Source organism: Aptenodytes patagonicus, chromosome 3 (genome assembly GCF_965638725.1).
Source record: "Aptenodytes patagonicus chromosome 3, bAptPat1.pri.cur, whole genome shotgun sequence".
Taxonomy (NCBI): Eukaryota; Metazoa; Chordata; class Aves; order Sphenisciformes; family Spheniscidae; genus Aptenodytes; species Aptenodytes patagonicus.
In genome coordinates, this window is record NC_134951.1 from 64,848,114 (window position 1) to 64,990,621 (window position 142,508).

Consider the following 142,508-nt stretch of genomic DNA (forward strand, 5'->3'; position numbering starts at 1 on the left):
GCTGGCTTCAGCGAAGCCGGCAGGGCCGCACCACCAGCAGTGCTGGCAGCTGGGGCCCATTCGCGTCTCACATTCTGCAGAGCTTGCAAATAAGATGAAGACATGACTTAATGAGACAGCAGGGAGTTGAATCTAAAGTGATAAGTTAACACAAGTGATCTCAGAAAGACTATGTTTTCCTTCTAGGGAAGAAAAAATATTCTTTGTGAGAAAAGGATACCCTATTGTGTTTTGAGGACTCTGAAAGATGTAGATCTTAAGGAGGGTATTAGGTGCAAAAGGGATAGCAGTCAGCTGGTAAAGAAATGTGGCTTCTCCATGAATGCATCCCAGCAGTATTGCGAAGAAGGAAGAGTAGGTTGAGTTCAGCCAGCAAGTCCATCCTTAGAGCAAGCTTTTGTTCTCTTCATATATTATGTGTAAGCCCTGTGCACAGCTTGCACAAGACTATGCATTATGAATAATAAAGGAAGCTTGAACCTTAACTATTTTTATGACATACAATTTGGAGATATACCACTGTGTTTTACTGGACATCAGAAAAGCGAAATCAGCATGAAATTCCAGGTTTGAAACATGTTAGCTGAGATATACAATATATCAAATTAGATTTAAATGTTAATTTCTAACTTTACGAAGGAGTAAAGTATGAAATGACACTGCTCTGCAGTACTGTATCGTATCTAGTGTCCATCTATACTGCAAGAGAGAGGAGAAATCTTTCAGCCTTGGAGGACAGAAGGACGCTTTTCATAGGACAAGTGCTATGGTTGTTCCTTTTAACAACAGAAGCAGGAGAGCTGAAGCTCTAAAAACACTCCAGGCAGGCTAGCACTGAGGAAAGCTGCAGAGGCTAGTTACCTTGCTCACAAGCTGAGGCACTTGAGCATCAGATGAAAATCACTTTTGCGACATATAATGACACACTTCAACGTTCTACCTTTTTGTAAAATTCTGTCTTTAAGTAAGTAGATTCTTTGACCTTTAATTCCTCCCTATTGATGCAGCTGGAATGTGTCTAATTCCAGAGTGTGCCCTTCTGTTGGGATGGAAAGTCTAAAAACCTGTGTACTTGGCTCTTTCACAATAACCAGTACTCCTGCACCTATTTTCCTAGATATTCAGAGGGCTTGGGAGGTGCCTCTGAATTGCTGTACAGACTAATTTGAGAGTTGTTAACTCAGCAACTGAGAGGAAGCAACCCCTTTTGGTAGAAGGGGAAGCAGGTGGAAGTTGGAAGCAGGTACAGGTGACCTGGGAGGAATACAGAGACACTGTCCGAGCATGCAGAGACCTGGTTAGGAAAGCCAAAGCCCAGCTGGAACTGAATCTGGTGAAGGATGTCAAAGATAATAAGAAAAGCTTCTTTAAATATATCAGTGGTAAAAGGAAGCAGAGGAAAAACGTGGGCCTATTGCTGAATGAGACAGGGGCCCTGGTGACAAAGGACATGGAAAAGGCTGACGTACTAAATGCCTCCTTCACCTCAGTTGTTGCTATTAAGACCAGCCTTTGGATATCTAAGGAGCCAAAGACCAGGGAGAAAGTCTGGAGCAAGGAAGATGTGCCCTTGGTAGTAGAGACTCAGGTCAGTGAATACTTAAGCAAACTGGACAAACATAAGTTCATATGACCTGATGGGATGCACCCATGATTGCTGAGGGAGCTGGCTGATGTCATCGCAAGGCCACTCTTGATAATCTTTGATCGATCATGGTGACTGGGAGAAGTGCCCGAACACTGGAGGAAAGTAAAGGACAATCTTATCTTCAAGAAGGGCAAGAAGGAGGACCCAGGGAACTACAGGCTGGTCAACCTCACCTTGATCCCTGGGAAGGTGGTGGAGCAGCTAACCCTGGAAATCCTTTCCAGGCACATTAAGGACAAGAAAATAATCAGGAGTAGTCAGTATGGATTCACCAAGGGGAAGTGATGCTTGATCAACTTGATAAACTTCTATGATGAACTGACTGGCCTGGTAGATGAGGGGAGAGCCGTGGTTATTGTCTACCTGGACTTCAGTAAGGCTTTTGACACTGTCTCCCATAAGATCCTCGTAGAGAAGCTGTTGATGTATGAGTTGGATGAACAGTGAGGTGGATTGAAAACTGGCTAAACAGCCAGGCCCAGAGAGTGGTGATCAGAGACACGAAGTCTGGTTGGCAGTCAGTAACTAGCAGTGTACCCCAGGGGTCAATACTGGGTCCAATCCTGTTCAACACCTTCATTAATGATCTGGATGATGTGGCAGTGTGTACCCTCAGCAAGTTTCCTGATGACACCAAACTGGGAGGAGTGGCTGATATGCTGGAGGGTTGTGCTGCCATCCAGAGGAACCTCAACAGGCTGGAGAAATGGGCTGACAGGAACCTCAGGAAGTTCAACAAGGGGAAGTGCAAAGTTCTGCACCTGGGGACCAGGACATGCTAGGGGCTGACCAGCTGGAAACCAACTTGGCAGAAAAGGACCTGGGGGTGCTGGTGGATGACAAGTTGAACATGAGCCAGCAATGTGCCCTTGGGGCAAAGAAGGCTAATGGTATCCTGGGCTGCATTAGGAGGATTGTTGCCAGCAGGTAGAGGGAAATGATCCTTCCCCCCTTCACGGCACTTGTGAAGCCACACCTGGACTGCTGGGTCCAGTTCTGGGCTCCCCAGTACAAGAGAGACATGGACATACTGGAGCCAGTCCAGTGAAGGGCCATAAAGATGATTAAGGGACTGGAGCATCTCTTCTACAAGGAAAGGCTGAGAGAGCTGGGACTGGTCAGCCTGGAGAAGTCTCAGGGAGATCTTATCAATGTGTACAAATATCTGAAGGGACGGTGCAAAGAGGACGGAGCCAGGCTCTTTTCAGTGGTGCCCAGTGACAGAACAGGAGGCAATGGGCACAAACAGAAACACAGGAGATTTCGTCTGAACATCAGGAAGTGTTTTTTTACTGTGAGGGTGACCGAGCACTGGCACAAGTTACCCAGAGAGGTTGTGGAATCTCCATCATTGGAAATATTCAAAAGCTGTCTGGATATAGCCCTGGGCAACCGGCTCTAGGTGACCCTGCTTGAGCAGGGAGGTTGGACCAGATAACCTTCAGAGGTCACTTCCAACCTCAACCCTTCTGTGATTCTGTGATTCTGTAGCTCATGCTAGGTAGGAATGATCTCTGCTGCGATAATGTAGTGGGGAGCACACCTGAACCCTGACGATAACAAGGAAAAAAATCATGTGATTCTACTCCTGCTCTCTGCATAAGTCCCTATGAATGCTTTTGAGGTGTTTCTTACAGACCAAAAGCCTTTTGTATTACACAGGGGTGTGACAGAGTTGTAACTTGAGTTAGTTCTCACTAATATGCTGTTTTTAAAGTATTTTCTTGTAAAATTGGAATAACTTATTGAATTATGTATTTCAAAATGAGATTGTATACAGCTGAAGTTCGTAATACAGTTACCCAGAAACCTGACCTTAATCTGTTTTCTAATGCAATGAATACAGTGTATTGCAGATATATCTTTGATTATTGATGAACGACATTATTATGGGTGAGCTGGGTGTTATTATTCAATGTAGAATACTTGCTTTAAGTATTGATTTCTTCTTCTTGTGTTTGCATTGAGTGCAAAACTCAAGCTGTTTCTTAAGAACAGAAGTCTTCAAGAAGTTGAAGCATTTGCTGCTTTAAATTTCCACTGACGTCAGCAAAAGTCTCTTGTACCTTCCAGAGTATGGCCCTTAGCAGGTCTTCATTTTCCTTTCTGTTAATCCCTCTAATAAAGGTGTTGAATCCTAAAATATGTATGCAAAAATCCCTTGCAGAACAGGCTTTGAACACCAACTCTTTCACACAAACCGCTAACAGACATGAGCGATTGAATAACAATTTTCACCCAGCAGCAGAAGTATCAGAGCTGCAACTGAACTTGTGACTTCTGAACAAGTATCCACAGTTAAGCCATCACCAAATGATTAGCCAAACATTCCCCCTTTCCTTCCATATCAGGAGCATTAGCTCATGACGGAATAATGATTGTAAGTGTGGGAGCAGCTGTGACAATTACAGAAAACGGAGGCCACATCGCGTCACTGCTAATTCCACTGCAGTGCCTGTACTCTTAGCCAAACGTTCCCCTTCATTTCGGAAACTGAGTATCACCCAATAGCTGACAAATAATTACAGCCTTACTATTATCCCTGACATGGTGAAATTATTTAAACTGAAATCCCTGTGATCATTGTTTCACTTAAGGCTTTTGACCAAATGTCATCTGAAAGGGTTAGGCAAAAAGCCAGGTTACTAAAGGTAGCATTTGGATGAAGCAATATGTTGTTGTGTATACAGAGAAGTTCATTCAGTTTGTCAGCTAACTATGTTTTTAATAATGTCCTCAGAGCACTTAGAGTCAAGTTGCTTTTTGAACACTCCCTTTGCCATTCTGCCAAATGAATTTTATATCTTGGGAATGAGTCAGATTTCTACTTATCTGGAAATAATGTGGCGGAGGCCAACATACTTGAATTAACGTGTGAGATTTCCACTTACTGATTCTGACCTCTAGAGCCCTTTTCAGTTCCTTTTGGTGCACCTGCCCAATCAGATTATTTTCAGTCACTCGGTTTTTGTCCAAACATCAGCCTGGCTGGATCTGGGCTGCCCCTGCAGGTATCTCCACAGGCTTCTGGGAAAGCTCAGGCCACTTGTTTTTTCACAGCAGCACAGGTTAATGCAAAACATGTGCCTGTGGTTCATATAGTCTGTTGTAAGAGCTCTTATCTCTGAGATTTATGCTGAGAAATGCACGCCCCCTCTCTTTCTTCCTTTCTCAGTTATCATCACATTTTTTGGAAACACAACTCTGGAAAAGAAACTCGGATCTCCATGCTATGTGCTGCAGCAGGACAACGCGGCCCACATAAAATAGTATCATTGTTGGGGGAAAGAAATGTCTGCAGCCAGAATGCACTATTTTGAACCACTATCTAATCAGATGTATTCTCAGCCAAAGAGGACTAGACCTGGAAACTCTGGAAAACCTTGAGGACTGTAGCTCTTTTAAAATTATTTAGACATTTAGACATTTACTACTAGTAGTTCAACTAAATCCCTCTGGTCTTGACTCAGCTCTTTCTCTTACCACTACACAGATGCCCATCAACACATAAGATCTGATAATGGCAAAACCCCCACTGTTCACAAACCAACCATGCAGAATTGCTTATGTCACAGTCAGGGACTCATGTCTTGGGCAGGGCAAAAAAACCCCAATGAAATCTCAGCAGGTTGGAGCTCAAAAAGCCCAGCTCATGCTAACATGACTCCACATGTCCCTCTCATTGCCTGTAAGATGCCTGTGAGTGGTATCCACGCTGCACTGAGAGCAGCCCAAAATCCCAACTGTACTTGAGGCAGATGCTGCCAGGATTTTTCTTTTTTTTTTTTTTTTACCTAGAAAATAACATCCAGGAGTCAGAAAAAGTGCTGCAGAATCTGAGGAGGCTCATGGTGGCTGCAGTCAACATTAGGGGTAGGAGATGTTTCAGCTGATGCCAAGGGATGAGAACGTGGTGTGCCTGGGCAGGGAATATAGGCTGCAGGGTGGGGAAGACTGGCACCCTCACTTGAAGTATCATTGCACTCGTGTACCATGTAGATACCTGCTGCTGGTCTTGGAGCTGTCCCCAGGTTTTGGCCTTTTGGCAGGGTGGATCCCACTGGGAAAACAAAGTGACCATCAGTGGGGGTGGGGGTGGTCTTTATTGCAACTGGTTCCAAACTTTCCCACCATTGACCCACTGCTGGTTTTGAGCCGTGCAAATGAATTTAGCTTTAGGCTAGTGGTCCCACACAGAAGTGTTTGACTTCATCTATAGCAGAAATGTCTATGTTGCTGATTGAAGTGGTCTCTGGTCAAGCAACAACCATTTCACAGACTTAAAGAGGGGAACAGGCTGAAATACTTAAAGCTAAATGCACTGACATATCTGTGAAGTGTGGTCTTACAGTTACTAACCAGTCAACATAAAGAGGCTTAAAAATGTCACTAAATCTAAAGAGAAAAGCAAAGCAGGAAATTCATTGGGCAATTACATTGCATAGGAGAAGCCTGGGTTCTCTTATCACAACATTGCTTTACATCTCCAATTTAAATCAGAAAAACACAGAATCATAAAATAATTTAGGCTGGAAGGGACTCCTGGAGGTCATCTGGTCCTAATTCCCACTTAGAGCAAGGCTATCTTCAAAGTTAGAGCAGACTTCTCAGGGCTGCATCCATCTGAGTTTCAATACCTCCAAGGATGCACAGCCTCTCTGGCACCTGTCCCAAGGCCTGACCAATCAATCTTGCTGTGAAACTTTTTTCTCCCTATGTCCAATCATAATTTTTCTTGTTGCATCTTTTGTTTGTTGTCTCCTGTCCTTTCAGTTTGCACCTCTAAGAAGAGTACATCTGTGTCTTTTCTAACACTACCCATAAGATGGTTGAAGGTCGTAGTTAGTTCCCCCCAAAGCCATCTCTTCTCCTGGCTGAACAAACCCATCTCCCTCAACCTCTCCTCCTGTGTCACATGCTCATGTTTTCCTGTCCCAAACCTTTCCTGGTGGTCCTTCTCTGGAGGACAGTGTGTCTACATCTCTCCTGTAATGGGGGGGTCCAAAGCTGAACACAGTGCTCTGGATGCAGACTCACAAATGCCAGTTAGACGTAAATTAATAATTTCCATCCGCTTGCTCCTTAGGCTCTAGTTAATAATATCTTCATCTAAGTTTCAGGAGGAAATCTCACATGGGGGCAGAGCAGGCTCTTGTTTGGCTTCAGCTTCCTGCTTTCTGTTTCCCATGTTGTGTGTGTCCGGATATAGGCACCTAGCTGGGCTCCTGGCACCCTGCTGTCTCAAGGGGAGTGACCTGTCCCAAGCACATTGCTCCCATACTCAATTTCCCCCTGTATCTTCTGGCTTTGGTCTCCATACCCCAGTGAACCTTGTTTAAAGCTCTCCTTGCTACATTAGCAAGGCTGTTGGCAAAGATGCTTTGTCAGGTGGATCCTGTCTCTACTCAGGAGCTCTCGTCCATCAGAGAGTGGGCACAGACACCAAAGCCCTCCTGCGATACCAAGCGCTCAGCTAGGTACTGAGCCACAGTATGTGTCTGCTCTCATCCAAGCTTTTCCCTTTGACTGTCAGGACCAAGGTGAGCAGTAGCCAGGCACCTCTCCTCTTCTCCTTAGGCCTCAGAGCCAGTAGTCACCATGTCTGCTTTTCTTCACAAGAACTGGGAGCAGACCCAGGACCCAGTGTCTGGACAAAAAAAGATGGAAGATGGTGGGAGGATGAAGTCCTGCATAAAATTACCATAGGATTGTTGGGTGCAATAATAATAATTTTTGTGTGTTTGCACAAAGGAGAAGGGTGAGGCAGCTGTAGAAGTTCAGCTAGTCAAATGCTTGATGGAAAAACATGAAGGATATCTTCTCAATAATCTGCTTGTTACATTTTCATAAGAAAAACAGAGTAGGTAAAGAAATAATTCAACTTTGCATTTATTCCTCCATTATTCCAGGCATAAGAGGCATGTGACCTCCTGATGGAAACTTGGATAAATCAGGTGGTCATCTACTGTTTGCATATTGCAGCTTCTGCTCTGAAGCTGAGCATGTCCTAAAAGGTAAAAAGTCAGTCCTTAAATGTAAATGAAGGCTGTCATGCCCTATCTGGATTTTAGTGGTAAGCATGATTGGCTCTCCTCCACATCTAGTCATCAGCTGATGTGGTTCTTGAGAAGGTGAGTCAAGACAACCTGGCAGTAAGATGCTGTGTCAATGCACATGACACTGATACAGACCAAGCTCCTCCTCAGGTCCAGCAGAGCTGGGAGGACTTGCACAAGGGGCAAGTGCTTTGGATGTTCAGCTCAGAGGGCCCTGGAGGGACAACTCACTCTGTGAACTCATAATGCCACCAAGAGACCTGTAGGCCTTGGCCCCCAAGGGTACAAGCAAAGGGTGATGGTGGAGGCCTTGAGAGGCCTGAGAGGCATCACAGCAGAGGGCCCCAGGATGTAAATATAAATCAACCAGACAAGTACAGGTCATGGAAGGGATACAACCTTGAGAGCTGAATAGAACAAATTTTAGGTCACAACAAAGGAAACAAAGAATATATATCAAACACATGCATGAAAGCATCCCTCTGTGGTGTGAGCACAAAGGAAAAAACAAGAAGGTACTAAAAAATGTGAACAAAAGCAGAACAGAAAGAAAGGAATGGCTTCAGTATTGTCATCCTTGTTAAGGACTCCATCGCTGATCAATGCCACTACTTACCTGCAGCCGGTCTCCCTCGTCTTCAGTAGAGGCAATGCTGCTTTTTAAATCTCACTATATTTTGTACTATATGTTGGCAATTTGTAGGTGAAGTTATATTTTCACTCTACACTTGGGTTAAGTAAATTAGAAATTTAATTCTAATTTAATTCTAAAATACCCTTCAGATAACAGCAAGCTTTACCAAGAGTAACACCCCATTTACCACATATCAAACACAACCATCTAAAAATAATCCTTATTAAGTTTACATGTACTTCAAGCAGCTCTAGGGCCTCAGTCTGTAGGAGGATTTGTCTCTGTGCAAAGAGGAAGCTAATGCATTTGTCTCACATGAATACCTTCCTAATGGCCATGTCCACAGTCCAATGAAACCAACAGCCTGAGGGTTCTGGGTGTGGTGGTCTCTGGATTGGGCCTCTAGCTACTGAAGTCTGAGTAATCTGTTGGAAGAAAGAACATCTGAGCCCCCTGAAAGCTGCTTTAATAAAATCTTCTTCAAAATCAAACCATCATATATACTACTTTTTAGTTTGCATTTGACATCTGCACTTCTCATCACCATGACAACGTAGCGATGTGACCCATTATAGATTCTTCTAAAAATTTATAGCAAGGTGTTTTATCAGCTTGTTAATTCTGAACTAAACCTTTCTGAACAAAAAGAACAGCAAGGCTTCTGTTTGCTAAATTCAAATGCAAATGCACAGGGTTTCCAGGGTTCATGGTAACCAGAAGTCTGCAACACTTTCAGAAAAAATTATAATCAGTTTGAACTACTTTCCTGTTCAGGGAGAGAAGTGATGAGATGTTTTTACTTTTTCTTTCTCTTTCACTCTCTAAAATCATTGCTTTTAGTACTTACAGGTTTCTTAATTGTATCAAAAATATTAAAAAGTACTATATGGCAACATGTTGGAAAATATCATAGAATCATAGAATCATAGAATAGTTTGGGTTGGAAGGGACCTTTAAAGGCCATCTAGTCCAACCCCCCTGCCATGGGCAGGGACATCTTCAACTAAATCAGGTTGCTCAGAGCCCTGAGCCAAATCTACCCTCTTTTAGTTTAAAATCACTACCCCTTGTCCTGTCACAACAGGCCCTGCTAAAAAGTTTGTCCCCATCTTTCTTATAAGCCCCCTTTAAGTATTGAAGGGCTGCAACAAGGTCTCTCCAGAGCCACCTCTTCAGGCTGAACAACCCCAACTCTCTCAGTCTGTCCTCATAGGAGAGGTGTTCCATCCCCTTGATCATTTTTGTGACCCTCCTCTGGACCCGCTCCAACAGGTCCGTGTCTTTCTTATGCTGAGGGCTCCAGAGCTGGACGCAGTACTCCAGGTGGGGTCTCACCAGAGCAGAGTAGAGGGGCAGAATCCCCTCCCTCGACCTGCTGGCCACGCTTCTTTTGATGCAGCCCAGGATACGCTTGGCCTTCTGGGCTGCGAGCGCACATTGCTGGCTCCTGTCCAGCTTTTCATCCACCAGTACCCCCAAGTCCTTCTCGGCAGGGCTGCTCTCAACCCCTTCAGCCCCCAGCCTGTCTTGATACTGGGGGTTGCCCCGACCCAGGTGCAGGACCTTGCCCTTGGCCTTGTTAAATCTCATGAAGTTCACACGGGCCCACTTCTCCAGCTTGTCCAGGTCCTACTGGATGGCATCCTGTCCCTCAGGCGTGCCGACTGCACCACTCAGCTTGGCGTCATCTGCAAACTTGCTGAGGGTGCACTCGATCCCACTGTCTGTATCGTATCCATCAGTTTATAAGACAAACATGCAATTAAATGACTAATGGATTTTAAATATGATTCAACTAAAATTACGCAAGTTTTAAAGACTATGAGATAGACTATTCTTTTCTCCCCTGAAGCCCTATGTGTAATTTAAGAATAATGTTCTGTTTACTTATCTGTTGATTTATATAATAAAGAGGGCCCATTCCAAACAAGGAGACTGACTTCACAGATGGATTTAGTTACCTACTTGTCCCCACAATGTATATGCTCTTAAAAACCTTCATCAACCTTCAAAGTACCTCACATTCCTGGGTTTTGGTGCTCCCTCTAATAAGCTCCTTGGGTTTCTGCTTGCGGCATTGAAGCCCCACAAAGCACCCTTCTCAGGGAGGTCACTTCCCTCCTCGCTCCTGCTATGGGCCCTGCTGGGGTTGGTACAGCGTGCCCATCACCCTATCACATCTGGCGAACAAAAGCGATGGCACAGCTGATATCCTGTCCTATTTACTGCCTTAACCACTTATTAGAAGTCTCATCTGAGACAGGAAGACCAGGGTTATTGTCTTTGCTCTTTGCATGGTGTCAGACCCACGTCTCCAACATACTTGTGGATAACGCAGATGTGAGATACTCTGGCGTAAGGTTCCTCAAACCTTCTGGTTTGAACTGTACCATTGTGCACGGGATAAGGAATGATAAGTACGACTCATTAGCTATTCTAGATAGTGCTCTTCTTACTTGCTTTATTTTATTGAACTATGTCTTAGATATTTATTTATCCCTGTGAATTTAATAAGGAATTTAATGGCCTAGAGAGAAACATGACTAAAAATTAGATATTGCAATGTCCTGTTGTCCAGGAATACTTGTAGGTGCCCACCTCCACTGACCTGGGTTCTTACACAGAGCTGTTCTTAAAAGTATGATACTGCTGCTTTCCAAAAGGCTCATGAGAGCTACATGGATCTGGATGTTGGATCAGATATGAAAGACTTGAGAACTCCAGGAGGGGTTCAACCTAAAACATTTCTTCAACATCCTTGAATCATCAGCCCTTGCGATGCCGAGTTATGGAAAACCTCAGCTAGAGGGCAGGGAAAAGTCCCAAAATTTTCTCTGGCAATTCACAGAATCACAGAAAAATTTAAGTTGGAGGTCATCTAATCCAATCTCCTGCACAAAGCTTAGCTACTTGTTATGTAATTGCAACACTAGTGCCAGGAAGAAGATCCTAAGGCATACCAACCCTACACAGTGAAGCCTGTGGTCTCCCAGTTGCTGCTGTACTCACATGGAGCAGCCATCCAATTCAGCTGTGCTGTCCCAGACCTGAAGCATTGAAGCAATGCTTGGATTCTGTGTCATTCTGGCACCAGCAATGCTGCTTTAAGGCCCCACCTGGGTAGTCTGTATAAATCCTATTTGCCATGTTACTCTACTACCTTCAAAAACCAAGCCCACACAGGCCCTATAAAGAGCTCTGCCTGGACTCACCTGCAAATCATCTTGAAATTGGTATTAAAGTATTGAACTGGAATATAATAATGAGTAAAAATGGATTTATATTAAAGATCAGTGAGGAAATAGTTGGGCTATTCAACTGTTTGGCTCCAGCTGTTGTTTAGTAAAGAGAATGCAAAATAACCAGTGGGTTCCACAGATGCAAGCTTCCAGCTATTCTGTTGTTCCTCCTATTTTTCTCTCATTTTTGTTTCGTATTGCATCCTCAAAAAATATTGTGATACATCCTCAGTGCTGAGACTTCAACACGTGGGCTCACGTAGCATGGTATTTAATATGCAAGCATTTTGAGATTTTACCCAAATCATTCCCATTTCTGGCTGCTAAAATGCATGGCCCGACACTGAGCAAAACAGGACAGCCCATAACAAGCGCTAGCCACAGGAACACCAAAATCCTAAATCACACCTTATTTTCAGCCAAATCCCCATGCCTAATATTTGCCCTGACAGTACAGAGTGAGCCAATAGGAAACTCTTGACCCGGGGATTTACATGGAATTTAGGCTTCTTAAATCTGGACCTAAAGTGCTGGACTCAAATCCCACTTTGGTTCACAGGAGTCTTTCTGCAGACGTTAACCCCGTGTGCACAGGAGCGGACCACCATCACACAGGGGAATACAGGATGAGAATAGTGGGCACAGCTTTTCTGTGCTTGTCTCAGTTGCTGCTATGCTTTCCTGTGGGTAGAGGGAGGTATGCCAGCAACTAGATTAAAAGTCGTGATTCCCTTAAAATAGTATTTCTGAAAGAGACAAGGTACCTGGTACAAACAGAGGAGAAAAGTGGGTAGAAATGAGTAATGTTGCAGTCTGGCTACCCACAACAGGGATCGCTGCCTGATATTAGGCAGCAGTGCGGAGCCTGAATCTGTAGGAGTTGAATGCACTGTACTTTTCTTTAAAAGCCTATGAAGAAGAGAAGGCTCAAGGGAGATGTTATGGCTGTCTGCAGCTGCCTTATCAGAGGATTGAGAAGACAGAAGACATGAGAAATTCCTGTTAGATATTAGGAAAACCTTTTTTTGCCATGAGGGTGGTCCAATACTAGAATGGGGCCCAGGGAGGTTGGGGAACCTCCTTCCCTGGAGACCTGATTGGACACAGCCCTGAGAAAGGTGATCTGATTAGACTTGCTCCGAGCAGGAGGTCAAAGTAGATGGGACCTTGAGACATCCCTTCCCACCTAAATTATTCTGTGATTTTCTGAATCTGTCATGCAAGACACACAGAACCTGATAGGGATGGGCCTTCAATCTTTGCTCACTCATTGTTATGATCCCTCTCTGGATACGTTGAACATGCAAGTCATTTTCAGTGTCCACACATACAAGTGGACAATCTAGACAAGGTCATGCTTTATTTCCTTTAAATATGTTCAGTGGAACTAACCAGGATAATTTGTATTTCTGAACTTCTGTTCAGTGCTCCTGCAGAGAACCTCAGGTTGTCAATCCAGACTTTTTGGGAAAAAAAAAAAAAAAAGATTAAAAAAAAAAATTCCCTTTGCCAGACCCAGACCCCAGACTTGGAGCCTGATACAGACCTCATTAATTGCAATACATTGTGTTCATCCTTAATTTCAGTGGCTTTTTGCCTGAGGACTTTCTGGAGGTAATTTCAACACAGATATACTCAAAACGGTGTTGGGACATCATTACATTATTGGTCAATTCCTGGTTATACTCCAATGCCCATTCCCATTTACATGCAGAGGCATAGGATTTTGCTTCTTTTGCCTGTTACATGTAGGTTGTTGTTAGGAGCCTACAGAAAATAAATTATACTGAACATGATTAAACTGTCAGACTTTTGAGGTCTGCTTATGGTCATGCTGTAAAAAGCTGATATAAAAGTAGGCATCAATACAGAGAAGGCTTATTTCTCCCACAGCCTGTACCATGAAGGAACCTCTCCACTGAAAGTGGCTGTGGTGCTTCTGATTCACTGGGGTCTCTCTTCAGGCTTATGAGCCGCACCCGAGCTGATGCAGACACACAAAGCTTCATGCTCTCATCTGTTCCCATCCTAAATTAATAAAACCTTAATTATAGGAGCAGGGGAGCAGTAACTATTTTTGAACAAATTAAAATACTCCATCATGTGCTTTGTGCTTTTTTCCAAGCAATTGTTTTTTTTCCTTCCTCATTAATGCTCCTCTCTGAGGATGCTAATGACACACTCAGTAATGATGCCATTGCTTTTAGTTAATCAGTGCGTTAGCAGTCACTGCCGGTGTCAAAATGAAACCAACCTCCTTGTCTCCCATCGAGTATAATTCACACAGTGCATGTTAAGCAGTGAAAGCATTTGCAACAAAAGGTGTGTCATAAGGTAGCTCTTTTACCCAGATACCTTTCTGTTGCAGCCACCATATCAAATTCATCATGAACTATTAATATTTGTTCTCCATAAATAATAAATTCCTCTGCATTTTCTTCTCATCTGCAGAGGGTAACAGTTACACAGTTGGAAAGGAGTCTAACCCTCTATAAAATGGAAAGAAAAAGTTCTCAGTTGAATAATTTATCTAAAGAATATATAGGGCATGCAAGGAAATAGGCTACAGTAGAAACTTTTGAGGAATTATCCATTTACGTATCGGTACTGTCAAACTTTGACAGCTGGAACTAGGGTTCCTGATCTTGATACTCTCAGTTTTTTACTACAGTTTAGGTATCTATTTTTACAATAATTTACATTTTGTAAAGATGAGAAGAATATTGGTTTCAGATTGCAAGAGGCCTGGAGCACCCTCCTGTCAATTTTGAAGTTTTCTTCCTCTAGCAGAAAGTGGTGGGGACAACCGGCGGGTACTGACACCTTGTCCTACTGCCAAGGTAGACAGAGAATGTGAAACAAAAACACGACTCAGTGAAGAGCTGGCTGAAGTCCTACCATTTGGTTTGCTTGTTATTATTTCTATAGGTAGATTGGCAAGAAACCATTGATAGCAGAGGGCAAAAGGGGACTCACATTCAACACTGAAAGTACAGAGACACCCAGCATCAAGGAGAAAATGCAAATAAGTGGTAGCCATAACACTGCTCTGGTGTTCCCCAAGCTCTGTGCTACGCCCTTCAGGGGAAAGGAGTATCTGGAGGAGAAGGAAGAGGTATGTTTGGGAGGTTCAGGGAAGGAATCATTGCATTTGCAACCCCAGATCTGAGATGTGCCTAGGAGAAAGGACTGCAAGTTGTTGTTCCTTTGTAAGGAAGGCATAAACAAACAATTTGAGAATACCCTCGTCATCTTTTTCTCTTTGTAAGGCATGCACAAGAATTTCAGAGAAGCGCATTTCTGGTGTGGTCACAAAGCAGACCAGATATAAACACCGACTGTTGTGGTGCTTTCCTTTTCTTGCGTTTTCTGAGCCATTTAAAATCGAACCCTAAAGTAAGAAAAGTAAGTCTAGCATGAAAAGTAAATCCTGCATCATACAACAGGCTGGATTAATTTCAGACTGTTTACTTTGCCCCCATAAATTTGCCATTCTGAATACTGCTCATTATTGGTTGCTTATTTCAGATTTTATTTTTGGTTTTACCTTCTGCTGCTGTATTTTGGACACTTTGTGCTGGACTTCTCATACATGTCTTCTCCCATTGAAATCTCATTCTTTTGACTCCAAGCTGAGGCAGCAACACCAATTGCCTATGAGTAAGGGCACTGGGCTGGAGGATACAGAAACTTCTGAGGATGTTTTTCATTTCAATCACTATCTCCTATCAGAGTCAGTGGAAAGACTCTCATGAACTTCATTAGTTATCAGACTGGGTCTTTACTGAACACCTACCTTGACAATGATGAAGACAGAAGCTGTCGATTTAGCTAACATAAGGGTAAAAGAAATGTGTTGAAAATAAGTCAAGTTCAACACTGTTGAATGTTTCTCCTACAAGGAATGAAAAAGGTAGTTTAGCCTCTCAGCTTAGGAAGAATATCAGCACATCAACTAGAAATCCTCTGTTTTCATTATTTTTGGTTGGCCTGGAGTAGAAAGTGAAAGGAAAGATTATAGGAAGACCTTGAATTTGCTAAGACAATTAGCTGAATTTACAATTTTTATTCAGTTTAATTTATAGTCCTTATGCAGTATCTGATCAAACATGCAAGGCATCCCTTCTAACAACACCCTTGTAGAACAGAGGTGTGAGACAAGATCACAGCTTCAGAGAAAGAGTAAACAATGTAAGCTATCTCTTCTAAGTTTTGATCTAGTGCGTTAATGCAAGATGATCCACCTCCTCCAATCTGTAGCACAAGAGCTTTCACAGCGAAGCTATCATCTTCCTATGCGACTTGATGCCATTTAGATGCACGCCACTGACAAAGCATGAAATAGTCTTACCACCCAGATATTGAAGGAGATCCTTAGCATTTTATGCAAGCAAGGTTAATGCAATGAAATTTCCCAACTTCTATGATATTTTCAACAGAAGGCACTAGAGAATTAAAGTTCTTCAGGAAAGAAGGCAATTTACACCTGATCTCACCAATCTCAAAGGTACTGAGTAAACAAATATATATACAGTTATTGTTTGTAAGAAAGTGAAAATCACTTTTTATCACTCAGTTCTGCCTGAACATCCATAGAAAATCTTTTTCATAACTAGCCTTTGGTTTTATTGAATATTGCAACCCCCCCACCCACCCAACACAGAGGGGCTTGTTCACGGAGCAGCCTCTTGAACAAGCAGAGCCTTTTGATTGGTATTTAAAAATACATATATATGTTCCTTGCAACAAAGCAAGTATTATGCATTATTGGGTCACTTTAGAATAGTTTAAAAAAACCCATCTATTTAGAAAGAAGAGCCGTTATGGTGATTGTGTGGGACACATTCCTCATCAATCCCTTTTTCTTTATTCAGATGCAGTACTTATACAAGCATTTGGGTCACTAAAGCTTTATTTCCCTAGCATGTTATATGTTTCCACAGTCACAGCTCCAGTGTCATCCCTGATCTGCCTTTGCTGGTCCTGACGAAGCAATATGTGAAATTCTGCCCCTCCGTACCTGTGTGCATGAAGTGATTGGGTTTTCCAGCTCAAACGGGAATAACACCATCGGCATTTGATGTCAACTTCCAAGCAGCAATAAAAGCCTCATAGCTTTTCTTCACGACCAGACTGTGGTGCAGTCAGTCAGTCAGTCAATCAACCTCTCATTTAAGGCAAAAGCTGTGAATATTAGGACAATAACATAAAAGGTTCATTCCTGTTTTTGGCTTATGGTGGTATGATTGCTGATGAATTCAAACTAGAAAATTCACAGCTAATTAACTCACTAGGTAGCTGCTTGTTGACATAATTTGCTCTGTTTGTGATCTAAATTATTCAAGGATGAAAATAAGGCAGTTTCCCACTTACGTTTTTTAAAGCTGAATTGGTACCAGTGCTTTTGTTGTCCTACTCCTCCTTGCCAAAAGCCAAACAAAGGCCCCTACTGAAAAAAATGTTGCATCATAGAGAACATTGCATGGTAAAATGACCTCCCCAGGCAGGTTTCAGAGGGGTTGACCTTGCTTGGATGAGGAAAATGCACAGAAACCACTGTTAAGGAATGAATTTTGTGCAAACAAACTTCCTAAAATAAACTCTTCGGTGTGCTCTCAAGCTGCATAGATAGTAACCATTGATTAGTCCAAGGACACTCCCACGTTTGCAATTACTCATTAGCCAAAGGTGAGGGCTGTGGGAACATGCTGGTGAGACGTGAGACTCCTGGGAAGCGTGGCAGAGTCAAAGCGAAGGGAGGGACCACAGGGAAGTATTGGGATCCAGAGGGCCAGGACGTCAAAACCAGGTTTTTAAAAATGTTTTCAGAAAGGCCACAGAGTGAGAGTGGACCAGGTGTATAAACACAAGGGTTTAGGTCCACAGGTGAACAGTAGGAACTACCCTGTCCTCCCCCACTCTTGGGGAGTTTGGCTTTAATTAAGCCAAGACAAATATTACCCTCTCAGATGAAAACAACCTAAACAATTCAATGATTCATTCAACTAAAACAAAATATGTTGTGTGTAATTAAACTCCTTTCAATTTTGTTTTCTAATTTTGCTTCCTTTCTATACCAAAACCTGTTGTTTTGAATGAAACATCAAACCATTCTAGTCCAACAGCATTAACATAAAGCATTTTGACATTTTCAAACCAAGACTTTGTTTCCATGTCTCTTTTTTTTTTTTTTACTGTTGAGGCATTTTACAGATCTATGTTGCGGGTGGAGAGAGTATGAGCAGAACTGAGCCATTTATATATGTTTTCTGAGGTGCATCTGGGGCCGTTTCTGAGGTGCTAGTATGTTATAGCACTGAGGGCTATATAAATGTGTATGTATGACATACAAATAGATTTAGAGAGGAACTGGACAAGACTCATTAATCATTACTATACACGGCCCTGTGAACACAACTTTCAACAGCAAATCCTTAAACTGCAGATTACGAATGCTGGGAGGATATGCTAAGGAAAGGAGCATGTTTTGTTTTACTGTTTCTTAGAGTCTGGCTCTAAGTTTCTGTTTCTATGATGAGCCAGCAGCAGTCCTGGATAAGAGGACACAGAGAAATATTTTACCTTCATGTCCTGGTTTCGGCTGGGATAGAGTTAATTTCCTTCCTAGTAGCTGGTACAGTGCTGGGTTTTGGATTTAGGATGGGAATAATGTTGGTAACACACCGATGTTTTAGTTGTTGCTAACCAGTGCTTGCACTAGTCAAGGGCTTTTCAGCTTCCCATGCTCTACCCACTGAGAAGGCTGGAGGTGCACAAGAAGCTGGGAGGGGGCACAGCCAGGACAGCTGACCCAAACTGGCCAAAGGGACATTCCATACCATGGGACGTCATGCTCAGTACATAAACTGGGGAGGAGTTGGCCAGGGGAGGGGTGACCGCTGCTCAGGAACTGGCTGGGCATCGGTTGGTGGGTGGTGAGAAATCGTATTGTGCATCACTTATTTTGTATATTCTTTTATCATTATTATTATTATTATTTTCCCTTCCTTTTCTGTCCTACTAAACTGTCTTTATCTCAACCCACAAATTTTACTTTTTCCCCCCAATTCTCTCCCCCATCCCACTGGGGTGGGGGGGGAATGAGCAAATGGCTGTGTGGTGTTTAGCTGCCTGCCGGGTTAAACCACAACACCTCACAAGTCCAGTGTTAATATATTCAAAAATATAAATAAAACCTAAACATGTGTTTATCTATTCATACTGCCATTCTGCACAGCGACACTGTAGAATATATATTTTAAAAGGGGTTTATATTTATATATTAAATTATTGACATACATAGGATTATTAAATATTGCCTATTAGATATGTAATTATTAAATTATTTAAATACAAGTATAAAATCTTTAAATAGGATTTCCATTTTACTAAGATTATGATTTTTTTCCCCCCCGTAGAAGCCTACATTAAAACTCTGACTTTGGTCCATCTGTTGGTGGGGAAAAAACAACCCTTTCAGAGATGGCTTTTGCTATTCTGGCACCATCCTGTGGCCCGCTATATTACCACAAGATCTTCAAAATCCAGAAATTTCTCTTGCCCTCCAAAAGCTTTTCCATAATCTGCCTTCCAGAGCTTTTCTGATGACAGGAAATTGAAGCGTTAGCAGAAATGGGTAAGGTAGCAGTGGCACTGTAGCAGAAAAGGCTGCTAGTAAAGCCGTATTGCACTTGTCAGAGCAAAAGGTAAAAGTTCCTAGTTTGTACAGGGGATACTGCAGGGAAGATGTGCTAGGTTAAACTCACACAGTATAGGCTGAGCGCGGCACTATGGCTACGCTGCTCGGCAGGACTAGGCAATGTGCTGTGTGGTCGTTGAGCGACCCTAAGCATAGCGAGTCACAGGGAGATGAATAAGCACTGCCTCTGCATCTGCTGCAGCGCACGTTTGCCTGTCCTGCACTACCATGCGTGACAGGGTGTTTCAGCCTGCCCCTCAGAGGAAGGTTAGATCTGCAGGGAAAAGCAGTAGGGGCAGCTGGCACCAAACTTGTCTCTTTTTAAGCCTCCCTGGGGTGGCCCCTCACCCCAGGTCCCCTGGTGCCATCTCACTGTCCTTGTCTTAGGGTGGGGAGGCTGGTAGGTAGTGCCTATCCCTCTGCCTTTCTCACCTGAAGACATGTTTCTGCCTATTAACAGCCCACTGGGCCTAAGAAATTATTTAGACAACGCAGACCAGACATTGCTCAGGTGGGCTGCAGACTAACCCACGGCATCTCCAGCACACTGCAAGGTCTGCTCTACGCACCTTGCTCTCCTGACCCCCAGCCACTGCAGGGAAGGTCTCTGCACAGTGAGAAAACACTGGAGTGCATCTTACCTTCCTTTCTGTTTCATTTGTTTCACTTACAAAGAGCCTCCTTCTGATTTTATTTTTTTTTTTTTAATTTCCTTGCGATTTTATGTCCTAATGAAGGCGCTTGTGAATCCCCCACTGTGCTATCGCAGCTTTTTAGAAATTGGAAAGATGATAATAGTCTCTCCTTAGCTGACAAATAAGGAAGGAACATCACTGATCTTTATTGCTAAACTAAAACTAAGAAAAACAACTGATGAGTATAATATCTTGCATGTGATACACTTCCTTATCTTTAATGTAGGATTGGCATTTGTGTCACAATTTGACTGCTGTTCCATACATGCGTCTGACTTTCTTCCTTTGTAACTGGGTTGTTTGAGCAAACTCCAGGCTTTCATTTGTTACTTTTGTAGGGGGTTTTTTATTCTCTCATTTACTCTAATGCACAGAATTACAATTCTGCATATTACTGCATACCTTGCAGAACTTCTGCTCTGCTAAAATCAATTCCGTGTGGTTTTGGAGCACTATCGCGTCAAGGTTTATTATGGCTACAACACTACTTGGTGTAAAGGTGAACACCCAGACTGGATGAGTGATTTTTGGAATATATAAAACCAAAACAGTACTAAATTGCCATCTGTAATCTGCTGGGAGTTAATATGACAAGGGTACAACAATTTGAAAGAGCATGCATTCTGAAATGGAGCATATATCCAGTTTCATTTTTTTTAAATATTCTTAGTGAGGCAAAATCCAGCTCCCTTGGAAGTCAGGAATTTTTATTGAAGTAGCAGCATTATAATTATGATGAAGGTTGTAATCCAAGTATAAATCCCTGCATTTAGTCCCCCCTTCTCAGAAAGTTATAAAAGATTCTTCTAAATTGTGATTTATTGATTTGGTTTCAAGGATCTTAGCCAAAAAATGAACAGCAGAGGACTATTTCACAGCAGACCCAGCAGGACAAGCAAAGCTCTTGAGAGGCGCTGTGTAGTCACCTCAAGGAAAAGGAAATGTCAGAATCTGCAGATTTCTACATCTTTGAAGGTCTGGGGCTTCAGAGCACCTAATGCTGCAACATAGCTGTGCCTAAAAGCCCTGCTGAAGGGAATTAAAGCTCTGTTTTATAAGTTACTGAGAACAGATGCAATAAGAGAGTTTCTGTCCCAGGGAACTTTATACCTTGTATGTGGGGAGACACAATAGACAAACACACTAAATATGTAGGGAATTTGGCCAATGTAAAATGATCACATTTAGTGTGAGCATCAGTTGAAGTTGAAAGATAGTTTAATATCTCACTTGGAAACTGAGGGGAATAGCAAAGCTGAGTGTAATTTTTCTGTGTCACTACTGGGACTTCTAAAGCATCAGTATGTTACCTGTCTTCCTTCACACACTCCTGAAACTCCACACAAAGTTTGCATGACACCACCCAAACCTTTTTTCCCTTCGCTGCCTGCTGATACAAAAAGCTGCTGATTTGGAAGCAGTAACTTTGGCAAGACTCTGCTGCACTCAGCGAATGATCTCTTCTGAATGTTCAGAAAAATAACGGAAGCGTCTTTGTTATGAAAGGGAGAGGAGGAAAGGAGGAGGAGAGCTAACACGATGGAAGAGAAAGTTTCTCTGCACCAGAGTTTCTGACACAACAAATTCCCATCGATACCTGTTTCTGAACAACTGGTAACAGTGAGATGAGGAGGCAATTTGCAAACGCTGGGGAAATCAAGAATCAAGTCCCACCTCTTCATGCGATCAGAAGAGAAGTTTTTCAGGTCACTGTGGTCTTGCATATTTGCATGTGGGAAAAACACAAGCTCTAGCTGCCTGAAGGGTTTGAAGTTTGCTGTCACTGATATGACTGTTGCTTCTGTTTCTCGGTTATGGCTGCATAAATTCAGTATCTTAATCTGAAGTGCTGAAGGCAATGAGATTAGCTGCATTGGTGCATTAACTTAGGCACACTATTGCAAGCTTAGGATCCGTATGTATAAACCTATGGTAATTGGATTTACATACGCTTCTCAGTGAAAGCATGGGTTCCCCATGTCTCAGTAGGGTGCTGCTTTCAGCACTCTTGGGACCTAGCAGGGCTGGAGAAACATCTCGGCTTTCATTTTATTCCACGAAAACCTCCTTGTGACCACAAAAGGCAGGGCTGTATTCCTGCTGTCACCTATTCGTCTGGATGGCTTTGTCCTCAGAGCATCAGGCTCCTGAGAGAAGAGCTCAGGACGCTGCCGTTGCAGGAGGCGGTGGGCACGGGCACCCCTGTCCTGCCCTCCTCCTCGCACCCTTGCAGGCCCCTGCATGAGGCCTGACAGACTGGCAAGGGCCATGACAGCAACATGGAAGGGCGTCCCAAAAATTCGGTGCATCGAGCGCAAGCAGCACTGCAGCGTCCGTCCTTGTCTGCCCAGGAACCAGGATGGAGTGATCAGTGTTCAGCCCAGGGCCTGATGCCCTGTATGGGATGGCAGGGAGGGAGAAGGGGAAGGGGAAGGGGAAGGGGAAGGGGAAGGGGAAGGGGAAGGGGAAAGGGAAAGGGAAGGGGAAGGGGAAAAGCCCTCATCCCACCTTTCACTTGAAGGGGTAACTAAGTGCCTAAGTTTGCCTTCTCTTTTTCCAGGGCTCAGGTGGGAAATACTTGCCCAGAAAAAACCCTGGTTTGAGAAACAGGGATAGTGCAACCTAAAGAGTGATCCCTGCTACCCCTTAGGTTCAGGTGGAGAAAACCTTGCCTGTAATAGCTTCTTCCACATCATGTATTTAAGATGAGAAAACAAGGACTATTATTATCCATAAAAGTGCATTTTCCTGTTGAAAGAAAACTAGCTGTCCATGTTGTCCTGTTGTGCCTGGTTCAGCGGCAGCAGGAGCCATCACACCCTCCCTACGCCTGACACCAGGCAGGGATTACAGAGCGGTGTTAAGTCACAGCTTGCCTGTGCTCACAGTTCATATCTGCTCGCTTGTCTATCTTGTTCACTGGACCCTTGGTAGTACCACAGGGGTGCTGTTTACAGGAAAAACAGCTTGATACACAGCCAAGCAAATGATGAGAGTCCAATTTTTCCTCATTTACAGCTGTGATGTTGCTTCACCACTTTGTAAACAAGGAGGTGAAAGAAGCTTAAAAATGCCTTGGCACAACACGTGGAAGGACAAGCACAGAAACCTTGCTGTGAGGTGGAAGAGCTTAATGAGAGGCACCACGTATCGGCCACTACATACGCTACGGAGTTGCACCACTCTAACACACACGCCTGGCTGAACGATACAAGCTCTGCTATAAACAAGCTCTTAGTTCTCTTCTGGACTAATACCTTCTGACAGTTTCAAATCGAGGGGCTTGACTAAGTTACTACAGGGATGAATTTAATTGTTTGGCTGTAGGGGGGTTGTCAACAATTTTCCAATACCTTCGCTACTGTTTTTTCATCCTCCTTCTGTCACCTGGCTGCAGGATGAAGAACACCAGGGTAAGAGAGACATCATGCTGCTCCTCTGGCTGAGGGAAGCTCCTTGTCATGGCCCGAGTCCAGGAAGGGTGGCATGTGTCCTGGGGTGATACTAGGATTGTGGACAGTGATTTCAGCAGGAAACATCACCCACTCAGATAAATGAGGGGTATGTAGAACAGCTCGTAAAAAAAAAAAATCTATAGGATAAATATGATCCTGTCCCTTGAATGCTTATGTCTCTATCTGAAACTTCCTTTTCTACCCTCCTTTCTCTGAGGAAAACAAAATCCACCTCCATCTTAACGATCATTCTGTATTTTGACTTGGGATTCCCGAATTGTGGTAGATTTGGTATGGGGCGCATAAGCTATTATTTCAGATCCTCCAGATGCTGACCAAACAACTGAAAATTTTCTGTAACACACAGAAACCAGGGCAGCAGCAGACGACAGTGACAATGGTGACAGCACAGGAGCACAACATTTTGGCTAGAGTGCTCATTTTGAGGAGAAGAAACTGGTGGCCCAAACTGCCTCTGAGAGAGGTGAAAGCACCATCAACAAGCTCAATAAAACTCTTCACAGGCTGGGAGGTTGGACCGTTGCCACAGCTGATGTGATAGCCCATCTCTCAGAAAGCTATGGAAAATAAAATTACATAGTGACAATCCTTTGCAGGTGGCAAATATCCTAATCATGCTCATGTGTTAGGGTGATTGAGAGAAAAAAAAAACCCTAAATAAATAAATTTCTATCAAAGCTGCATGACAAATATGGTTCATTGCATTTTCCATAACTCTCAGGGGCTTTTTTAGATTTCCTCTAAAAATAATAATGAGAAATTATAGTGAATGTGCTTATTATTTTCTTGATTATTGTAATTTCTCTTAGAATCATAGAATCATAGAATCATTTAGGTTGGAAAAGACCTTTAAGATCATCGAGTCCAACTGTTTACCTAACACTGCCAAGTGCACCACTAAACCATGTCCCTAAGCACCACATCTACATGTCTTTTAAACACCTCCAGGGATGGTGACTCAACCACTTCCCTGGGCAGCCTGGTCCAACGCTTGACAACCCTTTCGGTGAAGAAATTTTTCCTCACGTCCAATCTAAACCTCCCCTGGTGCAACTTGAGGCCATTTCCTCTCGTCCTATCGCTTGTTACTTCGGAGAAAAGACCAACACCCACCTCGCTACAACCTCCTTTCAGGTAGTTGTAGAGAGCGATGAGGTCTCCCCTCAGCCTCCTGTTCTCCAGGCTAAACAACCCCAGTTCCCTCAGCCGCTCCTCATAAGACTTGTTCTCCAGACCCTTCACCAGCCTCGTTGCCCTTCTCTGGACACGCTCCAGCACCTCAACGTCCTTCTTGTAGTGAGGGGCCCAAAACTGAACACAGTATTCGAGGTGTGGCCTCACCAGTGCCGAGTACAGGGGCACCATCACTTCCCTACTCCTGCTGGCCACACTATTTCTGATACAGGCCAGGATGCCATTGGCCTTCTTGGCCGCCTGGGCACACTGCCGGCTCATGTTCAGCCAGCTGTCGACCAGCACCCCCAGGTCCTTTTTCGCCAGGCAGCTTTCCAGCCACTCTTCCCCAAGCCTGTAGTGCTGCATGGGGTTGTTGTGGCCGAAGTGCAGGACCCGGCACTTGGCCTTGTTGAACCTCATACACTCTTGTTCTCTTTTAAAGGCAAAAAGTCCCATGTCTTCAGCAAATGGTTACTTCTATTTGTGATATGCATGCTCAGCTCTTGGCTGCTTCACATGCTCACAGGGGTGAGGAGCTCAGAACTGGGGGAGGCTGAATCCAGTGGAAGTCGTGGTCGGTGGCCTCTGAGGTTCTGCAGAGGAAATCTGTGATGTCAGCAGTGAGAGCGGGAACATGGAAAAGTGTCAGAAATGGGATAATGCCAGCATGGAAACTGCTGAAAACCAAGAAACTGCATTGCAGTGGTTCATGACACGGCTGCCATTCATGGGCTGGTCTGAAATTTCTCCATTTGCTCACTGGGTGAGAGAGGAGAAAGCTCAGGGGTGCAAGAGCTGAATGCGGTGGAACCCATGAAGGCCGGTGTGGAAAGGTGCCTTGTGTCCCTGCTCTGCATGACTCTCCCCTATATATGCTTGCCCAGTTGTGCCCTGCATCTGGGGTAGAGTTTCTCACAAACACTGAAGCACAGGAATTTTGAATTTTTCTCTGAAATGTGGCAATGCACTGTGGGCAATCATGAAAATCTTCTCACCTTAATTTGTCTGTCTTTTCGTTCAGAAAATGCTGAGTAAAAAAAAGATGATAGAAAAAACCCCAAGGAAATCTCAAAGGGAATTTGAAATAGTTGCCAGAGTGGAGAGGCGTTACTATCGGTCAAGGGTTATCAATCCTTTTAAAGCAAATGCCTTTGTCTACAGTAAAATGAAGCTGTTGGGGAAAAAAAAAAAAAGAAAAAAAAAGAATTTGCCTAAATTATAAATAGCAACATGATATAGGATGTATTCCATGAAAGCTTTGTCCTTCAAAGATACCCAAGAGGGGCTGCCCAGCATTGTACATCATGGAAACTCGTATTTCTTAAAAACTGCTAAAGTGGCATTTTAGTCATATGAAAGACTGCAAATTAACAGCCTAAGAAAACATTAAAACAATTACTGCCTTGCAAGAGGCTCAAGGACAAGAAAGCAGTAACTGCTGCTGCTGGGTTTGTGCATTTGCTTTTTCCTGTGGATGGAAAGAAAAACAAATCTCCTCCATACAGTAACATCACCCCTGTTGCAGGTGAAGGAAGGCTGTTTTCTGCCAGGAAGACAAGTGAGAATCCATCATCCAAGGGGAAGGACCAGCCCTGTTTGGTGCAACTCCCCAGTGGCAAAGCAGTGTGACATAATGAGTGTCAAGTTGAAGCCGTGAGCTGAAATAATTGGAGCTCCTCTTTCAAAGGGACAGGTAAACTGCATCTCTGGCTTTTGTCAGACCATTCTAGAAACACTTCTGCTCGGAGCGTGCGAAGCTGCGATTGATGAAGTTGCCACTGACTGTGACCTTTCTTCAAGGCTGTTTATTCCTTTTGTGGGAAAAAAGGGGCATCGTGGCAAATATGGAAAACAGCCACATTTTTTCTACTGGGGAGGAAAAGGAGTTTTCATAAATATTGCTTTCAGGATTGGCATTTGTTGTCTTTGTTTTGAACTTAACACAGAAGTTGTTTCAGGAAAATTAGAAGTTAATTTTGTCCAGCGTTCGGAGCAATTGGGCCCCTCAGCCCATCTCACCCCCTTCTTTTGGCCTATTTCTCCAAACCCTGAACTTCGCAGAGCTCAAAACCAGCTATTAGAATGTGTAAAACTGAGTCTAAATATTAAAAGGTGTCTTTTTATTAAGAAAAAGGGGGGAGTTAAAATGAAATTACTATGGTGGTTGTCCTCTTGCATCTGTAGCATGGGAGCTTTACTCATCCTAATGTTATCTTGAAGAGTGGAGACTGGCACACAGCTGCCTTAACATAATAAAATAAACTTATTTGAGGCTACTTCTTCAACTAGATACAGCACATACAGTGCTTCTGACATGTTAAATTTGAGACCCACAGGGCTCCAGACCATAATGCCAATGTCTGGGTGCTGTTCAGACTTCTCTTCAGTTGTTCCTTTAATTATAGAGGTGAAAGGCTCAGAAAGCTTTTATTGTGTGTGTTGATTTGCACACTGTCAAAATTCAGCTTGACCTGCAACGTGTGAGCCCTCAGCACCCTCCTCCCTGCATCTACAGCAAGGGCCCTCCGAGGGCCAAGCAGGGACAGGCCAACAGCCAGGAGGTAGCAGGAGAGGTGAAATCCTCTCCATCCTGTCCTCAGGAGGGCCAGGATACTCCCAAGGCATCACACGTCTTAATCTGAGATCATAGGTCAGAAAGAGACTGTAAGGGCCCTGTTTTCAGCTGCTTTAAGCGTTTGCACTCAACATCTCCGAAAAAGGCATTTCTCTGGAAAAATCTAATTCTCCAGCCAAGCTCTCATGAGTAAAGTGGGCACAAAGCCACCAAAGAAGAGGAGGTGACATGGCTGCTGTGTGACCTGCACTTCCAAAGTGTGGGCACATCCAGGCTTAGAGACCCATTACCAGTACGGGCTCGGTCGTTTGCAATTCAACCAGCAAGTCTGTTCCATGGCTTAGTTAGATGAGAACCGCACCCCAAATCTTTCTTTCCAACCTCACAGAGCTTCCCCCATCACTGATCTACTTTTCAAGCTACTAGGTAGCCTAAACACACCCGTTCAACACTTATGACTTCATTTCATGCTGATAGCCCTCCACTAGCGCGTTCACCACAGGTTGCATCGGCTACACGCAGCATGGAAGCTGGGAGATGCTCATGATGCCGAACTTCCCCCGGGCCCTGGTGCCCACCCAGCCTCTCCCACACTGGCTCCCAGCCGGGATCTGCTCCTGTAGGTGAAAAGTAATTTTTATTTTCACGGGGCAGTTCTGCAATTAGGGAGGAGGGGAGTCAGTGGGGATAAGAATGACTAGAAAAGGTGGGAAAGGAGAATTGGAAGCCAGTATTGCTGCTGAACTCTTTTTATCATGTAGTTTAACACGGCTTTTGCTCCCAGAGCAATGCTAATTCTGCAGTGGTGGAGGAGATACATTTGCCATCTTTCCCCTTTTTATCCATAGTCAGAGTGCTGCTGTTGATTAAAAGAGGCTACGCGCCAGCTGAAGGCAGACGACAATCTACCTTTACTGCCTTGCGTGGAGTCAATCTGCACTCCTTTAATCATTTCATCTACCCTTTTACAGAAAGCAAGTAAAAAAAGGGATTTACTCCTGCAAGGGCCCTTAAAGGCTGTTTCAGCTGGGGCTTGATAATACAAAAAAACAACAGAAAAGATACTGGTGTGATAAGCTACGGCCAGGTCTCCTTTTTGCTAAATTATGTCTTGACAGAAACGGCATCAAGGAAGGAAGGAGCCTAAGGGGATTTTCTTACAGAATTCAACCTCACAACCCTTCTGAGAACATCAACAGTTTCCGTTCCCATCTGTTTATCTTTTCCTCACCTCTTAAGGCCCTTCTGCATTTGCCAAACACCTCCATAAAGTCATTCAAAGATATCACACACGTGTCCTGCTTTTGCACCACTCACAAGAAAATTGGTAAGAAAACGCATCAAGGTGGTATTATTTTTTTCTCAGCTATACAATTTTTCTTTTTCTACACACCTTCATTTATAGGTTGTAAGTTCTTCAGTGCAGAGACAGGTTCATTCAGGACCTTGTTTTGTGCTCTTCACTTTGACAGTATTTAATAAATAATGGCATGCCTGAGTTATAGCTGCAGTGGGAATCCACACTGAATTTCTCAACTCCAGTGCAATCATACAGATAATGCTATGCTGTCATCTCACACTGAACATGCTAGTTGTATTTTATACAACTTTCAGCAGAACGTTACTAATTTTAAATGTACCTGCCGTTGCTTTCAAGAGCAGCATTGGGAAAATGTGCTTCATCAAAAAAAAAAAAAAAAGAAAAAAGGAAATGTCATGACAGATACATTCTTCACGTTCGTGTGGAACAGGCCTCTGCAAATCTTGTACCTCAGTACAAGTGTTATACAGAAGGACTGTCAGACTGTTCTCTGCTGATTTTTCGCTGTTCGTAGCCATCAGTTACCTATTTGTAATGATGTGAATCATGGGACCCGCCGACACTTGCACGCCCTCTCCTTGCTTGTTTTGCTGTATTTAACATGTCCCAGAAATCACTAGGTATTATATCCTATCAGCGCTAGACTGGATGGTATTCATACAATCCAGCATCTAGCTTGGCCAGCCAGCCTCCCTTGACTCCATGAGCAGTCAATGGAAAGTGGCAGGCTCCTCCCCAGGGGCCAGTTCAGAGCAAGAACCGAACTGCAGAGTCTTGCAACCATCTCTCCTCTGGCTCCAGAGGGACATTACTCGCCTTCCTGATTGCTTCTTTAATATACTACCAACCAACTAACCAATTCACTCTCATTCATCCGCCTTGCGCCTTATGTTCAGTACTGGAGAGGATGAATGGATGCTCTAATGGCTACTCCAAGAGCGAGGTCATCTGCAGCCTTGTTTTATCAGGTATTTTCCAGGGAATGCAATGCAAGCCTTCGCCTATCCCCTCCCAGTGCCACTGACAGAACAATATTCCCTCCCAGCCCCGCCACATTACAGAGACATGCATTGAAGAGCCGGAGGTGTCCAAAATCCATACTCGTGGGGACCATAAAAATATAAAGCATACGAATCTTGGTCCATACACGTGATGAAGAAATTGCATCTGAGAGGCAGTAACTGTGAGAATAACTCTTGTTGATGTGCAGGCTGATTCGACTCGGCTCAGCCTACAGTGAAAAAGGATCCCTTTGCATTTGTGGGCTTACAGCACCACAGCTGTGTTTCAGTCCCCAGGTAGGGCTTACAGATGCAACTCTAATAAAAAGCAGCAGCTTTACTACAGTGAAATGATTTTTTTTCTTTTCAGATGTCTTTCTTGAATCCTAATGTCACCCCACTGCTATTTGCTATCACATCAGTATTTTCTGCTTTCGCTTTCTAAACATAAATCTTAGCCCCTCACATCTTCACCACAATAAACAATTCTGACCCAAACAAAGCTTTACATTAGTCTACGTAGCTCTTCCCACGAGCAAAAATCATTAATGAAGTCCCACCTTAAATCTGGAACACCAAACTTCCCATTTATTTATAGAATTAAGGTATGAAGGGATCAGAGCCCTGCATGATGTGGATGAAATTATATACCTAGGAACTATTTAATAATGTTGGGGTTTTTTTCCTGTGCCTGGACGGTCTCCCTCAGTCTCTCCTTCTTCATGCAGCTCAGCCTTTTGCTTCAAAGGCATCTGGGTTGCTTTAAAAATTTCCCATGCAGCACTGACATGGGGGCAATTAGGTGTGGGGACATTTCAGCTTTTTAATTAAAAGTTAAACTATAAAGCAGCCTGGGCCCGCTCAATGCCGTAACAGGGTTAGGGCAGAACTATAGATCCTCTCTGCCTTTGATGGCTGACAGGAACCCACCATGTTCCTCTCACCAGGACACAGACAGGATTCCCTCACATTTCAGGAGAAAAATATTAGAAAGTGCCCATTTATCTCTAAAACAACTCACTTCTATTAAATCTGACAGCAAATGCACACCACCAAGTCACAGAGTGGTCTCTGTGTGAAACGCTAATGAGGTGAAGGATCAGACCTGAACAGCACTACAATTCACAAGAGCTTATATAGAACAAACATACAGGGGAAGGAAGGAAAAAAGAAAAAAATAAAAAGGGATAACCGCCCCCCCCCCCAAAAAAAAAAAAAACAAACCAACAAACCAAAAAACCAAGACCTTTGTTCCGCTTCAAATGATTAGAAGAAAAGATAGAGAAACACAGTGGTGTCTCTCTGACCACTGCTAATAGCAGATGCATAAGTGAAGAAATAGGGGGGTTGGATGGGAACGTCTCCATGTGGGGTTTCTGGATCCTAAACCAGAAAAAGAAGTTTGTGCCTTCCTGTGCTTTTATTTGCTGAAGGAACAAAGGCACAGTGGAAACCAAAAACATTCTCCACCTTTTGGAGTTGCAGAGGGTACTGCTAGTTAAATACTGTGTGATCGTTTCATTCAAACATTCATTTACTATTGTAAGATTACTTTCAAAAGTAGGTATGGTGGGGGGTAAGCCCATCTTGTAGAGGGTCACAGGAATAAGTGAATTCAACAGTCAAAGCAGCCATTTACAATGGTATTATTCTCATTTGGTGCACCTTCAGAAAAGGCTGCATGATTTCAGGTATGGTCTGCCAAGCCGCAAGTATTCATTTATGTCCTAAGAAGTCTTAGTGCTAAAAATCAAAGTCAAATACACTGTTATTATCTATTACTTATTTTTTTGAGGTGATTAAGTACAAAAATCTCTCATCAACTCTGGTAACTGTTGCATGCATCAAGTGATTAGCTTTTTAAAAAAAACAAAAATCTGTGACAATTTTGAAAGATTAAAAATCTTTGTATTTGTTTGGAAGATTTTGCAAATCCCATAGCTTTAGGGAGTCCACCAGCAAACTTGGTTTGTGAGGAAGAGAAATAACAAAGCGTATTTTAAACATCATCAAGGACAACACTATAATATGGCTTCTAGGTTGTTAAATCTTGGATCAAAATGTTGGTAGATCCAAGGAAGATCTGAGTGTTGTGGATGTTGCATAATACACACGATCAACTGGAGATCAGATTAAATTTTTTTGAAGAAATCTCCCTCTGGTGATTAAAGAGGAAATTCAGGTTTTTTCTAACCATCTGTTGACTCAGCCAGCTGTATTATGATAGACTGTTCAAGTCTTACTAAATAAATATTCTCTGTAAAAGTCAGACAAGGTGGGGGAAGCCTGGTACTACTGTGTTCATTCCATACTGGCTACCTGTAATTTAGAATACAAAAAAACCCCAAAAGCCAAAAACAAAACCTCAGACTTAAGTTTCCCCTTACTACTCACAACTGATGAGAGTTCCAGCAGAGGGCCAAACACACTATTTTGAATTTTAAAAACCAGCCAAATGTCAGCCATTAATTACAAACATACGTCTGAAATTACACTGGAATTTTGTCTTGCTGTGCTAGTACTTTAGAAAGTGAATTTGGCTAGCTGGGTTTTAAAGGGTAAGTTATTTAACTCAAAGAAAGCATCGTTAAAAATTCATTTTTAGACCAGTACTGCTGAAGATGCAAGTGTAGACTTTAGCAGAAGAGATACCTTACTTCAAGTAGTGGGGGTTCAGCATCTTCAGAAACCTGGTGAGTTTTGCAGAGAACGAGTGTGCGTGCTCAGAGGAAGAGACAGTCTTCCCTTTGCATTTTGTAATATGTGAACCATATAAATCACTAATTCTGCTAGGTAAGCAAGGGCTCAGGGTCCTGATTCATAGCACTGTTAGTGGGATATACAGCCTTTAAGCTTTAAGTCAAAAGTTCAAATGTAGTCTAGCATTGATGAAACACAAGTTTTTCAATGATTTGCTAGTGCCAGCCCAGCTGCGGCAAATCCCCTCCACGTAGCGCAAGGCCAGTGTATTGCAGTCAGCCTCTTTATGTAACTGCACACGTGGTAAAGACACAAAGCTGAATGAGGGAGCTGTTTTTGTACACCACTGTTGCCTGCCATAGCACTAAAGAATTTAATTTTCCAGTCCTACAAGAGAAAGGAAAAAAACAAACCAAAACTAAAAACACCCAAAGCTTTAAAGAACTCCAACAGCTCTCATGATTTGCTTCTGAAGACAGTTATCCAACCTCCTCGATACTATCTCTGAAAACCCAGTGACTGAAAACAGGTGCTAGTTTAAATATTAAAAAGGACACTCTGAGTCCCACATCAAGCACCAAAACTGTTTCAGTACGAAGTAAGACAATTCAGAGAGATGCCTGTGGTGTTAGCATTAGCTCTGTTAGAACATGCATGCAGAACAGCCATGAAACATGCTGTTTGTACAGGCTTTTCTACTCACGTGCTCAAAAACTGTTTAGGAAGAGAAGAAGTCTTAACAGAGTTTCACTGCTGACAGAAGTTTGCAAACACACGACCAGAATTTTGCTTCTCACGTCTGCCCCAGAAAGCCGATGGGAAGGCCTGTACAGAATGATCCACTGGATTTTTGGAGACCAACTATGTTCAGCTTGTTATCAAAATTGAGCCCAGTGGTATTAGAGTCACTTGGCTCTGGAATGGTTTAAAAGGTAGGTCTTGTATTCCAAACATACAGCATACGATAGGCAAATGTTTTTCTATCAGACTACAAATTCATTGAAGAGCATTCACAGTTCTCTGTTATTCAAATCACACTTGGCAGAATTTAGGATCCAAGTACAATACAAATGACAACAGTTTCTAGCAATCCAGGTTTGCTGTCCTTCAAAAACAAACAGACAAAAAAAACTTCCACCCATTGAATCAACAACTCCTTTCCATAACTGTTAAATTTTTACAGAGAGAAATAAATCAGATCTGACCTTCCTGACCTGACCTATTAGTAAGAGGTTAAAATTGGCATTATTGTAAAGCTGATAGAGGACTTGGGACATGGAAGTATACTTGCTATGGTCAGTCCTTATTTTTAAGGTAATGGGTATGGAAAATAAATAAGCTTAACAATACTAATACAGTCTTTTAAAGTGTTTTTTATAATTAAAAAAGTTTGTCAAACAAGATGAGTATTTACAAAACATCGAGCCTTTCAATTGTTATCAAAACCTGCTGAACACAGTACACATAAAACTTAAAGTAGAATATTATACAAATCTAAAATATAGTAAGATATCAGTAAAATTCATGTGATTGACTTAATAAAAACTACACCATTTCCCAAATAGGAAAGATAAAATATGAACCAGCACAGCTTGAACTGAATATGCAGACTTCCAATAGATTCGTTAGAGACAGCCTCTGGGTAGTAATCTAACAGTCTAGTAATTGACGCTAGATCAAACATGGCTCATCCGTTAACTGTAAACTGTACATACAAAATTTACAGATATTTTCAAAGGCTCATTCTTAGTCTTTGGAAAGATGTTATAATTAACTCAATACAATTAATGCAATCTCTCTGTCTAGGAGCGTTTCTGTATAAGGGCTTAACTTGTCTGCCCAAAAGACAAAGAGAATTTAAATTCTTCTGTTGGACAAAAAGAATAGAAATTTTTAGTAAGGCAGAACCCAAATTTAAAAAGGCCATTTTCTACCAGGCTACATACATTGAGTGTCCTTTCATATCACAGACAGAAAGAAAGGAAAAATCCAGATGACTCAAACCAGGACAGGGAGCAGGATATTGTAAACTCTTCAGAAATCCATGTATTTGCTTGCAGAGAATCTTTACTCAGTGCTTTCAGAGAAAGGCAACATATACCTTCATCTAGTGTCTGATATAAATAGGTAAGAAGACTGGCGTGCATAGAGTTAGACAGCTTCATTATGCAAAAGAAAACGAAGCAGAAATCCGTACGTGGTTCTCTTTACTTTTACACAGCATACCAGATTGCAGATCAGCTGATGTTTCACCTCGATCAGTAACAGAAGGAAGCCTTCATATCAAGGCCAGCTGAACGCTTCATTTCACTGTGTTACTGGCAAAGCAACATTAACAGGCACTTGGCTAGGCTGTTGTGCTGGTGACCCATTATTGAGAGGTTGTTGTGCAACAGCAGCTGGTTCCATTTTGCTGGTGCGTGTTATGAAGCGTAACCGAAGTTTCAAAGCTGGTCTTAAATTACAGATTATTTTCTCAACCTGTTAAAAAAAAAAGGATAAATGCATTTGGTAAAACAGGAATATTTTGACATATGTCACTACTGTACACAAACATCACGTTAGCACAACTAAAAAAAGAAAGAGATACAGTAAATAGTGGTATTTATGTTAATATTTTATTTACCATGTTAACTTTTGGACCTCTTCTGATAACTAACCTTAAAAAACCCTCCCTGGTGTAACAGTTGTACACCAAAGCTTTGCAAAACAATTCACACAATTGACACTTTTAAAAGTGCATATTGTTACAAACTAAACTGAAATTGGGTGAACGATTTTTCACTGAACATGGATGCGTTCTTGCTTTTGTCACGTGTCAAGTTACATTAATGAATCAGAAATCAAGTAAAAACTTAAAAGATATAGATTGAAATGAGAAGTTATGAAACATCCAATAGCTTTATTTCTAAATAAAATAATTTTAATAAGAGTTTTAATAAGAGTACTTAAAGCACCCTCAAGCTCTCTTAAATTTCAGACTACAGAAATTAATCTTGAAATCTGATACCCAGTCTACTGCATCTGAAGCTTTTAAATGTGTAGAAGTGCACCGACTTCCTAATTTGCATATAGCGACTAGTCAGCTGCTAAGCATTTTGTTGTACTGCTACTTATGAAAATGATTCATAAAAGGATTAAATTGCTATATGGGAAGAAAGGTAATTAAAGCATCAGTATCTACTGTTTACTTACTTGGTCTTTCACACTGTCACCTGTAAACATATACTTCACGTGATACAAGAAGTCACATATAGGGTCCAGGTAGTTCAGGTGCGAGCTGTACCGATCCGCATTCAGGAGCATGTCATAAAATGCCACTCCAATCTGTTTCCACAGACACAAAAAGGACCCCAAACGAAAACAGCTTTTAAAATGCTTTAGAGCAGAAACACGGTTGAACAGTGTAGTAAATATATGTACTGCTGTTTAAGTATCTGTGCTTCCTAACTATTTCCTTTCTTGCAAGGACAAATGGGCAGGTCTAACTCATCCCATTATGCTTAACTAAATGATCCCATTTTCCCAAGTTAACTTCCAGTGAGCGCAATGATGCTGTTTTGCTACATGCTACATAATTAGTGCTTAAACATCATTGACTGCAATATGGTTTGAGTAAGTTGCCTGCAAAATTTGCAAACGTAGACCTTAGTAAATAACTAGGAAAAGTTTAGCACAAGATTTGAGTCTTCTAGAGAGAAGACATTAGAGTTTACTGCATTCAGCTTGACCAATTCAGCCCTGAATTAGTCAGGCAGTTGGACTAGATGATCGTTGTAGGTCCCTTCCAACTGAAATAGTCTATTGTACCTACACTCCAGCAAGGTCTTCAGCAAATACGTACAGTGCGTTTTAATGGTTCAAGCATTCTCTACAAAGAGTTTACAACTACAATGTTTGAATACACTTATTAAGGAAGTGCTGGGTGCAAACATATCTAAGCCTACGACCATTTAAAGGTGGTGATGTGAAACTTGAACTTTGTTGCTTGGTCATTTAAGTCACACGACAGTTGCTGCCTACTCTGAGAGTAGCAACTCCTCGCAATTTCCTCACACTGAAATCAACTCCTTGCAAAGAAAAAGGAGTGGTATGGGAATGTTAAGAAGCATGGAAAGAAGACAGCTTTTTAACTTTTCTTGTATTTTGGTTCAACACAGAGAATACAGGCACAGAAAAAACTTCCTTCCTGACGGAGGAAGGAAGAAACCAGTCAAAGCAATACTTACAAGCTATTTATAGTATTATACAGGAATCTATAAAATTATACTGTTCCATGCTTAAACAGTACTTTCTGTTGCTCTCCAGTACTTTTACTTAAGCACTGCTTTATGAAAACACTTTCTGGAGTGACTTTTATTGTAGCTTTAAGACAAAAAAAAAAAAAACCCCAACCACCAAAAAACAAGAAAAAAAAACCAACAGAAAAATGAAGGGGGAAAAAAGCATTCCTACAGAATTATATATGTATTTTTTGTTTCATACTTCTGAAGTATACTTAAAAAGAACCAGAGAAGGCCGTAACTCAGGGACAAAACTGAAATAAATATGTAAACAAGTATACAGAAACACCGCCATATGACTATTTAACTACCTGATACAGTTTCTTACCGTATCCTGTGTTCATGATATATCCAAAAACATGGGAACAAAAGTTACAAAACTCTTGTCCCACTGTGTATGCATCCTTACACTTTTTGACTTCTTCACAAAACAATGTATGCAAACTACATATTTTAGAAAGAACTGGGGGGGGTGGGGGGAGTTGCAGCACAGGAACTAATGGGGACCTAAGAAGGTTAAGAGTGAAGTCCCCAGCACAGACATTGGTAACTGGGGATGAAAAAGTAATATAGGTCTACCACCACTACTGATGTTATCTTGGTAGAGGGAGACAAGATGCATACTTGACACATAGGCTTTGTGTATATTTACCGACAGCACAGATATTTCAAGACTTGGGAATCCCAAGCTAAGCTCTTCTTTCTAGAAGGGTCTCTGCTACCTGCCATTTTTCAGCTCATCTGCCTACTGGCCAGCTCCATGTCTCTTCTCCTCCCCTACCCTTACCCACATTGATATGAACGTAAGAAACAGCTTGTGCTCCTCCATCCTCACAATTCAGCTCTTGCATACTTCCTCCCCCTGCATAGAAGCTTTTAAAACTGGCAGTAAGTCTGATGCATATTTTGCATGCAGTTTGAGCACGAAAGAAAGCATGTATTGCTTGCTATTTTGGGGGTTGTATTTTTTTTTTTTAAACAAAAAAAAGGAGCGCTAGGCGTTTTATCCTGAACCAAGCTAACAAGATTTCAGTTAACTGGGTAGCTGAATACCAACTCAGCAATTCAGATACTTGAAAATACTGTTCAATTTGTATAGAATTTAGTCCTGAAAGTTTATCAAAGATGTCTATCAGATTCTGCCTTGTAATGTAATTGCAAAGTTAAAGTAATATATACTGTATAAAGTACACCAAGAGCTACACTTTACCTCTATCATGCATCGTGTCCTCTCCTGCTGGAACCGTTGTAGAAAAGGACCAACAAGGTGGTAAACATACAGTAACTGGAACTCTGTTTTCACTATGGGTATCAATACTTCTGTGAGGAACCTGTAGTATTTCAAGACACTTACTACTTCAACTGGAATTTCCCCTCCCCCCCCTTCTTTCCCCAACCCCAAATTCTAGCCAAAACATCACATTCTCTCTCACAGATTTGGGCCTTCATTTTAGAAAATACAGTGCAGTTCTGCAAATATTAGTTATTTCAAATATTAGTTATTTCAGTGAAGCTCTAGAACATTTCCAGGCATTATTACTGGACTAGAACAGGCAACAATTCTAGGCTCAGCAGAAAGCTACACAGAGTCAAAAAGCTGTCCTCTGATAATTTAATACTAGCCTTAAATCAAGGTTCAGGATTAATTGAGAGGAATACATCATACCACCTTCATTTTTGTCCAATATTTTAAGACTCAGTAAGTGAAGTCTGTTAGTTCTCTCATTAACATGGCACTGGGGAAAGTCTAATCAACTTTTTAATGCAGTGTTTTTTACTTGCTCTAATGATTAAGCGGACCACTACCGCATCCTTCAGTCAGCAAAGCATCTCAACTAGCAGCTAGAGGGTACTTGCTAGAATTAAGGATACATTTACTGATTACAGTTGGTGCTTTAAGAATATGCTACAGTCAGTGGTTTAAAAAAACCTTGAAATTAATAAAAGCATAAAAGCTAATCAAGATAAAAAAAAGCTCATTAAAGACAGTCACACTCTAGACGAAAGCCCCAAAGCTTACAGATAACAAGAGTCATGTCAGTGGAAGAGGGAGCTGGAAAAAAACTTGTGATCTATCTGGTAAGTTTTGGAGCTCCCCTGTACGCATTTGCTGATGTAAGTGCTACAGGTACAGCTTTGTTATCTACAATATGCATGGAATTTAAAGACAAATTAAATCATCAAACATCATTACACCTACTTAGGAATGAGCGAAAGCTGTCCAATGCTAGAATGATGCCAGACAGCATGTGCCAAAGCCAAAGTGTAGCTACAACTCATCTCAGAGTAAGACTGGTGACATGCTGTGAAGTCAAACAGCTGGAATGGGTAACCAACCCACTCTGTCTCTGACGTCAAGCTGGGACTGTTGATAACGCTCACAATGCGATCATGGAGAACAATCCAGTACGGCTCCTGGAAAAAACAAAAAGTTGGAATTTCTTCTGAAAAGTACACCATCTAGAACAATGCTTCCTCATGCCTTTCTACTATTATTGCATTTCTAAAATATTTTCAGCTACATGGTAGTTTATAACCCTGCCTGACAAACATGAAAATTAAGAAGCACAATACAGAAAGCATCCATGTTAGCAGATGTGGCACACTCAAGGGTGTGGCATTATCAAGACATATTTCATGAATTTAATTATTTAGCTAGCTAATTTAAAGGCCTCCAAAAGAAGCAGAGCAGAGGCAGAGCCTTAATGGAAGGAGACTGAGAATTTTCTGAGTTTTCTAAGTACCAGCACAAACAGACCAAAAATCCAAGATGGAAACAGGAAGCAAAAAAGGGTACAAAAGTCAAAGAATATAGATGAAGATGCAAGGAGATGGAACAGGAAGAATAATAAGAAGCATTATAAAAATAATAAGGATTAAATCCATGTTGGTTTTCTTCCAAGAAAAGGAACTATTTTGTTGGGGAAGAGAAGTTGCAACGAAAGGATAACATATAAGCAACAGGTAAGCAAGATCAAAATTCTTCAGGCAGTCCTGGTCAGGTACCAAGAGTCATTACATTTAAATATCAAAGTTTCTACTGATACACGAACTCTAATACTGCATACATTTGCTTTTGCGCTTTTAGGCACATCTCATTTACATGGTTTAAGAGATACAGGATGTGCAAGTGCAAGCATTAATAGAAAATTAGCTTTACATCAGAACCCTTATAGACCGTATTACTTTATAGTTCCAGTTCCCAATTAATATTACACACGTGGCATTTAACTATGTTTTTAAATAGGAGTGATTTACTTCTTTTTACCCTAGCCTCAAAACATAATAGAAAAACAGAAAACCTGGTCAATTTTTCCATGCTGGAGGAGGAGATGTTTCTCAAACATGCAAGTAGCTTTCTGAATAGCTCTCTGTGGAATCTACGGATGTTGGCTATCACATTGCAAACTGCAGAAGTTCTAACAACATATGGTAGAAAGATGATAAGCCTTACATGAAAGAAGAGATTTTTTTATTTTAAAATACAACATATTGACTCACTGGTAAGGCTGTGATAATTAGTCCAATCGCATTCATCCAAGCTGTGATATTCTCTCTTGGCACCAGGGGCTGACTAGAGACAGAGAAAAAGAAAACTAAAGCTCTGAAATTCACAATTGCAGTTTATGCTTCTGGTGCACCTAAAGACAAAGTATACTTACGCAAAGAATATTTCGCAAGTTGAGAGAACTATACACATACAGGTATTTAGGAGAGCCAACGGATGGTATAAATGCCATAGTGATGTTGCTTGCAAAACTCTGTTCAGGCATGATTTTGAGGTAGTAGATTCAAAGGCTGTTATCACACTGTTCTTCCTATCAAATAGGCTTCAGTGCTTAAGGGTTACTTGTCCCTTTATTGACTCCTTCCGTCCACGTGCCCCAAATAGAACTAACAATAATATGTTACGAAGCTAAATGAGGCTGAAAACGAATACTTTCATTTTGTCATTGCTCAAAGATGACATGCGAATCACTGCAAGAATACTAGGTCCTTTCTTTCACTTCAGTTCTTTTGCCAGTGGCTGAGCAAGAAACAGAGCTATCAGTCAAACTTAATGCATCACGACAAAAGGCTAGCCTTGACACACCACGCTGTTTCAAAGTACTTCTGATTTTACATTAGCATCAGGAGAAATCAGAGTCCTGCCAAAATCTTCCTGCCCCTTTCTTTGCATTCAAAGATGCTGTGATATTAACTGATAAAATGTCCTCCTGCCAGCACAGCTGAAAGGAGAACAGACTTTTTCCAGCCTCTGTGCCACCGAACCCACTGGACAAGTTCTTTGCCTGTGCAAGGTCTTCCCTCTGTCTTTTAAGGGGATCATGCTGAACCAACTGTTCCTGAAGCACACACAACCCGCGACAGCACAGAAATCCAACACGTGATTTTTCTGATTGATCCCTATAGCCTTGTCTGTCCTCCAAGAATACTTTATATATAAAACTTAAAGTATTTATACTTAATTAAAAATTTATAAAAACCTAAAAGATGAGTATCACAGACTACCTTAGCAATGTCTAATTATGTATTATATATTGCAGAAAACAGTTTCAGAGAGCCAACATACCTCTTCAGCACAACATTCAGTAGTGCGTTGCCCACATCCTTCCCTGGAACAGCCAGAGCCATGAGCTCAACACAGGTAACATGGAGAGCATGGGCAGCTGGATTAGGAAACTCATTGAATCTCCAGTCACAATTCGGAAATGGACCAGGTGATTTGCCTGCCATAGGTGGCAATGATTAAGGAAAAAAAGCTGCTCCAACATGGACTAGTGTAAGCAGCACACTGCTTAAAAATATATGTATATATCACACATACTAAGTTGAACTGAAATGAAAGTTAAGTTACTGAGAACAAATAAAATAACCGCATTTCATAAAAATAAGGCAGATGGACAAAAGTATGACTATAAGGCAATGATACTCCATCACTGAAGGACTGCATGAATACATAGCTATAAATATACCACACACACAAGGTCATACAGAGGATAAATTTCCCCGATTAAGAGGTCGAACAAAACAACACCAACCATGTCATTCACCATCTGCTTCCAAGACAAGAAGATGAAAATAACAAGAATTTTCTACTCTGCATAATCTAAAGCCATTAATCTGCTTCCGTATAAGATCTAGCAGACTTCTAGGGTGACGGTTTCTGCAAAATGAGCACCTGCTTAGTCTCTGAAAATATTCTACTTTCCCAACCAAGACTAACTCATTTGAGCTACATATAGAAAAGATCTCCAAAAACATTAACATTTGCATAAAAGCAGGGTTTTATATAATTTTAGCTTTCTTTAGAGAGATCTAATAAACTTCTTTCAAGTTATACATAAAAGAAATGCAAGTTTGGGAAGAGGAGTGAAGGAAGACACATTAACATGCATAAGATTGGTCAACTCCCGTAAAGCTGACCCAGAAAGACGACAACACCCAGGGAGATTCCACTAGCGCTATTCTCTAGAACATTGCTGCATGGGTTCACCAGCTATTTCCACAGAAATTTAAATCAGCTGTAGTCATAATTGTAAAAATTAATAGAAGGCAGCAATTAAGAAAATGTAGCTTTGCGTTAAAAATATAGCTTCTAGTTTTTCACTCCTAAAAACCAGATTCTCAGCAGTTACTAACAGCACATATACCGATCTTCAACTAGACACAGCTAGTTATATACCATTTAATTGTGGCACTGCTTACAATATTTTATTCTCAGTAATACCGATAATGTCATTAGAACAAAGTAATCTCATTTTCTGCATTTTTTTTAAATACTCATGCTTTGTATCGAGCTGATTTTATGTGGCAATTAGAATTCAATTCAGAATGCATAAACATCAGTATTTGTATTTATAAGTGATGCATTAAACAGTGAAATATTTATACAGCTGTACTGTACCTTGTTTTCACTATATCTTTCAAGATGTTTTTACTAGGGCAACACAGTCCCTGTGTAGAATAATAAAAAAAAGTACACTGAAGTAAACTAATACGAATTTAAACTGATATATGCAGCTAAGTAAAGACTCCAAGCTTTATTTCGTATCTGAATAGTTGGAAATTGAACTTTATATTTTGATGAAACGAAGCTGTAAGACATTGGCACAGCTTAATTAATGCAAACTTTAAGAAGGATATTGTCTACTAGTCTTCCAATGAGTTTGCAATAGTACGTGTCATCAGGAATCCACGGATTCTCTTCTCGGGCATTCATAGCACATTTGAGATAAGTATCACTTAGACACCAGCCCAGTGGGCGATTATCTTTGAGAGAGCCAATTATGGCATGAACAAGTTTTCTCTTGAGGTTTGTGCGCTCTCTGAGATGCCTCTCATAATAATGAAGAGTGTTATACAGGTAAGTCACTGGACGGTCTGCCAAGAAGAAAAGGAAAACAACAAAAACCAGAAATAACTTCTAGCATCACTATTATGTTTATGGTGGCAAACATAAAATTAAAATAAAGAGCTCTACAAGACTAAGTTGTATGTACTTAAAAACAGCACATATGGAATTGATTCACGTTCTTTATTTCACTATACTCTATAACATTGATTCTCCTTTGCCTTGTACATATACTCTAATGTGTGTGCAGAAGGGTAGAAGCCAAGCAAAGAAAATCAGTATTACTATATATGAACAATAACAGTTCATATCTTAATGATAATACTAATATATTTGTAAGTAAATAGCCTAAATCATCTCTTTGTATAAAAAGTATTAAATAGGAAGAATCCAGGTATGAAGTCACAGTAAAGAAAGAATATTGTAAATTGTCTGGGCATAACATAGCAATGACATCTATACAAAAACTTATTATAAAAGTGTTAAAAAAAAAATCAGGTTAAGTTATTTGAATCTTAAACAAGGATAGATGGAGGAACTGCTTTTTAGCTGTTTCAGTCTTGGTAACAGAAAGTTTGTTAGGACACAGGTCCAAATACTTACTACCAGATGGGAGCGAAAGGGAAAGATGTGAAGGAAGCATTAATTAGCAAGAGCTACCTGAATAAAAGCAAGTTCACTGTTAGTAGGCTGAAATTCCCTAAATAAGGATTATACTTCTCTATGGAAATGTACACAGAGCTTACAGAATAGAAATGGATTAAAACACTGCGGTGCTAGTAGATGAAAATTATGAATGAAGGAGATTAAGGAGAACAGAATGATCGCAACAGGAATAAGAGTCTGTGTTCACAGGTAACTTACCATGGAATTTGTATAAACCTCCCAGATGATCCAGTAAAGTTTCTAGTGATTTGGACACTGGAAGCAATTCCAGAAATCTATGGATTACAATGTCAAACACTGGCAGAAAGCGCAGGCATACATTTCCAAAATAAATTGGTAGGTACTGGGGCTGGATCTGAACTGGAGGATTGACTTGCTCTGCCAAGCCTTCAAAATACAGCTTTTCAGGATATTTCTGGAGGGAAAGAAATCCAACAAAATCAAAAGCTCTTTCCTTAAAAGCAGTGCATTAAATATTCAGCATCTACATTGCTTTAAAACGACACTTCATAACCCTCTATCACGTATGAATGCAGTGAGATGATTTCACTGTAAAGCTTACTGAAGAAAATTCAACTCTGACTGAGATTAGTTACTAGACTAGTAGATAACTTCTTCAGAAAAAACAAAGTTTCACCACCACTCAAAGTGGACATAAGAGAACATATTAAGCATCCCAAGGCAAAGCTGAAAGCAGCCAGTACTTATGTGTCCCTTGTCAAGTATTTTAAGAGAAAACCTAGGGGAAATCAGTGCTACTGAAGGTTTCTGCATCATATCCTGAATCAGAACACTAGAAATAATATGCATGTAATAACTCCCTGGGAAAGAACTGGAGTGTACTCAAATACCAGATGATTACAGCTGAAGGCTGAGCTTAGTGTTTTACCTGTGACTGAAATTTCTACATGCCAGGTCGGGTCTAGTAACTGTGCAACCATGTCAGAGCACTTCCCAGGCTAATATAATTTGCTTCCCTGCTACCCTTACACTTTTAGGCACTGTTAAGACACTGTACGGCTAAAGCAGAGGGCTAATACAGACCAAATAGCTTCTGGATCAGAACTAGATTGTATGTGTTTAGCTACATCAGAGTTTGCTTGTATCTATTTCATCTCAGTGTTGACTTATCTTTTCACAGAACACTCCATTGGTACATCCTTTTCTAGCCAGCAGAAGCCACTACGTTTACAGCAGCATTAAAATCTCAGCAGTTCCCTTCCCTAGCATATCAGGATATCACGTTCTTGCCACACAGGAGATGGAAGAAGCTTTATATAATTAGGAGAAAGCGTAGGTTTAACTATTATTAGAGTCATAAAACACCAGAAGGAAATACCTTCTCCCTGATGCACAAAAACTGTTCTAAATGAATTTCAGTAAAACCAAGATTTTAAAATGATTGGATTTAGATGAGCAAGAATGAATTTCCAACCAACTCTTCAGCTGCTTCTATCTTTGAATATCACTGCATTATAATTTTAATGTTATTACATAAACAGTGGGTTTTTTTTTTTTTTTATACTAGCCCAAATAAATTACAACTTACTAAGTAACTCCAAAAATTGATAGAGCTGTCCTGTCATTTACAGGACAAAAGACTCTCTGGCTGATCTCAACTCCACAGAAAGTATTACAATAAAAGAATTTTATTAGCTTTGATACCTTGTGATAACTCATATGTTTGGTATGCCAGTCATTCTGCAGCCAGTGCTCCGGAGAATTCTCCTTCACAAAATCACTCACTCTGTTTCTGAAATCATTAGGCTTCAGTAAGAGTAACTGAATTATGAAGTAACAGACTTGAGCTTCATTTCCTTCATGACTACGCATAGCCTGAAACAAAATGAATCAGAAAACATGGAATTACAGTCGACGTTGCTGTCTGCTTTATAACCCCATAACATTGGCTAGCAAATTTGGCTGCACATTAGGTACATCCGCACACAAATTCACACTGAACATATGGTCTTTCAACTCTATTTTTCAAGTGAAGACACAGAACAGAGGCAGGTTCAATCACCTCCTGTGAAAAGTACCCATTACATTTTTTATTCCATAGGCAGAAAGTCTTACAAACTACCCAGTGATAGCACGTTCGCCAAGAATTCTAGCTCTCTTTTAGCTGTCAGTTCTCTTATTGAAAATAACCAATTAAAGCTAATGAAGTTAAGATTGCTTCAAACTTCTGGCCACTCTGACATATTTGGACTTCAGTTTGAAAACGAAACTAAAATTCAAACAACGAGCTTTACATTAATATGAGATTTTAAAATATAAGTAAAGGGTAATTACTGAAGGAAAACAATTCTCTCTAGGCGAGTTCTGCTTTATTTTGTAGGATAACCTGGAAAGACAGAGAATGCCATTTCTCTCCCACTTTTCTGATTAAACAGGCTGAATTCTAAGCAAAGAAAGCATACTCTAATGGGTACAAGATTTTCCATTTGCTTCTGAATCATGGCATGCCATACCTCTTCTACCTTTTCAGGCTGCAGAAATAATTGCATAGCTCTGAGGTCAGAGACCCAAAGCACTAATAACAACATTTAATAATACCAATTCAATGGTTGCCATTAAATAACCAAGAAAAGCTTCCTCTGAAGATTCACAGAACTGTAAGACTGAGTTTTATGTTGCTTGCAGAAGTAATCTATTATTTTACTTGATTATTGGGTTAGCAAATAGTCACTATTTAAAACCAATGCATTTTTAAAAAGATTGCTCCTACAAAAGTGACTCAGAAAGCAGACTCTGTGTGAAGAACTGGCATCTTATCTTCTAAGGCAATACTTACCAAACACAGTATCAACCTATCCAGTGTTACAATGTTGTATTTCCATACCATGTCATTGAGAATCTCAATACATTTATTGAGCTGCTGGCCTCCTGCAGAGGTAGAGAATTCATACACCAAGAAATCTGCAAATGTCCTGACATGTGCCACCAGAGCTCTGGCCCCAATTCTTTCTAACACTCTAGCAGGGAAGAAAAGGGGGGAAAAAAAAAAAGCAACAAGCAATTGTTACTGTTCTTAATACATTTTTAACTGGTCTATTTTATAAGAGTTAGTGGGTTTTAATACAATTGTCTTAAAAAAAAAAAAAAAGAAAAAACCCCTCCCTTTATTAAATGAACTGAAGAATACCCCAAAGCAAAGCAAAAAAAACCTTAGAGCAACAGAATTCCGAAGTCTGGATATTAATCAGAAGAAACGCTTCAAGTTCACCAATTCTTATGCATAGTATTCTGCCCAGAACCCATGCTTTAGTTAAGCATTTTTAGTTATACACCTCTTAAGACAATCTTCTGCAACTCAACTTTATTTTCCTGCAGTATGTGTTTTAATATAACCATAGCATTAAAATACTGGTATTTCTTCATTGCACAGAAGAGTAACACGTGATATCATTAATATTAATTTTTTCAACAGACCTAACAAGGACTGAAAAGAAAGAATCTATTTTTCACAGCTGGAGCTGATGCTGTTACTATTGAGAACAAGTAAAAAAATTGTAGGACTACTGCTTCCATAATAAATTTTCATCTTAATCCAACATTTGTTTTTAAAAAAAAAATTTGGCCTTTATTCATGTATAAAGGCTAAGTAAATAAATGCTTTCTATTTTCTGTTTACTATTTCAGATTGCCTGAAACACTGCCATTACAAGTAAACTGCTTAATTCAAACACCTCACATCCTTGTCTCTTACCAGGAAGAATACGCATTGCGGACCACTGTGTGGTGTAACCAATCTTAAACACTGCACAATTATTATGATATGCTTGCTAATACCTAGCTCCACTCCTTTTTTTCATGCTCTGCATGCTCTGAATTAATAAAAAAGAGTACAGATCAAGCTGTTAATGCACAAAGCCTATGTCCTCAGAACTGAGAATGTTGCTGTAATAACTTTAAAATAGCACGTCTTTTAAGCTCACCTGTAGCCAATTTGATTAATGTGATCGGTATCTAACAACATCTTCCATAGGAGACAAAGGAAAAGCGGAGGTGAACCTTGCATAGAAAAGTGTGTGATTATATCATTCTCATTGGTCATAGACTTCCACTTTCGGTATTCTTCCTCCACATTCTTCTTCAAGTTAAAACGGCTTTCCTGAGGTACGTTATTCTGCTTGAAGAATACCTGAAATAAAGTAGGCTTTGCTGTGACCGAGAGCCTAGAATAAAACATTTGAACAGGCAAACTTTTGCCTGACTTAGCACCTTATGAGTTCCTACTTCCTTGTACAATACAAACCTACTAGGTAGGGTTCTTGCTTCACCGTGACACCACAGTGACTGTTTGTCACTAAAAAAAGCTATGTGACAAATTGCCACAAGAAAAAAGGCTTCTCCAACTTTTTTTTTTTAATTTTAATTTTTAAAAGATCTGATTTACCTTCCACCAGAAGTACCAGTTGGCCAAACCTGGCCTCAGAATACTCCAGGAGAAGCTAATGCATTTCTGAAGAAATAGCAATGTTACAATCATGCTGCATACTTTAGGGACTTGAGATTAAAGTAGTCTGGACAGGGGAAGAATCTCAGCAACTAGCAAAAGGCAAAGGATCTTGTTAAGAGAGTAAAATCTCTGTACTTCCATTATAAAATCATCAATTTGAAACTATTACCTGCAGAGGAGCTGGAAAACAGCTTAGTGTATGTGATGCCCAGTTATGTGGAGTAAAACTCATGATAGTCTGCAATATATCCTTGCACCAAGTTCCCTGAATTGAATCAGAGCCTGTGAAAAAGTCTAGAAAACGGATTGATATTAGAATTTCACACAAAAAACCATTTCTTGTCGGTATTCCTTTTGTAGTCACATGCATCAAGGCTTTGCTAGTTCAAGAGGGTTTCCTTTTTGGCCAACTTCTCCCATCCCCTCTCTTTGAATCTTATTTACTCTATGGAACAAGCTGGATATTATCATTTTTATGCTATTAACAATAACAAAATTATTTTTAGGTTTTAAGCTACAAATAAAGCAATCATGATTTTAAGAATTTGTATTTAATTCCCTGTAATGACAGTAAGACAAGCTTTTGCTGATTAACTGATTAGACTTAAAAAAAAATCCTGAGGAAGATAATGATGATGAAATTGTCAGATGCCATTTTATATTGCTTTAAAGAGGCTGCTCAGCAGTACCTTTCCCAATTAAGCTGTAGAAATAAAACACAAGCCTCATCCCCCCAACCCCAGTGTTGATTTAACATTAAAGGCTGAGCAAAGCTAACACAAAGAAGCCCTTTCCCTTCCAAATCACCTCCACCAGTTTTTGCGAAGTAAGTGTTGTCCTAACTCTCCAGCGAGTCTCCAGACTAGAACCATAAAAAAGGAGAGAAAACATCCCCCTCAAAGCTAACAAAACCCTGACACATGTCATTGCACATTGTTAAAACATTAAACCACACAATAAAAGCTTCCCCCTCCCCCTTCCCCAAGAAAGCAAACACAAAACACACACTGCTTTTTCTTAAAAGTAAGCTGTAGAGGGGGTGGCTTCCACATGAGCAATATACTTGCTGTGAACATCCCATGTTGGTTTTTTTTTTTTTTTTTAAATGGCATGTATCAGTAATCAATCCAAACATCTAAATTGAAAATAATGAAACTGAAAATAAGACAGTAAAAAAAACCTAGTCACACTGTGTCTCTGTATAAAAATAAACTTTGAAACAATGTCTGATTTCACTGCTGCTTTAATAATAGCTTTTTGCCTAAAAACAAATAGTTGGAAATTAAAATTATATTTCTTTCAAAACCAGAAGTGTATGGGATATGGTCTATGACAAGGTCATTTCCATGATATTCTATTAAACAGTATTTTAGAGAAATTACTTGACTACAGCTTGCACTTAGATGTCATCTCACTGTACTGCTATTACCTGTCACATGAGTTGCCCTTGCTAGAGTTAAGATCAAAGCCCTGTTGAGTTCTTCTGATTCTGCTGAAAGAGCCGTTTTGGGATCACTGAGGAATCGCGTAAACTGTGGTTGGACTTCCGAGCTGCCCAAAGCTGTGATTAGCCTTAGTGCAGTACTCTCAACACTGAAAGAAGGAAACAGTCCAGTTAGCAAATAATGCTTACACTGCTGCTTCTAAGATTCCAAAAATATCTGTTTTTCCTCTATTTTCTGCTTCAAATAATACAAAAACATTTGTTTTGAAAATGATGTTCTTAACCTTTTGGAAAAGTTTGCTTTTTCCACTGTTTAATAAACTTGTTATCAAGTATTTAAGTACTTTATTTTCAAATAAAGCTCTCAAATGTTGATTTAGTGAAAATTCCAGGTGCAGAGCCCCTGCAAAAGAACCTCAAGTCTCTCCAATTTAGAGACCCCCCCCCTTTTGTTATATTTTGAATGTCTTTGTCTAAACAAGGATACATAGATAAATAAATATATGCAAAAACAGAATAAAAAGGCATGAATAATGCATGGAAAGTTTCAAAGCTAACTATCACCTTGAAGCAGACAGCACTAAATTGTCCTTATTAAAGAAATGAGCAAGTACTGCTTTTGATTAAAAGGACTTTATTTTCCAGTGCTCTAGTTGGAAGCGCTTTTCACACCAGGTAGTCTGAAGTAATTTAAGAGACTTCTATAACATTGTGTCTTTGAAATGCCAAAGCCATAGGCTAGTTTACTCCAATCTACTTGCACGCAGTGCTTATCAAAAGTGACTGATTAACATCCATATTTCACAGACTAAGACAACAAAACAAGATTTAGGTGAATAAAAAGAACAAGATCTTCAGTTTCAGGAGAAACTTGTCTTCACTTGTTCTCTTTATTCTTGATAAAGGATAAGCAACTGAGCAATTTAATTCTGGACTAAGAAATCACTGTGTAATTAGACTTCCTTGATATGAACTGGTAATAATGAGGTTGCTCTGTCTCCCTCACATACACCCACAAGAAGCATTCTACTCTAAGAGTGAATGGACACTCTTTTCCGCAACTTTTCTACAACAAACCCCAGGTTCTACGTACAAACTGAATCTCATACCCTTCAACCTTTTTAACTCAAAGGTTAAACTCAAAGCTTTTCCCTAGAATTAGCTGCACATCAACTCTAGAGCTGCTTTAACCAGCTTTTCCATCTTTCTTGTATCCAAATCAGCCATTGTTTTATGCGTGTTTTACGCTGACACACACCATACAATGGAACTGACACTTTTTTCTCCACTCAGGTTCATGTACAGCCACCATAGCTTTGCGCCAACTCCTTTACAGCTGCAGGATGAATCAGATTATTTCTCTGATCTGACTGAAAATTAACTGGCTAAAGAATCAAGTGGAACCAGCTTAACTCTTGTAATGGAATTAAACATCCTCCACAGGAGTAAGCAAGTGCAGTCCTACTGGTAGACAAGCCAATCATTGTGACAAGCCAATCACTGTGACTACAAGTAGCAGGCATTGCCCTTTATCTCCAATGCAAGCTCAAGAGTCAGCCGACACTTCCTGACATGATGGTTCTGGTGTGCATTCCTGTTTTGACCTGTGACACTGCTGCCATGTCTGTGCAAGAGGTTGCCTCATGCAACTCTGCAGAGTACTACTGCTAACATCTAACTGTATTTCTGAAACATGACCTGCTGAGATACCACAAAACAATTTAGCCACAGAACTAAGACTGGGAAGTACTTATGCCCATTTAAAACGCAGTTCTCACACAGCTTTCAACATATGATGAAGGAGGAATCCGAGATTATGGTTAAACATGGTAACCATCACTCACCACAGATGAAGCTGGTTCTGATTAGTCTGTGGCACAGCAGCCAAGGAATGAAGATGGCTGAGCAGCTGGACCCTGTAATGAGGCTGGATGTGATGCATCCGATAGCTAAACATTTCTAGCAGAGTGTGCAAAATTCCCCACGCGTGAGATTTGAACACTGTTGGTAGGAGCTGACCTTATGAAAGAGAGTTTGTAAAGTAAGTTTTCCAAGTGATTACACTTTAAAATACAACTACAGAGTACATTGTGGATAGAGGGTTATATTTAGCTGCAAGTCAGACATTTGATTTGAAAATTTTATTACCTCCAAGAGTGCGTGTGCAAGCACTGTTTGAAGATGCTGTAAATGTGTAGAGCTCAATAATGTTACCAATGAACATATACAGCAGACATGCAAATTATTTTAACGAGTGCAATTAAGTATCATTTGCATCGAATTAAGTAACTTTGCTTACGATTTTCCATTTAGCATATTTTTGCACAACTCAGAGTAACTAGGAAGGTCCCGACCATACAAGTGATGGCATAAAGGGACAGCAGCACACTCATCTAAAATTTACTGCAGCACTAGGATAATTATTACAATTTCTTTTATATTAAAATAGTTTATACATGTATTCAACATGCTGCATCATTAGATTTTCATTTTTACTACGGTCTCTAGTTGCCGTTAAAAGAAAATGCTACTGAACAAAAGGAAGGGGGTGGGGGGGGAGGAAAAAAAAAGTTTTTCTTTCTTACTGATAAAGCCTTTGATGCCCAAGGACTCTATTTCCATATAAACCAACAGGCGACTATAGGTTTCCACAAGAGCAGGAGCCAAGGCCAGACTAGATTTTGCATGAGCCAACTTAATTACCCTTGTAGCTATGCTATGAATCAGACTGAGGAAAGAGAGAAAGTATTTTTCAATGAAAAATAAGGACTTGAAAGTTAAGAAATCTATTAAGTAAATCAGCAGCTCTATACATGACACGTTCAGACACAGGAAAGCTTTCCTGATGATAATTAGTTACAGGTTAAAAAAAAAAAAAAAAAAGGTAGCTGCATACTGTACCTCATTTTGGCATGAACTGTGAGTGAGTCCAAGAGGTTCATTGGCAACGGGGTAATAGACCCTGATGCCATGCAATTAGTCCCTGGAAGGGGTATCCTCATGTTGCCATTTCCATAAATAGTCTCTACTAGTACACCCATTGGCAAAGTGAAACACTCTGAATTGGTTGAATAAGCATTGCACAACAAGGCAATCTTGTAGTCATTCATCTGTAAGCTTTTATTTCTTAAACTCTGTTGCAAAAACCTGCGTGCCAAAGAGATTAAACATTAAGTAGAAAGAAACAAGCAGAAGAATACACATGCATTCAAGGATTACAGCCACAATAACCCCAGTCAAAAATCCATTGTAAAATAGTAGAAAAACCAAAATATTTATTAATTGCACCACATCAAAATGACTACATCTTATGCCACAGTTCCACTGTGTTACAATTTTCCTATATCAGAGAAACACCTCAGGAGAAAAATACGCTTTAAAAATCACCTTGCCAGACAAAACTTAATCTAATGTACTGCTTACCCACACTTTCCAAACCACAGCATAATAAAACAAAATAGTCAATTTGCTTTCAGATTCTCCATCAGTAAAAAAGATTTATTAATCTGAGATGTAATATATTATTTCCATTAGCTGTATGGTACCAGCATTTCATTTTTTATGAAATATTTTGACTTTGAGCTCTTTCTTAGACCTGCTTCATTCCTTTGATAAACCTTATACAGCATCCCATCACACAATACATTCTGAATACAGACTTGGAGCTTCCTATGCCATTATGCGTAGAGGCAAATCAAAACATAACGAACTCCCCAAAACTCACTCATGGTGAAGTTTAAGAGAATGAGGAATGGGAATCTGTAACTTGGAGTTGTCACTATGGGCCTTCCGATTCAGATGAATCCAAATACAGGTCATCGCAAAAGCATGAGTTGACTGGGGTTTGTTAATATCAGGTACAGGAATACACTAAGGAAAGAACACATGAATGTGACATACTGCATGTATTAATGTACAGAAAACCAACTTAGATAGCCAGCATTCACAAGGTCAAGTTTTTCTTCTTCTGACTTGCAACACCATAGGCAACATTTTTAAAGAACAGATTCTACCCTCATCCATGTATGCAATTTTAAATCAAGAGCTCTGGAAGAGACCTGGACTTCAGTAATTATTCTGAAAAAAACCCCAAAACAAATAATCTAAGACCTCAGCAAATGGAAGTTCATGCTTAGAATATACAAATTCAAGACATATATAGTTACAAAACATATAGTTTTACTCTCAGCCTCCCACTTATACATTATTCAGAAATCAGTTATGGTATGTGCTTCCATAGTAGGTACTCAGTGGTTCACCAATATTTTCTGAAAAATCTAACTTGTCTAGCATCACCATTATACTTAAAGATTAATACACTTCCTATGAAAAGGAACAGATACATCCGAAAATTCAAAAGGTTTGGGCTATAGACTCGGGTATATCACTGCCATTGGAAAAGGCACTCTGGCCCTCTCCTTTTGCCAACATCCGCATTTCTTTCCCTGTGGTACAGTTACTACTGCACAAGCACCATTGATAGCACAAGTGAGACAGCAGCAACACATAACGAAGGGGAGAGTAAGACAGATCCCCTTAAGAGTGACAACCGTAGATAACACTTAAACTGGTTGTGAAATTGAATCCTCAGAAATGCCCTAGTCCCACAAACACTTTAAACAAGTGTAACTCAGAGCCCATCACTACAGTTAAAGCAAATAGTCCTGTCACTCTTCCAATATTTTATGCTGACAAAAGCAATTGCAAGCTCATGAAACAAATTGTACTGAAGAATTTCTGTGGGTCAAAACTAAAGAGGGGGAAAAATTGCCACAAATCAGTTTAGTACACCACACATTGGTATTAACATATTTACTGACCCAAAACAGAAGGCACTATGATAAGAGCAAGCAATCAGGACTTCATGCTGACAACGCTATCATGGTGGAAGTTTAAGAAGCTCCCCTAACTCCCCCTTCCTCAGGAACCTTCATTCTAAAGGAATGTACAAAGCGTGACTAGGACTTGATTTACTACCCCAGAATGCATTTTAAGTAACCATTAACACAAAACAAATTTAAAGTGTCTTGTTCAGTTCTGTGGGCGTGAAAGTGTCTCTCAGTGTATTATCCTGTTACAGCCCAGATATAACAATGAAATTCTGCAACATTACTCCTTAATAGTATCCTCAGTGCTTTAACAAACTCCTCAAAACTTTAGTCAAACCAAAGTCAAGGAAGATATGATTAACAGAAGTCTTTTTTGCCCCTAAAAACACTGCACAAATGCGGTTACTGGAAAAACATAGCTAGGAAATCATAAAACATCTCTCTCCAACTATGCAGCACACTGCTGTAACAGTGACTCACAAATGATAGTAATATTGACATATGAAGGTCTCTAGTTGAATTAAAAATAAAACTTTTAATTTCAGAGAGAAGACTTACTTCTTTCTCAGGATACAGGAGGTCAAAAAGCTTCATAACTGGGAGGAAGTCAGCCAGTGCATTCTTCTGGATGCTGCCAGAGATGAACTGGAGTAGCACCCACATCAGATGGTCTCTTCCTTTAATGAGACCACGGCCTGCCAACTGTCAAAAACACTCAGTAACAGACAAATACTGCATGCAGAAGAAAAATCACTGCAAAGATTCCTATAAAAGTAGAAGGGTAGACTAAAACAGTTCCAGCAAAGATTAGTGGGAATTTTATAGCAGGACTTAGGCAGAAATGTATGTTGTGTTTTCAGAAAGATGGCAAACAGGTACATTAGTTGTAACACGGAAACAGACTCTGGGAAGGCCACAACAATTAATGGTAGGATTTAAAATGTATTTAGCTCTTGAGGATCACTGTTTTGAAAAATTAGCAACTCTTAAATATTGGACTTGTCAGCCCTGTAGCCAAGTACAGTATTGCCACTGCTAGCAGCAGGCTACAGTCTCTGAACCAGAACAACTTCGGCTTGCTTCATCTGGACCCATATGTTTTTTGGGGTTTTTTTTTGTTATTTAACTTCTTTATCTGTAACAGCAATTCTCTAATAACCAGTATTCTACTCTTAACCTCTACTCTTATCTAGTTTCCTTTAGTTTTAGGCTAGATTTGTGCAACTGTTTTGTATAGTGCCTATTGTTTCAATAGTTCATTAACAGTAATTAAAGGAATGCAACCCCGGTAAAACTGATTTCAGGGATATCAAAGAGAGCAGAGAACTAGAATCCATCACAAGTAAAACATAACATACATAGTAAATTTTGGTGTAACATGACACTGTGGGCAAATGAAGATGGAGCAATGTCTAGTGCATGTTAGAAACTGTATCTAAATCGCCACAAGCTAATCCTATAGTGAGGAGAAAGAACACCCCCTTCCTACCATCGACACCATATTTTCTCTCAGCAAAGAGCTCAGGATGTTGCTGACTTACTGTAACCCCTCCTCTCCCTTACGGAGGACTGGCACCACCACCCTTAGAATTCAGAGAGGAACTGAGCACCAGAGAAAAGGGTAAATACTAGAAAGTGTATCAGTTTTAGTGGAACTATTATTAGGAAGTAATAATAACTTTGGACTGTGATTGCCAATATCACTGTAATTAGACAAACAATCTTTGATTAGATTGCTTTGATTAGATTGATTAGGCAAACTGTAAGTTCTTGCATCCATTTACAAGGCATGTTTCTTTAGCTCACAAACTGAACCGGGCGTTCGCTCTGTTTGAAGCTTGGTTGTAAATTGGATCTAACAGCACAGTACTCGGGTCTTCTGAATTATGCCAGTTTATCTCCTTATTCTAGTTACTAGCACATTTTGAATCCAAATATAATGCAACATCCTGCAACTGAATACACTGGAAACAGACGTAGCTCACAGCAACATAACTTGAGAATTTGACTCACTTCTACAGAGCACAATGATCAAAAACTTGATTCTTACACATAAGGTACTTCTTGCAGGGGTCAGTGACTTTTTCTTTTTTTAAACTTGTTTTGTTTTTAAAATCTCTCTTACCAAGTAGGAGCGATACAAATAATTTACCTTTTGATGGAGTGACAGGACCATATGAGGAAAACTTGCAAACTGAAAGAGCACAAAGAAAATGAGCTGGCTGGAGAGATGCTGCCACAGAAGCTGACTGGTTCCACCATCATCAAACTTCTCTTCAGTCTCAGACCGTTCCATGGCATACACCACAAGATCCACCAGCTGGTCCTCCAGCACAGGGCAGCGCTGCTTGTGCTGTAAGGCAGAGATCAGATACAGTATTCCAAAAGCCTTGCCATTAACTTCAGAACTTGTACAGTTGCAGTTACAGTACAGTATTTTGACAGAAGGCTGGGAAGCATGAAATGAAGTCTGAACTTAAGTTAAGGATAAGCCAGTGTATTAAAGCTGCACTATGTTACAGGTCACAATGATTTTTACATTTTATCACACATCACATAATTCCCTACTCAGTTCCAAAATACAGATCATCAATGCACAAATAACATCTGGGGGTTTTGTTTGTGTTTTTTAATAAATTCATGCAGAATGTAATTTCTGATCTTGCATTCATGGAAAACAAAGTCCATTCTTTTAACACACTGGTGAGGGTTCTTTTGTTTGTTTTGGGTTTTTTGTTGGGTTTGGTTTTTTTTCCCCTTCCCTCTTTTCTCCTTTAAAGTCCATTTCAAAAGTAGGGATCACCATGAAGAAAAAGATATATCAATTATACCACCAAACCCAGAGGAAACATCCCAATACACAATATAGGTGTTTAATGACCATTCTCTTTTTCACTCTCATTTTGGGCTCACCTACAACCTACAGCTAGCAGCAGAATTAACACTTGGTTAATACTAGCACTAATAATTAGGTGCTACTGACACAGCACCACCTAGTACAAGACAAGATCAAAAACCTTTGAAAATTAATCTGATAAAAGTGGTATGTTCTACTTATTGTGAATAGAACAAAAAATACATATCATAGTGATAAGCTCTTTAGATGTTAGACTGCCACAATCTCCATGGTGAGCTATGCAAACACAGAAATTATTTAAAATACACACCTTCCCTGAAGACTTTTAATAATGATCAAGTAAGGAACACATTATATATTCAGATACATATGTTAGTACAGATGTATGTAAAGCAGGCCCACCACCAATGGTTTGGAACTTAGATTATAAATCTTCAATTTAAGATCATCAAGTATAATGTCACATATCACAAGTTCTTTAGTGCAACAACCTTTTATTACGCTGCATTCATATAGTTATACTGGTACAAAGTACTATTACTAAGGAGAAAAAGCTGTGTGGAATTTAACCTATTTCAGACAGTGCTAGCACTGTGGAAATAATCTAACCTCTGTTTCATTACAATCTCTATTCAGGAATGTTTGGGGGGGTGGGGTAGGTTTTGTTTGTTTGTTTGTTTTTTCACACCTGATGCCTGTAACATAATGCAGCCTTAAAGAAAACATTATTACTTTAATGATACAAAAGAAAAGGAACTGAGCTGCTCAAATACTAATCATGAAAATGCTGTATCCCTTTCTAGAGGCAAAAAGGTGTATGTAAAAAAGTTTAAAAAGATCACCCAAACACTCATAAACATTTTAGGGATATCTTAGATGAGTTCTTTGACTTACTAGCCAGGCAGCCTAAAAAAATCCTTTTAATTAATAAAGAAAGAAATAATAAAAGGAAAGAGAGATGCTGAAAGGAGATGCTTGTTCTACCTTCATCGGTGGTAGTCTTTTGCCATGAAAAAAAAAGAGATTCTCTCCAATTAGAAATAAAATGCAAGAATGGGAAAAGTTGACAAAATATTGTGAACAGCATCCCCTGTTGCATGCTCTTCGCCAGCTCAAAACTGCAGAAAGCTACAGTTCTAGCTGTGTTTTCTTGAAGCATGCTTAACACAAACTTCTAACTAAAACAGAAAGCATCGATTACTGTTTCACCTTCTCTTCCAGTACGCAATGCCATTATCACAGATCAACCACGCTACAGATTTACAGAGAGCAGTATTAACACCACCAGTTGAGAATACTTTGGGTTTTTTGCAGTTCGTTTTTCCCCCCTCTCCCAAAGCAACTAATTATGAAGCAGAGCAGGGTGCAACAGACAACACTATAGACTAGTTTATAATCCAGCATGCAAAACTACAACGTACAGGGCTTGAAATTTAATAGTTTGCTAAGCACTGGGTTAATGTCCAAAAGCCTAATCATGTTAGGCTATATTAATTTAGAATAAAGTTATTCAAAGAATACAACAGGAAAATATTACTGTTAAAAAGAAAGCCAGAATTTCCAGTAGGAATTTTCACTATTCTGAGTAATTCTAAGATTGGGAAAAGTTTAGGAGCCAGGAAACTAAAAAAAAAAAAAAAAAAAAAAAATTCACTCTCTTATTCTGAAAATCATGCTTTTATTGCTCTAAAAACAATTTTCAGTAAGAAATATAGCAGTACTTCACATTCTATCTTCATTAATTTAATTTTTGGCATTTTTTTTCTGTATTTTCAGTGAATATATATTTTTACACAGAATTTGTATCTATAGTTTTGGAGCACTCAGAAATAAAATATCATGCTGCATAAGAATTTGCAGGATTGGGGCCTTGTTTTATTAATTACTTGTAACTGAAAGAACATCTCAGTATATACTGAGACGAATAAAAATACAGGTGACAGCTGATTTTCCTCACAAATAAGTAGGAATTAATGTTTTGGTATGGCTTAAACAAAACAAAAACCCAAACCAAACACTGTTTTAGATTATAGATGGAAAAATACAGCATTCAAAACCACTATGCTTTGTTCCTAAAGAGAACATTATTCAAATTTTTGTAGTTTGGTTACATAAATACACATTCTCCATTTTGCCCTGAAAATAATATTTAAAGATCTGACAAACACATAATCTCATTGAAAACATTATTAAACCATAAAGAAATACAGGGGGGAAAAAGCGCTACCATGACAACTTGATACTAAAATTTCTTTTAAGACCAGCCCCCTGATGGACTCGTGGTACTTTTTCAGTGGATCAAAGCTTCAGTTGGGTTTGGGTGGTTTTTTGGTTGGTTGGGTTTTGGGGGTGAGGGGGGCGGGTAGAGTTAAAAGTGTTCCCTAAAAGAGAAGTATTTTAAAGAAGTCAGTAAGGCTAGCTGCAAGCTATTATAGTTTTCAAATATTTTAAGCCAACAACATTTATCTCAAAAATATTTAATAAGTATCTACACTTAAGAAATGGATTCAGAAGACCAAACCTCAGAGCCCAAGATCCCTGCAAGAGTAAATGATGTCTCCAGAAGTCCAATTCAAAATATGTAAGTTAAATGCCTGAAGTAGTTAATACGAGACAGAACTATAGCCCCCCCGACTTCCATTTTCCAAAACTGTATGCTACCAAGACACAAAACCTTAAAGCTTGTTGTTTATATTATGCCCGATTCTATTTCTACCAAGTTCAGTGGGCATTCTCAAGTTTTCCTCATTAAAAAATGGAGTAAGTTTCAACAAGGAAGTTGCACTCAAGTGTTCTCAACACACACTTATACAATCAGAAATACATAAAAAATAATCACACCCCTTAATTTAAGTACTTTGCCATGTTAACACCTATAATATCAGATAGTGAGTTCCCAGCATCAACCTACAATATTTTAAAAACAAAAGGGAAAGGAAAGTCAATTTTTGAATATTGCATTATGTCATTCCTTTCACTTAATGATTCTGCTTACACAATGCATGGACAGACATGAAATAAACAACATCTTCCCCAAGCAAACTATCCTGATTTGTAGCTAGGAGAGAATACGACTACACATTCACCTGAACAGAGTATGGCATAGATAATTTCCTACTCAAAGTTGCAGATCACCACTGCTGGTTTAAAAGGTGACCAGCCAAATATACTATTTAAAGAGCAAAATCATTAATACAATAGCTGCTAACTAAAAGTTTGTACAACATTATAGAAACAAGACACATGAAAATTACCTCCTCTTTCAAATATTTCCCAACCCAGAGAAATTAAAGTTTAACAAAGATTTTAATTGTTTAGAGGACTGCAATACAACCCTGACTGCAATTATGCAAGCAAAAATAGCATTTTATTCTTCATGCAAGTCTGTATATACAGAGAAGGTAAAGATATAAACCAAAATGTTCAAAGTGACTTCATGTCCTTAAGACATTACTAAAGCTCGATATTAAGAACCAACTGTAGGATCCCTAAACTGAATCTTAATTTGGTATCAGTGTATTAAGACACTTTGAACTGTTAATCACTTTCCAGAAAACAGATTGTTACATACCTCAACAAATTACTTAAAAGATAATTAAGTATTGGGAGAATCACCCCAGCTAAGAGCAGAATATAAATTGACACAGAATCATAAAATCATTTAGGTTGGAAAAGACCCTTAAGATCATTGAGTCCAACCATAAACCATAACACACATGATAAAATACAATTTAAATCTCTACTTCCTATAGACCAGTTCAAACAGGTATACAAGAGAAGGTACTGTCCCACACAGAAGTACACAGTAGCAAAAAAGAAAAATCCCCAGACTCCAACAGAAGGAAAATTTTGAAGTCTGTATTATTACATCTGGACTTAAAGCCATATACTTGATAAAGGTATTAGAAAACCTCATCCCACAACAAAACTTAAGAATCCTGAAAGGAACATATGAATCTATAAACATATCAAATTTTACCTTCATTTTTCTCTCTGCAAGGTTAACAGGACAGCTGGATTTGTACTTTTTTAAAAAAAATTTATTTTTATTTTTCACAACTCAGAGATGGTTTGAGTGAACCGTTTTCTACCATAGATCTGCTTAGTTAAGATTAAACCAGAAAATCTCATTGTTCATCTTCAAGAATATTTGAGAACTAGGACAAATTTGGCTGAACCATACCTAGTTTGTGATGCCAAAAGATTCAAATGAAGGCTCCAATCCTGCAACTGGATCTGTGTAAATAGTTGATAGGGCATACAAGCAGCTTCACATAAATAATGAATGATCATAAATAAATGATGATCATTGCTTTGAGGTGTTTCTGTATTTATTTTGAAACAAACTTGGCACTACTTGCATTTCTGTCTTCTATTATACTGACAATTCATTTATGCAGGTTAGCTCAGTTCTAATAATAAAATACAAAATTATCAGCCATTTTACTGAAAGCATCGATACAGTTACACAACTTCTGAAAAGCATGCTACTATTTTTTGTCAGGTGGCTATATTAACAAATTCAACTATAACATGAAGTTAATTTGTACCTAAAAGCAAGTAAAATTTTAATGTTTTCCACAGTTTTAAACAGTGTATTAATGTTTAAATGGAACATTATTTCCTGTTCTATACCACTACTCTGTATTTATAGGGTGGTATACCACCCTACTCTGTATTTATATTTTTAACTCACAAATTTTCAACAGCCCAAACATCTTTATGCTGATGTAACTGTAGTAGCACAGCTATAGTTGATGTTCTGTCAGCATTTCCTTTATAAGCTACGTTCTTCAAGTTTGCTCCTTGGCCATAAAAATTCACGCCAGATTGAAACTTTGTGTAGAAATTCCTATACTAGCAAACAAATTTTAAGAAGTACAGTTCAATATATTTCATTGCTTCATTTAATTTTTCTTCGATTACTTTTAGAGGACAGTAAAGTAGGAGTTAAAACCCAGCATTTTTAACGTCAATGTTTTTTGACCTGAAGGCACAGACCACCCATAGTCAGAAGAATAAAATGGGTTCAATATATTTTTTTTGTCTGGATCTTGTGTTATTTACCAGCTACAAGATGCATAGAGGAATAGTTTGACTTATTAACTGAATGTAGACACAGAAATAGACACAGAATACAAATACTACTCATTTCAACACTAAACCTAGCAGCTCGTTTCCAAGGTTTAACATTTCAGCTGCAGTCTCAAATACAAAAGATTGTCGTATACAACACAGAGTAATGTTTGTCAAGATGTAGGAATCTGCGCATTCAAAAACATTGTCCTAGTCCAGAAAAGCACTGCTATATTTCACTTACAATGGGAAATATACACAAGGTTTCAGGATCATGTAATTTTATAGTCAAGTTACAAATCTGAAAAAAGTTTCTTAAATGGAAACACTGACACAACCTTCACTATAGTATTGCAAACAGCAACGCTATTTTATAAATCTTAAACAATGTTTTTTAAAGTAGGTATGGAATTGATTATTGTAACAAGGGATCAACTGTAAATGTAATACCCATAATTTCAAATTTCAGGCAGAAGCCCACTTGGTTGATTTGCTCAGGCATTTATTTATTTATATAAACAAGTAGTCAAATTTTAAGGAACTACTTTTCACATGGTATTCTGCACTACCTTTCTTTCACCTATCTTGGAGAATATTATAATTGCCTGTTGGGAAGTTTGTTACAGAGGCTTCCTAATGATAAGAAAATTCCACTAGTAAAGCTTTTTTTTTTTTTTGCTATTTTTTTTTTTTATTTTAAACAATGATGTATTTACAGCTTTATAATTTTACAGTCAAGTGCAGTGGATGTTTTTCCACCTGCATAAGGAAAGAAATTTTGAACTAAGAATCTCTCCTCATCTGAAAATTCCAGCAGACAAAGTAAAAGTTCTTATGACTGGTAAGGGAAACGGTAGCAGTCCATTCCAAGCAAAATTTTAGGACCAAAGGACCACTGACTGTCAACTTTATGCTACATCTCTCATATCTCTGGAGATCTGTAGTGAGGATTTGCCCTTGACTAACGGTCCTGCCAATTTCAAGCCCTGACTGTACATGTATTCTCTAACTGGAATCAGTGGCTACAAAGCGGCCAGCGTATCGTTAGTCACAATACAACAGTAAGGTTGTGAACATACCTGAGCAATGTTCAAGGTCTAGAGCATTGGAGGATGGGCAGGACAAGACAGGACAGAACAAAAATAAAGGAAGAAAAAAAGAAAAGACAAAACAGTGACTATGAGGCCAGCCTCAAGGATCCCCAAGTCAGACTAAGCCCTCCCATTCTAAGGTATAAAAAGAAAAAATGTAACAAAACAAAACCCAGCTTTTCACTATTCTAGTACTATAACATGCCAATATAACAGAGGACAACAATGCTTTAAAGACTAATGAACAATAACCATTTTTACTGTTTGAGCTAGTAGTCTCCTACTGTCTGTCAAAGGTGTACTTGAGGCTGGCCTTATAGGAAAAAAAAGCAATGCAAAAAAAAAATCGTATTTTAAATCTCTACTTTTCAATTTAACATTCGTAAAGCAATATACAAATGATAGGAACAACAGTGTCCAATTAACCTAATATGATCTCATAAAAAAAAATAATTAAAAAAAAAATTTACTCTCTGGACCTAAACTGTTTTGCTTAGTTAGCTATAGCAAAGAAAAGAGAAAAAGAATAGTGCAGATTCTATGCAGAATTAAATCACGTGTTTCAGCACAGTACAGTACCTGCTTATTCAGACCTAGCATATTGCAGACCATATCCCTTGAATACGGTTGTTCCAGCACATATCTCAACAAAGCAGTCTGCGGCTCAAACAGATCCTTAAAAAAAAAAAAGCAATCACATACAAACATATATTGCCTCAAGATTATGTTTAATACTGAGTTTACGTTTAACTGAGTTAAACAATGTAAGAATTAATGTTTAATTTATGCAGATATGTATTATCTGGCAAATCTTTTCGCTCTCTGATACCCAAAAGAAAGGAGGAAATAATCACAGCTCTTAAGAAGTGACAGATTTTATGGGGACCAAGTAGAAGAACATGCTTCATCTAATAAAAGGACAGCACACTTTTTGAGACAGCCTTGAAACACTGGAAGACTGTCAAGAACTCAAAGGAAGCCAGGTAAGACAACTGAGGAAGCACATGACCAAGATCCGTAAAAATCACGAGTAGCATGAAGAAAGGAGATATGGAACAAGTGCTCACTGTATCTTCCAATAGCAGAATCACTTTAAAGAAAAATGTTTTCTGAAGCTAGGTTCAAAACAAACAGAAGGAGCTGATTCCTCATGCAACATGAAGTTGAAATGTGGAACTCCTTGTCAAAGGGATGTTGAGGATGCTAGAAGTTTACACGGGCTCAAGAGGAAACTGAACAAATATTTGGCAGAGGAAGGTTTACCAAATATACAGAAACCAAATCTGTCTCAGTAAACACCCAAAATGATAATGGCTGTAGAGTGTGAACACTATATATGTCATTAGATATACTATCTTTACATCCTTCCTTAGACACCTAGGATACAGGGAATGGGATGCTGGACAATGTGGATTTTTGTCCTGATCCTTTGCAGTTTTTAAATTCTTTCAGCACACCACTATTTCACACTCAGAGTTTTAAGTTTAAATAAACTAACTTAAATGTAAGTTTGAATTGTAAAATTATCTTTCCTATGGAATAACAAAGAGCACAGAAAAGAAGAAATTACCTTCCCATTCTCTTTCATCTCCACACTGCTAAACTAATTTTCCAATCAATTCTCTGCTCTCACTTGCTCTCTCACACGCACACACCCACAAAGCACGTTAAACATCTCATGTTCTTCAGCATCCTGGGCAGCAGTTATACCACACACTACTTTAAGGGTCCTCTGCATATAGCTTGAAATCACCGAAATATATAACACAGTGAAAACATCTACGCCTTCAATGTTAGCCTAGCTGGAACAATCAGATATTCACAGTTGAAATTATTTTTCCCCCCTAATGATATCAAAGCTTCGTATTTATTGAATATAACATGTTTAAGAAGCTTAATAAGGCATACCTTATCATATGGTAAGAGACCTTTCAAAGGAAAACGAAGGGTTGTAGGATCCAGCTTCCATGAGTTACACATGGCACCTGAGTTATTTACCACAGGAAGAAGACTACAGCGACCTACATGCAATGAAACATTATAAATTCTAAAACAGTGAAACTGGCCTACTGTTTAATCATTCTGATGCAAAAACTGGCCTCAGACACTTTTATGGTCTCCTTAAACTTCCACTGTTTAAAGCTTTTTACCGTAGGATTGCTTCAGGCTGATTTTGTTTTTCTAACCAATTTTCAAGTAATAAAATATCTAAGGAGTAAAATCCCCATTTGTTCAGATTGGGTACCCCGAAAATAGAAGTATTTACAAATATTCATCAAAAAGTGCCCTTTTAGGTTACCAGAAGACTGTTCCACTGCCACTGCTTGACCTAGGGATTTGATTTCAGTATGCTGACCCTTTCCACAAAGAAAATGGTATTACTAATCTAAGTATATAATCTAGTCTTTCAATTTCCATTCATTCACCTTGTAAGACAAACTGTGGGCAGGATTCTGTTCATTAAACTAGTCAAATACAAGCATCTGTACTCCAATTACAGTCAATGGAGATGTAGTCAATTCAGTCAGTGTAGGCCAATGTGATTCAGCTGATCACATATGAAGAGTGTTTTGTAGGGTAATTTAGACTTGTTAATCAGTATAGATTAGACACCTGAGATTTATTTCAGTTGCTTAAACACAGGCATCTGAACTGAGCCCCTAGCATACCTGTATATCAGCATCTAAATTTAGGTGCCTCAACTTTGACCTAAATCTCACTGTCAGTTCAAATTCCATGACTTCTATTGTCCAGACTGGCCATATTACTAACAGATAAAACAAGTAGTAAATAAATACTTCTTTTTCCCCTTTAACCATATCTATACGGGTCATTTACACATACAAGACTTGTAAAAATTTGTGTGATAATGTATTTGTATGATCCCTGTGAGTCATATGCATAAAAGCTATGCCACACTTTCAATAGAAGAATAACTACATGCTTCTGAAACACAAAATGCTTTGGAGCATTACAGATGAATTTACATTCTTCATCTCTGCACTGAAGAAGCTCAGCTGCAATAAACCTTCCTCAGATCTAAGATATAATGCAGCTGTTACTAAGCTACTTAATTCTCAAAGCAAACAGAAAACTTTTATCTTTTTGAAGAAAAATGCAACAGGCATCACAATTAAAACAGCCAAATTTTAATCTTCAGATTTCTAGCAATAAATGAAGGTGAGTTCTTCTTCCACAGAAAAGGACAGCCAGTACTCATCTGAGCTAGGAAATGTTCACACAGAAGCCTGCAACAATAGGGATAAGGCTGAGCAGCTCCAAAAGCTCCAATGGAAATTGAAGTCAGAAAACACTCCGTGACTAGCATACCAGTGGATCTGTATTAACTCAAAATCCTTGAGCATAGAAAACCTACGGTTTTCTTAACGTCTACTGTAGTTAGAAACTATATGGCCATGTAACAAGTAGAACACTTCCACTACCAGCTTGTAGCAAGATTATTTGATCTCATCAATATGAATTTTCCCCTTCAAAGCAAAAACTGAAGAGAAGCAAGTCTGAGAACAAACCGACAAGAGTAAAGATACTACATGAAACATAAGCTCTGAATCATTTTGCTTAGATGAATATATGCCCCAAAAGGTTATAAGAAACAAAACAGTTCAAAATAAATTAATTTATTAATACTTTGAAGTCACTCATAAATTCATTCTCTTACCACAAATGGAATTTATTCTTGCTGTGGGTCTGAAGGTATCCACAAAATCCGATACTAAATTACCTAGTAACTGGGTGAGAAAAGGAGAAAAAAAAAAGTTAAGGGTTTAAGTTGAAGATACTGATAAGGAATACTTAAGACTTAAAAATAGTTTATACATTTTAATAAAATATACAGGAATCTACTAACATAAATAGCTTCCTACATATTTCGACAAGTTGGAAAAATCATCCAGAACCTAAAGCCACAAAAGGAAAAATGTGACTTTATAAAGAAGGGGCAGGAAGCACTCTTCTCAGTTTGCACTTGAATGAGACTTTATATAAAAACTTTCTCCTATGCATACTATATTATTTCAGTGCATACTATTTAGTAACAGATGATTTAAGACAAGCTTTAGAATTTCTGTTCATACCAAATCTCTGTTTGCCTCTGGATGACAATTCCACAAAGACAAAGGACCTAGGTTAGTACACTCTGGATTAAATCTTGGCTCAAAAGAAGTCAGTAACAGTTTTCCTATTAATTCAAGGGAGTCGGTATTTTATCCTTTTCCCGACACCTAGTTATTTTAACAGAATACAAAATTAAAAACTGAATCAACATTACATTCTTTTTGGAAACAGTGACCATTTTCATTGCACCAGAGCCCCAAATATTTTTGCTAACTGAATTTAAACAGAAAGAAAACACTGGTCAGCTATTTAAAGTGCTTTTTCTTATCTTGAAGTCATAGAGAAAGCACAATCTGGTAGGTAAGCATGACCTGCATTTCCAAATGTATTCAACAAAACCAACTCAGTGCTTCAAGAGTTTCGAACATCAGGCTATAGGTCAAAACTACGTCATCAATTTCATGCAAGAACACAGGGAGCTGCTGCTGCAATCACGTCAAGCCTGTATCTTAATTTACATACCTAAACACAAAGCTTACTGTTGAATAGAAGATTTTAAATCTTCCTTTAAACTTTACTTTAAAAAAGTCATTTTGTTTTGTGTGGAACAAGACTCCAGATTACATGATTTGATATCATATCATTACCCAATGGGGAAGTTTTCCTTCAGGATATAGTTTTCTGATTTCTGTAACTGCAAAGTAGGCAGGTAACAAACATGCATTTCTTTCCAAAATGTAGGCTACCACCTATAAATAAAAAAAATACAGCAGTGTAAAAGACTTTGGATAAGGTAAACAAAGGTGTACTCTGTCTACTAGTCCGAAGCAGCCCATGAAAATAGATATAAGAATTAAAATACTTTTTCTTAAGTTGTATTCCGATAGTACTACATTAGTTTAAAACCTGTTTTTAGTTGTACAAGTGTACGTTAGACTGTTTAAGCCTAAGTAAAACTATGCCTCTATGTCTGCCTACAAACTATTGAAAACAATTACTATTTTTATCCACTAAGAAAAAAATAAAGAAATTAATCTCAATATTACATCTCATACATCTTACCTTAGGCAAGTCAAACATTGGGCCCGACTGTCCTGTTAGGGATTTTAGTGCTTATCTACAATACCCCCCAAAAGCTCTTTGTTTACTGTATAAAATGCAAATACAGAAAACAATTAGAGCACAAAGAGTAAGTCTCTGAGAGTTGGTACAGCTCAACAGCAAAGAGAGCCATCCCAGCTATCAGAAGCTCATTAATGACAAAAGAATGAGGCCTATCTTTCTCTATAGTGATAACATAAAACTCAGATAGTTACCTCTCTTGCTGCTAAAAGCTGCTGTACAACAGCTGAGCTCACAGTGTTTGGAATTGTTAAGATTTTCTCTAGGATCACTTTCAACAGATCACGCACACCCTAAAAGAAAGCACACAAAATTAACATTCCCAGATATTCTTTATTTCTGGAAGAAAGACTACACAATCAATATGGTCAGACAATATTTTGACAGACAAATTAGCTGTTTGTCACTAACTGTCAGAAGACAGACTGCTACTGAGAATTTGAACGCTAATGACATTGAACTCCTTATGGAACTTCTCAATCTTAGGATACCCCAGACAAGAAAGTAACTGTTGAAATTTTGATGTGCATCCAGAGTCATCCAACCTACAATGGCTTGTGCAGACTGACCAAAGTACAACGTTGTATTTTATGTTTTTTGCTCTAACACGCTCACCCATGCTGGTGAGGTGGTTCTCTGCAAGAGATGCATGCTTTCCTACTCCTTCTGTTAAGAGTTGTACCCTGCCAAAAACTCAGCTTTCAGGACCTTTTTCCTACATAGCAACAGGGGTCAGAGCAGATGCGAGAACTTCAGCCTTAATGGTTGATAGTATTACTTTTCCATGTGTACCACTTCTGCAACTGCATTAGGGTTATTTAGCTTGTAACTGAAAGAGGGATGGAAGATGACTATGTAATAGAGAAAAGAATAAGAGGAGTTACATTGTCCATACAGAATTAGCTATTAAGGTAAAGCTCAACTATGAAAAAGCATTAGAAGTGGTCTCACTGAATTACTTTTTTCTTTCATAATCAAAGCAGACTTTGAAACATTGGATGTCTCCTGACATAAAATCATAAAAACAAAGCCAGAAAGTAATATGCCTTATCACGAAGAAAGGAATGGGGGGAAGATACCTTGTAGTCTACACCTCCAATAATCTTCCGGACCAATTTAAATGTTAACGCCCACAACTGTGTCCTTTCCCATTCAAGTGTATCGGAGTTTATCAGAGATTCACAAACCATCCTAGCAGAAGGAGACAATGCAAAAATGAATGACAGATAATAAGCACGTGCTCTCCAGCAATAATTTTATAATGTCATTGTAAAATACCCTCCAATATTATAACTTCAATGTATACTATTTATTGATTCATTCCAACATAGCTTACCTGGGTGGCAAAAGTCCAGTTTCTACTGCCATTGCTAAACAGTCATAAAGAAAAGAAATTCTTTTAGGACTATGCTGGCTATGAATGAACCTTACAATCCACTGGACGCACTGTTCATGGGATTCCTGAAAAAGCAATAGAGGGGAGAAAGACTGTATTTACAGGTAGTGAAACAAACTGTAAAATTCGTGTAGTATCCTACCATGAAGAAACGAAACTAACAGAAGAACAAGATTATAAATGGCAGAAGTTGTCCAGTTGTCCAACATACAGATTTCCCTACAAGACTTTTGATCTTATTTTGAAGAAGGCCAGTTGTCCAACAGAAGTTGTCCAGTTGTCCAGTATTGGAAATACCTCCTAGCTGAAACATTGATTTCTACAGTCAGCTTTGTTTTTCACATGTAAGTTAGCACAGAATAGAATAAAATAGAACTGTTCTATATTATTCTTTCCTTTTCACAGTTATAATCAAATTCAGTGAAAACAAAGATGACCAGGTCTCCAATTACAGAAGAGTGCCTAGACATATCTAACTTTTGGAAGGTAATTTTTGAACATAAACATCTATTTTCTTCCCCCCCCCCCCCCCCCCCCTTATTCACTTCTACCAGAAATCCCATAACAAACTACCTTTTTTTGTTTATTTCTTTATTGTTATACTTCCATTTGCTTATCTTTATTTGCACTGCACACCAACCTCTACTAAACAACTATATAATCTCATAAACGTCAAAACTAATCTTTTTTCTTGCAAAGTCTTCCTATATTCTTTACTGTTCCATATCTGAAACCAGATCCTGAATGACTGGACACAGACCTTATAGCTTAAGTGTTTGTCTACTAGACAAGGTTTCAGTATATTAAAGAAGTATATACAGTACACATAAGCAACAAATTAAACATTAACCTGGGAAAGACTGCTCCAGAACTGTCTAAAAGCACCCAGGCAGCTGATCAGTTTGGTTCTCTCATCTTCAGGAGTGTCCATAAACATACTAATGTAAATAAGAACATTAGTTATTAGCAGTACTCAATGAAAGAGCACAAGTAGAAAAATACATGTATACAGAAAGTCTTGCACAAATAAACTAACATTACACTCACCCAGGAAAAGCTTCTTCAATTACTTCTGTTTTCTGTAAGAGAAAAACCCCCGAGTGAGCTATTGTGAAAAGGTTTTCTGTGAGTATCACACCACCAGGATAAAGCACAAAAGAATAACAGTCGTACTGTTATGGGATTGTATCAGAGACAGATATATTTCTTCTGTTACTCTAGACTCTTTCAAAGTTGAGGTTGCTTTGTTTTCATATAAACATATAAACAACATACCTTGTGGATCCAGATTAAGGCTCTTCGTTTTGGTTTGGTTTTTTTTTCTTCTAAATACCTAGAGATTAATTTACTTCCCAAAGTTGGAGAAATTGTTTGATTCTGTTATTGCAGCTCTTTTTTCATACTTTGAAAAAATTAGTATTTTTGAATCCCATTAAGTTTTTGTTCCACTTATGTTCCATGACACTCAGTTACACAAATCAATTATATACAGTTACTTTCTCATCTGAGTTTAGATCCATTGCTTTTTAAATTCCATTGAATGATTATATGGTCTTGTACTAGGTGAAAGACTATATATGAATATCCAATTTATCTCCTCTGAAACATTCCTTTTTTTTTTTAAACTCCATTTTGCTCAAAGGCTTCTACATCATTATTCTAATACATCAGCAAAGAGGTTCTAGAAAATACTATCCCACAACTTTTTTTACCTTCTATAAGAATTTCATATTATAGTCACATGTGATCTATAACTGACCACTATGTATTTTCATTTTTATATTGCAGAAGTAAGAGCGCGTAATAAAATAATCTTTCTGGTGACCCTTTTCAATCATACAGCCTAGAACTGCCTGTCACTGCTACTCATAGCTTTCTCAAGAAGCAAAAGAGAAACCGATACTCATCTGTTCTACATAGAAACTTAGGTAAGTTTCACTGCCGTCCACCAAGTCGGTAATAGCAGCAGTGAAAGTAACAACTTGCTATTTTCTCAGTTATAGCTTCAAAAATGCAATGAAATTTTGTAAGGGCCTTTTTTTTTTTGTTACATAAAAATATTAGGCAAATAACACTGCTTACAAACAGGCAATGTGACAACACAGTCAAATCACAATGTTAAACATGTGAAAATATAATCTGAATGACAGTGCCAAAATGAGAAATCAACCGAGTATGGGCAATTAATATGCTACGAGCAACTTAACACCATTCAAAGAAAAGTACATCGTGCATTTTTTAACGCAAACTTAAAACAGGAAGAAAAACCCAACCTTCCCTCTACTGAAATTCATCACATAGCCACCATTTCAATTACACTTATCTATGAGACCTACATATACTTTTGAGTTCAGACAGTTTGACCAGCCTCTTCTGTCCAAAACATCAGTCAGGCTCCTGTTCAGGACCCTATCAACTACTGTCACCCCAGTGTTTCAGACCATGAAGTGCTCATATCTACCAAGAAACTCATTCACTTGTGCTCTACAAAACAATGACTTAATGACCCAATGACTTGGGTTCACAAAAGGAAAGTCCTGTTTAACTAATTTGATATCCTTCTACAATAAGGTCACCGGCCTATTGGATGAAGGGAAGGCGATGGATGTAGTTTTTCTGGATTTTAGTATAGTCTTTTATATAAAAGACAGGCTTTTTATACTGTCCCTCACAGCATCCTTATGGACAAGTTGTCCAACTGTGGGAAGAGCAGGTTCACGCTACGCTGGGTGAAGAACTGGCTGAAGGGCAGACCTCAAAGGGTTGTAGTGAATGGGGCTACATCTGGCTGGAGACCGGTCACCAGCGGTGTTCCTCAGGGCTCAATTCTAGGGCCAGTGCTGTTCAATATATTTATCAACTATCTGGATGCTAGAGTTGAATGCACCATTACCAATTTTGCTGATGATACCAAACTGGGAGGTGCTGTTGACTCTCTTGAAGGACAACAGGCCATGCAGAGGGATGTAGATAGATTGGAGCTTTGGGCTATGATTAATGGGATGAAATTTAACAAATTGAAATGCCATATTCTGCACCTAGGCCGGGCACAAGTATAAGTTCTGGGCCCCACAATTTAAGAAAGGCATCAAGGTCCTTGAATGCATCCAGAGAAGGGCAACAAAGCTGGTGAAAGGGCTGGAAGGCATGTCCTCTGAGGAGCAGCTAAGGTCTCTGGGCTTGTCTAGTTTGGAGAGAAGGAGGCTGAGGGGTGACCTCGTTGCTCTCTACAGCTTCCTGAGGAGGGGAGGTGGAGAGGGAGGTCCTGATCTCTTCTCCCTGGTATCCAGTGATAGGATACGTGGGAATGGTTCAAAGCTGCACCAGGGGAGATTTAGACTGGACATTAGGAAACATTTCTTTACCAAAAGGGTGGTCAAACACTGGAACAGGCTTCCTAGAGAGGTGGCCGATGCCCCAAGCCTGTCAGTGTTTAAGAGGCATTTGGACAATGACCTTAATAACATGCTTTAACTTTTGGTCAGCCCTGAAGTGGTCAGGCAGTTGGACTAGATGATCGTTGTAGGTCCCTTCCAACTGAAATGTTCTATTCTATTCTAATGATCTACCGAACTATGCTTCATTTTGCAGGTACCGTTGTGCAGATTTCTACGATGCGCTCACACCATTCTGTTGGCTGAAGAAAAATGTCTCCTCAAGACATTCATCTTCTCATAGGCTCCTTCGAAACGCCTCCTTAAACTGCTTAATCTACAGTAAACTCAGCACACTATAAATTGGGTTTGGGCAAGCAACCTGCCTCCCCCTGTTTTATGCCCAGTCCTACTCTGCGTCAGCTTCCTTAGAAGAACTCAGCAGAGGGAGGATTTCAGCTCTGAGAAGCCACCTCCCCCCGACTCATCTCCCGGGCGCGCCTCGCGGTGGGCCCGGCGGCGCCAACAGCGCGAATTACCGCCGAGGAGGACGGCGGTGTTTCACACCCCCGGGGTTTCAACGCACAAAGTACGCCAGGAAAACAAAAAAACTCTTTCCCGTTTTATCTTCTTCAGGATTCCCCACACACACACCCCTGCGGGGGGTGCACGGCGGGCCGCACGACCCCGAACAAGCCCCGGGCCCGGACCGGCCTGCCTACAACGCTCCCCCCCGCCCCCGCGGCGGCGCTCCAGGGAGGACTCACCACCACCTCCTCGAAAATGCTCTGTAACTGCGTCTCCATAGGCACCATGGGGATCGCCATGGTGCCGGGCCGGGGCCCCGCAGCCGAGCGGCGGCCTCCGCCGGGGCCTTTGTCAGGCGGAGACGGCGGCGCGGCGCCCCCTCCCCCGCCGGAAGCTCCGTTCCTGATCCCGCCCCCCGGGAAGCGACTGCTCGGCCCGGCCGTTCCGGCGGCCGCAGCGTTCCGGGCGGCGTCGCCCGCCTCTCCCTGCCCGGTCCGGGGCTCGGCGGCCGTGGGACCGGCCCCGGCCTCTCTCCCAGCGACTGGCGGCCCGGGAGCGCTTCCTACGGGGGAAGAAAGCGGGAAGCGAGGGCGAAGGGGGGAAAGCAGCTGCCACTTAAAATTTAGGAGTTGGGTTTTGGGGTTTTTTTTACGAAAACATTTGCTTAGGCTTCTTTGTTTTTTGAATAGTCTGTTCTTAGAATAATTTGACAAAGTACATGTTCTGGTTCTTACAGTAAGGTTCTTATAGTAAGGGACTTATTATGGGACTATACTTTGCTGTAATTACTATAAAGTTAGAATTATTATTTTCCATAAAAAGCCATAAAGTTAGAATAAACTGAAAATGCATTTATCTTAAAACATCTGAGGATACATTATACATGTGCAGTGGTTTTTAGATTAAAAATAAATGTAAAATGCCAAATCAAGACAGTTTTAAAGTTCTATATTCTTATTTTATCAGTGAGAAATTTCATAGAAATTCATCATGTGGGCAGTAATGTTTGTGAGATTAGAGCAACAATTCGGTAAAAATAGCAAAATCAAATATGTAAGATCACATCCTGTTCCATTTGCTAAATTACTTTCTTTGGTATCAGTAGGAGCAGAAATTCACCCTGGGTGCCTACACCAATGATTCACACCCTCAGAGGTCAAATTTGCTACTTCTGTAAATTTATATACTGGTTCTAGCTGGGATGGAGTTAATTTTCTTCACAGTAGCTTGTATGGTGCTGTGTTTTGGATCTGTGATGAAAACAGTGTTGATAACACCCCCCTGGTTTAGCTGTTGCTGAGCAGTGCTTGCACAGCCTCAAGACCCTCTCTGTGTGTAGGCTGGGGGTGCACAAGAGGTTGGGAGGGGGCACAGCCGGGACAGCTCACCCCAACTGACCAAAGGGATATTCCACACCATATGACGTTGTGCTCAGCAATAAAACCTTGGGGAAAAAAAGGAGGAGGGGGGGACAGTCAGAGTTATGGCGTTTGTCTTCCCAAGTAACCATTCAGCATGATGGAGCCCTGCTTTCCTGAAAGTGGCTGAACGCCTGCCTGCCCATGGGAAGTAGTGAACGAATGCCTGATTTCACTTTGCTTGCGTGCACAGCTTTGCTTTACCTAGAAAACTGTCTTTATCTCAAGTCACGAGTTTTCCCACCTTTACCCTTCCAATTCTCCCCCCCATCCCACTGGGAGGGGAGTGAGCGAGCAGCTGGGTGGGGCTGAGCTGCCTACCAGGGTTAACCCACAACAGTGCTTTTTGGCACCCAGTGCAGGGCCAGAGGGGTTCGAGATAACGACAGATTTGGTTGGAACGTGCTAGACCAGATTTATAGCTGTAATAGCTGTTAAGCTATTAATTGGCAGGCTCCTGCGCTTGCCACAGGACTTGCTTGCCTTACTGTATATTAGTTTAGTGATTGTTAATGGCTGCTATTTGCTGTACTGCTTATCATCTTACTTTGCTGTGCCTGGAAACATTTCAATAACAGCACTGGCCACGTGCCTGGGCTGACATATGGCCAGGGCATTGCTGCTGTTCCTGTACTGCTGTAGTAGGCATGCTGTAACTACAGTCTGAACTCCAGTTGAAGGGACTGTGACCTGTGAGTAACTCTATGATGGAGCAGATATACCCCAAAGCCTCTGTGGCTGTGGGTAGGTCCACAGTGGAGCAGGTACACCCCTGCATCATAGAATCATAGAATCATTTAGGTTGGAAAAGACCTCTAAGATCGAGTCCAACTGTTAACCTAACACTGCCAAGTCCACCACTAAACCATGTCCCTAAGCACCACATCTACATGTCTTTTAAACACCTCCAGGGATGGTGACTCAACCACTTCCCTGGGCAGCCTCTTCCAACGCTTGACAACCCTTTTGGTGAAGAAATTTTTCCTAATATTCAATCTAAACCTCCCCTGGCGCACTTGAGGCCATTTCCTCTCGTCCTATCGCTTGTTACTTGGGAGAGGAGACCAACACCCACCTTGCTACAACCTCCTTTCAGGTAGTTGTAGAGAGCGATGAGGTCTCCCCTCAGCCTCCTTTTCTCCAGGCTAAACAACCCCAGTTCCCTCAGCCGCTCCTCAGAAGACTTGTTCTCCAGACCCTTCACCAGCTTCATTGCCCTTCTCTGGACACGCTCCAGCACCTCAACGTCCTTCTTGTAGTGAGGGGCCCAAAACTGAACACAGTATTCGAGGTGCGGCCTCACCAGTGCCGAGTACAGGGGCACCATCACTTCCCTAGTCCTGCTGGCCACACTATTTCTGATACAGTCCAGGGTGCCATTGGCCTTCTTGGCCGCCTGGGCACACTGCCGGCTCATGTTCAGCCGGCTGTCGACCAGCACCCCCAGGTCCTTTTTCGCCAGGCAACTTTCCAGCCAAGGGAAGGGCCTGCAGCCTGTGGATAAGTTCATACCAGAGCATGGGCAAGGGGAGGAGTTCATTGCAATATTAAACCTTATAGCCTGGTTCAAAGGGACTAGGCATGGAGATTGTAATGGATATAACTTGCTGTAAATTGCTGTAACAGCAATTTAAATATAAATTGCTGTAACCCGTTGTTTGAGTTACGTGTTATAAGAAGTACTGTAGCAGAAAACACCTGAACAGGTTTTGGCAGCCAATAGCTCCACACAACACACTGCCTCTCCTGTCCTAAGCAACCACCATAACAGATGGAACCCAGGTCGTGGAAGAAGAGAACTCAATGGACATTTTGTGGACATTTTGCAGGGGTGGTGCATAGACTAAGAGAATCATATATGTCTATAGGATGGGCAGGGGGTAAGGGGGTGGTTAATGGGGATGTATTGGACAATGTGGGACCTGAGCATGACACAAATGGTATAGAGTAAGGGGTAGAGATTGTACTGGTTTGGGCTGGGGTGGAGTTAATTTTCTTCATACCAGCTTGTATAGTACTATGTTTTATAATTATAAATATTATAAATTTATTTATTATAAATTACAGCTCATGCGGTGCTCAACTTTCGAATCAGATCAACATTTGAATAGTAACACTTGCATAGCCCTAGTAGGCTCTGAACGTACATTTTCATAATGAACAACCCTTCCATTAACCACCAAATTGAAAAACAAATAGATTTCAAACTGTACTTAAACAAAACCTTTTTATTTTTTATTGAATTTGATTTGGCTGTATACCATTTGTTTTTAATAAGTACATCTATCACTACTGAAAAAACATGTAACAAGCTGAAAGAATTACGTGACAAAGATGGATTGAAACTAAATGGGAGGAATCCTCTGGTGCTAAATAAGGGAAGGGACCTGAAAACATAGGTGTGACACAGAGCAGGAGTTAAGAAACTGTGTACTTTCATATTGGTTTTGTTTAACATATTTAACACTTTCTTTGAAGATAACAAATACTCTGCATGACAAGCTTTTAACCAAATAGTTGAGTCCTTGAATTTGTGTCATTTTTGCATTTTATTCCTTACCACTGTATTACTCCTAATCTCCAGTTAGGATTTTACCTAATGCCGTCCTTATCTTGAAATGTGACAGACAGGTTCTCTGTACACAGATAATGCTTTTCAGCCTTTGACCTTTCTGAGTTGTTTTCCTGCTTACTTTGGCTTCCTGCAAACCTACCACTGATGCAAAAGCTAGGATCTCATAAAAAACCTATGAACAAAGTACATATACACTGGAAGCAGCGGTAGCATCTTAGTCACAACTAACCCAGCTGGGGAGGCTGAGGAATGCAGCATACGCGCAGCTGAGAGGCAGATCTCGGCAAAATGGAGCTTCAGGATGATTTCATCAGTCATCAAAGCAGATATTTGGATGAGATGTCTTTAAAACCTACAGAGTATGTGAAGAAAAAAACCCTCCTGAAATACAAAGCCATCTGTGCTGTAAGTAGGTGCTGTTCTTCTGGGCTGCTGGTTTAACAATTCTCAAATTTGCAGAATTTTTATAGGTTTCATTGTATTAATGTAATCATTCAGGGTAGCTTGGTAATTGGTGCTTAAAGTTTTACAGCATGAATGCACTAACTTCACTGGCAGATTTCTAAAGTTATTCTGGTACTTATCAAGTGAACTTGTTTTTTTCTGACAGTTAACTGCACTTTTTGTTTTACTGCGATAACCTGACGGTTCTTTTGCATGGCAAAATGTATTTTATACATTTGTTTAAAACATATGTGTTTGTGGCCAAAGCAGCCGCAGTTCCTTTTTGCTTACTTTTTTATCTTTGGATTTGTCATTAACAAAACAGAACATGTAGGCAAAGGCCTTGGCGGAAAACACTCAGGAAGCAAGGCATGGGAAAAGACTAATGAACTATTACGCCCAGTATTGTCAGTCCCACATTTCAAATATCCTGTCAACTATCCAGGGCTTTAAGAGTCATGCAGCTGCCTTGTAAATAATAATAATGTGTAGGGTTTTTGTTAAGTTTTTTAAATCTTTCGTTGTAGCCAATACACAGTTTTAAGCTTCTCTTCGTGACCACAAAAGAAACAAACATTAAATATATATATATGTACGTGTATATGTTTGCACAAGCTCTTGCATCTGTAAATTGGAATTTAGAGAAAATGACAGGTACTGGTTTTGGAAAGACACAAAACTTAATTTTGAAAACAGCCCTATGAAAAAGAGAGTCAAGTTATGATACTCTTCAGCTCTATGTCATCAGAACAATTCCACATAGTACAACTTCCTATTTAATGCTGCATTGTGCAAGGATTGCATAAAATATGAGGGAAATACTGGAAATGGAAAAAAAAAAAAGAGAAGGTAAAATGACAGACATTTTTTCCTTGTCTTCAGTAAAATACCTGACTATGAAGGCAAGTAAATTATGCTTTCAAGAGGTACTTGGAAGAGTAAAGTGAGAAATTTAAGTAGCCTAAACCATATTCATTCTTCCAAATGCACTAGTTTTCAAATGCCTGTCTATATGAAAAAACAAAATCTAAATATTGGACCTGTAAGCTGTTAATATTCTACACCATTTATCTACGTTTTTGATAAACTATATGCATGAAGTACTTCCTTGGCAACTTTTTCCTGAAAGCTTAGGCAGCGAATTGTGTACTCACAAATAGTAGTCACACCCTCTAATAAAGTCCTTCAGAGAACAGAGCATATGCATTAGGAACAACTTTTTTATAAGTAAGTAGCCGTAGTCCTGAATTTAGACATAGAAGTTAGCTGTGGAAAGTCTGAGGATTTGAATAGGTGCTACCAATGTTATTTCACCTTAAGGGTGAATGTCCCAAAATCAAGGGTCTTTGTGTAAATGCTATAATAAATGCAGCATCTGCACACCTGCTATGAGTTTTTGGTTTTTACTTCAGCGCTCTCATTGCTTGCAGCAGTGGGAATGTTTGATGCTGTAATAGCTGTACTTTCAATTTAGTATCATCTATTTATTTCAATTACAAATGTGAGATTTAATAAAAATGGAGGGTAAAACCATGGTGAACTTTAAGGTGAAGCGTGCATGCCCTGGTGATTGGGCTGATCTGTACTCATGGAAACAAGACCTGTTAGGTTACCCTGGCAGTGTTATCCTCCCTGCCTAAAAAGAGTGGCCACTGTTCTAGCCCAAATGTGCCTCCTGATTCTCAGTCCTTGCTGACTGGATGTAGGATTAAACTGCTGCCTTCACTCCTGGGGTCTCTCTTCAAGAGATTTCAGCATTTCTGCCACTTTGGGCAATCTTTCCAAACACGCTTATTCCATCTGTCTCTCTTACCCAGTTCTCTTACCAATTCCATTTCCATTCCTACTTTTGGTGTATTTCTCCTGTACAAAAACCAGGGAGTGAGCAGCAGGAAGAAAGTAAAGGTGGGAGAGAGAAAGTGTGAAAGAAGTAACTTTGGTGTTGCTGGTGTTTGGTGTTGCTTGGGAAAAAATCAGTGACGTGAGGCTGGAGAGGGTGGGCAGCAAGGGGGAAACAGGAAATTCTTGAGCACAGTTGTGGGGAGCATAGCAGCAGGAGGAGAAAGTGTGGGGTCTGGAAGGAGCCCCTCCGACTGTATCTATCCAGAGGAAGAGGTATGTGCCACACCCGGCCCACAGTTAGGTCTCCTGATTGTCCCTGTTAGAGGGCTAGTTGGAGTGTGCCACACTCCTGACTTTCTGGCTTGCGTGCCTGGATCTTCCTGGTCTATGGGAAGGAATAATGTGCACTTAGACTGTCCCAGCGTGGAGCTGCTCCATGGCCAAATTGTACACCCACACCTGAGGACTGCACAGCCCTCCCTGCTGCCATACTTCTGCCCAGCACTGCAAGGCAGGACAGGCAGTAACAAAGAGCATAGGGTGTTTTTGTGAGCAGGGATGGGCGAAAAGTAACAGGACGGCGTATGGGCACTTGGTTATATCCTACCCACACATACAGTTTTTCTCAGCTCCTTACAATTGCTGTAGTCTCAGTTAAGAGGCTCCATTACAGTAATACTGAGCATGAGAGTAAGCGTCTCTTATTTCTACTTCATTTTGAATCTTAGTATTTGCTAGTGCCTGGTGGTTCCTGGAAATGGCAGGAGACAAAAGAAGGCTCTGAGGCAAAAATGGGAAGTAAACTGGGCTGGTTTATGGTGATTTTCTGTGATATGCATTTTCTTTCCCATCGTTGCCTTAGTGAAGAGGAAAGTGCATACATTATGAAATACTCTGAGAGGGTTGTCACTTTTCAGTGCGCCTTTCAGCCAGCATACATCGCCATTCATCTTGAGTGTCTGTTAAGCTGATAAAGGCTTCCTCAGCTCTTCCCCAATCTCCCAAACGTTATGCTGCTTTCTGTTATGGGATTTCCTTGGGCTGTTTGTCTTTTTCCAATTTCCTCTAACCTCACTAACGGGGTAACTTATTATGAGAAACTGGCATGTGGATGAAAATTTGACACTTGCAGCCTCAATCCAGCTGAGTCTCTTAAGAAACCCCTGTGAGCATTTCAGGAAAATATAGAGGCTAAATAAAAGCAAATCTGTGTAAATCTCTTTACACAGATTAAGAATTTGCAAAACAGGTAAATATATTGCTTACTGTCTTTTCCCCAGCAAAGACTTCCCCGATTACAACATGCGAGTGGTCGTAGGTTAAAAGTGCGGTATTAAGGCGTTGGCTTGCAGTTCACAAGATTATCATTCTTGTGCCTTTCCTATCTTCAGCCTCAGAAGGCCTCAAATTTTTTGATGAACAAGTTCAGAGAAATGATTCATTCATAAGAAATCATACGTTCATAGAAATAATAATCACACAGTTAATTTCTAATAAACATAACAGTTTATCACAATTGTGAACTTTCATTTTCCTGTGCCTGTGTGACAGGTCCTCCTGTGTGCTTTGGTGGTTGTATCCCTGGGACTAGGTTTAGGACTAGGACTGAACCGTGGAGACCAGGAGCAAGGTATGTTTATGATACTTTCAGCATAATTACCACTGAAGCTAGATCTGGTAAAGAGTTTCAGCAGAGGCTCTTTTATAGTGTAATGTAAATGTTCTGTGGAAACTTACCACTCGTGAAAATAAAGTTCTTGCATTTTTCAAGTTGGATTGTATAAAAACTGTACACTCACAATCTATACTTGAAAAACCTATCCTAAACCACTGAGTGCCTTGCTTCTCTTTCCAGAAGTATTAAACCTAGTTCACAACAGGTTTGGAAATTTTATTATAATAATACTTTTAGGAAATTTGAGATAGGAGTTATCTTATTACATATAATACCTTGCAATTGTTTAATCAATATGTTTTATAGAAGAGATATCATTGGACCATCTTCGTGACTCACGCTTTGCGTACCTTTGGCGTAGTTCAGGTGGCTAATGCTAAAACGGATTATGAATTTTCTCTGAAAACTTCCATTTCTGTAAAGCTATGGTGAAAAGGGGATAATGCTTTGATTTGGTGGAATGTTATTTTTTAGTTAGAAAAACAAAGTAGCATTTTGATGTCAGGGGGTCAAGCCGGATGAGAACAAACATACCACATGGTGAACTAAACAAAACGCTTCCTTTAGAATCAAAACAATAGTAATCTCATACTGGAGGAGTTCAAGGAAGCACAGTCTCTTTCTCATTCCTAATCAACACATATTGAACTTGTTTACCTACTTATTCATCAAATCTTAGCTCCTTCTGAGATATTTCAATACTATGGGCCTAGCAAATAGGATGAGAGGGTACTGTAATTGCTTTTTGACGATGCCTATGTTCTATTACAACTCCACACTGCGGAGTGGGAAGGCAAGCCTCAGCCCTGAGCGGCACGCACCTTTGTGCAGTTGCATTTGCTATGAGGGCAGTGGGGAAGAGTGTTGCTGTTCAGGAGCAAAGGGAGTGGTGGTGGAGACAGGTGCTGGGGGCTTGTGGTCTTGGGAGAAGGGGCCTGGAAAGGAGTCAGGAGGACCTGTCATTCTGTACTTTTAAAAATTGGCACAGAGTTTGCATTTGGTGGTAGTACAATTGATTCTGTTTATTTACTCAAGGTAAATTTCCTTGTAGCTCCTGTAATTGTAATGACTATTCCAAATAAAAGTTAATGAAATACTAAATTCCTGACCTCACATAGTTATGTAAATATTGTAAAGAAATTAGAAGCGTGGGTTGCAAATTATGAGGGGTATGAACAGTTCCATTACAAACGGAGGAAAAGGTTTATATTTTTTCTTAGACTCACCATGCTAGATTCTATATCATTTTAAATCAGGTAGACCATCTGAACAATTTTGAGTTGTTCAAAAGCCAATGGATAGAGGAAAAATTAGATTAAATACTCTAAACTTCAGCCAAAAAAGCACAGAAAAATTGTTTGCATATGTTTATGTACATTTGTGAAAAATCATAGCTCTTTCTTGACAGAAGAGACTCCAGTCATAAAACACTTAACCCTCAATTACTTCTTTCCATCTCTACTTTTGACAGTTCCATTTATGTTCATTACATATATTGCTTGTTATTCTAATTATTTGCAAAGATTTCTTGCATTGAACAATAGTTGTTGATGGAAGCACCTAAAGCTCAAGGTACAACACGAGAACTTTCTATATGTGAAACAAGCTGGCTACCTTGAAAAAAATCATTTTAGTTCTACATGGATTCTACACAGTGGATATTAAAGCCCGAATTTTGTAGGCAGTGCACCCTGCAAAAGCATGAACCTTTTGGCAACTATAATAGAATTGCACCAGCAAATCTGAGTAGTTATACCTATCCCTGTCTAAAGGTGTGAGTGGACAAGAAAGCTGGAAATGGAGATGCTCAGAGTGGTTCAAACAGTATTTCTGCAGTACAGAGAATGTGGACACAAGGCTTGTCCTGGCTAGTGTGGAGCTGCAGGTGACGTTTGGAGATTTGGGTTTGTCCTTGGGTGTCCTCAGGTGTTCTCAGGAGAGCCAGAGCTCTTCCTTCTCCCTGCACGAAGGTGTCAGAGCTGTGCTGAGGAACTGCATGTCTCCATTTCCAATAGGCCCCTCATTTGGACCCTTTTCTTTCTTTTGATCAAAACAACCAAACCTGCAGATTTTTAAGGAACGTTGTAACAATTAAGTGGGAGAGGTATAGTCAGAGTCCCAAGTGTGCTAATAAGCCTTATGGGCCCTGCCCAGCCCCCTGGGGCTGCCCCCACCCTGCCCACGGCCCAGGACCCTATTTCAGCCCCCCCCGGGGCCATTAGACCCTGCCCCAGCACCACCGCAGCAGGCCTGGTCTCCAGGACCCCACAGCCCTGCCCTGCACAGCCATGGGTCCCATCGAGCCAGGACTACCCACAGGCCAACAGCCTGGCCTTGGCCTGTCCCTGTCCCCGTCCCCAGGGAGGTGCCCAATGCCTCAGGTGGGGCTGCTCTGGTGCTCCCTCCGGCTGCCCCGCTCCTGGCTGGGGCTCCTGGCTCCTGCCCAGCTGCCGCCGGGGAGCCCCCATGGCTCTGGGTTGCCCGGCCCTGAGGGAGACCCCATCCTACGCAGCTCCCTGGCAGGTACATAAGGGAATGTCCAAAGTGGGGGTCACTCTTCCTCTTGCATCCCGGACCCAGAAATGAGCAGGGGAGATGCCAGTTTCCCCTTCCTCATGCTAGGAGGGTGGGACACCTGGGCCTTGCCTCCTGTGCCACTGGTCCTGGGGAGACCTGCTGCAGAAACAGCCCTGCCACAGGCTCTGGGGCAAGCACGGCCCAAACAGCCACCAGGACCTTCAACGTCCAGAGGACTTCCTATGGCTTTCGTTTCACCTTGCTGACCCTTGTGCTAGTGACTGCGTTGGAAAATGACTTGGGAAATGGATTTGGGAAATTATTCAGCACATTTCTCCCCGCAGCCCGTGTCCGTGATCCATTTAACTGACCTGTCTGGGACAGGGTTATCTGAGCACTCAGACTCGTTGCCTTCTCCTTACAGTCAGCTGCAGACACAAGTGCAATGAGCCGCACAGGAAAGAGGTGCCGGGCTGCCAGTGCGACAGCAGCTGCAAGGAGCGTCGGGACTGCTGCTGGGACTACGAGGACACCTGCGTGGAGCCAAGTATGTTCCCTTGCAGGCAATGCTCACTGGTTTCCATTTTATTTTGGCTTTGCTTTTTCATGTAATAGTAATAGGAAAAGCATAAATTCTTGTATTTACACAGATATACGGAAGTTATGTCACATTCCCTCAGGGAGGGAAGGATGTGGCGGTATCGAGTTGCTGCGGCACTCAGATGACTAGAGGGCTGTAACTTGGTGACCTGGCAGGACACGAAATCTTCCTGCGTCTTTCTCAAGTCAGATCCCTGTATTTTTTTCCCCCATGGATAACCAAAGCATTTGCAGTGCATATTTCCTGGCCCAGATAAAGCTGTGGATGAGCGTGAGCGGAAATCATAGGTTATCATCTTTGATCGGGGCCCTGAAACGATGCTGCTGTGCTGGCTCCTCTTGCGCTTTTGAAAGGGAACATGTGTTTCCTGGCCAGGTGCACTCTCAGCCTCATGCAGTGCTTGGTGGGGGTCTGAGGTCGGAGGAGTGCACTCGTCTTCCAGGGGACCAGCCTGGCTCTGCATCGAGGCCAGACTCCTCTCCAGTTACTCTCTCTGCTCTCCTCGCAGCTCCTCAGATGTTTCTTCATCCTTCTTGCTTTTTCTGCCCGCTTCAGCCCTTAAATCTCTTTTTTTGCTGTCTGCAGGGAATCGCGTACAAGAGCAGGAAAAAGATCTGTTTCCTTCTCTTTTTCTTCTGTAGGAGAAATATGGGTTCAATTATTTTTTTTTAGATCTTCCTGGAAGGGTGGAAGGCATTGAACAGGGTGACTTTGGGGACACCTTTGTAAAATAAATTATTCTATGACTCTGTGTTACCATTCAATGGCCGCAGAAATAGGCTTTATGTGTTAAACAAAATCTTGAGTTTTCCTTTCAGATAAAACTTCTAAAGCCACTCAAGCAGGACACGTAAATTATAGTTTAACAAAAACTCTTTTTTTTTTTTTTTCTTCACCTGTTTGGGGCATTTCCACACAAAGGAGTTTACATAAGGTTCTGTGAACTGCATCATAATCTTTTTCTTCCAATTTTCAGCCCGATCTTGGAGGTGCACTAATTTCCGTTGTGGTGAGACACGGATACCTGGAAGTTACTGTTCTTGTTCTGATGACTGCTTGCAGGAAAAAGACTGCTGTGTAAACTATAACAGTGTTTGCAAAGGTAAATCAAAAGTCAAAAAGATTTATATATAAATCGTCCTGTGAAATAAATAGATGGGCAAACATAAACGTATAGATGCATTTGTTTCTCAAGATTAGAGTCTTACAGTGACGTTTTGGAAAATGAAGATGTTTTGAGGTGAAGCTTTTAGTATTTTTGACTGGGAAAAAAATGGTTTCTGGAGAACAATGTGAATGTGTGTCGTTCATAAGACAGACAGAATATTTTGAATATTGCAGCAGTATACCCAATGTGGGTTTTTTAGGTTGTTTCTTTTTTTTTTCAAAAATAGGTGGAGACATGGTTCCTGCTTCAAACTTCCTGCAATCCAAAGTACATATTGTAGTAATCATCCCTAATTTAAAATTTCCCATTCTTTTTATTAGAAATTAATTTTCAGATTGGGATTCTTACGTTTTACTTATTTCTGAATATTTTTGTTCATGGCTGATTGTTTCATACAGACTCTGGCTAAACACATGAAGGATAGCACTGGTAAAATCAAATTACAGGAGTGATACCTGAGGAGTATACTGGTGACATAAAACATGCTATCTGTTATCAGGATTCCTTTATATTGTGAGGTGGCAGAGATTTAAGGCAACTCCTGCAAAATTATATTTGTCACCTAAATGCAAATTAAAGCTAAAAGCAGTCCGGAGTTTGACTAGGTGCTAAATTGATTGAGCTGACCTAGTTAAGGTCACTGTACATCCCTGCCTTTGGCTGCTTACTGGGAGAGAAGCTTTCTGTGGTGAGCCGAGAACTTCAACAGCCACTGCTTCTTCTCTTTTCTTTATATTTTTTCCTTTCTTGGATGCTTTCCTTCTTTCTTCTTTTATTGACCTCCCTTATTTCTTCCAAAGAGATGGGCAAACATTATCATAAATGAGTATAGCTGTGAAGCAGGTGGAGAATATTCAAAGGAGAACAGAAAGAATTACTTGAAATTTGGAAGCCATGGTCAACAAGGAAAGACTGAAGGAGTTTGGGCTCTTACAGAAAAAAAAAAGAAAAGGCTAAAGGGAGCCCTGGCAATCATCTCTAAATGTGTAAGTGGTATCCGCAAAAAAAAGAAGGCAGTAATCCAGTGTGGAGAGGATACAGTTTAAATGCTTTCCATTTAAAACCAGATAAAACTTAGGCTAAGCTTTCATAGTGATTTCTTCTCCATTTTGTTTGTTTCCTTGTCTGTGTAATATATGTATTTTGTTTTCAACTTACAATTGTAAGCATCAGCCCTTTCAGGGTTTGAGGGCCTAATAGGTTGCACTAAATGATTTCTAAAGGTATCTTTAGCCCTACATTTCTATAATTCTGTACTGAAGCAGAAAAAGTGCCAGGAAGAGCTCTAAAAAGATCAGCCAGGAAACGTCTTTGGTGTTTGTGTGGGTTTTTTTAATGCTAACTCAGTATTTTGTTTTGTCCTTTTAGGTGAAATACCTTGGGTGGAAGAACCATGTGTGTCACTTGAAACTCCTCAGTGTCCAGCTGGGTAGGATAAAATAATTATGTCTTCTTAGCAGATAAAATCATTGTGATGATCAGAAATATTCCAGTGGCCTGAAGCAGGTCTTCATGAGGTTTTCATATTTACTGAGAATAAGGTTCCTGCCCTGAGGAATATTCTATAGAAGCGGTTTGTGGCTAGTAATGTTTTTTGTTTCTAAAACCTTTGTCATTTTGTTGCACATTCATTTATCATTTACAGTTTAGACCAGTGTACAGGAGTTCAAATCCAGATTGAAAGTCAGTTTGCAAAGACCTGGAAAAATTGCTAGAGTTATCTCAAGGTTCATGTATCACAAATTGTTCATAGTCCATTTTACGTTACCATGTTGTATCTCTGATAATTCGGAAAAATCACCTTATGTAAGCTGTAATAACTGTTAGAGTCTGTGGTTGCAATTCTTTATCTAAGTAACAGGGTTTTTTTTACTTGAATTATCTGCGGGAAGAAAGGTGTGTTAAAAAGGAATAATAGTTATCACTCAAAATATTACTTCAAAAAATGGTTTGGAGTCAGTTATCAGTAACTGCATTTTATTAATAATTTTCTCCCCCGGTATTTTCCAGGTTTATGTAGTGAACCATTCCTATAAATTACAAATAATTGGGTTTTTTTTAGGTACTATGTGTAGTGAAGCTTGCTTCAAACTGCATTTTTAATTAATTGTATGTTTACAATTTTTATACCTTTATATGTTTCTAAGGAGACTGTAGAATATATAACGATGGTTAACAAAAAGACTGAATTTGCAGAACGAGATGACTTGATCTTCCTGATTTTGTCACTTGATGTTATGAAAAAAGGTGCTATAGCACCAGCACTTTATAACTGCTAATGCATCTTTCTTTAGAAGTCCTTTTAGGTTGGTTACAAGAAAGCATGTTTAATAACTTTGATGTTTATTTTCACAGCTAGCACCTCCTAGTTAGAATTTTTATAACAAGAATTTGAACACTGTTCTAGCGATCAGCTGCAGTTTGTGCCTATTTTATCATACCTACTGTATGAACTTGGAGCTGAGGCTTTTATCCTTGTTTCTTTACGTAAAGTCTTACCCTAAGCACATTAGCGGATGCTGCATTCCTTTTGTAGCTTTGAGTTCAGTTTGTCAGGGGCCTTGAGGCAAAAAAGTGTTCTCCAGCTCCATGGGAGCTAGGAAACTTGAAAGATACAAATCACAAAGAACATGGACTGCTTAGTGATGTCTTCACAAAGGAAATGTGGTAAGGTAAGGGGTTAGCACAAACCTGGGATTGCAAAGAGATTACATGTCCCAGCACTGAGGCCAATTGACCCTAACTGCTTGCTGGGTGACTGCTGTGCTTTTACAGTCCGTGTGCAGCTGCCCTGAAAGATTTTTATAAGGTGCATTAAGAGACAAGAGACAGAATTCAACCCGTTACTATGTACAGAGGTACTTCGGTTGTTCTATACTCTGGGCTTGTATTTGGCTGCTGGTCTGCAGAATTTGTATTTATTTGTATTTGTAATTAAAAGATTAACAAAACCCAATTTCTTTTCCTAGGTTCTATATATACCGAGTAGCTTGTATTTTATTCCTCCAGTGTTTTTTTTTCAGGAGGATTGTGTATTTGCTCTCAAAATTGAACTATTTGTTTATCTCACACTGTGATATTAATTCTGGGAAGTACACGGAAATTCTGAACCCTGCTTTTAAAAGTAGAATTTATATTGTTGTTAAAGATCTTCACAAGTCACCAACTCTCCAAACTCCTTTACGATGACAAACTCATATTTTCTTGTAGGTTTGATCTGCCACCACTTATCCTTTTTTCAATGGATGGGTTTAGAGCAGAATACTTGCAAACTTGGAGTTCTTTGCTGCCAAATATTAAAAAAATCAGTAAGTTACCAAGAGTGCTTTGACTATTTTCTTTAAAAGTCTACATGCAACCTCACCAGTCCCTTTTGCTGCTGTCATGCATATGTGTTGCTCAGCAATAAGAAAATCACAAATCAGGTCTCCCTCGTCAGTTGTATATTTTCATTATTATATGTTCTGCATTAATTCTTGTATTTGAGTGCACAGCAAACATGACTTTTTTTAACAAGGCCTCTAATACTGGTCAGCGGCTTTTTATTAAATAAATAGTTTGAAATATACATTCAAACACAGTTTAAAAAAGTTCCAGAGAAGGATTTCCTGCATTCTCTGTACTCCACTGAAAAATTCTAGCTGATAAGGAGATCGTCATTAAACTATAATATGAAAAGAAAATGCGTTGGGTTATTGGGTAATTTTCCTCAAAGATGCACTTTTTCAAGTCAAATATTTTAAGCTATTAAAGAGAAGCTGCATATTTAAAAGTATATCAGTGAATATTACTATATTAGACTTAAATGCAATGTAATTTACATATTGGTATAATTTAATATATTGATATGATTGCAGTAAGGTTCAAGTAACTGTTTCCCAGTATTTCTGAATATTGGGAAAAAGAGTAAGCTGAAGATCTTTAGCTTGTGCTGTAAAGGTCTTTAAAAAGTGAGACCCATTAGTGCACACTTCGTTAACATTTCCTGAATATTTTAGAGCTCAGCTCTCAAGATTCTTTGTACCTGGACAAAATATCTGCATGTTTATTCACTTCTTCTCAGCAGTAATAGTCTAAATTGACAGTGTTCATACCCGTTCTGAATAGATCATATTCTGTTTCTATTGTGCTCATTTGAAAATTTCACATGGATGTTACAAAGTACTACGTTTTACTGAATAGTTAACAATATCTTGTTTGTGGATAATGAGGGTATCCAGAAGCCTGAACTTGAAGCAGTGTGCAAATCTGACTTCTTGTGCAAATATTTTATTCTTTGATGTCCTTCTGACATTGGAAAGAACTTGAATCAGTGAAGAAATCATGCATGCAGAAGTCAGTGTTCAGTTCCAGTCTTTTTAAACAGGTGGAAAGGAAATGCCAAATTAAAAAAAGGCATGAAAACCATGCTACGTGTATGTTTCCAAGAAATCCTTTCAAAGAAGAACAGGTCTAGTTCACCATTACTCATATTTGTGGTCAATTTTAACAATTGCTTATGCATATTCATGCTTATACTTCTCAGAAACCTACAGTGGAAAGGAAAGGGCAATTCCTTTCTTTGCAAAAGAAAACATGTATCACTGATTTGTAGCATAAAGTATTTCCTCTCTATTAACTCCATTAACCTAGGATTTTCAGTAGAGCTAATCAAGCTAGTTGTTATAGAATATGTACACTATGAATGTAGGTCCTTTACTGTTCAAGAGAATTCCATAAAAAATTATGCTGAGTTTCTCATGTATTTGTCAATTATTCAGCCTTTCTTTAAACACTCTTTAAGTCTTTTTTTCTGTACCGCACCGGAACAGTTTTGTAGAATAATTTCAGGCTTTCATTGTTCAGTTGAGGTTGTTTAGTTAAAATCAGTTTCTGTTCTTTGACTGAAACTCTGTACATCAGAGGAAAGTGTGTTTGAGTGTGAATCAAATAATCATCTGACTACAGCTTAATAGACAACTGTTTCTCCACGTGAGTTAGATTAAAAAATGGCATTAAGGCTTCTTCCAGTCTTCACACCTTTGTTTTGTGTGTAAATAAGTTGGATCCTACAGTGGATTTAGATATTACACGTGTTCAGGCATGGTAAGTGCCTTAGATTGCTGAAAAGTGACGCAACGTTTGGAGATAAAGGTAGGACACCTGGGGTGGGATTCACTCCAGAGCAGAACACCTACATTTAGATATGTTCTTGGAGGTGTCTGCATGTGAGATGTCTACATGCTCATTGTAGTCAGTGCGTTTATGGTTAGTACAGTCTGTGCAGCGCAGTGCAAGAGCCTAGAGAGCAAGTCAGGTCAACCAACAGACAGAGGGTGCCACAGGACAAATTGTTGCTTTAACCTATGTTTCTAATACACTTCAGAATGCTGTGGCGTATCCCAGGTGGCCTTCAACAGCTGTGTCAGGAGGACACAGGTCTCCCGGTGATCTTGCATCAAAACTGCCAACTTTCATGCAGATGTCTTGGATATCTGAGGGTATCTCAAATGGCAGCAGACTCCAGTGCTTAAGCAACTGAGTCCTTCCCATGCATCTGGTCACCAGACAGCTCTGCAGAATATCTTGCCTGGGCTGACCTGAGGCTTCAGTCTCATTGCGTAAACATATATGTCTAGTGCTATTTTGGGTCTCAGAACTATCTGAGACACTCATCTGGTTTGGCAGGCAGGATGTAGGAGCAGCATCTGAAGGCCAGGTAGGATCATTAAAGATGTCTCAAATGGCCCTAGGCGTCTAGGCTTTAGCCAGCTGAATTGAGTGTCCAGGGTCCATTGACTGCAATGGGACAGTAGGCCTAGCTCACAAGGAGACACCAGAATGTACGCGCCCTAATTTGGAGTCACATTTCCCCTCTAATACCACAACAACTGACTGGTGGGGTTTTTTGTTTGTTTTTAAGACTGTTAGTTTTCAATTTAAAAAAATTAATTCCATGATCTGTTGCAGAAACATGTGGTACACATTCAAAATACATGAGAGCTGTTTACCCCACAAAAACCTTTCCAAACCACTATACTATTGTCACAGTAAGTGAGAATTTGCTATTTTTCCTTTTCATTATCTGGACGACATAGAAAGGATTTTGTGGTGCCAATCTTTTTGTGGGACATGGGAACTCAAGCTATAGCGGTAAGAGAGATGCTGAGGTAGTACATGCAGGCATGATCTATGTGGCTGTATATGTATGCTATCTGGTTCTGGCCTGTGAATCGGTTATTCCTGATCTTTGTCAGTCTAACTGGATATGGGGGACTATGGGTGAGGACACAGCCATTTTATGAGAGTGTGTGTTAGGATGGGTTTGGCAGCTGATATACAGCCACATGACATATATGGTACTTAATCTGTAGCACATCAGGTTTTATTTGGGCTGGGAAGAAAACAGGGAAACTCAAGGGAACTTGACAGGCACGCTGAATTCACTGGCAGGAATCTGATGATCTGTGTGAGTTAGGAAAGCGTGTTCTGTTTCTGTGATAAAACAGCCCTAAAAATAATTGCGACAGTGCAACAGTGTGCATTGCAACATAGTTTAGGCTCCATTTGATTTCAAGATTCAGTAGGTTTTTTTGTTTATTTTCATTTTGCAGGGATTGTATCCAGAATCTCATGGTATTATTGATAACAGCATGTATGATGTAGACTTGAACAAGCATTTCTCGCTTTCGGGGACAGAAAAATTCGAACCTTCATGGTGGAAGGGGCAGCCAGTAGGTTTATTTCTCATCATGATATTCCTTTATGTCTAGAGTGGCCATATTGTAAAGCAGAACAAAAAGAGACTAAAATGCAAAGCTGTGTGATATATTTGCAGTACGTGATAAATATCCTGTAGGCTTCGTATTATACGCTGCCTACAAAACAGTTTGCTTTTTATGAAAGTAAAAGAACTCTTAAAATGTTAATTCTGAGACTTAAAAATTTCACTTAATGTGGCAGTTAGTAAAAAAGACTTAAATATTTTGGCTAGTATTGGAATGGATCTCTTGCCACAGGAAGCCACAGTAAATTTTTGATATCGTTTTATTGTGGGGTATTTTTTTGTTTGTCTTTTGACAACTAGCTACAAAATGAAATCTGAAAATCTACTTCCAAATTATATCCGTTTACAAATACACTTGCAAAGTCCAGGCATATAAAAGCAAGGAAGAGAATAGGAAAGAGCTTAATTGCCAGCAAAATGAACACCTATATAACTTATGGCACATTTCATTAAAAAACCCCACCCTGATTGTACCTATGGTTATGATTAATATTATTCATTTACTAGAAATATCAAACTGTGATAATGGTACAAAAATACAAAAAATACACATAGTATATAGTATATCTACTTAATATACATTTATATATTTATTTACGTGTGTGTGTGTGTCTGTGTCTGTGTAGTCATGTTTATAGTATACTCAAGTACCCAGGTTTTGGTGCTATTGTTTCATGAAGGATTCCATCAGGTTTGTAACAGAACCACAGCTGCACTCTTTAAGATGAATAGAAATATGCCCTCTTATAATAAAGTCATGTAACTAGAATCCTTAGGGTAGGATAGGATAGGATAGAATAGAATAGAATAGAATAGAATAGAATAGAATAGAATAGAATAGAATAGAATAGAATGATTTCAGCTGGAAGGGACCTACAACGATTATCTAGTCCAACTGCCTGACCAATTCAGGGCTGACCAAAAGTTAAAGCATATTATTAAGGTCATTGTCCAAATGCCTCTTAAACACTGACAGGCTTGGGGCATCGACCACCTCTCTGGGAAGCCTGTTCCAGTGTTTGACCACCCTCTCGGTAAAGAAATGCTTCCTAATGTCACGCCTGAACATCCCTGACGCAGCTTTGTATGATTCTTCCATTTTCATGATCCATTCCACTGGCATTTGCCACAGGAAAAAAGATCACTACCTGTTGCCAATTATGGAAATACCTATATGATTTTTTTTTTCTATGCTGAGAATACTCAAGCAATGGCAACATCCTGGCTTCTGTGCTACTAATTTTCTTCAGAATGTGTATGTAGAAAACAAACTTCAAATCAGATATAGTCATTAGGCAACTGCGTGATGTGTGAAAGAAGAAAGAGAAATGCATGCTTGCAGCCCATATTTCTGATCCAATTATGTATTTTTACTTTGGTGATCTGAGGTCCTCCAGTGGTGTAAATGCTATAAAATCATTTGTTTGCATATTTACCCATAGGTCTGGCTGACAGCAATGTACCAAAATTTGAAAGCAGGCACCTTCTTTTGGCCAGGCTCTGACGTTCCAATTAACGGAACATACCCCACCTTGTACTCTGTGTTCAACAGGTAAGTTTTTATAGGGCTTGTAGTAAATTCCTGTAAATTACTCCAAAAATCCAAATTGCCATATGACAGTTGAAGGAAATGAAATATAAGATTTTTAAACAACAGTCTGAGAGATAAGTGCCATGTCACATAGTCCTGGTTTTGCCATGGAACTACCAATAATAGTTGAAATTTTCAAAACCATTTAGGTGATTCACAATGAGAGAGTCAAAGGGTACTGTATATTCTGCTCTCCTAGACAGTTTTGAAAGTTTCAGCCAACTGCAAACCACTGATCTCCCACTAGGAAAGAATCAGTTATAACTGATTAGTAGCCACTGCTAAGCTATACCAATGATTACTGTATTTCCACACATAAAATCTACACATACTATATAGCCCTTTAAAAATACTCGTACTTGAGAATAAGCTTTCAGATAACCTATACCCTAAGATAATGAAGACAAACCTGGAAGCCATGGCAAGAGGCTATAGGAGGCAGAAACTAATTGAAGAGAGGATGCTGGATAGGGAAGCTACTGAAGGAAGATGGGCTCTAGATCAATTTCCTCTGGTCTTGCTTGCATGTGTGATAATGTGCACACTGCTGCTGAATCATAGTTCTGTATGTTTTGTCTAGTTAGCTCACAGGTTACACGTGAAAATATAGCAATTACCTTCATAGTATTTTTTTTTATGGAAAAGGCATTGATATTAGTAAATTATTTCTAAATTTTCATGATGATTTCAGTAAATCTCCCATGATTCTTCACATTTACAAAGATAATCTAAAGCAAGTATATACCTGTAAGTCTCTATAGATAACAAAGGTTTTGCAGTGATGTGTAGGATTGGTACTCAGAAAACACCCGAGGACTGTAAGTAACTAACATAAAGCTTGTGCATGACTTTGGGGGAAAGCAAAGCTATTAATGGGTGAATTCCTTCATAGGAGACAAAACATAACCTCACAAAGAATTTGCTGGGGACATTACTTGCTTTTAAAATATGAAAGTCCAAGGTTTATACATGTTTGAAAGAATAAAAATTATTCTGACTTGTACTTCAGGTTTATGCCCTGAACTTGAAATCTCTTTTTTGCATGTATTTAATTATAAATATATGAGTACTCCCACCATCATCACGTTTGTGTTTGCAAAATCAGGATCTGTCTAATTTACCATTAAAAGTGAGTTACATTCAATCAAAAATGAGAATAATAAAACTTATTGCTGGTAACTTGTTAAGATGCATCATTCTTGAAATCCAAATCTGTGACTTTACTATATGACTGGAGGGTGGACACTGTCTCTGTATCTTGGAATTAGAAGGGCTATCAGAAAAGCCTTGTTAACATCTTTTTTTTTTCCCCCCCCCCAGTTCGGTTACATATGAAGAGAGAATTTCAGGAATATTGAAATGGCTTGATTATACCAAATCTAAGAGGTAACACTTAGTAATATCTAGCTGGTTTGTGAGACTATGGCTTGGAAAGGTTTTAATGCTTAGCAATTGAAATTTCTGTTGGTGTTTGTGAAACACAGAATCTTCCTCACCATCTCAAATGATAATTTGCTGAACTTAAGCCTGTTCTAGACGTATAGCTAATCATTTTCAGGATAAGATTGTAGGTACAAAAGATGAAAAAGTGAACATATATCTGCATGGCATGTACTGTTGTTTAAGTTTTCTATTATTGTTGTGTCTTTTTTCTTGGTGCGTGGCCTAGAGGAAACATGGAACATTCAGTTTCTAGTCTGAGTGTATGGATGAAAGATTTTATATGAAAGATATTGCACAAGAAAGGTTAAATATCTGAAAATAATTGCAGGCAGTAATTCAGGATGAAAAGTAGATGTCAGTACCGATTGTGGTGCTCAACTTTGTGACATGTAAACAAGTGAGATCTTTTATACAATAATTTGTTAACAAATTCCTAATGTATTTGCAGTTAGGAGATGGTCTCTAGAGCCTCACTGCTTAATCAGGAAGAGATCCTTTAGGTGGTAGTTCCACTTACATCTCAAAAAGGAACAGCTTGCTCTGCTGTCTGAGATCTTGAAGTTTTTCAGAGTGATTTCTGGATACCAATTAAGACACTGGATACGGTTTCTGAAATTTTAACTTCAAATAGTCCATCTTGATTAATTACAAAACTCAGAGGAAGTTGAATGATTAAATTTGTTGTATGGACTTTTATTAAGGTTTAAAGAATTTATTTATAATTCTGTTTTGTTTCATTTATTTTTTTTTTAAATGGAAGTCTGAGCTTTAAAATATATTCAAACTATTCTTTTGAAATGCTGTCTCCAAATTCTCATAATATTCCATTCTTATTTATTTCTAACTCGAGGCCTGATTTCTACACTTTATATATTGAAGAGCCAGATTCTTCTGGACATTCATTTGGACCAGTTAGTGGTGGTGTAAGTAGTTTTTGTGTTTTTCTTAGACTAAATCGCACTAAAAATGGTGCTGTACTATGAACTTATCCAACTTATAAACTTGGAAAGAATGGTAGATCAAAAATCACCGTGACTGTTTTATGAGTTTTTATTAAGAACTCTTGCTTGTGGTTGAGCCTATTGTTGAGATTCCAACACTGTGTGTGAATCAAAAAAGCTGTAAACCAAACAGACTGGCAGAAAATAATTTCAGATCATACTATTAGAAATAATATTAATGGTTGTGGTTAGACTGAACTTTAATTTTATTGCCAAGTGATATTTGGAAGCATGTGGCCTGGCAAATCCTCAGAACTGTCTTTTATTTATTCCTAACACTGTACTTCAATGTTTGTTAATTTGTAACCCAAAAATATTACATTTTTACTTGCGTGCAGGCAAAAAGTTCAGTCTTTAAGGGACTTGGAACTTGTCATATCAGCTCCTTCCTGGAATGGTCTTGTTTAATATATTTGAAAATGGTCTTCAGCAAAACAACTTGTTGTAGTGGACAAGGACAGAAAAACTGATCTTTGTAGGATAATTTTAGGCTCAATAATTGGAAAGGGAACTCCATTTCTCTTTGTACATAAAGGGCTTAAAAACCTATTACTGTATGTGTAATTGTATATGTGTACGTTGTCCATGCATGCAAGACATTCAAGGGAGCGCAGCAGAGTCAGGGGAACAAGAAGGGTGCAAGTGCTCAGACGTGCAGTCGTCAGACTCAGTTGGGTGTTGTCCTTACTGTAGAACTTACAAGGAGCCTGTAAGTCAGCCGTGCCAACTAGGGAAGAGCCATCCTCTGTGAATGGCTGCAGGGTGGATTGTGCTGGATTTCTCCCATATTACTTCAGTGGTGGTCAGTGGTTTTCTGTAGGAAGTTTGAAGGGACTATATATATGAGAGAAGGGCACCATGCCTTCTTGGATGCTATACTGGTCTTATAGATAATAGGTGTGTGTAAATATTTTTGAAACACTGTTTATTGTTAATACAATGACAAGTTCATACTACAACAAGAACTGTATTTAATGTTCTAAATCTGATACTTTGTATAAATTCAGGAGTGAGGAACAAATTTGATCTGAATGTGTTAATTATTTTCTTTCAATAAACATTTTAAAGCTCAATTTTTCTAAGGTAATAGAAAAAAATTAATTGTGAGTCTTTAAGTTGCATATTCTGCAGTAGAGTAGTGGAATTCTGCACATCTATACTCTAGTGGTGATGGAAAAAGAAAAGAAGAAGCAATATAAGAACCTGAAAACTGGCAGAAAAGCTCACTTTTTTCAGATTTTGATGATTACATTTAAGTGAGAACTTGAAATCAGCAAGAAAAATTCTAATGAAACTGGTTTATCTCACAGGTAATCAAAGCCTTACAACTAGCAGATCAAGCACTGGGGATGCTAATGGATGGACTTAAACAAAGAAACCTGCACAAATGTGTAAACCTCATTGTTTTAGCTGATCATGGTAATGTATATAGTTCTTTTTTCAATCTAAATTTTACTGAGTCATTGTTTTCTTCCTCTGTGTAATATGTGTGCTTACTAGTTTTAATCTATTTTATAATTCACTTTATCTTCCTTGCCATATATTGTATATCAAAAATAACTGTTTCTATATTGTCCTTTAGGGATGGAGATGACCTACTGCAGACAGTTAGAATATATGACTAATTACTTCAAACAGATTGATTTCTACATATACGCTGGGCCTGCAGCTCGCATTCGAGCAAAAAATGTTCCAAAGGACTATTTTACCTGTAAGTGTGGATCAATCCTGGGATTGCACAGTCAATATAACAGGAAATAAATAACTAAATAGGGAAAATGGATAATCGGTAGTAATCAGCAGAGTGAACAGCTTTCTGTTTCACTTACTGGCTTAAACTGGCTTAAACATCGATGGAAGTTGTTGGGGTTTTTTTGCAAGAATGACCCCTTTAGATGAAATTGAAGATTAGAAAAGCTTGTTGCAGACTCTGATTTGCATTGTCTTGGCATGTGGAAAGATGAAGTAAAGATAGTTTTATTGTTTTGAACTGGAACTTCAGGTCTTCCGTAAGTGCCTTGCTCTTCTCAGATTTCTTGTGTCAACATTGGCAGAGTCAGTCTTTTTGAAGCAGTGACAGTTTCTAACTACAGTTTCTAACTGTGTGTACAAAGGTGGGGAATCCGAATCTTAGCACAGTGGGATCTATGCCTTGGTTGAGCCCTTTAGCTAGCGTCACAAAAGAACACAAAATTGAAACCATGTGAGCTGACTCTGACTCGGAATAGATACCGTGCTGTTAGACTGAAAAAAACCCCATCCCAAAACTTTCTGTATCAGGGAAAAGAATGGAGAGAGGTAAAACCATGGAAGTGCTTTATTTAGTGAGTTTATAGAATTCATAAAGTATTCTAAAAGGCATAATTCTTGCGGATCTCAAATAAGAGCTGGGATCACATTGCACTTTTTATTTATCTTTTCTAATTGTATTTATATTAGTAGGCACAAGATTTATACAACATAAAGCAGACTTTCCTTGGTTTAAGTAGAAGACAGTCTAAGTCAGACAGGAGCAGAGTAATAAGCACAGGAGAGAATAATGATGATTCGTATGTGTCTTAATCTCAGTATACTTGTTGACTCATTTCCTCTAATGGTCTTACTTTTTCTGAAGGAATTTTCCTTCTGTAAAGTGCTCAGATTTGTTTTTTAGAAAGCTAACGTCAAAAGGTTAAAGTCACTCTTTGAAAATGTGGAAGGTGAAAGTACTAAGACAGACTGGATTTTTCTCTGTGACTGCTGCTGGAAGTGGAATACAAGACAAGTGCTCCAGGTCTGGTTCAATGTAAAAAGGGTTATACTTCAAACAGAGATTAGGTGGGAGAAGAAAATTTGGTTCTGATGATGTGTCAGCTTTAGATGTAGGCAGTCATCACCATGGCAGTTTTCTACAGTCTGCCTTCATGTACCCAAAGTGCTAGGTACTTCCAGAGGCTACCACACTTACAGACAGTTACCCTTGAAATGTAACATTCCTACCCATGGAAGGTTATGGTTACTATCATCTTCACAGGCTGATAAAGAAATTCAATTTTACAGACAAAGAGCATGTTGAAATTTTTCTCGTGAGGCTTTGGACCTTTGGCTGCTTGAATGTATGTTAATTCATCTTTTCTTTTTAACAGTTGACTCAGAAGGAATTGTTAAAAACCTCACAGTGAGTAAATATTTTCATAATTTTTCCTCAAAGTTCCTCTTAATAGGAATCTGATCAAAAAGCATGGTTTGTGAAAAACTGAGACTACAGTGCCAGCTTGAATAGTGTACTGACTCCAGTGTACAATAGGAGGCAGCTCTGGAAGTTGTCCAAAGATGGTGTACAAAGGTTTGCCATGGGGGATCTCTGTTCAGAGCAAAAGAATTTTCTGTACTTCACTTTGAAACAGAAGAAGTGGCTGACTTCACGTGGAGAAAGTAGGGTATATCTTCATTGTAGAACAGAATACAACACAGAGATGCTTTAGATAATAGACATCTGTTAGCTCTGGACCACAGGTGCTGCACCCAGGCTAGGTTAAAGCAACTTTTCCATATAACAGATAATGACATTGTAAAGCACATTGCCACAGGGTGTTGCGGAGGCTGGAAATATAAATAGGAAGGGGGGATTTTAGACAAATTAATGGAGGACAGGCCTCTAAAGGCTATTAAACATGATCCACAAGCAGCCTCTGACTTAAGAAATCCCTGAAGCCTAGAGGGAACTGGGCAGGTACAAGAAAGAAGGTTCATTCAATACTTGACTTGTTCTTACACACAGAACAATCTTTCCACAGATTCTGGAAATTCTGGAGATCTGATTGGAAACAGAGTACTAGGCAAGATGAACCTTTGGCATGAGGCAGTATGGCTCTTTTAGGATCTTTTATGACAGATCACTTAAGGTACTTGCAGTGCTTTTAGGTGTGCTGCGCTACCACTGGGCCCCATACTGATAGTTCTGCTTGGATCTCTGCCATACTGTGTGGATGTAGCACTTCAGTGCAGGTCCAAGCTTGTCCATGTCTCCCATGTAGACCATTGCTCTTGGTGGGTACACTCTGTGACAGCTGAGCTCTGAAGGGTGCAAACAAAGGAGTGCAGAACAGAGTGCAAAACAAAGGAAGGCGAAGCCTATTTCTTTTACTGAAGGTGATAAGATGTGATAGTGTATGTTTTTCCTTATACTTTTTTAGATAGATAATTCGCTGCCTTTTTTTTTTTTTAGTGTTTAAGATATACATTAATACATGTGGGATGAATGTGGTGGACAAACTAAGATGCTTGTAGAAAAGTTGTCTTTTTGTATTTCTTTGCATTTATAATTTGCAGTGAGTTAAACATTTAAACTGCTTGCTCTCTATGTATTGCCATAATTTTCCCTTCTTCCCTTCATTGCCAGTTTGTTTTCTATTCTGTGACTAGGCCTAGTCCAAGCAGTAGACAGATGTTCTGATACTTTTAGAATAAATGCTCTCAGCTTGGAAAAATTCTGGGCTGTCTCAGCTGGGTATATTTCTGATAAATCACCACTAGAGGTCATGCTTTAACCTGTTGAACAACTCAGTTGTACAATATTACATGTAGCTTTTGCCTGCTACTAAAGTCCAAAGGGCAGTGAACGTTCCTGTTTAATTTTTTCTTGATTCTGAATACCTAAGAACACGTACTTAATTCCCCAGCATCCAAAGCAGATGCGGGAGTAGGATATCAATGGTTGGGAACAGTAAAAGGAGCTTTTTTAGTGCTACATCCCCTACCCCACTGTATGATGTGGAACCTGTCATATCAAAGAGCATTAGTGTGAGGGGAATAGCACAATTTGCATGTTCTCAACCGCAGTTGAAACTTCAACTGCTAATAGTTACAGAGGTGTGACATCCCTACCTTATAGGATTAGCCTGGTATCAGGACACTTCCTCTTTCCTTTTCTATTCATAAATAGAGTTTGTGTATTTTGTCCCTTTCAAGTTCTTAGAATGAGGGTTTTGGACAGAGAAGGGAGTTGTGTGTTGTATGTTAATTGCTAATCAATAGACATGAAGTCATATTATATGTTGATTTCCTCTATTTTTCCCTTTAATTAGACTATCCTTTGTAGAATGACCTCCTCTCCTGGGCTAGCAAACCCACTGAATCCTTCTTTTTCATGTTTCTGGATTCCGCTATGCTTCTTTGATGACTATCCAGGCACACTTACTCTCATTTCATGTTAATGTCATTCTGTGCAGAGTATACAATTCTAATACTTAGAGGTGAAGATGTCAGATCAGACTCCAAGCATGCTATTGTTTGTACTGCCTGTGTGGTAAAACAGGTCCACTTCTCTGGCTTACCCAGCTTCCTAGCAGCTCTTCCCTCAGCATTTAGTGTGTTGTCCCAGTGATGGATTCCTGATCAGGAGCAACACTTCTGAAACATTGCCATGATGCTTGCAGCCAGCTGGAATGGCTCCTGATGGCCCTATGTAGTTAAATCTTTGTAGTATGTCATATGGTTGTCATTATGCTCTCGATGCCAAACTCATTCATGGCATGCCTGCTAACACAACAGTTATATTAACACATTAAATGTGGATATAAAAGCTAAGGCCTTTAGCTAACAGCTGAGCACTGGACATTTACATGGCATGAGAGTACATGTTCAGTCTTGCAGCTAAAACCCTATACTGTACTACATTATGTATACTTGATTTTCTTTGCTATTTATTGAATGGTAAAGTAATAGAAGATGGCAGAAATAAACTGTCAGGGAACTTTCTCTTGTAGAGTGTAATCTTACATACTAGATGCCAGTGACATTAGTATGGACATATAGACTAAACATTACTACTAAATGTCTTTCAGCCTTAAGAGTACTTTTACCACAGTATTTGTGAACTTGCTATACATATTATAGCAGTATATTTTCAAATAGTTCCAAAAAAAAGCCGCTTTTCCTTCCATTGCTTCTTGGGACAAAAATGAGATCTGCAGGTTATCGGAGAAGCTATCTGTGAAAAATGTGCTTTGTGCTTACATTCCTGTCACTGAGATGTTTGTGATAATTTTGAATGATGGGTTTATTTTTGATACTGAGCAAAATTCATGACTGGGCTCTTTCCTTTTGCACAGTGCAAAAGATCTCCCCAGCACTTCAAGCCTTATCTGACGCCTGACTTGCCAAAACGATTCCACTATGCTAACAACATTCGTATTGATAAAGTTCATCTTTTGGTGGATCGACAGTGGCTGGCTGTGAGGTAACATAGTTTGTGTGATTGTTATCGTACCTTTTTCATCCCATTCTCATCCTTTTAATTTCCTTCACGGATGCCTCATTTCCTGTTTTGCTTTAGACTTGTTACATTTCCATGTTTGTTACATTTAAAATCTTACTATGTGTAAAAAGGAAACGTGCCTTATACATAAAGCCAAGAAAGTATTATTAGTACGATTCAAACCTTAACAGTCTAATAAAAGAATCGTCATTACTCCAGATCAAATTTTTACAGAAAAAAAGGAAGAAAAAAGAAAATAAAGAAATGAATACTACTACACAGAAAAAGTCTCAAAAATAATGCAGCTAAAATTGTTATACAAAGCCTTCCTAGTATCTAGCTCTTTTCCTGGCGTTACAGTCACCCCTCCACTGCCCTTCTGGGTCCTAAGGTCGATGGCTTCAGTCTGGTGCATGTGTGGATGTGGCCACTAATCAGCATTATGAGTTCTTCATCAGGAGGAACATGATGTTGATGTTTCTTCTTCCTCACTCTGTGATCCGCATGGGGTCCTTCCTCTATGTATGCTAACACTACAGCTTGCTCGTTCTTCACTGGCCTGCAAGTTAACATTACATCTCAGTTTACTAGATATGGTACATTCTACACGTGTTAGATATTTGTTCTTTATTCTCTTTCTTACCTCTAAGTCTGGTTTTGCTCAGTTCCAGATCTGCATTTCCTTAATTGACCATCAGTGAGTTGTTTCTAGCCTTGGGGTCTCCATTCTACACAGAATAACTAATTGTTACTGCTATCTGTATAAAAACTATGTCTTTGCTATGCAAAGATAAGCTGATAAGATAACAAATTAGACATAACCACCTTGTCATTACAAAAAATTGCTGTAAGAGCTAAACAATTAAAAAATAGCTCTGAGCAAGTCAAAAACGGTCCAGACAAGCCTTCGTCCTGAGGCTTTGAAAACTCAGTACAAAGCCTGTGGTGTTGGTAGCAATACTGTATTTGCTAGGCTACAGTGTTGAAGTAGGAGAAGCATGAGCTGACTTGGAATTTCAAGACTATTCAAATAGTAGAAAATGCCTGATCAGTATATGACTTGATTGTTTGTTTTGATGCAACCAAATAATTGTCCTGGACATATAAAAAGAAATGCCCACTGAAAAATCTCATATTCACCCTTTTTTTAACTGTGCTCAAATGTTCTTGTGCCTCTGAAAACAGGATACATGTGCTTGACAACTGTGCATTGAATCAGTATGGGATGACTATCTCTTTATCTTTCCACGTATCTCAGCAACGGGTTAATTAAAACAAGTGTCAGTCATTATAAGTCAGACTATTCTGACATGTTATTAATTCTATAACCCACACAACCACATTCACATCTCTCCTTCACCCTTTAGAATCCACGATGAAAATGCACTCTTGTAAGGCAAAATCGCTTGCAGTCTTATTTATATTGTTCTAACAGCAGAGTTCTCCCATTATAAGTTTTCTATTAAAATGCAGATACCACAGAATATGTGAGGAATTCTTCCTAAGCAGATTACACTTGTTCTGAAACTTGTAGCTAGGTGAAGGCCTCAGTTCAAAAATACCCATTTTTTCAATTTATTTTGAAAACATTGATTCACTGTACACTCAGTAGCTACCTAGGATAATTTATTTCTGTCCATAGCAATCTCTGTTACAGGAGAAAGAGATCATCATAAAAGTGAACACTGGATGAGCAAAAAGTACTACCATATTATGCCAGAGTCAGTTCTTAAGACATGATCCAGAGTCCGGTGATTCAGGATGACTGTTAGTAACTGGTTCTATTTGTGCCATTTTTATTTACACTATATGATGGTTTCTCCTTAGGGATGGAGGTTACACATTCTGTGATAGGGGTAACCATGGCTATAACAACGAATTTAAAAGTATGGAGGTAAGATGATTTCTATTCAAGTCTTGCACCTTCTTATATAGAAAATCACGATGTGCTAGGTGAACCACCAGAATATAGAATATATGATAGTTTTTGCAGTGTGCTTTTTTTTCTGTGTCACCCAGACACGTAAACTGTGAACACATACTGGGTCCACGTATCTGTATTGCCTTTCATCAATGTGTATGAGGCTTGCTTCCTTGGGATCCTAACTCCATGGAGCAGATAGACTACAGTAAACCAAGCATACCATGTTTAGCTATGGGACACTGAGTTCTTTCATTCTTTCGTTCTTCTACTGAAGTAATGACTGAAAAATCTCCATAGGCTCTGGGAGTTCAGTTGGGCACCTGAAAACCTGTGTGCTCAAATAAACTAAGTCTCATTGTCTCTTCTTATCTTACAAGACTAAATCATATCGTCAGAGCAAAAATGTCCTTGGTATAACCTGTGTGTTAGTATAGCCTGTATTGCAGTTTCAACACATTTTGACTACTGGTTACAGTGAAAATATTTTGAAGTCTTGAGCTTTAGTTTTTTTCATGTACTTTCTGTGATGTGAACCTTTAAGTAAGGTCAAGCATGCCACTAGTAGTCCCATATTCTGTGCCAAAGAATCAGATTCTTCCAGATCTTCACAACTATATTAAAACCATGTGTCAATATACTGATCAGAATGGTGCTGAACGTTTGTATGGAACAAAAAGGTAAATTCTGGTTACCATGGAAACCTTAATCATAGATAACCTTATGCTGGTGGCACAATGACTGAGGAATTTTTTTTCTTTATAAAGGAGCAAAATGTCTTAATGTTGTCTTTTTAAAATAAATTAAAAATTCCTTTTCTATTATGGGAACATAAGAATATTATTTTAGAACAGATCATTGTCCTGTTTAGTCATGTTTCCTGTATCTTATGGCAGGCAACTCAGGAGGCTTATAAAGTAGTAGAAACTAATGTGAGACTGTAAGTAGTATCGGTGTTCTGCTACAATGCTTGCAGACCCCAGCAGGGGCCGCCCAGCACTACATTGTACCATTGGTGGTACTGATGCAGGTCTCTGCTGAGCTTGGGATGGGTCTCCGCAGTTCCTTGCTCCTTGCTTTAGCCATGGCTATAGGCTCTTAAGTGACCCAAAGACTTCTGAGAATGCAACATGTATTAAAAAAACCAAACAAACAAACAAGCCCCAACCCCCCAATGCTTATATATCTGGCTCAATATTAGCCTTTATGTAGGACCTGTGAGTGTCATAACTCTGCATTTGTTGAAATGGCATTGTTACTGGCTGTTGCAATGAAAACATAAAAAGGTGTGAATTCGAAACATAGCAAACAATAATTTTTGTAAGTATGCATCGAAATATTAAAGAACATCCCCCCCCCCGATTCATAATATAGTTTAATGTATCCTGAGAAATGAATTTGTTTTGCATTTTTCTTCAAATTATATGCAATGGGCAAAATTTGCCTTCTTTACCAGAACAATCCTGCATTTTAACTTTTATGACTGTGAAAAGATTGTATTTTGTTCCAATGTCCCTGTTTCCGTAAAATGCAACTGAATTGTTTTTGAATTTGGATTCCTTTGGATAACAACTTTTGTTTTATTACAATCCAGGCTATATTCTTAGCATATGGCCCAAGCTTTAAAGAGAAAACAGAAGTGGATGCTTTTGAAAACATCGAGGTTTACAACCTTATGTGTGGTGAGTAGAAACAATCCAGTATGTTAGATGATAAACCCAAATTTCAAATTCCAGTGTTGTAAGAGCTAAAAAAAAAATAAATAACTAAACCCCAAATTTCAAATTCCAGTGTTGTAAGAGCTAAAAAAAAAATAAATAACTAAACCCCAAATTTCAAATTCCAGTGTTGTAAGAGCTAAAAAAAAAATAACTAAAAATTGAGTGAATTCATTCAGAAGCTAGGTTTTTCACACAAAACACCGAAGCCATGCTCTTTTGCCTTCTGTACAGTGATAAAAGATTAACTGCCAAAAATTGTTCTGCTTTGAAGGTTGTTTCTGATTGCAGAAGGATTCCACTAAAGAATCAGAGAGAAGCGCTCCTGCCACGTGGGCTTGCTGTTGAAATGATGCCTATGGAATAATTGTGGGAAAAGAATCTTGTAGAGAGTTACCACTCTTGCTCATAACTTAAGATGGACCACTACAGTCCCGGCAGTGAGCAATTAGGAAGTATGTGCCTCAGAAAATATGGATTAAGGCATCACGCAAAAATGCAATAGGCTAGTACGCTTCACACCATGATGCATTTGCAATCATATTTGTACTCTGCATTAAATCATCTAATCTTATGAATGTTATGGCAATGTATAAAACTGTATCAACAGTACTCAAATACATAATTACCAAATCTTGATGCAGTGGAAGATAGCAATGAACTTTCATACCTAGAAAATTGCAAGTTGATGCTAGTAGTTACCATAATAGTTTAGATAACAGAATAAGCTATTTCTTCTATATTTAGAATGAATGCATAGGAAAGGCGTAGAATTGGAAAGATAATGACTTTTAAAAATGCCATTTTAGTCTTAAAATATGTTTACAAATTTCAAATGTTTCAACAGATTTGCTGCATATTACACCAGCACCAAACAATGGAACACATGGCAGCTTGAATCACCTCTTAAAAAAACCTTTTTACAATCCTTCACATGCAAAAGAAGACTCATCTCCTTCTTCATGTCCAGTTTCCCATCTGACTCCCACACATGAACTGGGATGCACATGCGCGCATGTAAGTAGGGGCTTCTGAGATCTTTTAATCATCTTTGTCAAGTGTGTTCTCTTTTCTTTGTTTTTTCTAAACTATGGATTCATTCTGAATGATTCTCTTACATTTTACAGGTATCAAATGTTTCAGTATTAAATGAGAGGTTAAATCTCACCACAGAAGAAAGTAAGTAGCAAGAAATGAAAAGGACAGCAATATTTTCAAATCTATGCCTGGTTTAGATTTTATATTATTGGTTTCAGTGGGATTTTCTGCCATGTTAATTACAATTTAAAGTGAAGTAGGAAAGCCAAGTCAGAAGCATAACTTTTTTTCTTTTTTCTTTGCATTTCATTAAAAAATGCTAATTGATACTGTTATAGCAACATTTATGCATAGGAATTGGATCTGAATCCATTAAAATCTTGGAAAAAAACATACAGGTTTCAGAGGTCTTTGGAGAAAGCCTGAGCACTTCCAGGCTATATGCCATAACTCGATTCCCACTTCGTAACCATAACTCTGCCTTTCTCTGATCAAAAATTCCCATAGATATTTCTGTGTGCTTTTTATGGGGTTTTTGGAAATTTTAGGAAGCATTGTAATGCTTCCTAGCCAAGTAAGATGTAAATTTCACTCCACTGGCAAGATAAGTTCAAAAGATTTATATTGGTATGAAATCGCAAAGAAAGAAGAATTTGCAAGTCTGATATATTACATTGACTTTTGTACATTAAACATAACATGAAAACTATTTTCTACATTTTTTTATTCCACTCATGAGCTAAGACCTTAAAGAAACACATGCCCATGTTTACTGTTGGTTTTATTTGTATTTATTAATGTTTTAATTTACATTTTTTCGCTGCTCTCTTAAACCTTTGTGCCATCCAAAATGTTGTAGAAGAATGAATCAATAATTATTGTTTAAATTCTAGTAAAAAAGGCAAACTCATATCATTTGCCATATGGGAGACCCAAAGTTCTTCAGAAGAAAAACATCTACTGCCTCCTTTCCCATCATCAGTATGTGAGTGGATACAGCTATGATATCTGGATGCCACTGTGGACTGCGTACACTGTGAATAAGCCTGTAGGTTATCAAATATCCGTACTGTTCTTAGATATGTAATATAATGGATTGAAAATGTGGTTCATTCATCAGGAATCCTGGTTAAGGACTGATGGATATCATGTGACTAAAGCCCTTATGTCTGAAAAAGAAAAAGTGTCCTTGATAGCTTTCAAATTTCAACTATCTTAAAATACTGTTTAAAAAAGTGGGTATGGCCATCTGTTAGGGACACAAAAGATACAGAAGAATAGAGCTGCTGGTAAGCTGGTTTCATTAAACCTGTTCTGTAAAAGGGATAAGCTGTCAAGACAGTGCTCCAACTTGCCTGTCAATTCCTGAGGAAAAGCAGGCTATGATTTCTAAAATCAGAAGCTTTTAAGCTTTTCTATGAATATCATGATCTTTTTCCTATTAACAAACCTTTGTACAACTCTGCAAGACAGTTTGTACAAATGCATATTTCTGTATATTCTGTTTATATGCTATTGCATTATATAATTTCTGAAAAATGTAATTATAGCTGAATGAACCTCTGAGAATTCAAGGGTATGTGGCTCTGGAATAAATTGTTTGAATTTTCAGGGTCAGTAAACTAGTGGACGTTCATGAGCTTAATATCCCTATAATTGGACCCTTTTTCTAAGTTGCCCTGAGGAAATAACTTTTACACTTATTTTTCTGTCTGAAGAGAACTGTTACTGACATCTACATGATTTCTTATTTTATCAGTACAAATATGGGGAAATTATTTTACTCAAATATACTCTGCTAGAATGTTAGTATTTCAGAAAGTTTTACTCCATACTTTCTACTGATTTTTCACAATCTGGGTGAAGGATCACAAATCCAACCCTAAGAAGGCTTAAAGTCTAGTGAAACAAATGTCCATTTCAACAAAGATTGTTTTTACTTCATCATATTTGAAGATCTGCTCTTATACCTTACTATGGAAGTGCATTACCCTAATGAAAACCAGTTATTTGCAGGCAGACTTTTTTTCTGATTTTGCTTTAAAAAGATTAAAAAGTCCCACCAGAGCTGGAGTCTTTTTAATATTTCAGCACCAGCAGCAAAAAGCTCAAAAAAAGCAAATAACTTTTCAGACATTTTCCTTTGTTGAAAACCAAATTCTCAGTTGGAAAAGAAGTGTATAAAGTTCATTCTTGCCCAATATAACATCTAAATAAACAGAAATACGTATTTGTGGGAGTTTCTTATAGTGGTTTATGCAACATTGTGGGAAGCAGCGAATGATTGAGACTGAAGTATTGGAGGGTATAGTTCACAGCACTCTAATACAATGATGTATGTTTTCTATAGAAAGAATAGGAAAGAATAAATTTCCTCTAATACTCTCAGAGACACAAGGGTGAAAGGCTGTAACTGTAAGAGCTCACTCACTGACGTACCTTACACAGTAAGCTGACATCATGATTTTTTATTACAACATGTACTAATCAAGAGAAAAAGGCTTTACAAATCATAACAGCAGTGGAAGGACAGAGGAATAGAGCTAATGCCTTTGACTGTAAGCTTTGGCTACAATACTTGGGAATGACAGAAAATTGCAATTTCTACAGAATTTTTATTGCATCCTAGGTTATGTATGTTGTGGATAAAGCCTGTGCAGTGATTTACACAATTTGTAAGGTGGGGCATTTCTTGACATTCGGTAGCTATAAAGAAGGGCTTAAACAGTAAAATAGATGATGCAGGCTGGAGTTCTGCTGGCTTTGTGTGATTTGGAAGTTTTGAAACTGGGCTGGCTGATCAAGCCCACACAGTATTAATCCACCTGCACGTGATAGCAGAATCAGGGTTATTATAAATAATATATAGTTACAGATCTCAAAAAAATGATGTCAGATGGAGTTTTTGTTACTTAGTATTCTCAGTCAAAGGAAAATTTAAGACTGAAGGACATTTATTTTCTTGAGGTTTTATATTCATCTGCCAGGGAGGAAGGTAGACTTTCTTGCAAAAAGATAGTCCCTCCACCTGCCTGCAGACACCTGTGGAATTTAAATAGCTTTGCTATGTAGAATCACTGAAGTTTACTATAAAAATATATTAAAATGTATAACAATCTAATCTATCTTGCAATGGGATGAAAACAGCAATGAGACTTGTATAAATCACTGGGATTTTTGGAACTAAGGCTCAGTGCACTGGGGATTATGGGAGTTTTGTTTTTTGTGGTTTAGTATTTTTTCTTCTTGACTACTGAAAAAAGATTCCTGGAGGTGGCTGAAGTTGACATGACAGACCACAGCAGACTTAGTCTATCATGTAATGCATATAACTCATGCTTCTCGACATTAATTACTAGTTCGTCAAAAGACAATAACCTGCATCAGAAAAGGTAATGCATGATGTGATAGGCAAAGCCATTTTTTAGTTGTAACTGTTTCCTTCAGAAGACATTGTGGTTCTCTGACCTGAAAGACAGGGGCCAAAGGGCTAAAGCTGTTGAATTGGTGATGAATGTTTTTTTCTGATTCTGAAGTTTTGAGGTGTTGGCTATCACTGTTAAGATCTCATTTCTTAATAAATGAGCACTTTCAACAGCTTCTTTGAGAATTGTTCTATTCTTATTGATAGACAATCTGTTTAAAAATAGCTTATTCCTCTATTTTGAGGAAAAGAAATGAAGAGAGGTTGTAGCAGATTGAGTGTATTAGTTCACAGAGCATTAGCAATATGGCTTGCAATCTGGGGTTGCATTAACTGTTGATCTCATTGTACTGAAAGGTGACACAGACACAGCCATTCTCATCTCTCAACAGCTTTTGATATTGTTTACTTGCTGATTTGTAGATCCTTGAAAAAACAAGCTGAAATTTTCTTGGGTGGCTGCTTTTTCAGTATTTTGAGAGTTCATAGGTTCAGTATGAATTCTCATGTCTACAGTTGGAGAATTTTCTCCTGTGATGTCCAATGGAAATAGTCATGAGCAGCCTTCATCTCCTAAATGTATGGGAGTGTTCGTGAAACTACAGGTTATATGATATATTACATATGTGATGGACAGACAGCTCTAAAACACTGTCCTCCTGCCTTGGCACTTGGATTAGAGCTCACAGCTCATATAGTTAGCTTCAAGAAAGGTGAAATAATGAGAAGAGAGTTGAGTGGTGTCCTCATCACTTCAAGTTGGACAAAATGTGAATGCTATTAATAACCCAGATTCATGATATAGGTCAAAAGTAGATTCCCTGCTGTATTTGGATAACATTAGATGTGACCACTGTATTTAGTGAGAAGAATGAAGTTCTCTTCAGAACAGTCCTTGGCATGTTTACTCAGACCTTTGTTACTTTGATTCAGGTTTCCCTTCAGAGACTAAAGAAGTTGAAGCCATTGTTGAATATCACAGCTCAATTATTAAGTTTAAAATATTGGTTTCTTCAGTGACCCTGATCCATTAACTCTGCCTTATTGATTTGGACGCTAGAAAGGACAAATTGCTCAAATTAATTGGATGTCAGTTTTGTATTGGGATTTACATTTGCTTGACAATGACAGCTTATCTGCTCAGGTGGCAAAGGCAGTCTTTTGTCCTTTATATTTCATTCCATGTGGTATATATATTTTCCATTAATATACAACCTGATCATAATATGGGCATCTACAAGAATTCTCATAAAAGTAAGTAAAGAAATTAAATCAAGAAGTACAAAGAGGCACAAGAAGAACATTCCAGTTCTTTATTTCTGCTCTGTTTTAACCGATCAAAATAAACAATGTACTGAAAATCAATTCAGATGTTTAACTACCGTTTATAAAGGTATAAAGCAAATAAATATGTTCCATTCTTACCAAAATGAAAATCAATTACATGTAAATGAGTATGCAAAAGAAAATGCAGGTAAAGACAGGAAAGCATATTCTGATGTTTTAGTTAATGCTATCGTAAAATTACGATAAAGGTTACAGAAAAGGTTATAGAAAAAAAAGTAAAGGTTATAGAAACAATTATACTCATCAGAATCACTTTTGGCCAGATCTTAGCTAGTGTGCGTGTTAACACGTCTCAGTGAAGTTACTGAAGCTAGCCAGTAAAATGTACTGAATTTACTATTAATTTATTTAGCTTTAACTCTTCAGCAGCACAGACTCTTATTATGGAGACCGCATCCTCAGATGCTAAGATGAGGTGATAGTGTCATCTTTATATACTAGCTGCTTTCCAGGAGGATGTGACATCAAGTTTGTGTTTCCAGAAATATGTAAAAGGGACGAATGAGCCAAACTTGTCACCTGTTTTTGCCTAAGGTATAACCTTATTTTGCTACTACAATTTTACATGCTGCATAAGGATTTCCCTGAATTACCTAAAAACAGAAGTAGAGGAAAAACACTAGGCAGAAAACATCAGCGTCCATTACTTGCATTGACCTGATTCACTATGAAAATAGGAGAAGATTCAATGAAGTCCGTTCTAGAAAGTTAAAACCATACAAAGCATTGGGTTAGCCACAGCCGTGGGTGTAATACTTTTTTTTTTCCCTTTTCACAGGAAAACACATCTCCTCTTCCTCCCACTATTTCAGACTGTCTGCGGGCTGATGTTAGAATCCCTGTTGCTCAGAGCCAAAATTGTTCCGACTACCCAGAAGAGCTGACCTTCACCCGCAGTTTCCTCTATCCTCCCAGTGAGCATGGTTCTTTTTATAGCTAGAGCTTAGAAAGTCTTAATCAGCTGGATGTGGGTTTATGTTTAAACGTATACACAAACACTAAAACAAACTTCTTCGGATCAGCATGTTGGGCAGAAAAAGGTTCCCAGTGTTTGTAGACTGACCAAAAGCAGGGCAACTGCTATTTGTATCTAAATATTTTCAGTTTAGAAAATTTAAGTTTTTCTTTAAAAAATGGAACTACTTGAATGTGATGAAAACTGGTTGGAAAGATGTAAAGGGTTGGAGTGAAGGGCTGTCCCTCTTCCTCTGTATGAATATTCATTTTCTATTGTCAAATTTGATAATTACTTTATTGAACAGATTGTACAAACAAATTTGGAGATATGTTTGCAGTAGGATCATACATTCATGCTCACATGTAAAACGTAATTTTATTATGTGTACCTGCAATTTATAGTGACATATGAGCCAAATTTGTGGTTGTATAGTATTTCATTAATTTATACTTTGTTCTTTTATATAGACTTCAATTCATCTGCTCTTGAACAGTATGATGCCTTACTCACCAGCAATATTGTTCCCATGTATAGAGCTTTCAGAGGTAGGTTTTGATTAATTTTGATTAATTTTCTGTAATTATGGTTCTGGATTTGATAAAGCTATGACAAGGACTTAAAAACATTAATGCATGGCCTGCAGTATATCCAGATCTTGTGCAAATATATTTAAAACTTTTTAACAGTAGATGTGTGAAATTTTAAAATGCACTTATGTAAGTTAATTTTTTTTCTGTGTATAGTCCTGTGTGACCTCTGCTTAGGTGTACCTGGTCACTTTTGAAATTTCTCTTCATCTCCTGTGTGCTGCCCTAACATGAAATGCTAGCTATGAAACTCTCATGAAAATGTCCCCTTGGGGAAATGCGCAAGGTGAATGAAAATGGCACTTTTTCCTTCCTTTTGCAAGGTCTCAAGAGATGGCAGGACGAAGTTTGTAAACAATGTCCTGATACAGTGCCTGTTTCATCAAGCAGAAACTCAAACCAGACAATACTAATTACTCTTAATTAATAGATAATATTTACTTCAGGCAGATGTTTCTATTATACAAGTGCAGTAAGCTACATTAACTCTTTCCATCCAGCCTGACTCACATTTGTTTGTAATCATTGATAAGAAATTTTCTACAACTGCGTATCATCCTGTATTACTCTTAGGCCTAGGCTCATTTTCTTAGACAAAGGATAGAAAGAGGAATTGCATAAGGAAAAAGCTGGAGGAAAAGCAATGATGTAACTACCTTTCTAATGCATTCAGACCTCATTTATTCATTCACTTATGTCATATAAAAACCAGAGATCCAGAAAACCTAAGTGGCTTTAATCTTCCAAGTAAATCAAAGACATTATGAAAAATCCAATTTTCCAAGGAAAACTCTACAAGAGATTTAAACTTACAAGAAGTTACTCTAGACCATAAACAAGAGGTAAATCAATAAGGGTTGCCCTCAATCCCCAAAACCCATCTAGGTTTTTTGCCATGATAGCTGTAAATATTCAAATAGTCTCACTAGCTTATATCCTACAAATTGTATTATTTTCTCAAATAACATCTGTGAAATAAGCCAAATTGCCTAGTGATATTTGACATGAGTTCTGTAGAGTTAGACTAACTCTCAGGTGGTAAATATTCCTCTCACAAAGCCATTATATCAGTTGCTACTGATTGGCACAGTTGCAGGTGCTAGCAGATAGGCCAGAAATGAATGACCTCTCAGCTCTAGAACTGTAGCTTCAGCTTCAGATCGAATGCATTATCTCCACTAGTGCAATAGACCTTGCAGAGCTATAATAACATTTACCGTGCCTCTTTCAATGGTGAGTGAGAGTATGTCCCTTCTGATGAAATCCAAATGTTGTGAAACAAAGAGTTGATTTTACAGGCAGTTTAGTTTGGAACTTTTTATTATTCATCTATACTTTTTATTATTCATCTATTTTTATTATTCATCTATTATTCATCTATGAATAATGATGTTTCAAAAAGAGGAAATATGTTCTTTTTCTTTAGTGGTGAAATAACTTCAAATTTATGTTAAATATGCTTATATTTTCTTTTAATGACAGACATATGGGACTATTTCCATAATGTGCTTCTTCAGGAATATGCTAGAGAAAGGAATGGAGTAAATGTTATCAGTGGACCAGTGTTTGATTACAATTATGATGGCCATTTTGATACTCTTGATGAAATTAAGCAGTAAGTACATGGAAAAGCCAGAAGTCAAACTCCAGATTATTTCCCACTGTATTTCCACACAAACAAAATTCTATTCAAAAAGAACAAGAAACAAGTATCACGAAGAATGGTGTATTCCCTTTATAATACTACATCCACTGTTACTCATACAACAGCAAATGCTCTTGCAAACAGATACAGTACTGTAGAAGTTGAATTTCCAGTAAAGAGAAAAACGCTTTGCAATTACATGTGTATCTATGTACACATGCACAGATACAGACCAGTAATTTGTTTTCCAAGCTTATGCCTAGATTTTGGATCCTCTGCAACAGAAATACTGGGAGAATATGAGACATCTAAATATGCAGAAGGTGTGCTTAAGCACACTTTTCTCACTTTCATGTTGTGCTCGCTCACCTGTTTGTTGTTTCTCCCTGCTGTCTCAAACTGATGTGTTTTATCAAAGATCAGATTTCTGTGTTTGCCTTCACTGAATCATGTTACTGGGAACGTATAATGTAATGTTCCTGAGTGGCACGTTTGCATAGCTATGGCTTACACAGGTCACTTGAAGGTCTGACAAGTTCTAGGTACATTTTAGTGAGCTCTGGTAGCATAACAAAATACATTTAAAAATTCATCTGTGTGTAGAAACAGAAATAAGAGAAGACTTACATTAAAAAAAATTCTATAAAAGAGAAATATAAAAGATAAAGACCAATTATGTATGTTAGTGAATGAGGACAGAAGGAGGAAAAAACAGAGTAAGAACAAACAACTTAGATTGTTCCAAATACAGGGAAAATGCCTTGTGACAGTAAGAACACTTATGTAGTAGAAAAGTGCTGGGAAATCTGCACAGCTGAATCTGTCACTGGAGATGTTTTATTCAAGGCTAGACTTAATACCACATCTGTCAAAAACTGTTTGAGAATGGGAAAATCAGCTCTGCCATGAAGTAGGAGGGTGGAAGGGAGGAGAGACTAGAACTTCCTTCCAAGCAGAATGCCGTAATACCCAGTTGACCACATAATGTTGTCTACAGTTTGGAATAAGCATGTTTTATTCAGCACGGTTAGTCAGTCATACGAAACAGTATAATGATTTCAGTGATGGTGTTTTGTTGAATACTGAAGATGTACAGCAAATTTGGGAAGCATTCAGCTCCTCATAAGTTTATACACAAAAGTGACCATGTTCACGGAATAGCCAGAAAAGGGAGGCAAAGACATTTTCAATCAGGTATCCTAAACTGGTTTCTGTAGCACATAGCCACAAGTCATCATTCTGGCATTTCTTGCTGGCAAGGAACCAGAAACTAATTTTCTCGTCACTCTTCTCCAATTCAGTGTCATGTGGTCGAAATTCTTAATGTAATGAAAGGCAAATACGATGCTCTATCCTGCCTCTTCCAGAGGTAGAGATCTCTGGCTTTGGTAAAATAGAGTGTGGACCATGTAAGCAATCCTGTTGGTTTCAGTGGGACTGCTTGTAGCAAAAGGACTAATCCATGCATGTTTGGCTGTTCATGAAACAGATAGTGAGGCTGTCTATCCCATCAGGTATTCATTTCAATTATAAAATAAATAAAAGTCATATAGTAGTGGAAGATCTGTGCTAAGTTCTATAAATTACTAATGGTATCAGTGGTTTTAATACTTGATATCTAGATAAATCCCTTAATTAATGTTTGTTTTGTAGGCATGTAAACAATACAGAAATCCCTGTCCCAACCCATTACTTTGTGGTTCTGACTAGCTGCAAGAACAAGTCCTATACTCCACTGAACTGTTCAGGCTCCTTGGATGCTTTGTCTTTTATCATTCCTCATCGACCTGACAACACTGAAAGCTGTGCTGTAAGTATAGTTCTATGCTCCTGTGTGCCAATGAGCTTTGTGAACTGATTCCCAGTGGGATCCAGTCATCTGGAGAGTCTTTAGAAGTCTAAGTGTTTAATTAATTCATTCCCCATGAGTTGAGAGTGACTTGAGAGCTAAAGCGATGGCTAGGAGAGCAAGAAGCTCCAGGAGAGGTAGCTCGAAACTAATGAGCTGACAGGAAGCGAGGAAGAAGAAGAAAGGAGGAGAAGGTAAGAGGACTTGGAAATGCTGTCACCTGAGAAGGGCTGCGAACAGCAGCACAGCCAACAGGGTGATGAGATACCTTTATGGAAGGCTGAAGGATAAACTTACTCCAGAGGTATCAGAGGACTTTGAGTGTTACTCCCTTCAGTGTAGCTAGAAGAATTCCTTCAATCTTTTGTTCCACCTTTATTAAAATTAGACAGTAGGCATTTAAATGGATGGTTCTGCAGTTGAAATTTATACTTGAATTAAATAAAATCTACGCTAACATTTATACTAATTTAATTTATACTAACAGTGTAAATCTCATGTTTTGTAGCAAACAAAATAAATTAGCTGAGTGTAGTATGTATTGTTGAGCCAGCTGAGTTTCTATTCCATAAACTCTGGGATGCAGAAGGTTCCTTAGCTCAGTGTGTGTATTACAGTCTCCCCACACACAAGTATAGCTGCACAGGCTTGAACTGGCCCTCAAAGCAATGCAATTGCGTTTGTTTAGTTTATTTATAACTTTGAACTCATAACTCCAGACGGGTGCAAGCTTGCACTGCTTAGAAACAACTCGGGTGTCTCCTCATTTGTGGTGTGGATAATCCACAACTGCCCAGTGATCTTTCTGGTAGTTGAGAGTTGACTAAATATACAAAATAAATAATTTGAATTAATTAGTCTTTATGCTTTAGAAATTAACATCTGTTATTTCGAAAATTTAGCAACAAACCCCAAATATTGTTGCACTTTATATTCATTGTGTCTTGCAGTGATGTAAATTTAGTGAACCATTTGTGTCGGAAGCAAATATTGTTAATAGAAAAGCAAATTACCATCTGTTTGCAAAAAAACTTTGTAGTAAAAAAATTGAACAATAATATTTTTGATTGATTAGTGCTTACATTTCCATTATTTTCCCTCTCTATCTATCAATTATTATTGCTGTCCAACAGTCAAGACTGAGCTGCTGTAAGGACTTTGTTCAGGTTGTCAGGTGCCTGTTGTTTGGCTAGCCTGTAATTTGTTAATTAGCCTGTAATTTATTAATTTTACAGTAATATATACCGTAAGCAAAACTATCCCTACTTGTGTGTTTAAAACATGACTCAGCTGTACTTTGTAGTTAAAAGTCATACTTGCCATTTCAGCACAACTTTGCTTCTCTGTTACTTTGGAGGTGGGGAGGTGGGGAGAGGGGATATCCATTTGATTCTGTTTGAATGAGATCCCTAAATGCAAGGCTGTGAAGATGTCTAGGAAAACGTGAAAGAAGTTTTACCAACGGGAGGCCTTTAGTCTGTCAAACCAGTTCAAACACTGGTTATTGTCTAACACCACCGCCAAACAACAGAGTGTCTTTTACTTGTTTGAACATTGTTCTTGTTTGTTTTGGCAGGAAAATAAGACGCTTTCCGAATGGGTTCAAGAAAGAGTTCAGGCTCATTCTGCACGTGTTCGGGATGTGGAGCTGCTAACTGGGCTTGACTTTTACCAGGAAAGAAAGGAACCCGTCTCCGAGATCTTACAGCTAAAGACATTTTTGCCAATATTTCAGACTGAAATTAACTGAGTATCTGTTAAAAAAGTGTCAGTGCTTGGAAGAAAGCAAATTTGAGTGATTTAACTTTTTTCCTTGCTAAAGTATGTAAGAAACATGATTACAGCACTTCTATAGGAAAATGCACTTGGAGGAGCTAATTTCTTTTTTCAAATTCATGTTCTTCGGTTAAGTGTTCTGTGCCAACTGAATAAAAATTACCTAAAGTAAATTAAATCATCATTGCAGAGCCGGGCTTTCAAAACAGAGAATATTTTATTAGTAGTGGTTTGAAAAAAACCTGCAAAAGGAACATGTTTCGTAGTAGAGAGACCCCAGAATTGTAAACTGTATAGAAAAGATTTCTATAATGGAGTTGGAAAGTGAAACAGTTTGAGAGGAGTTTGTGTGTTTTTTCCCTTGTGTTTATCAGAGAGGTTATGGTTATCTTACACTAGTATGTCCTGAAATGTTCTGAATTTCTCTTTTTTCTCACCTATTAATTCACATGGAAACTGCTATGTATTTAAAAAACATATTCAGACTCGCGAAAAGTTTGTATATAGTGGAGGTGTCTTCCGTGATCATCCCCTGTGTTTTCCACTTGGGTTAATTCATTATGCTAGTAACAAGTGAAGTGAAGTTAGAGTACCCTTCGGTACCCTTCAGCACAAAATTAGTGGTGACATCCGAAAAATAATCAGTGTTCCTTTCTATAGTGACTTTATACACAGAGACTCTCTAACTCACACTGTGCTGTACACAGATTACTACTGAGGGCAGGTAAGTGGGACAAGGCAGTGGAAATTCCCAGATTCTGCTATTGCAGAAATGTCACACGTTAGTTGAGTGCTGAGCTGATTTTCTCCGCTGAAAATGCTGCTAAGCACAGGTATGAATAACAGCAGACAATTGACCCTTTGTCTGATTTATAGGCACAGTGGGGGAGCTTTAAAGAAACATGTCAAAGAGTGTTTCAATCTGTAACTAGTTGTGGACTGAAGGAGATATGTCTGTTTAAAAAAGGAAGCTTTAAAAGCCTATACAAAAAAACCAAAACCACCACAGGACATTTTTTTTCCCCACATCTTAGATGATCCGTGTATGCACATACGCTCCAAACGTAGCTTAGCAATATTTATCTTACATCAAGATGTGGTACCAAGCTGAACGTCAAGATTTGTGTCTTTGGTTAAACCGTTACACCATCCCCTTGAACATGGAATTGTATTTCACCCTGCCACACTGTGGCATCTAAGTCTGTCCATCTAAATCGGAGACTTCTGCTAAACTGCCTCAATTAAGAATACAACTGATTCTTCCCTGCATAGTAAATCATACCCTAACTCTAGTCAATGAATCTACACAACACATACTGATTTAGGCATGTAAATTAACCAGTCTAGAATCATAAAATTAATTTCAGAGATAAGAAGAAACAGTTTCTTAAGAGTATAATATTTGGTATGTCTACATTAGCGATTTAAAGTAGAACTAGCTTGACTGATGTGATGTTGTTGTGACTTGATATATTTAAATTTGAATTAACCCCTGTATCACCAACCATGGCAGCAATACAAGCTTCAGGCCAACACTGGTTCAATTATGAAAGCAAATTTCTGGTGTAGATGTGCCTTTGTGAACAGTTACACTCATGTTTGAATTACGTATATCTCTGGGTACCTGCATGGTGAAATAACATCTTTGAGGTTTGCCCAGACTTCTGAAAATTAATTTCATCCATGCTCTCACACGCGACAGGTACTGGACTTAAATAGCAGCCAAATTAATTCGCTGTCCTTCACAAGATTCTTTAATATTCTTCCTTATTAAAATGTCTAGCCTCCCCCCCCCCCCAAAAGCACCCCACCCCGCTGATACAAGTTGGCCCCTTCTGCGTAAAGACCCCTGCCTATCAGGCTGACAAAAACTGTATTTCTCGTTCAGTATTTGTATAGCATCTAACACAAGAGGATCTTGATCACAGATTGGGGTTTTACACAGACTTTTGTGGTAATGGAGTCTGAAGTTGCAGTTACTCTAAGAAAGCAAATACGAAAGTGGTTTTGCTATAGTCATGTTTATTTCCCCTACTATTCGTCCAGCTGTCGTAATATCCGGCGTTCAAAGGTGTAGTGGGTCATTTACAGATGAAAGAAATTGCGTAAAGAAATCTCAGATGAAAGGAGATTGCGTAGGAATATCTAACTGAAAATTTTCTGTGGGTAAAGGACTTGGTTCTTAGCCCTTTATTCTTCCCTCGGCGCTGATGCCTGGGTACTCTCTTCATGTTGCAGTCTCCAGCTTTCTCAGTGCCAATTCTCTATGCAGTATCATGCAGCTTCCGTCACACCCCGTGACATAAACTCTGCTATAAACTGCTTCTGGCAGCATTGTGTTCCCTCGCCTGCTCCCCAGAGGCTGTAATGTCCATCTGTGAGTTGACCTTGTGGTTTCACAGGCCTCCTTAAACCTGTTGCATTTTTGTCACTTACAGGAACAATCACGGGAAGTTTTCTTTCCCTCATCACTACTAAGTTCAACCAGGGAGCCTAGTCATCAGCTGCTTTAGAACATGTCTGGATTTCTGACTGATTTGCTGGAAAACTGCGGGCTAAGTTTTCTTGCTTTCCCTTCCCTGGTTACACGAGCCAGTGCCTGCATTGGAGATTGGGAGAACTAGTAGTGAAGTTGATAGAATGATGATTGGGGGACAGATTTGGCTCTGTGTACCACCCTTGTGTCACATAATTAAAGCTGCACATGGAGGAAGTGCAGCTCTCAAACCCTGGAGATTTATGCAAGGGAAATTCATCGGTGTTTGGGCTTTGGTGACCTTATCTAAAATTTTTAACAGGTTCATAGGCTTGCACAGGCATTTTTGTTTAAATGTGAAAATAAATGTAATGCCTTATCCATTTATAGAAATAAAAAATAAAAAATCTTGCCAGTTCATAAGAAAACACTCAATACTGTGTACATATGGTTGCATTCCCAGCAGAGATATAGCCTGAAACTTATGCAGTTCCCTAAGACGTTTGTACAGATCTTTTCCTTTTTGAAATAGAGTAACTTCTGCCATTTGCATGGAGATGGAAATGAACAGCTGCCTCAAACAGAATTCATGTGCCACCAAAGCTACAAACTACAGCACAGTCATTCTGAGAATCTAGAAAATTTATTTTATTCAAATAACATTGACCTGGAACATTTCAGCCACTTACGTTTCAAGACTCAGCTGGTTGTCCTGGTTTGCATTTCAAAAGCAAAGAATACTTATTCTTCATTAAAGTTATCAAATATACGAAAGTTCTGGTATGTAGAGGAGAGTAGGAGGGGAACAAGTTCCATCTTACAGTTCAAAGGCAGTGAAACTGTTTGTGACATTTTAAGAAGTCTACCTGGGACACGCTCCTCACTATAGAAAAGCAGGACAAAAGAACAGTTGACTGAATATATAAAATTGATTTTTTTTTTACTCAGAAATGCTGATAAATTCAGAAGTTAAAATAAAGAAACAATAAAAGTAATAACAAATAGACAATAACACATAGTAAATCCTGCATATGGCAAATATTTAATTTTAAAACATACTCCTCCTTTGTTAACCACTCTGCTTTGTCCTGAGAACTAAGAAATAATGCTGTCTCTGAAAGTTTCAGACTTCTCCTATTTCCTAGGAGATGTGGGTATAACTTCCCCGAAATGGCAAGCCCTTTGTTTCTGTGGTTTTTAGCCAGTTTTGGGACCCCTAAGTATGAAGCTGGAGTGGAACAGGCATAAATCAGTCTGCTGACTGTAAAAGCAGATGTTGCTGAGTGCCAGCTCTCATAGCCACCTTAAGTGTGAGAATTAAAAATGTAAATTCTGTAAAACATGATTTTCCATAGACTACTACTGAAGCTGAGAAACTGAGCACTCCCGTAGCCATTGAAAATCTGAACTCGGGAGGATCTGGCTGTTTCCCTCTCTTATGCTTGAGTTTTTTTGAGTTTTAGAGTATTAGAACCAAACCTGTAAGCAAATATAGAACTTCGGCACTACCTATAGCTAGTCTTGTCTCTGTAGCAAGGCAGAGCAATAACGAAAGACAGTAGGCAAAGGAAACACAGCCTACCCTGCTCCAGAAAATCCTACAGCCAGAGGAAGGAAAAGCTTAACTGATTTCTTTTTTTAGCAAGTGCTACTGTTTCCATAACACCACGCCCTGGCTCTGTGAGACTGTCACCATATAAAACAAACATTTTTTTTTTGCTTAATATTTATTATAGAGACCGCTGGCTTTTTTTCAGTACCCCACTGAAGGCTACCTTCAAAGTTGAGTGCAGACATTTAAATGGCACAGAATACCCTTGTCTCCTACCTCGAACATTCTTCCTTAAGGAAAATAGTATTAATGGATATAGAAAGGGCTGTTTTTTTCAAATTACCTCCCACACTGGTCCTGCAATGTTTGTACACAGGATGATGGGATTTTTCATATGCAAAATGTGCAATTGTGTTTCTAAGTACAGATTTTTTCTACCCTACTGTGCCATTTCTGTGCAGTGCGGGGAGTTCCTGCCCCTGGGTGAAGAACTGTCAATAAGGATGCAGGCAAATCTGTCATGCCTTTGGACCTGATGACTTGGCAAAAGTGGAGGTTCAGAAATGTCCTCTTAATCAAGCAGCACTTCCCTGCCCCATCACATTTCCCCTGGAGGGGGGGAAGTGAAGACTGCTGGAATGACTTTCCTTCCCATAGTCTGGACGTAGCAGGAAATTTGAATCCTTCCCAGTCCCTGGAGCAGGAACCAAAGAACAGGAGTGTCCTCAGAAGGACGAAAAGTGGTGGGTGGAATGTGATTTGGTATCAGCCAGGGTCATGGCTTAGGACAGCTTTGGGATCAACCAGACATGAAGCGGGAGGAGTCTTTGCCAAGGACCCAAATTTCTTATGAATGTATATTAAGGAGACCTGGCAATCGATGTGGCACATAAACCAAACTGCCCGCTGTCCAGGAAGCTCAGCCACCGCCTGCTTTGCCTGTAATGGTTGGAAGTTGGAAGGAGAGCAAGTGCTTCCCAAGACTGGCTGCAAGGAAGGGCAGATCTCCAGGTGTTACTCCATGTGAGAGAAATGTGGCTAGGGAGAAAAGGACTCCAGTTTTCCAGAGGCTCTCCAAGGAAAGGCAAACTTGCAGAGTTTTGTTTGCTGTCTAGCTTGCCTCTTATCACTGAGTCAGACTGCTGCCTAACGGACGGAACAACTCACCAAAGGCATGTGTGGTTTTGCACAAGATTAGGGACTGTAGAGAGTGGTCTTACAAGCTAAGAGGCAGGGTGGTCTCATCTGGGCAGATGGTGGGCACAGTCTTTCCTTCCTACCAAAGAAGAAGCTCAACTAATCTGATATTTGGCAGTAAGGAAGCCATTTCTCTGGCTGGTTGTACCTCAACAACAGATGTTGTTCACAGTTACAATGACAGCAGGAGATGATTTAGAAACCACTCTCTTAGAAGAGCCATGGCTGGACAAGTTAATTTTGACCACATTGTGACTTCAGCGAGATCAACAGTTCACAAACAGATATGCCAACCATACCAACTCCAGCTGTGCTTGCAAGGCGTACAAAAAGGCAACTGAGGGCTTTTTAATCATTTGCATGACTGTCTGTAGTGCCGTGTAGCTGAAAGAGAAATGGGCTTTTGGTTAGGCTGCACACTTTCATGGGGGCAAAAGCCAAAGTTAAGTTTTTTCATTTCCTTAGAAACAAAACCCCCAGCTTTTTTTCCCTAATTCTGCCCTTTAGCAACCTGTGTTCTTCTAAGCAGGCTCCAGGCAGGATATCCACAGTAATTCAGAAGGATCTCTGATTGCCTACAAGGACCACTTATAGGGTAAGATGGAGGAAAAACCTGAAAAGACCTGTAACTTGAAGATTAGTCTAGGTGCATTTTCTAGATCATCACAAACATAGTGGATCTTAATACACCAAAGAAGTTTTTTCTTATGTTTAAGTTGAATCTCCTGTGTTTCAGTTTGTGCCCCTTGCCTCTTGTCGTGTCACTGGGCACGACTGAAAAGAGCCTGGCTCCGTCCTCTTTGCACCGTCCCTTCAGATATTTGTACACATTGATAAGATCCCCCTGAGGCTTCTCTTCATCGGGCTGAACAGTCCCAGCTCTCCCAGCCTTTTCTTGTACAAGGGATGCTCCAGTCCCTTAATCACTGTAGCAGCCCTTCGCTGGACTTTCTCTGGTATGTCCATGTCTTTCCTGCACTGAGGAGCCCAGAACTGGACCCAGAACTCCAGGTGTGGCATCACCAGTGCTGAGTAGAGGGGGAGGATCACCTCCCTTGACCTGCTGGCAACACTCTTTCTAATGCAGCCCAGGATACCATTGGCCTTTTTTATCACAAGGGCACATTGCTGGCTCACTTTCAACTTGGTGTCCACCAGGACCCCCAGGTCCTTTTCTGCCAAGCTGCTTTCCAGCTGGGTGGCTCCCAGCATATGCTGGTGCATGGGGTTGTTCCTCCCCAGGTGCAGAACTTTGCACTTCCCCTTGTTGAACTTCATGAGGTTCCTGTCAGGCCATTTCTCCAGCCTGTTGAGGTCCCTCTGAATGGCAGCACAACCCTCTGGCGTGCCACTCTTCCCAGTTTTGTGTCAGCAGCAAACTTACTGAGGGTACACTCTGCCCCGTCATCCAGATGATTAATAAAGATGTTGAAAACTATAGTCTATACCAGTCTATACTGGTATAGACTAGAAAAAGCATTTTGGAAAGGAATGCTCATTTTGCTTTGCAGGCAAGCCCGTGAATGTAATTTCCATCTATTCAGCTGTTCTGGGTTGGATTTTTTTTTCCCCATTGCTATTTTTTTTCAGGAGAAAAGCTGATAGGTTTGTGTCTAACTACCAAAACTACAGCTGTGAATACCATTTCTATAATCTCTAGAACATTTGAAGGATATTCCCATCAGCCAAGAACGCAAAACGTGCTTCAAAAATGATAGTTGGTTTTAATATCTCCTTATGAATTTCTCCTCCATTTTAGGCAAAAAGATGCCTTTTCTGTATCTGGGAGCACACTTTCATGAAGCAGCAGATTCCAAAGAGATTAGTTTGCAGCCCTCCTTTCCAGTCTTCCCTAAGGGGCATCATCCACATCTTTTCATCTCACTAGTTTATATTCTTCTAAATTTTTTGTTCAGATTACAGATGCTGGATATCTCCCTAGCACCGTTAAGCATTTCAGATCAGTCTTCAGTTACAAGGAGGAAGAAGGGCAGGAAAAAAGCACTGTCTGGATTCAGAAAAAAATAGAATATTCAAGTTTTTGTTCCTTGGCATTTTTAAAAGCTGAACTGCAGACCCATGGGAAAGGTGAGTTCAAATTGTTGCTTACTCTAATTCTTTCCACAGAATGAGAAATCTTGCCTCATTTCCTTTCCTCAGTTATGAGTTAGATCACATTTTACGTGGTATGCAACTTAATCTTATGAGTAGTACATAGTTTTGGAAACAGTTTAGCTGCATAGGCTTAGGAAACGCACATGATATGATATCGTATTTGTTTTAGTAAAAATTTATTTATGAACATTGCCAACAACTTTCAGGCTCTGTTTGGCAAATCAAACGTGCGTCTGGTGGTTTGGCAGCAAATAATTCCCTATAATCCTGGTTCCTAAAGGCACAGTCAGATGGAGTGATAGCAAACAGGACGCTGTCTGGTCAGAAAGCAGAGGAATGAGAAAAGAGGAGATGGCAGTGAGGCATGTTTTGAAAAGGACTGGTAATGTTTCCTTAGGAGACTGTGAGCTGTGGAGGGCACAAGGACTTGCTAGTGACCCCTCTTCGTAGTTGACCCACAACATTGGGTATAAGAGGCAACCACATCAGTTTCTATTTTTTGTGCAGTGTGTCGCTGGCTGTATCTGCTGTCCAGCATCTTCCTTTTCCCATGGCTCCTGCTTATCATTCCTCTTACTCCAATGTGTGCCTTTTTCTCTTCCCAGCCCCAGTCATGTTTCTCCCCAGCACCTGTGGCTCAATGTGATCTTTGGCTTCTCCAGCTGCTGCCACTTGCAATGAAAGGAGTCCCCATTCCTTTCTCCAGCTTGGCCCTTAGCATTTGGCCCAACTGTTCATGTGCCGACCATACTCTCTAAACAATTAATTTGGAATAAAACCAGCATGTAAACTAGCTCCCTGCTCAGTCTTTGGAACTGTGATCACTGCCACCCGTGCTTTCCCAGACCAGAAATCATGCTGCTTCTGCAACTCAGGACTTTCAGAAATCTTAGTGTAAAAGTGGTGAATTTAGTCATTAAAATCACATGGCTTCTGCCAAAGGAATAGGATGAGCTATGAGAAGTCCAGAAATAAGCATTTTCAATAACAAAAGACTTTAACATTTTATGATAACATGTATGTCATTATAACTGTTCTCCGAGGTACTGATTTCATTTAATGTACTGGTGTAAAGACCCTTAGATAGAAAATTTCTGTTGGTCTGAATGACTTGTGGATGAGAACTTCTAAGTAAACAACATTGTACGAGAAATGCTGTAAAACTGTATGGGTTACAGAAGTATATATAGTCTTTCTTTCAATGTCTTCCTCACGTGCAAAGTGTTTAAGAGAAATAATCCAGTGCAAATGTTGTCAGTTATTAAAAGCTACCAAATGTTAAAAGATCTGCATAAAAGCAATGTGAAAGCTTTCTAGAAATAGAAATAAAAATAGAATAAAAGATTTTTGTATCTATCTCGCACAAAGACAAGCAGTGTATATTTCAAAGTAGCAGGCAGAAATTGATACCTGCTGTTAGTGCAGTTATGGAAAGCTCCCTCATTTCCAGTCGTGAACAACCTAATACAACCATGGACAGATGGCTGTAATATTGCTTGACAAATTTTCTGATTGATTGCTGTAAAAAACGGGTCCTGGTGAAACACCATTGGTGAATGACATAAAGTCAAAAGGGAAGTTGTCTAACTGATTTCTGGAATACCTCAGGAACTTTATGAAACCTGCTGTAAGAAATATTATATTTCTTCATAGGAATTGATTTTCTATTTTCTATGATAAGTTTCTATACTGTGATTAATGCAGAATAACTGCAGAGAAAAATAGCACTGACAAACTTTGTATGTTTTGGCTAAAGCTTTTGCTTTATGAATCACTGAATCCACAGTCTGCTTCTTGTCCAACAAAGCTGCACAGCATTCTGGACAGCTATAGCATGGGATAATGATATATGGGACATGACGCACCACTGTGTTGTTTATGTTCAGGGATTTTCCTGTGTGACATCTTGGATCGTTTACTGAGGTTTGAGGTTAAACTGAAGAAAACAGTGATTTCCTCTTGGTCTCTGATAATCCATCTGCTTTTTAACTACTTAGTGTCATTTGTGAACTGCTGTCAGCTTCTACGTATCACTTTGAATACAAATGAGGTGTTCCAGTGTATTGGTGTTTATATAGCCACAGGGGCTTGGCTGGACTGAGTGACAACCACAGTGATGCCCTAATGGCCAAGTAGAGGAGAGGAAACAAAGAATTGCGTAATTTCTTCTTTAGATATTAATTCTGAATGGTTTCATAGGTTTGGCCAGCTCAGATTAGATGGCACAAGGATTGTATTGTAGACCTGGAATGACCATCAGTGGCAGTGAAACTTCGAAGAAAGTGGTCTTAGTCATCCTGATGCCTGTACGAAGAAAGTGGTCTTAGTCATCCTGATGCCTGTATGGGGTTCACCCGCAGCTGCAGCAGTCTCTTACCTAACCAAAAGCTTGCTTCAAAGTGAAAAAGGGTGTGACTGTCACTGGTGACACCTCCCCGTCTTGGATTGCTAGTTCTCAGTAGCTAAGCAGCTTGTCAAATAGTTGTCCACATGGTCTCCAGAGGTAGTTGTTGTAGGTAGAGACAGAGGAGAGCTGATGTAAGGCCAGCTAACGCACATTGATGATACGTTTTTGTTGCTGTTTAGTATGTGAAGGGGGCTTCAAACTGTAAGGGAACATTGTAATTCCAGTTACTGAAGAGGTGATTTCAATTTGGAGGAGAAGCAAAGGAAGGCTCCTGCTGTGATATGGAAAATTAAGTCCCTATATTCGTACCGACTTTAATCTCTTCCCAAACAATAAGAGATTTTAAAAGCTTGTCTTGTTTAACAGAGCAAACCCAGAACCTGAGAGGAGATAAACCAGTCTTCCCAGCTGTATTGCTAGAAGTGATAGTAGTGATGAACAGCAAAGAAAAAAAGAGCTATCTATGGTATAGAACAATGTTGGCACCAAATAATTAGAATGATATATAAATTTGCTAGCAGTAGATTCCAGCTGGAAATCAGAAGACAGATTCTCACCAGTAAGCTTCTGGAACAGCTACTTAATGGAAATTGCAGAAGGATAAACAAAAATACTTTTAAGAAAGAGCTTGGTTAACCTACGAATCAGCCTGAATTACAGTTACCCATGATAACAGGGAACTGCCTCAATGACCCAATTGGATCTGTGTTCTTTGCCTCAGAGAATAACAATTAAATGAAAGACAAAAAAAGGCATTTTTACTGTAGAAAGGTAATGCAAGATCTGTTTGATTGAGACAGCACTCAAGGATATTTAATGGAGGTTAACACTGAAAGTCCTCATGGCCAGGAACTTGAGAAACTTACCTGGGCTTATTGCAATTTAAATAAAAAGTATCTGTGTTGCTAGGATTTGCACGAGCACTGCTCATGCTGCCATTTCAGCAGCCCTAGCTCCCGCTCTGCTTTCACTGCTTGTGAATCATGTTCCTGAACACTTGTATAGGAAAACTGTTCCCTACTTGCTTTACTTCCAGCTGTGGTTGTGAGGTTGGGAAGTTTCTGTGTGGATGACTGAAGGAAAAGGTGGTGGGGGGGTGGAGGGGTCCTTTATTCCAAGGGTGGAGTTCTAATGCAACTCATCAATACCTCCTTCCTGTATTGACTTTTTTGACTGTTTTGCACAGCATCTGCAAGAATGTGTGAGAGAGCGCCTCTCTGAAATGTAACGACAGGAGATGTCATGCTGAGCCAGAAAATGTCTGTACAAAGTGCCTTTGACTAGTTAGGGAAAAAAGGGCATGGATAGAGTTGGTCAGAAAAAGCTTAATAAAACTTAGTTGGGTTTTTTTTTTTGTTTGGTATGAAATAGTCAGCTCACTGAAATGAAATAATTTTGCAGAGTCTGAATTTGCTTTCAGTGGTATCCGAACACAACTTTGTCAGCCAAACAATTTTCAGAAAAAGGTTAGATGCCAACATATCATCTCCATGACTTTTTTTTCACGCTTCTCCTGAGCTGACAAACCACCTGAACCCACTGAGTCCTGGCTGACAGCCATATTGCTCCATGGCCAGCTGAGCTGACAAAAACTCCATAGTTGGAGCAGCTTGCAGGCACAAGCTTGATGCTGGATTTTGTACAACTTGAGTGAGTGTCTTAACAACAACCTGCTACTTGTGTTGTTGCCTTTCTGTCTGACTGCTCTCCCCATCTGAAAGATAGCTCTGACCTGGTGCTGAATGTGAGAGTTTCTGAAGTCCTAAAAATTCCCCCAGGACAGGAAATTTTTTCCAGCACAGCATTTCTGCCATGACTCTCCTCTTCAGCACACCCAAAACTCATGCTGTTGTCCTTGCTTTCTTTGCCAAAATCCTATTCCAACTCCTCATAAGAAAAAGATATGTGAATTTTAGTTGGAACATATACAGAGACTGGGGCAAGGCAGCCTGGCTAAAAAGAGCCCAGACACATGACAGAGAATGTGGTAGTTACTGAATCTGCTCAGAAGCTTTCATTGCAGAGAAGCTGCCTTGCAGGTCATTCCCATTTATATCCACTGAGAGCAGTCAGTCAGAAGATGGAGAAGAAATGCAGGAGGCCAAAGGCAATTAAATGTATTAAATCATCTATATGTGAGAGCTGATTGACCGAGTGACTATTATGTGACTATCATAACAGCTGGATCCCCGCCTCTTTATTGTTTTGGATACAGGATGCAGCTGTCGATCACTATTAATCGGTATCATTATTTCGTTAGTGACAAAAGACTGCTCAGCTGTTATTCTAGGATGCTGGACAGTGGAAAGACCTGCCTGTTTTATCATTTGCAGACTTCCAGAGCAGTTGAAAAATAAAATATTCTACCTTTCTGTCCACCTTTCAATTATCTAGGGGACACACAATGTACAAGATAAACACCAATGGCTGAGAAATAACCTCAGAAAGAAGATCAGAGGGAAATTGGTTTATATGCTTGAGCCGATGCATGAGCTAAAACTGACATGCTGGAGCTTTGGATTTTTATACCAATAAGGGGAAGAATGAGCAGATTTACTGCCTTGTAGCTTTTATAAAAAGGTTATTCCAAATATTTTTCATGTAAGCCTTGCAAGGATTCAGTATTTACATAGGGTACAATTAATGCTTACTTATCTCTGCTTTTCACATAAAACCACTAAAAAGATAGATGTCTGGCATGTACTTTGAGACTTTAAGCTCACACACAGAAAGGAGTATAGTAATATTTTCCTTGCATCCTCAAAACCCATTCCATTAATATCTATCTTCCAATAATTAGCAGAGAAGCTAAACGATAATAATATTTGCTAACATGTGGGCTTTTGTTTGTAAACAAAGTACAGACAGAATGGAGTACAAGGGCAGTGGCACTGCTGAGACTGGCCATCAGTGTTTGGGATTCATGCCACTTTATTACCTGGTGCCAACTCACTAGTTCATTTTTGGGACTGGTGGTTGTGGTGAGAGACCAGGTCACGGTGGGAGCCCCAGGTGTTGATCCTGTGTAAGTAGGCCTCCTTATCAGGTCGGTCTTCCCGATCGATCTCAGAGTTGTTGAGTTGGATTTCCTCATGTTAGAGAGATGCGAGTCATGGAAAGAGACAGGCTTGGGGCTTCTATACTATAAATTGTGCTAGTAAAGAGAGCTGTGACAAAAGCCAGAGGAAATGTCTCTGTGAGGCATCAGGCGAAGAAACTATGGCTTGTCTACATGGGGAAATAGTCTGTGCTGTTTCTGTGGAAAAGCTAATCTGCATTTTTAGAATCCTCTTAGACACTCCCATTGCTCTCTAAGAATGCCAAGAAGAACATGGAGCTATGCCCAAAGTTTTCCTTCTTTCATAATTGTTTGTACATGCTCTGAAAGCCCATGGGGCATGGTGGATTGCTAAGCCAGAAGAATATGGGCAATGACTTCTGACTGTTAAATAAGGCACATCATTACTTCATCTTAAGGAATTGCTTTCCCTACCCCTCTCCTCCATGGAGAGCAATTCAAAGTAAACTCTGGACCTTTTTCTAAATAGGCTAGATTATCGGCAGAATTTTGGCTTTTTTGATCACGGGGAGGTTTACACGGCACCGGGCCGGCTGGCGGCAGATGGAGTCCAGCTGACTCACAGGGGGAAAAGGATCATTGCTCATGAATTGGCAGAGCTCATTGAGAGGGCTTTAAACTAGGTTCGAAGGGGGAAGGGGATAAAACCAGGCTCACTAGAGATGAGCCTAGGGGTGGCGTGCCGATGCCGGGGGTGAAATCGATAGCCCAGCTCAAGTGCATCTACACCAATGCACGCAGCATGGGCGGCAAACAGGAGGAGCTGGAAGCCATTGTGCAGCGGGACAGATATGACTTAGTCGCCATCACAGAAACATGGTGGGGTGACTCTCATGATTGATTATGTTGCAATTCAGAAGAAAAGAGTAAGTACCAGGGTGACTAAGTGCAACAACCCTGTGGTGAGTTAACACCCTGAGAGCGTTATAGGAAGATACCTTCCAAAGACAAGCAATTCTTCAGAAGCTTAAATGGCTAGTCTGAGACAAACTGATTTACCAATAACTTGTAAACTATGTGGCCAAGATATCTGGTACATAGAGCTCTAGGAACTTTCCATGAAAAAGGAACCCCAGACAAAAATAAACATTCACTAAAAATACATCATGTTTCTTTCTGGGGTGAGGGTAAAATGACTCTTAGACACCACTAACATCCTGGTTGAGTCAATTCAACCTCCCTTAAATACACAGTTGGGTTTGGTTGAACTTACTAGTTTTTAAATGGTGACAGTCTAAAGAAACATCCCTACAAGAGCTGACGATAGAAGTGTTTTTTTTTCTTCTTACAAAAAGACAAATGAATAGAAAAATTAATAGAAAAAATGAGCTTTTAAGCTTTTCTCTGCAGGAGTTCTTCGTCAGGTAAATCTCATATTTCATAGACCTGCTTTTTGAGAAATTTTCCTTTCTTCCAGCTTCTTAGTCCTAGCAGGAAGAGCTCATATGAGAAGGCAACACTTGCACAGAGTCTGCATTACATATCCTACAGTGAGTGATGCTTAACCAAGGTTTGCTGAGTAACACAGATTTTCTCATAAGTAATGGAATATTGAGAAACTGGGGACAAATTTAGGCAAGGGAAGCAAATATGGACTGAGCAAATCTGTCTCTGACATCTGAAGATCATCTGGTTGTGGCATGTCCATATAAAGGAATTGCTGATTTAGTTTACTGTAGACATCTGCAAAAAAAAGTTTGTCAACAAACTTGACATAAATGACTTGGGAGTTTTATAAAAGATACTTTACTCCTCAGAAGATTCATTTGCAAATTAAGCTGGGACAAAGAGTGGATTGAGTAGTGAACAGACTGAGAGACTGCTGCCTGAAATACCCAGTGCAGGCTTGGAGTCAGCAGAGGAGTGGCTGCTCTGTTTGTAAAAGCCCTGCTTTTTGTTACTCTACTTCCTGAATCGATTCAGGAGTATTGCCTTCCACTTCTCTTATGGGCTACAGGAAGATATGAAAGGAGAATAGTAGAGACTGGAAGACATGTTTTTACTAATTCTTTTTGTGGAGCCAGTATTGACTAACTTGCCATGTGTCCCTTTAGGACTGGTTTAGCAGATGTTCCCTAGATGGGGTCTGTCAGCCTCGCCTACAGACTCAAATTCTCTTTGTCCACCATCTCTTTGTCCACCAACAATATTATGACTTGTAATGACATACTCAAATTCTGCTCTGAAAGTAGGGCAGTGGGTTGAGTTTGGATGGCAAGATATCCCTTGTGATCTCCTGTGGGCTCCTGAAGATCATGCCTAGGGCATCTTGTATAGACCTTGAATCAGACTTGGAAGAATGCACTTCCTGGCATTCCCTGCAGTCTGAATTAGCTGTTCTTCCTGACACCTAGCTCTGGTGAATCTCTGGACGGCCTTTTGATGATGCCCAGTTCAGGCATAATATGCCCAGGCCACAAAGTATGAGGGATTCAGCAGTAGGCACCCTGCTAGAGACTTCATGCTGGTTCTCAAAAAAAGGGGTAGGTGCAGTGCCCTGCCCCAGAACACCTGCTGCATCCTTGAGATGTCATCCTGAAGGATTATATATATATTTTTTTAAAAAACAATTATTTAAACATGCATTGTTTCCCTTTCCTGGTGGCCTTCTTGCCTGGGCCATGTCCCGGAAAATGGTTTCATTTTATCACTCTGAAGCAGCTTTACCAGAATCAGTGTTGTGCATCCTCTTGTACTTTTATAAATATTTCCACAGATCTGTTTTCATAAATGCAGAGAAGGCAAACTATGGAGCCCAACAGAATAATACTAAAATGTTCTCCCAGAATTTCCCCGGATAGTTTTTTGTTGTGGGAGTCTAAGAGGAAGCGGCACAGGTTAGCTGGGTGACAAGGCAGAGTTGAAGACTCTAGAGTTGAAGGAGGATTGGGGTGAGCTCAGGTGCTGGTCACATCCACTCACACTGTTTGAAGACGAGAGTGTGAACATTTCCTACCAGGAGACAGGGTTTCCCTGCTTGGTGAATTTTTCTGTATGTGCATGCTTGCATGAAACCAGAAGAAGCACAGAAGCAGAATGGGTGAGCAGGAGATGTGCTCCAGCGAGGAACTCGGGCATAGGCTGACGTGGCAGAGCAAGGACAGGCTTTTATTCTTGACAGTAACAACATGTAAGACTCTGATGTTAGATAGTTGTTTCCATTGGAAAAGAGTTATAGTCTTCTTGAGAAAACATGATTCTAGTCAGCTTACTTAGAGATTATTAAAGAGCTCTAAAATTCATGGTTGATTAAAATTTATATATAGATGTTGCTCTTAAACAGCGTTTAAGCTTTCAAAAGTGTTTGTGCACAGACCTGTCAGGATTGCAAAACCAGATGTCCAGTGAAGGCTGTGATGGTCAAGAGTCCAGAAACATGGAGTATTTGTTCTTGTCATTATTCTGAAGCACAAAAATGCCACAGCTATTAAAATTACCTGGAGGCTTTATGGATGTCCTTTTACGGAGGGGAAATTTGATACAAACAACAAAACATCTTCACTAGGTGTTTTGTTCTATTGAATCTGATCCTCTCCTAAACTTACAATGCTTGCATATACAGCACTGAAATTCCGATGAATGAGAAACAGCATCTGCAGCATTAAAAACCAAAGATACAACTTCCCCTCTCTTTCCTCCCAGGTGCTCCTCTCCTCTCCATCCCTTCTGGAGATCTTTGAGTTTTCTCTCTTGAGTTTTCCAGTTGGTCTTAACATTATACTTGTTGAGTTCAACGTTAATGTTAATGATATTTAAACTCCTGTCTTATGCCTTCATTAGTTTTTTTTCTGAAAGGAATAACAAATGGTACTTCTCTCATTATCCCTGCACATGGTATTTTATTATTTTGTGGATTTTATTGAGTAATATCATATTTCACAATACCAGATGTTTCCTTAAATGTGCAACAAGTTCCTGGATCATTTGTCTGTTAAAACACTGGAAGAAACAACTTGTATTGTGAAAATCAAAAGGTTTTTTTTTTTCCATGATAATTCAGTGCATCCAGTCTTAACGCATCATTCTGGGTACTTTTCAAAAGTGAAGCTATTTTCCAGAATCTTGTTTTGATGACATTTTAGTATGTTCATATGAAATAGATCTTGTTCCAGCAGTGAAATACAAACTTGGCATTCCATGCACTTGCTTCCAGTAAAAAGGTAGTGAATGCCAATGCCTGTAGCTGTTGAAAAGGAGACATGCAGCATCTGAATGGCAATGCTACTATACAGGGCATAGGACTTTCTCAAATTACATTGACCTACATATTTTACATGATGACAATAAATACTAAAACTTAAAGAGGTATTTATTCAGGCACCAAGAATTAAACTGCAAAACTTCCTACTGCAGAATGGGGTAGATGTTAAAAGTGTGCATGTGTTCAAAAAGTGGTTAGACATGATGAAAAATTATCTCAAACAGTATTTAGCAGGAGACCTTCCCTCTGGCTCAAAAATCTTCTCAGCTGCAGATCTTTGACTGCTGCTTAACCTGATTTAATACAGCAGTTGTTGTACTCTTAGGCATGAAATAAAGGTGGATTTCAAAACTGTGTATATGATTTAGGAATATAAATCTGTCTGGAGATGCAGGATGTGCATTCCTAAATTCCTTAGGCATTTTTTCAAATCTCTGCCCCCAGCTGACCATCAATTTTGAAAGCCTTTTTTTTTTCCCATCCCTGTTTGTATTGAATCTTGTTCACTTCGATTTGTCAAAAATCAATGAGATGTAAGGGGGTTTCTCAATGTGATTCAGGGCAGTGAGGCTGGGCCTTAGGAATACACCTAACAGATTCAGAGGGGAGTTAGTCGATGTAATTTCACAGCCGCCTTTCTACATGTTACCTTCTGGATCACCAAGTTGTTATAGATGTCTTAGAAGAAATAGGTTTTAAGGCAGGAACTGAAAGAGGAGTCGGTTGTAGCATGTCTGTATCATGCAGAGACCAACCTAGATGAGAACACAAGTACGCCTCCTGTTTATTATATCTAGTTTAAATCATAACACAACATTTAACTTGTGAAAGAATGTTTTATCTTCTTTAAATCACCAGCTAGCTGCAGTGGATGTTACAGTACCTACACTACTGCTTTGTTCTGGACTCCTCTCAGATTGATAAGCACTGCTTTTAATCTCGCTAGAAGCAGCGCTGAATTAACCCTTCAGGTCGTCAAGAAACCACTGGACTAGTTACTCTAATACAGTATTTTTCCTCTTTTTATTTCTTGTTGGTGAATATCTGTTGTGGTTTTACCCGGCAGGCAACTGAACACCACACAGCCATTCGCTCACTCCCCCCCACCCCAGTGGGATGGGGGAGAGAACTGGGGAAAAAAACCTAAAATTCATGGGTTGAGATAAAGACAGTTTAATAGCACAGAAAAGGAAGGGCAAATAATAATAATGATAAAAGAATACACAAAACAAGTGATGCACAATGCAATTGCTCACCACCCGCCAACCGATGCCCAGCCAGTTCCCGAGCAGTGGTCGCCGCCCCCTGGCCAACTCCCCCCAGTTTATATACTGAGCATGACGTCATATGGTATGGAATAGCCCTTTGGCCAGTTTGGGTCAGCTGTCCTGGCTGGGCCCCCTCCCAGCTTCTCGCTGGCAGGGCATGAGGAGCTGAAAAGTCCTTGACTAGTGTAAGCACTGCTTAGCAACAGCTAAAACATCGGTGCGTTACCAACATTATTCTCATACTAAATCCAAACCCCAGCACTGTACCAGCTACTAGGAAGAAAATTAACTCTCCCAGCCAAAACCAGGACAACATCCTACAATTTTTCCACCATAGGTACAGAAGTATTCTTCCTGGTAATAGGCTTGCTTGTGCAGACCACTTAGATATGGCTGGCAGATTAGGTATTAAACTGTGTTTGCTAGAGAGAGTACACTGATAACGGCATAATGAATGTCTGCTTGGGTAGTATTAAAGTATTCAAACATCTTATAATGTGCTTCCCACCAAATACTGCCAATACATTGTCATCGTGTCAGGATGTTATAGTTTAAAGGTGTTTAGGCATTTTTTATGAAATCAAATAAAGGCATTTTTATATAGCTTAGAGAGACAGGCAATCACTGTCAAGCAAGTATTTCCTATTGCTAAAATAAAGGCCTTTCATAATTTGTATCGTTGCCAGCAATCTAACAACTGTTAGATTAACAGTTATTAAATTTGCAATAATATATGCCAAACGAAAACTGAAGGCAGGCAGGATTATGCCATTTTTCAATGATACAGAAAATATTAGGTGATCAGTTTATAATCGTTAGGTCATATTTTTCTTGAAGACCAGTAAAACAGCCAAAAAAAAAGGGTAATTCTTTGCAAAAACAATGTTCTTGGTGTACTTATCAAAAAGGGGGCATGTTGGAGAGTAAAATTAACAGATTCTGAAACAAATAGTTATAAAAGGACTAAGTAATTTTTTCCTGACAAAGAGGCATCGTGATGGAAAGTTCAGAACCTGAGTCTTGCAATGTGTGCCTTGAAACTTTACCTTGCCCTTGTGCCTTGGATCTTTGCTCAGCTATGTACCGTCCCTTGATGATGGTTTTACAGATATAAATCTGAAAAACACAGTTCAGTCCACACGGTTTGATGTGCCCATAAATGCCATGGGATTTCTGATTTCCTCTCAGGCGTTACTGCCAGACACAATAAAACAGTTTCAGATATACCTCCAGTTTCATTTGTGCCTTTTATTAAGGATTTCTTCCATTTTTGTAAAGTTTTAGACATACTTCGAGTGCTAAATAAAACTCCCCATAAGGATATCTCAGAAACGAACATAATTGGTAATTTTTCATTGATTTTTAGAATAGTTTACAAGGCAGCTCTCATGCATCAACGCCAGAGAAGTCCTCACAGCAGGAGCTGAGAAACAGAGCTTCATTAGCTCCTATAAGGTGGAGAGTCCAGTGTTATGCTGACCAGCAATGTTCTATAACAAGCAACCTCAGGCTTTTAGTCTGGACCTCCTGGGCCTTTTTTATGGCTACAGAAATTTTTCTGTATTTCTGTAATTCTCTCTGATTAGAGACAATGCAACACTAAACAGTTGCCACAACCACCGACCACCGGGAGAAGGTTTATGCTGCAATTTAAGGGTCAATACCCAGCCGGCCTAGAGCCGATTATCACAGGCAGCCTCGCAGGAGGGTACTCCTCTGCCTGCAAGCTCAGTCTGTCCCCCTGCTGTGAGAGCCGCAAGGGTCTCCGCACTCTGGCCGGAGTGAGCAGATAGTCCACTCATGCAATGAGGCGCAATTTACACCCTCTGTTGCTAGCCCATAGTTCCCATTTGTGCCACAGCCACCTCACAAACTGGGGTCAGATGAGGGTTATGTGGGTACGTGGTGTTTGCTCCCGTCCTTCTAAGAAACAGACACTTGGTGGAGATGTTATCAAGGTAAAAAAATGTAAGTGACAAGTATCACAAGCTCCGAGATGAAGCAGCGTGGAAAACTCCCTATGTTTATCTTTCTCTCCTACTACATCATTTATGCTAGTTTGTCTTCCCTGCAGCCGCTAACGGCTGAATGACAAATTAAAATTGATGATCTCTGATGACTCCCTTTGCAGATAAGTCCCGGAAACTTGAAGCTGGTGTTGCTGCTGTTCTCCCTTGACATTTGGTGAGGCAGCTTGATTCAGTCACAGCTGGAGCTGGCAGATGCATTGGCAGCAGCCCTGGCTTCCTCAAAAGCTTCCTCCATCTCTGTGGAAATGGCCACAGCCATTTCTTTGGAATTTGGATTTGCAACCTCAGTAATCCCTGCAATTAATTCATTGCACAATGATGTCTTTTGTCATAGATTTGTTAAAATGGTATTAACTGCTATTTAACAATCTCCTCCCAAAGAGATCAAGCAGCTGTAGATTTCTGAAGGTTTAACACTGGAAATGTTTCATCCCTTCCCCCACTATTCAACAGAAAAGACTTTTCACCTCATTTCTTCAGCATCAAAACGTAGTCCTTTCTGGTTTTCCATTCTCTTCTTGTCTAGAGTACCTTGGCACCCTGTCAGTCAGCTGAAATGAGCATACTTCTCACTGGCAGGTTAATTATTTCCATGCTGGTTAATTATTTTCCACGCTTAGCCTGAAGCACCTTAGCTGTTTGTATTGACACAGAAAGAAATGATAAAATTGAGGGCGTTTCATGAATATTTGTACATAGGAAAGTAACCGTTAATGAATAGTTACTGAATGAACAACTCAGAAGTTAGCTCTAGCTGCAGAATATCCTTTCTTTCTATGGAAAAAAAGATACATTTTTGTGTGTGATGTAGTTATACATAATTTCCATTGAATCATCAGTACACAGCGTGTGCTATTCAAATCTTTGAGTGGATGACTTACACAGGACAAGAAAGGAGATTTCTATTTGAGTTACTCTTAAAATTAATCAGAAAATATCTTTCTACATCCAAAAACATGAAAACGAAAAATGAAGTTTTCATTATTTGTAAAAAAAACACCTGAAAGCTTTTAATTTTCTCTGATTTTTTTTTTTTTGGGGGGGAAGGCATTTTCTTTCCTGCCAGTGTGACTGGAAACAGAAAGAAAAAGAAGATTTTAACTTAAAACCATGTGATTGCAGTATCTTTTCATTTTTAGGGAAAAAAAAAAAAGTGAGGTTGTTACTGCCTCTTGTGGCGCTAGTTATTAAAACCACATTCACTGCAAAAAAAACCCAATTTGGCTACGTCAGTTTTCATGAGTGCTTTAAAATTGTCAGACAATCAGTGTTCAATTCACATTTTTTTAATTGTTCAAATGTCAAAATCCTTGAACGTATTGTAAGTTGGCTGCTCAGTCAGACAGCTGTTTGAAATGCCCCATTAATGGAATAAAGGAGACTCTTACTGTAGACTAAAGAGCTTAGTTCTCACAGTTTCTGTTGCCTTTTTCTTTTCTTTGCGATCAAGTGAAATATTAGTGTAGAAATTCTCAAGACTGCACCTATGGAACCTCATTAGATGACAACAGGCATATGCAGGCAGCTCTGCAGTAACCCTCGATATGCTGTGAGCTGCAGTAGCACTACAGACCAGCAGTTATGTGAATGCTGTGTCTTTACAATTATTTTTAAAGGAAAATTGTAGTGGCAGCTTGACTCTGCAACTCAGCTGAAATAGAAAACAGAGCAGCAACATTTTGACAGGGATCAAAATCATTTCCAAAGGAAATTTTCAGTTCACCGTAGCTATGTTTCAGAAAATATGGAATTTGTCAGAAACTATGCAACTCTTTTCTGAATTCATTGACAGTAAAATAAATCTACCATAGACCCCTCAAGGCCTAGGAAAACAAACCCATCATCACATTAGAACTGAAAGACTAAGTCTAATGTCAATATACATAACTATATGTATATTATATTATAATAACTTAAGAAATAATGGAAAATGAGATACTTTTAGCAATTTTAAGCTTAAGCATACTTTGCGAGTCTTGATGCTACTGAACACTCCCACATCTCTTAAGGGAAACAAAGAGTAATATATTCCCTGGAGCCAGCAGGCACGCGGTACGCTCGCAGTCCCTGCAGTAACAGCCGTACCTACACACACGGACCGAACTGGCTTTCCCCACTGGCAGATAAGGTCGGTAAAAATGCGAACAGCGCACCTCTCCTTTGCCAAACAGTAGGGCTGAATTTAGTGAGAATCAGGGGGAGGCGATACCATGGAGCAACGTGGTGCCTGTCCAAATACAGGACCCAGAAGGGTACCCCAATACGAATTTCACCCTAATGCCACTGCACCCTCTGAGCACGGCCTGGCCTGCAGGCAGTTAACCCGAAGTCACCCCAAACGAGAAGAAATGTCCCCTGGAAGGGCACTGAGGCTGCCCGCTGAGCTCCCGCCCCGGGTGTGCGGGCACCCGGCTGGCCTGATGCCCCGCGCGGGGGGTTTCCGTGGGCGCGGGAGGAGAGACGGGAGGGGAAACCCTCCCCGGGAAGGGGCGAAGGCTAGCAGGCAGGGAGAGAAGCACCTTCAGCCTGCGGAGGAGACCACCAGCAGGCAATAAAGCGCGGCCAGCAGAGCTGGGGCTGCAAAGCCGCGGTGGGTGCGTGCCTCTGGCGGCGCCGGGGCCGGCACCCCCCGCCCCCGCGCACACCTGTGCTGCCGCCGGGCGGCTTCGGGGAAGGCCGCGCCGCCGCCTCCGCCCGCTTCCCGCGGCGGGGGTCGGGCAGCGGAAACTTTCTCCGCGCTCCCTCGTAAACACGGCCCGGCGCCCTCCCCCGGCCGCTATTTTGGAGCGGCGTGATGTCACAGCGAGCTGCGGCGGCACCCCCGCCAGCCCCGGACCCCGCGGCTCTGCCCCGCCGCCGCC

General features: G+C 39.6%; 2 protein-coding genes across 4 annotated transcripts; one reads left to right on the top strand and one right to left on the bottom strand.

Moving 5' to 3' along the window:
- Positions 1-33,554: 33,554 nt before the first annotated feature.
- On the bottom strand, positions 33,555-74,141 carry MED23 (mediator complex subunit 23). Of its 3 annotated transcripts, XM_076333616.1 has the most exons (30): positions 74,020-74,141; positions 70,926-70,957; positions 70,729-70,816; positions 69,819-69,943; positions 69,562-69,673; positions 68,677-68,775; positions 68,008-68,109; positions 66,966-67,035; positions 65,195-65,307; positions 63,866-63,961; positions 63,275-63,292; positions 56,415-56,615; positions 54,821-54,964; positions 53,158-53,303; positions 52,335-52,580; positions 52,019-52,161; positions 51,278-51,452; positions 49,419-49,582; positions 48,159-48,283; positions 47,466-47,671; positions 46,322-46,502; positions 45,190-45,360; positions 43,723-43,939; positions 42,651-42,887; positions 41,077-41,242; positions 40,005-40,077; positions 38,704-38,918; positions 37,714-37,834; positions 35,416-35,547; positions 33,555-34,701 (listed from the first exon to the last, which is right to left on the bottom strand). In XM_076333616.1, exons 1-30 carry the CDS (start codon positions 74,077-74,079, stop codon positions 34,528-34,530), a joined length of 4,152 nt encoding a protein of 1,383 aa, XP_076189731.1. In that variant the 5' UTR covers positions 74,080-74,141; the 3' UTR covers positions 33,555-34,527. The 3 variants fall into 3 exon arrangements, with proteins under 3 accessions (XP_076189731.1, XP_076189732.1, XP_076189733.1); XM_076333617.1 differs by lacking the exon at positions 63,275-63,292; XM_076333618.1 differs by lacking the exons at positions 70,926-70,957; positions 74,020-74,141 and having other exon boundaries at positions 69,819-69,852; positions 70,729-70,788.
- Positions 74,142-78,059: 3,918 nt separating this feature from the next.
- Positions 78,060-119,504, top strand: ENPP3 (ectonucleotide pyrophosphatase/phosphodiesterase 3). Its single transcript, XM_076335498.1, has 25 exons — positions 78,060-78,178; positions 81,611-81,689; positions 84,676-84,798; positions 85,829-85,954; positions 87,389-87,449; positions 89,231-89,328; positions 91,970-92,049; positions 92,614-92,733; positions 94,229-94,338; positions 95,698-95,763; positions 96,671-96,743; positions 98,132-98,240; positions 98,404-98,532; positions 99,947-99,978; positions 102,914-103,041; positions 104,887-104,953; positions 106,575-106,662; positions 107,546-107,715; positions 107,826-107,877; positions 108,630-108,784; positions 113,286-113,421; positions 113,933-114,010; positions 115,535-115,667; positions 117,351-117,507; positions 119,123-119,504. The coding sequence occupies exons 1-25, from the start codon at positions 78,062-78,064 to the stop codon at positions 119,294-119,296; spliced, it is 2,661 nt and encodes an 886-aa protein (XP_076191613.1). The 5' UTR covers positions 78,060-78,061; the 3' UTR covers positions 119,297-119,504.
- Positions 119,505-142,508: the final 23,004 nt, after the last annotated feature.

Bases quoted from the DNA above. Each gene is read 5' to 3' on its own strand.
- MED23 (XM_076333616.1), bottom strand. From the start codon at position 74,079: ATGGCGATCCCCATGGTGCCTATGGAGACGCAGTTACAGAGCATTTTC. The intron at 68,776-69,561 runs GTATCTTCCCCC...GCTTTCTTTTAG, and splicing joins TTGGAGGTGTAGACTACAAG to GGTGTGCGTGATCTGTTGAA. The intron at 63,962-65,194 runs GTATGCCTTATT...TTTTTTTTTAAG, and splicing joins GTCTCTTACCATATGATAAG to GATCTGTTTGAGCCGCAGAC.
- ENPP3 (XM_076335498.1), top strand. From the start codon at position 78,062: ATGGAGCTTCAGGATGATTTCATCAGTCATCAAAGCAGATATTTGGAT. The intron at 106,663-107,545 runs GTGAGTAGAAAC...ATGTTTCAACAG, and splicing joins GGTTTACAACCTTATGTGTG to ATTTGCTGCATATTACACCA. The intron at 108,785-113,285 runs GTAGGTTATCAA...CCCTTTTCACAG, and splicing joins CGTACACTGTGAATAAGCCT to GAAAACACATCTCCTCTTCC.